Source organism: Cetorhinus maximus, chromosome 8, assembly GCF_964194155.1.
Source record: "Cetorhinus maximus chromosome 8, sCetMax3.hap1.1, whole genome shotgun sequence".
Taxonomy (NCBI): domain Eukaryota; kingdom Metazoa; phylum Chordata; class Chondrichthyes; order Lamniformes; family Cetorhinidae; genus Cetorhinus; species Cetorhinus maximus.
The window spans coordinates 5,478,414-5,622,592 of NC_135886.1; the positions used below are offsets into that span (position 1 = coordinate 5,478,414).

General features: G+C 44.9%; 2 protein-coding genes and 1 long non-coding RNA gene across 3 annotated transcripts; 1 reads left to right on the forward strand and 2 right to left on the reverse strand.

Annotated features, from left to right (window-relative positions):
* Window positions 1–279: 279 nt before the first annotated feature.
* Window positions 280–20,846, reverse strand: LOC144684061 (polymeric immunoglobulin receptor-like). The gene is made up of 6 exons (XM_078547776.1): window positions 20,753–20,846; window positions 19,053–19,379; window positions 13,351–13,674; window positions 12,252–12,560; window positions 3,680–4,003; window positions 280–299 (listed from the first exon to the last, which is right to left on the reverse strand). Exons 1-6 carry the CDS (start codon window positions 20,787–20,789, stop codon window positions 280–282), a joined length of 1,341 nt encoding a protein of 446 aa, XP_078403902.1. The 5' UTR covers window positions 20,790–20,846.
* A 166-nt stretch (window positions 20,847–21,012) lies between these two features.
* LOC144684062 (polymeric immunoglobulin receptor-like) lies at window positions 21,013–106,789 on the forward strand. The gene is made up of 10 exons (XM_078547777.1): window positions 21,013–21,040; window positions 35,746–36,054; window positions 38,508–38,831; window positions 70,180–70,506; window positions 86,119–86,448; window positions 89,793–90,116; window positions 96,165–96,273; window positions 100,201–100,289; window positions 105,150–105,202; window positions 105,779–106,789. Exons 1-10 carry the CDS (start codon window positions 21,013–21,015, stop codon window positions 106,055–106,057), a joined length of 2,172 nt encoding a protein of 723 aa, XP_078403903.1. The 3' UTR covers window positions 106,058–106,789.
* Window positions 106,790–131,957: 25,168 nt separating this feature from the next.
* LOC144683397 (uncharacterized) lies at window positions 131,958–134,227 on the reverse strand. Its single transcript, XR_013577243.1, has 2 exons — window positions 133,910–134,227; window positions 131,958–132,787 (listed from the first exon to the last, which is right to left on the reverse strand). It is a non-coding gene; the product is annotated as an uncharacterized LOC144683397 (long non-coding RNA).
* Between the last annotated feature and the right edge of the window lie 9,952 nt (window positions 134,228–144,179).

Consider the following 144,179-nt stretch of genomic DNA (forward strand, 5'->3'; position numbering starts at 1 on the left):
ACAGGAACGTTCAGGTCCTATTGAAACATGGTAACAACATTCAGATTTCCCATCTCGCACTTGCAGTCAATCAAGAGAATACTCTCCTCAAATGAAACCTCAGTATTTAGTTGGGATAATAGATTTGGATAGTTTCACTTCTGTGTAATTCTCCTCTTTTTAATAGAAATAGAGATAGTTTGCTCACACCTGTCAGTGACCCACTTTTACTGCTAATTCCGATGGTGTGGCACTATCATTGTGCTAAATGGGACAGCTTTCCTACCATCAAGTCAGGGATCAACCTGGTTCAATGAAGCCTGCAGGAGATCATGACAGGAGCAGAACCAGGGCTACCTAAAGGTGAGGTGTCAACCTGGTGAAACTAAAACACAGGACTGCTTGCATGTCAAAGAATAGAAGCAGCATGTAATGGGCAGAGCTAAGAGATCCCACAACCAACAGATCAGATCAAAGCTTTACAGTCCTGCCACATCCACTTGTGAAATGGTGGTGGACAAATAAACAACTATCTGAATGAAAATATCCCCATCCACAATGATGGGGGATCCCATCACATCATTGGAAGCTGCAAAGTCTCTGACAACATGCCGCTAATAGTATTGAAGACTTGAACTCCAGAACTAGCCGTGCATCTAGCCAAATGTTCATGTATAGCGACAACACTGGCAACTATCTGGCAATGTGGAAATTTGCCCAGGTATGTCCTGTTCAAAAAAAACAGGACCAATGCAAACTTGGCAATTACCACCCCATCAGTCTACTCTCAGTCATCAACAAAATGATGGAAAGTGTAATTAACAGAGCTATCAAACAGTACTTACTAAGCAACAACCTGTCACTCAGTTTGGGTTACACAAGGGCCAATCAGCTCCTGACCTCATCACAGCTTTGGTCCAAACATGGACAAAAGAGCTGAGCTTAAGAGATGAGGTGAGAGTGACTGTATTTGACATCAAGGCAGCATTTGAGTGAATGTTTAATCAGGGAGCCCGAACAAAACTGAAGTCAATGGGAATCAGGGGGTAAACTCTCCACTGGTTGGAGTCATACGTAACACAAAGGAAAATGGTTTGGTTGTTGGAGGTCAATCATCTCATTCCTGGGACATCGTTGCAGGAGTTCCTCAGGGTGGATTCCTTGGCCCAAATATCGCCAGCTGATTCATCAATGGCGTTCCTCAATTATAAGTTCAGATGCTGGGATATTCATGTATGATTGAATGTTGTTCAGCACCATTCACAACGGATATACTGAAGCTGTCCGTGTCCATACGCAGCAAGATCTGGACAATATCCAGGCTTGGGCTTATAAGTGCCAAGTAACATCTGCACTATTAAAGTTCCGGGCAATGGCAGAATCTAACTATCCCCCCTGAACATTCAATGACATTGCCATCGCTGAACACACCACTATCAACATCTTGGTGGCCGCCATTGACCAGAAAGTAAACTAGACCAGCCATTACAATACTATGTCTACAAAACCACGTCAGAGGTTGGGAATTCTGCAGTGAGTAGATCAGTTCCTGACTCCCCAAATCCTGCCCACCATCATCAAGGTACAAGTCAGGTGTGTGTTGGAATACTCTCCACTTGCCTGAATGAGTGCAGCTCCAACAACTCTCAAGAAGCTCAACACCATCCAGGACAAAGCAGCCCACTTGATTGGCACCCCATCCACCACCTTAAACATTCACTCCCTCCACCAGTGATGCACAGTGTGTACTAGCTACAAGATGCACTGCAACAACTCATCGAGGCTCCTTCGACAGCACCTTCCACACCCGTGAACTCTACCACCTAGCAGGACAAAGGCAGCAGATGCATGAGGACACCACAACCTACAAGCCGCACACGATCCTGAGTTAGAAGTATATCACCGTTCCTTCACTGTTGCTGGGTCAAAATCCTGGAACTCCCTTCCTAACAGCACTGTGGATGTTCCGACAACACGTGGATTGCAGCGGTTCAAGAAGGCGGCTCACCACCACCTTCTCAAGGGCAATTAGGAATGGGCAATAAATGTTGGCCCCGCCAGCGACGCCCACATCCAAACAACGAAAATAAATCTGAGTTGGTGCTAAAGTTTCTATTGGTCCAGGTAAAGGGCTTGGGCTGATAGAAAGGATTTGCTGGCATTGGAGGCAATTCAAAAGAGATTCACTGGGCTGATTCCTGGGATGAAGGGGTTGACGTATCAAGAACAGATACATAGGTTAGTCCTTTATTCATGAGAGTTTAGAAGAATAAGGGGTGATCTTATTGAAACGTACAAGATTCTGAGGGGGTTTGACAGGGTAGCTGTTGAGAAGATGTTTCCACTAGTGGGAGAATCTCAGACTAGGGGACAGAGTTACAGAGATGTAAAGGAATTTCTTCTCTCAGAGGGTAGTGAATGTCTGGAATTCTCAACCCCAGAGAGTTGTGGAGGCCAGGTCACAGAAAGTGTTTAAAGAGGAGATGATGCCTAGGGAAGATCAGCCAAGATCTTATTGAATGGTTGGGCAGGCTTGAAGGGCTGAATGGCCTACTCCTGTTCCTATTTCTTATGCTCTTAGGGATTGCAATCCGATATCCCCTTTTAATGCCCCATTCAGACAAAAAGACAAGTTCCAGCCAGAGCGTTGGTCTCTGCCAACACTGCAAAATGTAATTCTAGGGCCCCAGCAACCATGATTCAGTCCTGGAAAGGTGTCAGCAGTGGACTAAGAACTTCAGCTCTGCATTGAGTGCATTGGGAAATGTCAGACCTGGACTTACTGCTGTCAATGTTAGTGGAGAAGTAATTGTTATTTGGTGTTTCTCTGTTGAAAGAATAGAACTGTAAAAATAATAGACAGATGGGCACTTGGACATTTTGGACACATATTGACAATGGCCATTTCCTGCCTCTTTGGCCTGGTTTCCTGACCTTTCAGTTTCATTGATGCAGCACCTTTCACAACCTCGGGCCGTCCCACAGGCAAATGTCTTTAATCAAATGCCTGAATACATATTGACGGGCTGTTTAAGAGAGAACTACTTTGGAGGCTCACTGTGCACAAGGAAACAAACAGATGGTCACTGTGCAGCTGAGTAATGAATATCTGAAATGCGGTCACTGCTGTGTTGAAAGGAGGAAGTTAAATTGGGTGCAGCAGAGTGTCACAAACAGCAATACGATAAATCACCAGGTGTTCAGTTTTTAAAACTGCTGTTTGAGGGGTCAGTGCTTTCCAGGTCTTCAGGAGAACTTCCCTCCTCTCCTTTGAACAATACCATGGGAGCTTTTAAACTACCTGAGGGTGCACACGGGCCTCTAGCTTAACATGCCAGCTAGACAACAGTACCTCCAGTAGCGTCGCACTATCACAGCACTGGCAGTACTCTCATCGTGAATTATATCCTCCTACTGTGTTTGCTGGACTTGGGAAGCTCAGGTAACCGGCCCCATAGGGCAGGAAACGGGCATTGCCAATATTAGGAGGTCACTGTTTAATATAAGACCGTGCTGGCTCTCTGGAACAGCTTCCCACTTAATCTCATTGCCTGGTCCTTTCCCCATGCCCTCCTACGTTTGCTTCTCACTTTCATTTAAAAATCTATTATTGAACCTGTTTCTAATTCATATTTCATGATTCCATCTGTTTAACATTAAAAATTCAGTTACCACATTGTTGGTATAAAGTGACCCTTACCAATGCTCTCGACTTGTATCGAGTAACCGCAATTCTTCCCAGTTGTATTGATCACCAACACATTAACCATTTCACTGGGTTTTTCTCCCTGATTATTCGAGGCTGTGCAGTAATATTGATGATGTTGCTGTTTGAAGGATTGACAATGTAGATCCAGTTTATTGGTGTCAGAGATCTTTGAATCTTCAGACGGGGTCTTTTCATACCATGTGTACTGAATGGGAAGGGATCCCTGGACAGACTCACAGGAGATGGACACTGAACCCCCAGAACATGAGACATGTGGTGGTGATGAAAATCTAAGCACAGGAACAGAGACGGGTTCTGTTGGAAAGAAACAAATATTCAGATATTGAGCCAACATCCAGAGCTGAAATGCTCCCCAATTTTCCCCATTTCGACATCTTACCCAAGGCCTGTCATGTTGGAACCTCACCAGCACATCTACCTCTCTCTATCTCTCCATCCTCCTCGCAGCCTGAATTACCATGTCTACCCTTATATCAGAACCTAGCAGGACTACAGGTCAGCACGAGAGCAATGATACAGAACAATGTGAAAATCAGGTCCCAGAATTTCTCTCAGCAGTGTGCAGCCAGCCTCCATTTCTGTAACCAGCTTATATTTCACCCCTCTCCTGTTTTTACTTAGTTCTGTTGAAGGGTCATGAGGACTCGAAATGTCAACTTTGTTCTTCTCCGCCGATGCTGCCAGACCTGCTGAGTTTTTCCAGGTGTTTCTGTTTTTCTTCTCCATTTCTGCTTCATTGTTTGTCCTTTAAATGTGATCTCGTTAGAGGGAGCCTTAGATAAACAAAGCAGAAAATGAGGCCAATTAAGTGGCAGTTTTCTGTTACATCTTTTGTGGATTTAGACAGGGAGTGAATTGTGATTGGTTCCATTTAACTGCAGCAAAAATGGATACTTTGGCCTAAAAATATACAGAGTTGGGGTATAGATCCAACAGAGGGCACTGGTGAGAAGTGACTGAAGCATTCTGGGGGAAATCACCGCAGCCACAACAATACAGGAGGGAATCGAGGAGAAGGACTCTTGCACTCAACAGGAGGAAGAGCATCCAACAGAGGGCACTGGTGAGAAGTGACTGAAGCATTCTGGGAGAAGTCACCACAGACACCGCGACTGAGGAGGGAATTGAGGAGGGTGCGCTGTCAAAGAACGGAATAGCCCCAAACATAACATTGCTGTGGTGTTTCCATCCCTCCCTCCTCCTCAAACCTAAAAAAAAAAGAGGGAGGAAGAGGCAATGCCTTCAGGAGTGCACCAGACCTGCAAGGGACACTCTTCTGAAAGTGGATTTTAAAGAAAAAGCAGTTGATTGGTGAGTAAATGCTGGGAGCAGACTCGGAAGGAGGAGCACCAGAGCGGTGAGTATATATCTAGCTTACTTTGGGGATTCTCAGCCTTGTCTCCAGGGAACAGACTCGGAGGGAGGCGCACCGGAGTGGTTACCTCGGGGCACAGAGTAACTGAAACCAAAACTAAAAAAGTGACATCACAGGAAAGCTGTGACCTGATTGATTGGAAGGAAATCTGCACCAAATTTGGAAATAAAAACACTGAAAAGCTAATTAATAAATTAATAATCTAAATCAAGATGGCCGGGCAGGTGATGTGCTGTAGCTGTCTGATGTGGGAGCCGGCAGATTCCATTGCGAGCCAAAGTGACCACATATGCAGCAAGTGTGGGTCGCTGGAGGGACTCCAGCTCAGAATTGATGAGCTGGAGTCCGAGCTCCTGACGCTGCGGCACATCCGGGAGGGGGAGAGTTACCTGGACGCTTTGTTTCAGGTGGCGGTCACACCCGGTAGATTAAGTACCTCAAGTTCAGTCAGTGGTGAGGGTCAGCAGGGTGTGACTGCAAGTGAGGCAGGTAGAGGGATCCTGTGTTCAGGAACAGAGGAGCCTCAGCTCTTGACCTTGTCCAACAGGTACGAGGTACTTACTCCCTGTGTGGATGAGGAACATGGCTGTAGGGAGGATGAGCCAGCTGACCACTGCAGGAGGCCATTCAAGAGGGGGGAGCAAAAAGACAAGTGGTAGTTGTAGGGGATTCTATAATTAGGGGAATTGATAGCATCATTTGTAAGCAGGATTGAGAGTCCCGCATGGTATGTTGCCTGCCCGGTGCCAGGGTGAGGGACATCTCTGACCGGCTTGAAAGGATATTGGAGAGGGAGGGGGAGGATCCAGTTGTTGTGGTCCACGTCGGACAAATAACACAGGTAAGAATAGGAAAGAGGACCTGTTTGGGGATTATGAGGAACTAGGAACTAAATGAAAGAACAGGTCCTCAAGGGTTATAATCTCCGGATTACTACCCGAGCCATGTGCAAATTGGGATAGGGATGCGAGAATAAGGGAAGTAAACACGTGGCTAAAGGAGTGGTGCGGGAAAGAGGGGTTCCATTTCGTGGGGCACTGGCCTCAGTATTGGAACAGGAGGGATCTGTACTATTGGGATCGTCTCCACCTGAACCGATCTGGGACTAATGTTCTAGCGAAAAGGGTAAATAGGGTGGTCAACAGGACTTTAAACTAGAAAGTGGGTGGGGGGGGGGGAGGAAAGGGTAAAACTCCAAGAAGTATGACTAATGGGAAACAAAGCAGCAGGTTAGCGTGTAGGGGGGTGGATTCAACTTCATGGAAAATTATGAAAAAACTGAAAAGAAAGGAGAGCCCAGGAGAGGCTATTAAAGTCTCCAGAACACAAAATAGGACAGAGTGTTTGGAAAGGGCTAGGAATCTAACTTCAAGCACATCAGATAAAGGGAAGACAATGAGAAAGGGGATGGGAAATACAGGACTGAAGGTGTTGTATCTGAATGCGCGCAGTATATGAAATAAGGTCAATGAGCTTGTGGCGCAGGTTGAAATTGGCAGATATGATGTGGTGGGCATCACGGAGACATGGCTGCAAGGGGATCAGGACTGGGAGCTAAATATCCAGGGATATACATCCTATCGAAAAGATAGGCAGGTTGGCAGGGGGGGTGAGGTTGCTTTGTTAGTAAGAAATGAAATTAAATCGATAGCAAGAAACGACGTAGGGTCAGGTGATGTAGAATCTGTGTGGGTAGAGTTGAGGAACCGCAAATGTTAAAAAACCATAATGGGAGTTATGTACAGGCCTCCGAACAGTAGTCAGGATGTGGGGCACAAAATACACCAGGAAATAGAAAAGGCGTGTAAGAAAGGCAAGGTTCCAGTGATCATGGGGGATTTCAATATGCAGGTAGACTGGGAAAACAGATTGGTAGTGGATCCCAAGTAAAGGAATTTGTGGAATATCTACGAGATGGCTTTTTGGAGCAGCTTGTGGTGGAGCCCACTAGGGAACAGGCAATTCTAGATTTAGCAATGTGTAATGAGGCAGATTTGATAAGGGAGCTTAAGGTGAAGGAACCCTTAGGAGGAAGTGAACATAACATGATAGAATTTACCCTGCAATTTGAGAGGAAAAAGCTGGAATCAGATGTAACGGTATTACAGTTGAATAAAGGCAACTACAGAGGCATGAGGGAGGAGCTGGCCAGAATTGACTGGGGGATGAGCCTAGCAGGAAAGACAGTGGAACAGCAATGGCAGGAGTTTCTGGGAGTAACTTGGGAGACAAAGCAAAAATTCATCCCTAGGTAGAAGATGCATACTAAAAGGAGGACGAGGTAACCATGGCTGACAAGGGAAGTCAGGGACAGCATAAAAGCTAAAGAGAAAGCATACAATGCGGCGAAGAGCAGTGGGAAACCAGGGGATTGGGAAGCCTACAAAGACCAACAGAGGACAACTAAAATAGAAATAAGGAGGGAGAAGATTAAATATGAGGGTAAACTAGCCAGTAATATAAAAGAAGATTGCAAGAGTTTTTTTTAGATATATAAAGGATAAGACCGAGGCAAGAGTGTACATTGGGCCGCTGGAAAATGATGCTGGAGAAGTAGTAGTGGGGAACAAAGAAATGGCGGAGGAACTCAATAGGTACTTTGTGTCAGTCTTCACAGTGGAAGACACGAGTAACATCCCCAAAGTTCAAGAGAGTCGGGGGGCAGAGGTGAGTATGGTGGCAATTACCAAGGAGAAGATGCTAGGAAAACTGAAACGTCCGAAGGTGGATAAATCACCTGGACCAGATGGATTACACCCCAGAGTTCTGAAGGAGATAGCTGAAGAGATCGTGGAGGCATTAGTGGTGATCTTTCAGGAATCACTGGAGTCAGGGAGGGTCCCAGAGGACTGGAAAATCGCTAATGTAACCCACCTGTTTAAGAAGGGAGTGAGGCAAAAGATGGGAAATTACAGGCCGATTAGCCTGACCTCGGACGTTGGTAAGATTTTAGAGTCCATTATTAAGGATGAGATTTCAGAATACTTGGAAGTGCATGGTAAAGTAGGGCAAAGTCTGCATGGTTTCATCAAGGGGAGATCATGCCTGACAAATCTGTTAGAATTCTTTGAGGAGGTAACGAGTAGGTTAGACAAAGGAGATCCAATGGATGATATCTACTTGGACTTCCAGAAGGCCTTTCACAAGGTGCCGCACAGGAGGCTGCTTAGTAAGATAAGAGCCCATGGTGTTAGAGGCAAGGTACTAGCATGGATAGAAGATTGGCTGTCTGGCAGGAGGCAGAGAGTGGGGATAAGGGGGTCCTTCTCAGGATGGCGGCTGGTGACTAGTGGAGTTCCGCAGGGGTCAGTGTTGGGACCACAACTTTTCACTTTATACATTAATGATCTAGATGAAGGAACTGAGGGCATCCTGGCTAAGTTTGCAGATGATACAAAGATAGGTGGAGGGACAGGTAGTATTGAGGAGGCGGGGAGGCTGCAGAAGGATTTGGACAGGCTAGGAGAATAGGCAAAGTAGTGGCAGATGGAATATAACGTGGGGAAGTGTGAGGTCATGCACTTTGGTAGGAAGAATAGAGGCATAGACTATTTTCTAAATGGGGAGAGAATTCAGAAATCTGGAGTGCAAAGTGACTTGGGAGTCCTAGTCCAGGATCCTCTTAAGGTTAACTTGCAGGTTGAGTCGCTAGTTAGGAAGGCAAATGCAATGTTGGCATTTATTTTGAGAGGACTAGAATATCAAAGCAGGGATGTGTTGCTGAGGCTTTATAAGGCTCTGGTCAGACCACATTTAGAATATTGTGAGCAATTTTGGGCCCCGTCTCTCAGGAAGGATGTTCTGGCACTAGAGAGGGTCCAGAGGAGGTTCACGAGAACGATCCCAGGAATGAAAGGCTTAACATATGAGGAACGTTTGAGGACTCTGGGTCTATACTCGATGGAGTTTAGAAGAGTGAGGTGGGATCTGATTGAAACTTACAGAATACTGAAAGTCCTGGATAGAGTGGTCGTGGGGAAGATGTTTCCATTAGTAGGAGAGACTAGGACCCGAGGGCTCAGCCTCAGAGTAAAGGGAAGACCTTTTAGAACAGAGATGAGGAGAAACTTCTTTAGCCAGAGAGTGGTGAATCTATGGAATTTATTGCTACAGAAGGCTGTGGAGGCCAGGTAATTGCGCGTATTTAAGACCGAGATTGATAGGTTCTGGTTTGGTAAGGGGATCAAAGGTTACGGGGAGAAGGCGGGAGAATGGGGTTGAGGAAGTTATCAGCCATGATTGAATGATGAAGCAGACTCAATGGGCTGAAGGGCTTAATTTCTGCTCCTGTGTCTTATGGTCTTATATGTATACGAATGGGAAATCTGAGAATGCTCGGAGGGTGCAGCTTGTGCCAAATGTAATAGTCAGATGTCAGCAGAATTATTTCAGCTTGGTTTTCAGCTCAGGATTGAGCCAGATTGAAGGCTGGCTGGATATCGGTTGGGAAAGGACATGATAGAAGATCAGGAGTTGGCGGGTGTGAGGTCTTGGAGCGTGGAAGTGAGGAGGGAGGGAGAGAGGTGGCGAAGCAGACCTGTAACCAACCAAGTACCCACTGTGCATCTCCCATTAGTCCCTCTCAGCTCATGTCTTCCCATTTGTTAAGAAGCAAATAAAGAGACAAGTTGCCACAAAGGAATCAAACATAGACAACTTGGGAAGTGGTACCAGATAATAAAGTTAACGTGAATAAATCATCTAAGTGATAGAGTAGTTATAATGGGAGAATTTAATTATCCTCTATAGACTGGAGGAGAAACAGTGTAAAGGGTAGAGGGGGACAAGATGTTCAGGAATTATCTTCATGAGTATTTTTCCACTTCACCAAGGAAGAGGGCATTGGTGGATCTGGTCCTGGTGAATGAAAAGTGTCAAATGTCATTTGGAGAGCACTTCGGAGACAGTAATCATAATACCTAAGGTTTAGGACAGTTATGGAAAGGGCAAGGAGCAATCCACAGGAAAAATACTTAATTGAGGGAGGGCCAACTTCAGTGTGGTGGGAACAGGTGTGGCCCTGATAAACTGAAAACAAATGATTGGCAGGCAAAACTACACAGGGCAATAGGCTACCATCAATTGGAGTTAGCTCAGGTGCAGTGAAGGTACATTCCTGTGAGGGGAAAGGGGTGGAAAAGCAAAACTAGGCTTTCCTGGATGACAAGAAGAGATAGAGAGTAAGATGGAGCAGAAGAAGGTGCCTATTTAAGATGTCAGGTTGACAATACAAGTGAGAACCAGGCTGAACAGAGGGAAGTGATAAAATAAATGAGAGAAGCAAAGAGAGAGTATGAGCAGAGACTGACAGTTGACATTTAACAGAATCCGAAAGTCTCCGATAGGCAGATAAACCCTAAAAAGTTAGTAGAAGGAGGAGTGGTCCCGCTTAGGAACCAAAAAGTCGTACGGATGCAGAGGTCATGGCTGAGGTAGTATATGATGTTCTGTACAAGCATCCAGTTAACAGGCACTTAAAGACCTCCTCCCGCTGCTGATGGGATTTTTCCCATGGTGACTGAGATAAACGCTAAGCATCCAGGTGCCCCAGTAAAGGCTGGCGGCCTGGTGGATGGAGCTGGGTGGGCAGGGGTAGGGATCCTCTGTCCATCAGAGAGCCTCTCTCCCACTGCAATTGTTTCCTCCCCTTTCCTGTCCACTCCAGACCACCATCCCCCCTCACCAGGACAAGCCAACCTGGCCTCGGCTAGGCTCCGGACCCATAGTTCTTTTCGGTCCTCTTCTTAAGGGGACTTGCTGCAGTCCCAGCAGTGGCCACAGCTCCTGGTGGTGCTGCAGGGGCCAGAGAGCTGCCGGTGTGGAGGTAGAGGGCCTGCCTCAAGCCAATTAAAAACCAGACATGCAATGGGCTGAAAGGTATGATTCTGTGAGTATAAATGTGTCAGGCTATTGCTTGACCAGTCTGAGGGCCGCCCTCCTAATTTTCTCACAAGCCAGTGAGGAGGGATTACAGGGTGAACAGGGCTGGGTGTGAATCTCTCGGGTCTGGTGCTAGGTGAATGCCAGGTCGGCTGTGCAGTTCTATCCTTATTAACCTTTCTTGTAGCTGTTTGTAACTGAGTGGTTTGCGAGGCCATTTCATAGAGCAGTTAAGTGTTAACCACATTAATGATTTCCTCCCTAAAGTGACATTAGTGAACTGGTCGGGGTTTTACTGCAATCAGACAATTCATTGTCACATGGCTGATACTAGATTATAAATTTCAGATTTATTTACGTAATTAAATTTAAATTTCCCAGACCCCCATGGTAAGATATGAACTCAGGGCTGGATTTGAAAATTCCCAGCTTGCTGGATTGAGGAGACCGGTTCAGCTCATATCTGGTGGGCACCTTCCCCACCACCTACCTGCCCACCCATGTGCCCACAGCAATTAAATGGGGGACAGGGAAATGGGAACCGTCAGTGTCAAGCCTGCCTTAGGCCATTCACTTGAGGACCACATCCCACGGCTGTGTGTGTTTTACCCACAGCAGGGAAGGCCCCTGCCAGTCAGGAAGCCCAGCAGCTTTATCTGAGCGGGTTGGTGTCGGGCAATTTGGAGTGGAGGTCCATCCCTGTGCCCTTGGGAGGCACTCCTCCAGATTCAAGCCCCTCTTTAACCTTCTCCCCGGCCTCTTGAGTATTAACTCACCAAGCCCACCCTCCCAAACCCATTTTCCAGGGCCTGTCAATTCGGCCCTGGTTCGACCCCGGACTCATCTGTCAGTTCAGGTTCCTTGGCGTAAGGATTGGACACCTCTCACTGTGGCTCTGCCAGGACTACAGAGCCGCCGGCAATCTGCTTGGCTAGCACCTCCCGAGGCAGTATTTCCATTCGATCAAGAGCAAAATTCCCACCTCCAATTGTGCACACTGCATTAAATAGCTGTGAGTCAGCCATTGGGAGCATGGGTAGGGCCCCTCCTGACTTGTTAGCTGGGGGAGATGTTTTCCATGGTGTGATAAATCTGACCTCATATCCCTGTATGGCTTCTGAATTATAATTCCTCTAACATGATCGTTGAGATAACTGACCGGCACCTGCACCTGCAGGACTCTGTACTGCTGAGGAGCCTCTGGGTATCGGAGTTGTCATATTTCCTCTCAGGTAAAACATGGAACTGACATTTCAGAGCAATAAAGAAAAGCACTGAAAAATGTACCATAAGTTATTTGAAGCTCTACAAAGAACATTGAACCCAGGCCAGATTGTTCAACACCACAGCTGTACCATCCTGCATCTCCTGGTTGAAGATCCTCCATAATAACAACAAATATTCCTTGTGTCTTGTTATCTGTGATTGATATTCTCCCTCGCCGTCCATGTTGATCATTTGATTTGACTAAAATTGAGCACAGGCGACTCCAATATTTCACATCTGACTGGTACAATTTGTCATAGTGACAATCCATAGTGATCGCTCTTCCCAAAACTCCTGTTACCTTCCTTCTTGCCCACAATAGATTTGGATCTGTAAAGACAACATTTCAAAAGTTGACAGAAAATAATTGCTTAATACAGATGCATTTTAATAAGGGTTACCAGTGTATACAGAAAAATCCACTACATCTACCAATAAAGTTGAATTTATTATATTTTGAGAAGTTAGAAAACATTAAAATACAGCCTGATCACAGCCTGGGATGTGCCAATGATTTAGTTTTGAAGTTTATTCCATATTGTTACGGTGTCAGTCGTGGTTCCTTATTAGTATATTGTCTCTGAGTCAGTAGATTCTGGGTTTCAAGTCCCACTCCAGAGACATGAGCACGTGACCCTGGCTGACATGCAGAACTGTCGGACCGCGGGAGTGCTGCACTGTTGGGTGTGCTGTCTTTCAGATGTGACATTAAACTGAGAACTTCTGCCCTCTCAGGTGGGTGTTAAAGTTTGCATGGCAGTATTCCGATGCGGATCAGAGGAAAGCTCCCCAGTCCTGGTGAAAGTTTATCCCTCCAACAACAATTAACAGAAAGCAGATTGTCTGGTAATGATCACATCGCTGTTTGAGGAAGCTTATTGTGCTCAAATTGCTGCTGAGCTTCCTACATCACAACAGTGGCTACAATTCAGAGACAGAATTGACTGTAAAGCACTTTAGGGTGTCATGAAGTTGTGAATAGCGCAAAATAAGTGTAATTCTATTTTTGTTTCACTCGCTTAAAGTGACAGAATGACTGGCGTAACTTAATCAGTGCCCAATTCAGATCGACATTAATTATTTTTTAAAATTAGTTATTTAATCCTAAAGTAATATTCACCAATGCTGCTGATTTTTGTCACATACGTGCAGTTCTGCCCTGATCTGCTGATCACTGACACATTAACCATTTCACTGGATTTTTCTCCCTGATTATTCGAGGCTGTGCAGTAATATTGATGATGTTGCTGTTTGAAGGATTGACAATGTAGATCCAGTTTATTGGTGTCAGAGATCTTTGAATCTTCAGACAGGGTCTTTTCATACCATGTGTACTGAATGGGAAGGGATCCCTGGACAGACTCACAGGAGATGGACAATGAGCTCTCAAAACATGGGGCATTTGTTGGTGATGAAATTCTAAACACAGGAACAGACACAGGTTCTGTGGGAGAGAAACAAATGTTCAGATACTGATTGAAAAATCATAAAATCAAATTGTCCACAAATTTCAGCCCATCAACATTTCATCCAGGATCAGTCATGTTGAAATCTCAGCAACACATCTACCTCTCCATATCTCTCCATCCTCCTCACAGCCTGAACGACCATGTCTACCATTATATCGGAACATCAGGACTCAAGATAAGACCCTGAGCCAGGAACCATCGATTTACATTAATTGAGGGAAGGATTAGAGGAGATTTGAGGGGACTTTTTGTTTCACCCAGAGGGTGCGGAAGCTCTGGAACACACTGTCTGAGAGGGTGATGGAAGCAGAACCCGTGAACATAGTAACGAAAATGGATCTACACTTCAGATGCTGTAACCTACATGGCTATGGGTCAAAAACTGGATGGTGGGATTAGCCTGAGTCGCTTTTTCAGATGACATGGCACTGAATCCAGGAACTGGGCACAATGATCGTCTTGCTGGTCGCACTCATATTGATTTGATGTCAGCAGCGAATGAAATATTATAACGTGCACAATGATCACTTGAAGACTTTTTACTGAACTGCTCTAATTCTTTACATTTCCACAGAGTTTTCAAGTGCCCTGCAGGAGGTGGTCGAGGGAAATGAATCTGCTAAAGACGTCTCTTCCTCTGAGGGAGCAGTGTCATTGGCCTCAGGCAGACCGTGCACCAGCTCAGATACTCACACTTTGCTGGGATGATGTAATAAAGGAGGAAGTAGCAGCTTGGATATGAAATTGACTAAGTGACAGAAAACAGCAGCGATGAAAAGTGGTCTTTTGGATTGGATGAAGGCAGGTCGTGGTGTTTCCCAGGGGGCAGTGCTAAGAAACTACTTTTCTTGATATATATTAAGGACTTGAACATGGGTGTACAGGGCATAATTTCAAAATTTGCAGATGCTACAAAAATTAGAAGTGTTGTGAACCATGAGGAGGATAATGATAGAATTCAACCAACCATAGACAGGCTGGTGGAATGGGGGGACATGTGGCTGATGCAATTTAATTCGGAGAAGTTCAAAATGATACATTTTGGTATGAAGAAGGGGTGAAGGCTACATCAACAAGTTGGTACAATTCTGAAGGGTTTACAGGAATAGAGACTCCTCGGCGTTTACATGTGCTATTCAAGAAAGGAGGGAGAGAGAAAACAAGGAACTACAATCCAGTTAGTCTGACATGAGTTGTTGGGAATGTGTTGGAATCTATTATTGAGGAAGTCTTGACAATTCATTCAGAAAAACGTAGTATGATTAGAATTATTCAACATGGTTTTTCAAAATTGTAATTCTGTTCAAAAAATGTATTAGTGCTTTTGAAAATGTAACTAGGAGGGTAGATAAACGAAACCCAGTAGATGTAATATACTGGGATTTTCAAAAGGCATCCTCTAAAGTGCCACACAAATGTTTATTACACAAGGTATGGAGTCATGGAGTTAGTGGTGACAAACTAGCATGGAGAGAGGGCTGAATAATGAAGAGGAAGCAGAGGGAAGGCATAAATGGGGAATTTTCAAGTTGTCAGAAAAGATAGGAAAGGAAGAAAAGGAGGATGGGCAGCAGTATAGGTTAAGGAGAGCATTGCAGCGCTGGAGAAAATGGATGTCCCAGAGGGTTCAAGGAGAGAAATATTTTGGCTACAGCTAAGGAACAAAAAGGGTGCAATTGCATTGTTCACTGTAGCCTAGGGACCACCCACTAGCGGGAAGGATATGGAGGAGCAAATCTGCAGGGAAATTACAGAGAGATGCAGACATTACAGAGTAGTTATAACGAGGGACTTCAATTACCCAAATGTAGACTGGGACAGTGGTAGTGTAAAGGGAAGAGGAGGGTAAGAGTTCCTAGATTGTGTTCAGGAGAATGTTCTACAGCAGTGTGTATCCAGCCCAACAAGAAAATGCATTCTGTTGGACCTGGTTCTTGGAAATGAGGTGGTCCAAGTTATCAAGTGTCAGTGGGGAAATATTTAGGAGACAGTCATCGTTGTATCTTAAGATTTAGGATGGGAGTAGAAAGAGACAATATGCAATCCAGAGTAAGAAGGATTAACTGGGGGAGAGTGGATTTCAATGGGGCAAGAACGGGGCAGGGCCAGATAGACTGGAACCAAAGGTTGGCATGAAAAGCTGTAGCTGGACAATGAGTTACCTAAAGAAGAAATGGTTCAGGCACAGTCCAAGGTATATTTCCTCAAAAGGAAAGGTCGGGCAAACAAATCCAGAACTCCCTGGATGAAAAAGGAGTTAGGAATTAAGATAAAGAAGAAAAAGTGCGCTTATTGGCAGGTGTCAGGGAAAAAAGACAATTGAGAACCAAACGGAATACAGAAGATTCAGTGGGGAGGTAAAAAAGCAAATAGGAGAAGCAAAGAGGGATTTTGAGAAAAGACTGACAGCCAACACAAAGATGACTCCAAAAGTCTTTTATCGGCATGCAAATAGTAAGAGGGTGGGAAAAGGAGGAGTAGGGCCAATTAGGAAGCGAAGAGGTGATTTACACATGGAGGCAGGGGGCATGGCTGAGCTATTAAATGAATACTTTGCATCTGTCTCCACCAAGCAGGCAGATGCTACCGAGGAGGAATCTCTGTCACTAGAACGGTTCAGAATTGATAAGGAGTAGGTGCTGGATAAATAGTCGGTACTTAAAGTTGACAAGGCACTGTGGCTGGATGAGATGAGTCCGTCGATATAGAAGGTAGTAAGGCTAGAAATTGCAGGGGCACTGGCCATAAACTTTCAGTCTTCCCTAGACTCAGGGAAGGTGCCAGAGGACTGGAGAACTGCAAACATTACACCCTTGTTTGAGAATTGTTGTAAGGATAACCCCAGCAATTACAGTTTAACTTCAGTGGTGGGGAAAGATCTCGAGACAATTATCCGGGCTAGAATTAGTAGTCACGTGGAAAAATGTGGGTTGATTAGAAAGAGCCAGCATGGATTTCTGAAAGGGCAATCATGTTTAACTGGCTTGCTGGAGTTTTTTGAAGAGGTAACAGAGAGGATTGTCAGGGTAATGCTGTTGATGTGGTGCACAGGGACTTTCAAACAACAGACTTATGAGAAAAGTTATAGCTGATGGAATAAAAGGGACAGTAGCAACATGGATACAAAATGGGCTGAGCAATAGGAATGAGGGTAATGGCCAATGGATATTTTCTGGGCTGAAGGAAGGTTTATAATGAAGTTCCCCAGGGGTCGGTGTTGGGACCCATGCTTTTCCTGATGCATATTAATGATCTAGGTCTTGGTGTACAGGGGACAATTTCAAAGTTTACGAATGATACGAAGCTTGGAAGCATTGTAAACTGTGAGGAGGACAGGATAGAACTTCAAAAGAACATAGACAAGTTTGTGGAGTGGCAGACAGGTGGCAGATGGAGTTCAATGTGGAGAAATGTGAGGTGATGCATTTTGATATTGGGGGACAACAGTCTGTCCTTGGCTTGTTGCATTGTTCCAGTGAAGCTCAACGCAAACTGGAGGAACAGCACCTCATCTTCCGACTAGGCACTTCACAGCCTTCCGGACTGAATATTGAGTTCAACAACTTTAGATCTTGAACTCCCTCCTCCATCCCCATCCCCTTTCCGTTTCTTCCCCCTCCCTTTTGTTTTTTCCAATAATTTATATAGATTTTTCTTTTCCCACCTATTTCCATTATTTTTAAATGTATTCCACCCATGGTTTATTTCACCCCACCCCCACTAGAGCTACCTTGCTTGTCCTGCTCTCCACTCTTAATTAGCACATTCTTTTAGATAATATCACCACCTTCCACACCTCTTTGTTCTTTTGTCTGAGACATCTTTTGGTTATCTCCTCCTATCAGTGCTTGCTTGTCCCAATAACCGCACCCCCTTCGTCACCACCCACCCCCCACCCCCCCCCACCCCCACCCCCACCCCCCTGACCCCCCCTTAAACCAGCTTATATTTCACCCCTTTCCTATTTCTACTTAGTTCTGTTGAAGGGTCATGAGGACTTGAAACGTCAACTTTGCTCTTCTCCGCCGATGCTGCCAGACCTGCTGAGTTTTTCCAGGTATTTCTGATTTTGTTTTGGATTTCCAGCATCCGCAGTTTTTTGTTTTTAAAACATGCACAGATTTGGTTGAGAAAGTCTTATATTGTTAAATGAGTCTCCTGAGACATTTGTGTTCCAACATGTCAAGGAAACTGATCAGGAAACCTACACTCCCTGTGTTGTGGGCATGTCCTCCAGCAAGATGCACATCTCTGTTCACCCCTTTGTCCTTTTTTAAAATTAATTCACGGGAAGTTGGCTTCACTGGCTGGGCCAGCATTTATTGCCCATCCCTCGTTGCCCTTGTGAAGTTGGTGGTGAGCTGCCTTCTTGAACTGCTGCAGTCCATGTGCTATAGGTACACCCTATAGGGCCTGTGTGGAGAAGCCAGTTGCTGCAGCAGTTGTTTTATCATGTTGGTCCTCATCTGAGGCCCAAAATAAAACAGTGTAAGTGCCACTCATGCTGATCTGATTGATAATAACACCAAAATGAAATCCAGAAGTACAAATTAAGCTCCACAGTTGTGAAAGTAACTTATCTGTAAATACCGAGAATACGACTGTTCACACAATCATGCATTGAGGTTTCAGTGCTTATTGACATCTCTTCCAGTCATGTCTTCAGCCTCCCAATTGCCTCAGTCTTTTGGCCTTGCATTCTAACCTGTGCACCCACAGTTAGATTTCACTAATTGCACTAATTGAATGATTAACAGACTGAAATTGATAACCTGCCTCTCCTGAGGGGTTCCTCACTCACACACCTCACTCACTCACAGACTGACACGCTGCAGTTACATATGGATGTCGACAGGTATACCCTGCTTCCCAACGTACTGTTACTTTCCATGCATTTAACCCCCTCCGCACCCACCACCCTCCCCACTTCCCAATATTCACTCCTAAACCCACATGATACTATAAGGTACAATTACAAACAACTTGTTGCTCACTTTGTTAATGTCTGACCATTAGTTATATTCTGAATGTAAGTATCTGACAGTCTGATATTTAACACATTTCTAAGACAGAAAATTGCGCTGCACGTACCAGGGTGGCGCCTTTCACAATATCCTATAGTTAAACAATTTGTTAGTCTGACAATATTTGAAGTTCTTGGTCAGAAATTTGGACAGGTGACGAATTGGGTTTGGGTAACATGAGTCGGATTTCCCGACCTCTGCCCTTTACCTTTAAGACTCTGCATTGCTGAGGAGCCTCGGGATATCGGAGCTGTCATGTTTCATCCCAGATAAAACATTGATCAGACATTTCAGTCGTGAATAATAAAGAAAATCAGTAAGAAATGTACCGTAAGATATTTGTAGCCACACAGGAATCTTTGCATCATCAGCGAAGTCAGGACAAGCAATGCCACAGCTGTACCACCCTGCATCTTCTAAGTTAAGATCCTCCATAGTAACAATAAATATTCCTCCTGTCTTGTTATCTGTGATCGATATTCTTCCTCGCCGCCCTCCTGGATCATCTGTTCTCACTAAATATGAGCAGCCAAATGACCAACCGTGACACCAATATTTCATGTTTTCCTGGTGCCGTCTGTCATAGTGACAATTTATTGTGATCGCTCTTCCCACAATCCCTGTTACTTGCTTGTCTGTCCACAATGCACCTGAAACTGAGGAGACAACATTTCAGAAACTGAAAAGTAAATAACTGCATAATGCAAGCCGATAGATATGAATAAGATTTACCACCGTTTACAGAGGAAACTCTCTACTATATCCATTCATAGTACTCTTTCTGGTTTGTGATGAAAGAAAATATTAATGTATTAACTTGCCATCGATGCCAAGTATTTCACAGCCAAGGATTTATGTTTAAAGTATAGTCGCTGTTGTTATTGTGTTACCTTGTGGCTCAGTGTTTGCGCTATCACCCCGGGTCGGTAGTTTGCATTTTCAACTCCCACTCCAGAGAAGGTCGAATGGTACTAAGTGAGTTGGTATGGAGGAGTAAGGGCAAATGGTGATGGTTACATGGGTTGGCACTGAGTTGGCATAGGTGGTATGGGGCAATGGGGGTGGGTAGAGGAGCACTAAGTTGGCATTGGGGTGTAAGGGCCATGGAGAGTGGGTAGGGTGTTAAGCTGGGAAATGAAATAAGAAATCTTAAAACAGATATTAAGATGTGCATTAGTAGCTGTAAAAATAGACAAATGCAGTTATTAGAGTTAATAGCTTTAAGTGTAGTTGTAAGAGCTTTTTCTAAGCATCATGGGAAACACAGCCATCACATAGCCATGATGGGTATGGTACTGTGAGAACCCAGCTAACAATCACAAGTCATAAAACTTAATGACATTCGCAGGATGAGTAAAGAAATGTTACAGTGATAAGAGCATAGACTGGGAGGTGTTAGAAACAAGGCATTTCCCAGCCTCGCAGTGAAATAATGAGATATCTGCTCATTAGGTGTATAACTGGAGATTGTGCGAGCAGTATGGTGAAATGTGATAACTAAAAGGTATAAATATGCTACGCCTACCATACATATAGCATGAGGGGCACAACTCCACAAACATGGGGTAAAGTGAGGAAGCAGACTTCCATAAACTACCAGAGCCAGTACCAGGATTGAACCCAGGCAATTAGCATTGCACACCAGCCAACTGAGCTAACCAAACCCCATAGTTTCCAGTACATATGTTGGACATCACATGATGTAACAAAGTTAAATTTACTGGATTAAAATGTGTTACATTTGTATTTCATTCTGTCACTCATGTAGCTGTTAAAAAATTAAATAAGTTATTTATTTTGTATTCACCATTAATAATACAGTTTACTGTACATTGATAAATATTTCTGTGGTGCAAAAGCATTAACAAAGTAGGTACAAGACTTCATAAAAATATCATTCATATATTTTTGCTGAGTATTTTGTACCTTTACATGTCTCCAAGTATTTAAACTTCTCTGCTGTATAAAACATAAACTAGAGTTAATCTAACACTGATTATCTGAAATACCAGCTCTGGCTGTTACTCACCGGGCACAGAACAAATAAAAAGAATCAGAATCCACATTGTTATATTCTCAAAAAGGAGCGATCAGAACGTGTCGTCTGTCACCCAGCTCTTAGTTGTCACGTTGAAAGAATTATCCAATAAAACTCAGATGAGGAATTTAAATCAGCTGGAAGATAGAAGCAAGCCAGGTCCCAGAAAATGTATCCTTCATGTGTGTCCAGAATGAAGCTTACAACTGACCATTGCTGTCACTTCTCAGCTGCAGATCTCCTTACAATAGATGGCACTGCTCTACATCTGCCTCTTTGGTGAGCTACAGACAATTGCTGCCAGGGGTTTATGTCTCAGGATGTGGTTGCTGACATCATGGGTGGTGTGATGCACCCTGGCATTTCTTTTACTTTCTGCACTATTGCTGAAAACTTAAGGGTCCAGAATTTGCTGAAAATGCAACAGTGAGTGAATACTCCACAAATGTAAAATTCGGCCAGCAAATTGAGGTAATGAAGAGACACCCGATGAATTGCGAATCACCACAAATTACTGTCTGATTTGTCCACCATTAGCTTTGAGAAAATGGTAGATCACTCTTAAATCCTCCCTGACTTTGATGAAACTGTGGCATTTGCCAATTTATTAGCCATTAATCAGGCCACAGAAAGGTCAATTACCTTACATGATAACATGATCATTGATAATTACTGCCCTCAACTTCACAGGCCCAGAATGTGAACAATTAAAACTTTGGAGTTTTGGTCTTTCAGGCATTGACTTATTGAGCTGGATTTTCCATTGAGAATAATGGCAAAAACTAACAATGTTCATTGTTATTATGGAGTAAATGAGCAGCACAGAGTGTGCACATGTGTAATTAAATTCAAAAATGTGCAGGCTCTGGCCCTGTTTCCCCAGATGCTGCACCACGCAGTTATCAACCGATAGACTTGTCATGAGAATTAATGTAAAGGCATGGGGGAGAATTCTACCCCAGTCGTGGGGGTTTGGACAGGCAGCTAGCCGATCACCGCCCGCAATTGGCTTCGCGCCGCCATTTTCCTTGGGCGGGACAATTAAGGACTGACCAGCGTGACGCACACCCGGAAACGCTTTGCACTCCCTGTGTGGGCGGGGGGAGTGGGCTGCCTGAGTTGGGGCCTGAGCTCTTTAGTGTGTGCGTGTGAAAGAGCACAGAAATCTCCCTCAGACAAAGAGCTGCCTCAGGGAGATCAGTTTTATTTCTCAAAATTTTAATAATGAAAAGAATAATGTTTTAAACCACGTCCCCTTCATGTGACAGTGTCACATAAGCTGGGTCATGTCAATGAATTTCATTATAAGTTCTTATGAAACTTTGAAAACCTTAATGAAAACTCATCCCGCCCGTGGATGAGGTATCATGATTTATGCGAAGGCCGCCTGGGCTATTCGCCTGCCCGCCAACTTTAAGGTTGGACGGGCAGCTCAGTTAATTAGTTTAATTACTATTTAAATGGCCTTAATAGGCCTTTGACAGTTCGGCGGGCACACAGCCGACTCCGGTGCGCGCCCACCGAACTCAAGATCTGAAGGACGCGCGGTGATGTTGTTTTACGCGTCGGCGAGCAGGCCCCGCCCCCGCTCACTGACCCGAAGATTCCGTCCGTGATGTACTTACCCACTAATCGCTAAGCAGCAGCGGGTTAGACGGTAACATTCTCACTGTGAGTCACAATGGTCGAGATTCAATCCCAACCAGAACTTGAGCACAATGATTCATGCTGCCATAAAGAGAGAGCGTAACATTGTTTTACGAGTGAAATATTGAACTGTGGCCCTGTCTGTCCTTTCAGGTGGACATAGAGAATCACATTTCAATATGAAATAGAGCAGGGAAGTTACCCTTGCTGCCCTGGATAATATTTATCCCATAAGCAGCAGCAGAAAGAAAAAACAGATCAGGTGGTCATTAATATGTTGCTATTTGTGGGAGCTTGCTGTGCACAAAATGGCTGCCACGTTTTCTCCAGAAGAGAGCTTCAAACATAATTCATTGGCTCTAAAATGCAATCAGATGTCCATTGGTCTTGAATGGCGCTATATAAATACAAGTCTTTCTTCTTATAAACATAGAAGGAAATGTTAATGTCGGTGAGTTCAGGTTTATTGAAATTTAATTGATGAGTCGGTGATAATTTCTGCCAAATAATCTCTCAGGCCCTGAAAACGAAGTGTTAAAAATGTGGCGCTCATTCCTGAAGAATTTAATGACTCTAATTAGTGTTAGGGATTTTTAAATATTGACAATGAAAATAATTAAAATAGTTTTCCTGCCTCTACCTTTCATCTCTCTCTCTCTTAATATCACCTTTTCTTTCCATCTTTATTTTCTTTCTACAATGAACTGAATTAACTCCTTCTGTGCCGAACATTTCAACATTTCCACTTCTAGCTTAGTGATGCTTCCCTCTGAGGTCATTTGTCCACACCCTGGCGTAGCTGGCATGATCCCTGTACACCTATTCATCTTTCTTCCATCTGCATCTCCTGGTGTTCAAGAAATGGACCAACGCCCATGATGTTTGCCTTTAACAAATTCTGTACCAATGCAGTTCTTCTCACACTTGCAAACACAACCCTTCATTCGGTAACTTTCACCTACTGCCATTGTATATTCACAGGGTGTCAGTCACACGTCCAGCCTGAGAACAGCAACACATTTTTCTTGCAGTTTCAAACCACCATCAACATTGCAAATTGCAACAAACATGAACACACATTTTTTCCACTGTCCACCTCTTTACTTACATTTCTTATCAGCCATTAAAGAACTTGCAGAGTTAATGCAATTCTGCTAAATGTAAATTTGTGTTCATTTAGAATGGAGCAATCACTCGCAGAATTATATACCCAATAAAAATTTCTCAACCATTGAAACTAGTCAGAAATTTTAGGGCTCTGAGGGCAATCTGTTACACATGGATAAAAACTTCACCCTGAATAAAACTAAAGGGATAGAACCCTCATTGACAACAGCAGCTGGTTGAGAAATGTGGTTCATTTTTTTATTGTTAACTCATTAGTGGGATCAACAACAACATCAATAACTTGTATTCTTAAAGATCCTTTCACTTAGTCCAACCTCCTGAGGCATTGCACAGTAATGTAATCAGACTAAAGTTGTTGTTGAGTCAAAGAGACAGGTCAGTTTTAAGGAGAAACTGCTTGCGTTTAGGAGCTTGACAACTGAAGACATTACTGTTAATGGTGAGGTGAAGGAAGTAGGAATATTCAACGAGCCAGAGTTGGAGCAACACAAGATTTGCAGAAAGAGATACACAGAGAGGGAGAGGTGAGACCATGGAGAAATCTACATACGAGGATGAGAGTTTTAACATTGAGCACATTTGATATTGGGAACCATCAATGAGAACTTGCTCATGATTGAAGGGAATCCGTGTATGACAGGTGTCACGACAATGTGTTGTGTGCGATGTGGAATATTAATCTTTCAATTTATCAGCTGATCAGATACATGACGAACTTTGTTAAAAGAGTTTTTTGCCAAGCAAAGTCACTACATACCAACAATCGAATTAGTAGCAGGAGTCGGCTGTTTGGACTGTCGAGCCTGATCTGCCATTCAATAAGATCACGGCTGATCTGTTGTGGCCTCAACTCAACATCCCGCCTATTCCAATAGACTTTGACTTTGTCAAGAATCTATCTACCTGTGCCTTAAAAATATTTATTAACGCTGCCTCCACCACTCTCTGGGGAATCCAAAGATTCACAACCTTCTGAAAGGAAAAATTTCTTCTCATCTCCGTCTTAAATGGGGGACCCATTATTTTTAAACTAGTTCTAGTCTCTCCCACAAGGAGAAACATCCTTTCGGCATCCACCCTGTCAATTCCCCTCAGGATCTTATATGTTTCATAGGAACAGGAGTAGGCCATTCAGCCCATCGAGCCTCCTCCATCATTCAACACGATCATGGCTGATCATCCACTTCAGTGCCTTTTCCCCACACTCTCCCCATATCCCTTTACATCACAGGTATTTACAAATCTTTCAATCTCTCCTTTAAACATACTCAATGATGAATCTTCTCACCCCCGTGGGGTAGAGAGTCCCAAAGATTCACAGTCCTTTGACTAAAGGGTTATTGATTTCAATAAGATCACATCTCAATTTTTTAAACTTCAATGGGTACAAGCCAAGCCTGTTCAATCTTTCTTTGTAAGATAACCCACCCCCATCCCAGTCAAGTGAACCTTCTCAGAACTGCTTCTAACGCATTTATATCCTTGCTTAAATAAGGTGAACAAAACTGTACACAATATTCTAGACTTACCAATGTCCTTTAAAACATCGGAACACATCTCTACTTTCATCCCGTTCACCATGTAATAAATGACAACATTCCATTTGCCTCCCTAATCACTTGCTGCATCTACATAGCAACTTTTCCTCATTCACATACCGAGACACCCAGATCCCTCCCCACTTCAATGTTCTGCATTTTATCTGCTTATATAGAACCTCTGATGACTCAAAACAAAAATAAAAATACCTGCAAAAACTCAGCAAGTCTGGCAGCATCTGCGGAGAGGAACACAGTTAACCTTTCGAGTCCGAATGACACTTCACCAGAACGGAGGAAAAATAGAAAAGAGGTGAAATATAAGTTGGTTTAAGTGGAGGGTGGGACAGGTAGAGCTGGAGAGAGGGCCAGTGATAGGTGGAGATAACCAAAAGATGTCATAGACAAAAGGACAAAGAGGTGTTGACGGTGGTGATATTAGCCAAGAAATGTGCTAATGGTGACATTAAGGGTAGAAAGCAGGATGAGCAAGGTACAGATAGCCCTAGTGGGGGTGGGGTGGGGGGAAGGGATCAAAGTTGGCTCAAAGGTAGAGATAAAACAATGGATGGAAATACATTTAAAAATAATGGAAATAGGTGGGAAAAGAAAAATATATATAAATTATTAGAAAAGGGGGGATAGGAAAGGGGGTGGGAATGGAGGAAAGAGTTCATGATCTAAAATTGTTGAACTCAATATTCAGTCTGGAAGGCTGTAAAGTGCCTAGTTGGAAGATGAGGTGCTGTTCCTCCAGTTTGCGTTGAGCTTCACTGGAACATTGCAGCAGGCCAAGGATGGACATGTGGGCATGAGAGCAGGGTGGAGTGTTGAAATGGCAAGCGACAGGGAGGTCTGGGTAATGCTTGCGGACAGACCGAAGGTGTTCCGCAAAGCGGTCACACAGTCTGCGTTTGGTCTCTCCAATGTAGAGGAAACCGCATTGGGAGCAGCGAATGCAGTAGACTAAATTGAGGGAAGTGCAAGTGAAATGCTGCTTCACTTGAAAGGAGTGTTTGGGCCCTTGGACGGTGAGGAGGGGGGAAGTAAAGGGACAGGTGTTGCGCTGTCTGCGGTTGCATGGGAAGGTACCGTGGGAGGGGGTTGAGGTGTAGGGGGTGATGGAGGAGTAGACCAGGGTGTCCACTGGGGGGGGGGGGTGAAGGGAAGATGTGTTTGGTGGTGGCATCATGCTGGAGTTGACGGAAATGGCGGAGGATGACCCTTTGAATGCGGAGGCTGGTGGGGTGATAAGTGAGGACAAGGGGGACCCGATCATGGTTCTGGGAGGGAGAGGAAGGTGTGAGGGCGGATGCGTGGGAGATGGGCCGGACACGGTTGAGGGCCCTGTCAACTACCGTGGGTGGAAAACCGCGGTTAAGAAAGAAGGAAGACATTTCAGAGGAACTGTTTTTGAAAGTGGCATCATCAGAACAGATGATGACTTCAACAAAGATGTTCTGTTGATGCCACTTTCAAAAACAGTGTTTCCACACTTACAAGGGCAGTGTGACCATTCACCTTCTGACCAGTCCAACCAGATGAAGCACTAAAGTAGCCATCAAAATGTTTCTGAAGTTAACCGTTCACCATCACAGATGCAGGGAAACATTAGTTCCTTGTGAGGAGATAGCGTTAACCCATCTTCAAGAGGTACACAGCTGACACCTTTTCCCAGCACCCATGCAATGAGTGTTGGGGGAGGGAAGAGCGTGATCTCAACACTGCTCCACTTTATCACGAGCTTTGCCTCAATGTGTTGCCATTTCCAGAACTCTGTTCACAACTGACATTTAAATAATGCATCATTCTCAGTCTCAATGAATCTGATGCCTTAAATATTTTCTTCCTTTCCTACATCTTGGGAATAATGCTTCTGTTTGCCCACATCCTGGGTAGAATTTAATGCCCTCCCCTGAGGTGAGTTTCCCTTGGTGGAGAATTCTAGAACCATAGATTCAAGATAAGTGGCAGAAGGTGTTGGAGGGACAGGAGGAAGAACTTTTTTACGCAGAGGGTAGTGGGTGTCTGGAATTCGCTGCCCAAGTTGGTGGAAGAGACAGAAACTCTAAACTCTTTTAAAAAGTACCTGGATCTGCACCTAAAGTGCTGTAAGCTGCAGGGCTATGGGCCGGGTGCAGGAAGGTGGGATTAGAAAGGGCACCTGGGTGTCCTCGGGCTGGCATGGACAAGATGGGCTGAATGGCCTCCTCCTGTGCTGTAACTTTTCCATGGTTCTATGGAAGTGTGGGGAGAGGCCTTTAGTTGGGCAGGAGGGTGTACAATGGGCCCCCTGTCAACTTCCCAATTTTGACCAGGGAGGGAAAGGCTCATGTGTGGCCTCCCTGCCCTGATACTGAGGTCCTTAATGGGTAATTAATGTCCACTTAAGTGCCTCATCCCACCTTTACTGGTGATATCAGTTTTTAGCTGCATTCCACAAACTTTTCAAATAATGTAATGGCTGATGAGCAATGTAAATAAAATTGGGCTCTGAAAATAACATGAGGTCAAATTTGTTGCAGCTTGCGATAGTCATCACAGTTTAAAACTGCAAGAAGAATGTGTTGCTATTCTCAGGGTTGATGTGTTAAAGCAAACCATGAATGTAAATGACAGGAGGTTTTAGCTACTAAAGGAAAGTTTATGTTTGCAAATAGGGCAAAAGACCTACAATATTACAGACTTTTTATAGGCTAGCATCGTGGTGTCTGCTCTATTTATTGGATACCTGGTGATGCAGATGAAAGAAACAGTGAACGGGTTTAACAGGTTCATATCCCAGAGGAAGGCATACGTAACTATATAAACTACAGAAGGAGAGTCTAAAGCTGATATGCTCACAAAAGAACTGAAGAAGCACTCAACATGTGTTATTAAGTAAAGTTACAGCTGTCAACATTTATATACTTTCCAGGCACAAAGTGCTAGACATCTCAGGACTCAACGGAACTGTGGGCAACTATTGCATAAGAAATGTTACAAAAGTCTTCCACAGCTCTGCACATGGGTAAATAACATTCCCCAATATCAAACAGTAAGAGCAGTCAAGCCTGTTTGCTTCTCATTGTGTTTATAGGCCCTCAAAGGTGAGAACATTATTCTCTGCTCACATGTCTCTATTCGTGCACTACAGCTCAATCCTCACATCAGTCAAAAGGAACTCCATTGAGTCAATGTACTGATGTGTGATACATGGGTGGAAATTGTGCAAGTTAATGCTTGGTTCCATTGGCAGGAAAAGCTGTGAGGTGTAAGATATAGACAGTGACCAAGGTTGCTTGGACCTGTGCACCCTCCATTCCCTTACTGAGCCTAGCAAGGACAGAAGAATGCCCTTTTCCCCAAAGCATCCTCGATGAACAAGTAATTCAAATTCTGAACTATTGCTTCACCTGACTGGCCACTCAGAAGGTGAATTGCCGCATAAGCCCATAGAAGGTCGGAAACTGTTAGCTCTATGCTGCATATCGTTTTTCTAGGTTAAGGCCTACATATTGGTTTAATTGAACAACAAGACAGCTGAGTAATTAAGGTGAACTAGTAGCATCAACCAGTGACCAGCCCTTGGATCTAAGGAGACAACTGCCATCAATCAGACAAAAAATGGATGAGAGACCAACAAATTTCATAGCCCTGTATCCTGCACCTGAATCACCCCCAACAGAGAATCATCGAGGCGTAGAATCTTACAGCACACTTCTGGCACTTTGACAGACCAGTTTTGCTGCATCACACCATCTTCACTTTGTGCCCTTAATCCCACAAGTTCCTCATCCATTTTTAAAATCTCCAACAATGGCTCGGGCTTTGTCATCTGCAGTAAGGGCACAGCAGTCGCTGTTAATGGCACTGACAGCCTCCCATAGAGTTTTCAAGAGATTTTGAGCAGAGACACCTTGCCACGAGACATCTGCTCCCATGTGTTAATCTCCGCAGGGGGTTCACAGCCTGCGTTAGCAGAAGAAGGAACGGCCGGATAACCAATGAGATTAAGGAGTCCTCACTGAGACACGCAAAATCTAAACCAGGAATTATGAGTCAAGAATTGAAAATTATATTTGAATCATGTACAGAAAGCAAAATAAAGACCGGGGAAGAAATTTGGCATTAAAAGTGCGATGAAAAAGATAGTAAAGCTAAAAAATATTACATTTCAATTTTTAAAAATAAAAAATCTGCAAGACTAATTCAATCCTGAAAGAATGAGACTCCACATTTGTAACATTTAATTTTCAGGGCAGATAAGGTTGTATGGCAGCTAGTAATTATGACTGATCACCCCATTAAAAATTCACTTCAATCTGAATGAATTAACTTTTTCTGCCATGATCAATGGGTAACTAGTGTTCTATGGGCCTAGTGTTCACTAGTGTTCAATGCGTAACTAGCCTTCTAGCTCAGGGGATCACAACCTGGGGGTCCGAGAGAAGGTTTCAAGGAGTCGGGCATTAAAAGGCTTATTGGATTAAAGCTGCCACTTAATATCAGAGATTGGTCCCAGAATGATGCTGTCTCCCAGCGACTCCGCTAGGAACTGTTGCTATAATGATCTCACACTGAGCATAGCTTCAGTATCTGGGTTATTTACTTTAACAGAGTCCCTGAGTGTTCCCTACCCTGAACTGGACAGGGGTCGAGAACCAATTCGAAAAAAATTCCCCTTCAGTTGGTGGTCTACATCAATGGATCTGGTGAACAAGGAAAGCAAATTAAACTGTTGCTCAGATTTATCCATCTATATTGTCTTTCTCAATGTCACACTGGAAATGTTCAAACCCCCCTGTAAAATCATTGACACAGAACATCTGGAACCACAGTCACAGGGTGATGAACATCTCTTTTACACAACTGTTCAACTTCCTGATTAAAATTAAAAAGCAGAATTAAAGCCTCCAATCCCAGTGACTACCTGGAATCAATATTAAATATGATGTGATCTTAGCACAGCTCCATACACAGAAAGGGAGCATGTTCGGGGTGATTTAAGCAAGAATCCAAACTTCTCAACTCCTTTTAGGAACTGGGACAATTAAATACACCAACAGACTCATTTTAAGCTGGAATGATGGAGGGGCAACAGAGAGAGGTCAATGGTCCCAGTCATTCAGGATCAATAAACAAACTTGGGTTCAGATATGAATTGCAAACCCTATTCCCGACACTCAAACTCTGTTGACCTGACTGCAGAGAGTTTAGGCGCTTGTTGACAGAGCCAAGGGCTATGGATCCCCAAATGTTTCCAAGGGCAGCACTTTTCCCCCCGTCGGGAGCAGACGCGGGTGGGCGGGTTCCCGATCGGTGCCCCCGGCTGGGGCGTGCCGCCATATTACGTGGGCGGGCCAGTTAGGGCCCACCCAGTGTGACGTCTGCTATGAAGTGCTGTGCACTCCCTGTGCGGGTGGGGGGGTGGGGTGGGGGGGAGGATTCCCTGAGCAGGTCGGTGTGCTCTTTCACGCATGCGCGCGGGAGAGTGCAGAAATCTCCCTGAGGCAAAGAGCCACCTCAGGGAGATCTGTGGAGGTTATGACAATTTTTTGAAGGGTAGAAAAAATGTTCCTGGCATGTCCCCTCATGTGGCACTGTCACATGGGCTGGGACATGTCAATTCTTTTATTTAAACATTTTATTAAAATTTTAACACCCTCATGAAACCTCATCCCGCCTGTGGATGAGGCTTCATGTTTTTCTGAAGGCCGCCTGGGCTCTTTGCCTGCCCGGCAACCTTAAGGTTTTTCGGGTAGGTCCATTAATCATTTTAATTACTTTTTTAATGGCCTTAATAGGCCTTTGACAGTTCAGTGGGCGTGCAGCCGATTCGGCTGCGCACCCGCCGAACTGAAAATCTAAATGACGCAGGGTGACATTGGGACGCACACCCGATGTCACCCTGCGTCAATTTACGTGTCAGCGAACAGGCCCCGCCTCTCCGCTCACTGACTGGAACATGCAGCCCCAAGTGCTCCACTAGCATTTCGGGTCCATTAGTATAGACAACTGTGGTGGTTCTCGTTGGTTCAGTCGGTAACGCCCTATTGGCTCTCCTCCCAAATCTCAGAGTTGCCCCATCACCCATGAGATGGGGGAATTGCCTTCAGCAGCAGGGTGGTGTTACACAGGGCTGATGCCTGGGGGTTAGCCAACTTGATGTTCTCAATGTTTAAACAAAGTGTCATTCACCAGGCTCACTCACCACCAACGACAACATTGGAAATACATGGACCCATCAGGGAGGTGGGGCGGAAGAGGGAGGGGTGGAATACTTAGCAGAGGTATCCTCACCTTGGAATTGAATCTCCCTCCCAGTTCCTCAGACACAATTTGCTTTTCTCCAGAGTCTTCTCTCTGTGAATTAAGGTCCTTTTTCTGCCTGAAATCTCCTCATAACTTGTCTGTGGATCTGGTAAATGAAGCAGAGGGAGACCTTCTACTGCATATCTAGGGGTTCAGACCTCCTCATCCCCACAGAATTGTTGCTCAGTACCAACAAGATTAGCAAATAAAACCAAAATATTAATAAATATGAATATTTAATTGTACAACTAACTTTTATACAGAAAAAAAACCACTTTGGTTACAGAGGGTTTGTGGATTTTTTAAAACTTTGCTTGTGTCGCCATTATCAACTCCGAGTAACATTTGCTTTCAGAATTTTCTATCTTTCAAAGAAAATTAGTTGAGTTCTGTTTGTTAAATTTATCTGACAATAGTTCAATCTCTTCAGGGTCAGATTTCATCAGCTGGCATACAGTGGTTTCATGATCTGGTTTCTTCCTCCTCATTTAAATTTCTTGCATCATTTAACATATTAGACACTTATTTTGATGTGAGTCCTAAAATTGGATGACTGATGACAAACGCTGATCTGAATGTTGAGGGGAAAACCATGTGGGACTCTGATGCTTTTTATTTGTTCCCTGTCTGGTGAGTAACAGCTAGAGATGGTTGCTCAGATAATCAGCGTCAGTTTAAGTGTAGTGTGCAATTTAGACATCAGAGGTGTTGAAGTACTTGGAGACATGCAAGGGTACAAAGTACTCAGCAAAGGGCGAGTGAAAAAAAAATTTGTATGATGTATTTTTTTTCTTTTTAACTATATTATTGTGCCACTGGTAAATATTTACCAATACCCAGAAGGAAAAAACAGTTCAGAGCAGTACCCATGGTGTACCATTTTAAAGTATACAAGACCAGTTTCTTATTTCTTATTTCCCAGTTTTTACTGTTTTTTCCTTCTGGGTATATACTAAGCTGCATTATTAATTGTGAATAGGTAATAATGCAACCAGTTTGGTTTTTTTTTTTCAAAATCTACACGGTTAACATATCAAAATTAAAATTTGTTTTAATACTTAAAATGTTTTTTTAATGTGGTCTGATGTCCAACATACACTGAAGGCTACAGTGGTGATAATCTTTCAAACAGGAAAGCAATTGTTTTTGCTATTTTAAAGTACAGCTGATCAAAGAGATTGTGGCTTCACCCCAACCAGAGGCATAAAATCCAGGCTGATAACATCAGTGCGGTATGAGAAAGTGTTGCACTGTTGCAGCTTTTATCTTTCAGATGAGCTCTTAAATCGAGCCCCTGCATTTCCACGAGGTAGATATAAAAGTTCTCAAAGCAAAAATTCTCCCAGCTGCCCCAGCCAACCTTGGTGCCCTCAACTAATAATTAATAAAATCATACTATCTGCTCATATCACATTGCTGTTTGTGTGAGATTGGTCTGTGTGTATTTTCTACATTGCATTAAAACATTTCCTATATTGCAACTGTGACAACATTGCAATAAGCAATTGGTTGGGAAGCACTTTGAGGTGACATGGAAACAGAAATGGTGCTGTACCAATTCTAACATCAGCAACAACTTGAATTTGAGATTCTACTCCAATTCATTCATCACCAAGGGAACTGTCAAAATAATCTCCATCTTTGCAAATTTGTTGGCTGCAACCTGTACTGCAGGAGGATTTGGAGAGGGAAAGGAAGATGGTTCATGCAATCGAGAACATAGAAAGGGAGGGAAATAATGTTCAGCAAGGGAAGATTCAGGAACTTTGAGATTGATCAGTGAATAGGACCTCAAGGGCAGTAAACACAGGATTATCCCCAGTGTCACATGGGAGTCAGGATAAGAATAGAAAGATCAGGGAAGTAATCCTGGCTGGAGAGATTTCTGCAGTTCTGGAAAAAGAGCAGCTTGTTGGTGGTGGGAGGACTTCAACAGTTATCAATAGTGAAAGGGTGGTAAGAGGAAGAGTAGGGCCAATTAGGAACCAAAAAGGGGATTTACACATAGAGACAAGAGGCATAGCTGAGGTGTTAAATGAATACTTTGCATCTGTCTTTACCTACGAGGTAGATGCTGCCCAGGCCATGGTGACATGGTCACGAGAAGGGTTTAAAATTGATAAGGAGGAGGTATTGGATAAGCTGTCAGTGCTAAAAGTTGATTAGGCACTGGGACTGGATGAGATGCACCCAAGAATAGTGAAGGAAGTGAGAGTGGAAATTGCAGAGGCACTGGCCATAATCTTTCGATGTTCCTTGGATTTGGGGGAGGTGCCGGAGGACAAGAGAATTGCAAACATTACACCATTGTTCAAAAAAGGTTGTAAAAATCTGCCCTGCAATTACAGACCAGTCAGTTTAACTTCGGTGGTAGGGAAACTTCTAGAAACAATTATTCGGGATAGAATTAATAGTCACTTGGAAAAATGTGGACTGATTCGGAAGAGTTAGCATGGATTTGTCAAAGGAAAATCATGTCTAAATAACTTGCTGGAGTTTTTTGAAGAGGTAACAGAGATGGTTGACGAGGGCAAGACCGTTGATGTGATGTATACGGACTTCCAAAAGGCGTTCGATACAGTGTCACACAACAGACTTGTGAGGAATGTTATAGGTCATGGAATAAAAGGGACAGTAGCAACATGGATACAAAATTGGCTGAGGGATAGGAAACAGAGAGTAATGGTTAATGGGTATTTTTCAGGCTGTAATAAGGTTTGTAGTGGAGTTCCCCAGGGGTTGGTATTGGGACACTTGCTTTTCTTGGTGTGCAGGGGAGAACTTCAAAGTTTGCGGATGACACAAAACTTGGGAGAATTGTAAACTGTGAGAAGGACAGTGTAGAACTTCAAAAGGACATTGACACATTGGTGAAGTGGGCAGATAGGGGGCAGACGAAGTTCAATATGGAGAAGTGTGAGATGATACACTTTGGTACAAAGAACATGGAGAGACAGTATAAAATAAAGGATACTATTCTAAAGGGTGTGCAGGAGCAGAGCAACCTGGGTGTATATGTACACAAGTCATTAAAGGTGGCAGGACAGGTAGAGAGAGCTGTTTCTAAAGCGTACAGTATTCTAGGCTTCATTAATAGGGGCATAAAGTATAAAAGCAGGGAGGTTTTGATGAATTTATATAAGACACTGGTTAGACCTCAGCTGGAGCATTGTGTACAGTTCTGGGTGCCACACTATAGGAAGGATGTGAACGCACTGGAGAGAGTGTAAAAGAGATTTGCAAGAATGGTTCCAAGGATGAGACACTTCAGTTATGAGGTAAGATTGGAGAAGATGGGACTGTTTTCCTGGAGAGGAGAAGACTAAGAGGAGACTTGATAGAAGTTTTCAAAATCATGAGGGGTCTGGACAGATTAGATAGGGAGAAACTGTTCCTGCTCGTAAATGGATCAAGAACCAGTGGGACACAGTTTTAAAGTGTTTTGCTAAAGAAGCAAATGCGAGGTGAGAAAAAACTTTTTCACACAACGAGTAGTTAGGGTTTGGAATGCACAGCCTGGAAGTGTGGTGGAGGCAGGTTCGACTGAGGCATTCAAGAGGGCATTGGGCGATTATTTAAATAGAAACAATGTGCAGGATTACGGGGAAAAGGCAGGAGATTGGCATTAAGTTAAAATGCTCAGTGAGCCAATGCAGACACTATGGGCTAAATGGCCTCCTTCTCCACCATAACAATTCTGTGATTAGACCAATGGCCTCACTAAAAGGGTAAGTCATGCTGTGGGAAAAGAGTTTACACTGAAATGATGAGAGGGAGGTTACAAATGAGGTGAAGAGGTAGAGAGAAGTAAAAGGGCAAGAGACACATTAAAGGGGAGATAAAAGAGATCAGATCAGAAAGAGGAAGATTGCCAAACAGACAGAAGCACACAGCAGTCAATTATACAGGAGTGCATAAAGTATTTTGTACAATATTGATAAACTGGAGGCACAACATTTTTATGAGGAGGTTTGATTAATTGCGAGAGTTGTAGCTCACAGTAGAGTGGTACTGGCAGTTTAATATTGTTAGTTATAACATAAGTTTGTCATGAATGGAGGACTGGCAATATTGATTAAAATTCTATTGCAACATAATAAAACTTAGAATTCACACATCTAGAGATGCATGAGGCAGACAAAGCAAATGTTTACATCTGTTTTCCGTAGCTGTTTTTTTTACTGGAACAGGTTGCTAGCCTGACGCCAGAGGCTATAGCTTCAAGGTCACCTCTCCACATCAGGCATGGCTGACCAGGAGTCTCTCCCCTACTTATGGCCTACCATACGCTTTACATAGTGGTAACTCTCATCAAAATGTATCTGTTTGTATTAAGCTGTTATTTCCATTTATGAATTGTTGTTTCCTCAATTTCAGGTGCATTGTGGGCAGCAAAGAAAGTAACTTTGGGAAGAGCGATCACAATGGATTGTCATTATGAGGCAGCGGACCAATCAAACGAGAAATATTGGTGTCACGGCATGACTCTCCTGTCTTCAATTTTAGCTGAAACAAATCAGCAATGTGGATGGCAAGGAAGAATGTCGATCACAGATAACAAGTCACGAAGAATATTTATTGTTACTATGGAGGATCTTCGCTCAGGTGATACAGGATGGTACAACTGTGGTATTGAAGAAACTGGCAACGATCCAATGTTTGCTGTAGAGCTACAAATATCTGATGGTACATATCTCAGTGATTTTCTATATTACTCTCGACTGAAATGTCTGATCAATGTTTTATCTGGGAGGAAACATGACAGCTCCGATATCCCGAGGCTCTGCCGCAGTGCAGAGTCTTACAGGTAGAGGGCAGAGGTCGGGAAATCCGACTCGTTACCCAAACCCAATTCGTGACCTGTCCAACTTTCTAACCAAGAATTTCACAGAATGTACAAGATTGTTACAAAGCAGAAAGGGGCCATTCAGCCCATCATGTCTACACTGGCTCTCTCAATGAGCAATTTGTTTAGTGCCATTCTCCTCCATCCTCCCTGTAACCCTGCACATTGTTCCTTTTCAAATAACAGTCTAATTTCCTTTTTGAATGCCTCGATTGGACCTTGCCCTTAGGCAGTGCAATCCAGACATTCACAACTCCCTTTGTGAAACAGTTTTTTTTTAATCATACTGCTTTTGCTTCTTCCGCAAATCACTTTAAATCTGTGCCCTCTCATTCTCAATCCTTTCGCGTTTATCAGACTAACAATTCCTTTAACAACAACATAGTGTCAGACATCAGGTGGGATGCCCAGCACATTTCCTGTCTCTGAACTAATTTAAATATCACAATGTCAAGCGTTTAAATTCAGTCTAAAACTATTAGCCAGACAATATCAAAAGCAGTGAGCAACAAGTTGTTACTAATTGTACAAATTCCTTGAAAATGATAAAAATAGAATCAGTCCACAGAGCTGAACAGGATCCATAGGTTTCCTGATGTGATGGGTGACGTACATGATCAACAAGATGCTTAGGTCACCCGAACAGAATTCAACTTTGCAAGTTTAGCTAAACTGAAATTGTAAAGTGAGGTTATTCTCTTGTTGGTAAAAGAAGCCTCTTTATTAATTGTGGAGACATTGGGGGAGGTTTCCCCAGACTCGCAGAGATGGGTTGGTGAGCCAGTGGTCAGGAAAATAATGAGAAGAGATGCCGAGATGTTTCCCAGACACCGTCCCACATCTGAGGGTATTTTCCAGGGATGGCCCGGGAACAAAGTCGATAACCCATCCAAGGCAGTGAGCAGCTATTTAGGCCGATTAAGACCCACTTAACGGTCATTTTCTGAAGGCGATGTCAGAGTGGCCCCCTGTTGGCTGGAGGTATGCGACACCTTCTGTGCTGAGGGCTCCCTTGCCCCAAAGACAGGTAAAGGACTGCGCCTGTGGACAAAACCAGTCCTGTGGGCGGGCGCCCCCCTCAACACCTTATCAGTTGCTGTGATAACAAGCGTAAAAGATAGACTCAGAATGCTCAAATGCTTGCAACTGCTTTAACTATGCCTCTCCTGATGTATTGCTAGAGGCAGTGAGGAGTCAAATTAAGATACTGTTTCCCAGCAACGGGTGGAATAAATCTGGAAAGAAGCCGTGCCCAGATGTGGGCAACGAGGTCAGCAGTAGGAGTGTTGTGACATGCTCCGGGATTCAGTGCAGAAAGTGCATTAATGATCTAAGCAGGCCAAGAAAAGTGAGCACAGTTGCATATCCACCTACATCCTGTTGTGCATATCAACCGTCCGCACCCCCCACTCTGTCTTTGTCCACTCCATCACATCACTCCTCAAACGCATTTACCTTGCACAAGCACACCCACCATTCTCTTTCTGTGTACTTCCTTAAATCTTCATCCAATCATCCACCACTGCCACTCACTCTCATCCTTATCCAATTTCATGCTTCTCCATGATCATCACCCTCACCAAATGCGCTGCATCCAACAGGTGAACATTCACTCATCGGTCTGTTCTTTCTTCCATCGCGGAAGAAGAGAGCACAAAACAACTAGGGAGGGAGAGAGAGAGAGATAGTCCTCCACAGACGACAGAGCTGACAATTGAAGAGGAGTAGTGCTGGAGATCAGTGGCATCTCAGCGTCCTTGTTCATCAGAGATGATGAGGTTGGCACCTCCCAATGACTTGGCAACAGAAATAAATACCATGAACCCACATGACACACAACACTCAGTCATGTTGAAAGGATTCCAGCAGTGAGTTAAATATCTTCATAATGTTAAGGTGCTCCATTCTTTGGCAGTGTTAAGTCATATTTTTTCTCCCCATCTGGGCCTTCACATATGCAGCAACAATTAGTGATACTTTTTTTTATCATATTCTTATTCATTCCAAGCATGTTGGCGTTATTGGCAAGGCCAGCATTTATTGCTTATCCCTAATTGCCCTTGAGAAAGTGATGGTGATGTTGAGTTTCATTGCCACTGTCCTGTGGATGCCTGATATAATGGTAGACATGGTAGGTCAGGCTGCAAGAGGCTGGAGAGATATGGAGGGTGAGATGTATGGTTGAGATTGTTATATGACAGGTCCTGGGTAAGATACAGAAGTGCTGAAAATTGGAGAGTATTTGGTTTTTGGATGTTTAGTCAGTATCTGAATGTTTGTTACTTTCACACAGAATCTGTGTCTGCTCCTGTGTTTAGATTTTTATCACCACCAAATGTCTCATGTTCTGGGGGTTCAGTGTCCATCTCCTGTGAGTCTGTCCAAGGATCCCTTCCCATTCAGTACACATGGTATGAAAAGACCCTGTCTGAAGATTCAAAGATCTCTGACACCAATAAACTGGATCTACATTGTCAATCCTTCAAACAGCAACATCATCAATATTACTGCACAGTCTCGAACAATCAGGGAGAAAAATCCAGTGAAATGGTTAATGTGTCCGTGATCAACAGATCAGGACATAACTGCACGTATGTGACAAAAATCAGCAGCATTGGTAAGTGTTACTGCAAAACAAACTATTTGGTGATTGAATTTTTAAATTAATATCTATCCAAACAGGTTGAAGGTTAAGTTCCTTCAGTCACTCTAAGCAACTGCAACTGGTCAAATTCATTCTATTTGGTTCCTCATTGCAGAAATTCTAATATTCCCAAGAAGTTAAAATGGATTTGGATTGACAGGCTCTTTGTAAAGCAATTTAACTATTTCACACAGATCAGATTGGAGAGGAGTTGAACTAAATTAAACCCAGGATGAGACATTTAAACTCCATCGAGTATAGACCCAGAGTCCTCAAACGTTCCTCATATGTTAAGCCTTTCATTCCTGGGATCGTTCTCCTGAACCTCCTCTGGACCCTCTCCAGGGCCAGCACATCCTTCCTGAGATACGGGGCCCAAAATTGCTCACAATATTCTAAATGTGGTCTGACCAGAGCCTTATAAAGCCTCAGCAGCACATCGCTGCTTTTATATTCTAGTCCTCTCAAAATAAATGCCAACATTGCATTTGCCTTCCTAACTACTGACTCAACCTACAAGTTAACCTTAAGAGAATCCTGGACGAGGACTCCCAAGTCCCTTTGCACTCCAGATTTCTGAATTCTCTCCCCATTTAGAAAATAGTCTATGCCTCTATTCTTCCTACCAAAGTGCATGACCTCACACTTACCCACGTTGTATTCCATCTGCCACTTCTTTCTCATTCTCCTAACCTGTCCAAATCCTTCTGCAGCCTCCCCGCCTCCTCAATACTACCTGTCCCTCCACCTATCTTTGTGTCATCTGCAAACTTAGCCAGGATGCCCTCAGTTCCTTCATCTAGATCATTAATGTATAAAGTGAAAAGTTGTGGTCCCAACACTGACCCCTGCGGAACTCCACTAGTCACCGGCCGCCATCCTGAGAAGGACCCCCTTATCCCCACTCTCTGCCTCCTGCCAGACAGCCAATCTTCTATCCATGCTAGTACCTTGCCTCTAACACCATGGGCTTTTATCTTACTGAGCAGCCTCCTGTGCGGCACCTTGTCAAAGGCCTTCTGGAAGTCCAAGTAGATAACATCCATTGGCTCTCCTTTATCTAACCTACTCGTTACCTCCTCAAAGAATTCTAACAGATTTGTCAGGCATGACCTCCCCTTGATGAAACCATGCTGACTTTACCCTATTTTATCATGCACTTCCAAGTATTCTGAAATCTCATCCTTAATAATGGACTCTAAAATCTTACCAACGACCAAGGTCAGGCTAATCGGCCTGTAATTTCCCGTCTTTTGCCTCACTCCCTTCCTAAACAGGGGGGTTACATTAGCGATTTTCCAGTCCTCTGACTCCAGTGATTCCTGAAAGATCACCACTACCGCCTCCACTATCTCTTCAGCTATCTCCTTCAGAACTTTGGGGTGTAATCCATCTGGTCCAGGTGATTTATCCACCTTCAGACCTTTCAGTTTTCCTAGCACCTTCTCCTTGGTAATTGCCACCATACTCACCTCTGCCCCCCGACTCTCTTGAACTTCAGGAATATTACTCATTTCTTCCACCGTGAAGACTGACGCAAAGTACCTATTCAGTTCCTCCGCCATTTCTTTGTTCCCCACTACTACTTCTCCAGCGTCATTTTCCAGCGGCCTAATGTCCACTTTTACCTCTATCTTACCCTTTATATATCTAAAAAAACTCTTGCAATCTTCTTTTATATTACTGGCTAGTTTACCCTCATATTTAATCTTCTCCGTCCTTAATTCTTTTTTTAGTTGTCCTCTGTTGGTCTTTGTAGGCTTCCCAAACCCCTGGTTTCCCACTGCTCTTCGCCGCATTGTATGTTTTCTGTTTAGCTTTTATGCTGTCCCTGACTTCTCTTGTCAGCCATGGTTGCCTCGTCCTCCCTTTAGTATGCTTCTTATACCTAGGGATGAATTTTTGCTTTGTCTCCCAAATTACTCCCAGAAACTCCTGCCATTGCTGTTCCACTGTCTTTCCTGCTAGGCTCATCCCCCAGTCAATTCTGGCCAGCTCCTCCCTCATGCCTCTGTAGTTGCCTTTATTCAACTGTAATACCGTTACATCTGATTCCAGCTTTTTCCTCTCAAATTGCAGGGTAAATTCTATCATATTGTGTTCACTTCCTCCTAAGGGTTCCTTCACCTTAAGCTCCCTTATCAAATCTGCCTCATTACACATCACTAAATCTAGAATTGCCTCTTCCCTAGTGGGCTGCACCACAAGCTGCTCCAAAAAGCCATCTCATAGACATTCCACAAATTCCTTTACTTGGGATCCACTACAAACCTGATTTCTCCAGTCTACCTGCATACTGAAATCCCCCATGATCACTGTAACCTTACCTTTCTTACACACCTTTTCTATCTCCTGGTGTATCTTGTGCCCCACATCCTGACTACTGCTCGGAGGCCTGTACATAACTCCCATTATGGTTCTTTTAACCTTTGCGGTTCCTCAACTCTACCCACACAGATTCTACATCATCTGACTCTACGTCATTTCTTGCTATCGATTTAATTTCATTTCTTACTAACAAAGCAACCCCACCCCCTCTGCCAACCTGCCTATCTTTTCGATAGGATGTATATCCTTGGATATTTAGCTCCCAGTCCTGATCCCCTTGCAGCCATGTCTCCGTGATGCCCACCACATCATACCTGCCAATTTCAATCTGCGCCACAAGCTCATTTACCTTATTTCGTATACTGCATGCATTGAGATACAACAACTTCAGTCCTGTATTTCCCGTCCCCTTTCTCATTGTTGTCCCTTTATCTGATGTGCTTGAAGTTAGATTCCTAGCCCTTTCCAAACACTCTGTCCTATTTTGTGTTCTGGGGACTTTAATAGCCTCTCCTGGGCTCTCCTTTCTTTTCAGTTGTTTCAACATTTTCCATGAAGTTGAATCCACCCCCCCACACGCTAACCTGCTGCTTTGTTTCCCATTAGTCATACTTTTTGGAGTTTTACCCTTCCCTTCCCCCCCCCCCCACTTTCTAGTTTAAAGTCCTGTTGACCACCCTATTTACCCTTTTCGCTAGAACATTGGTCCCAGATCGGTCCAGGTGGAGACGATCCCAACGGTACAGATCCCTCCTGTTCCAATACTGATGCCAGTTCCCCATGAAATGGAACCCCTCTTTCCCGCACCACTCCTTTAGCCACGTATTTACTTCCCTTATTCTCACGTCCCTATGCCAATTTGCACGTGGCTCAGGTAGTAATCCGGAGATTATAATCCTTGAGGACCTGTTCTTTCATTTAGTTCCTAGTTCCTGATAATCCCCAAACAGGTCCTCTTTCCTAGTCTTACCTATGTTATTTGTCCCGACATGGACCACAACGACTGGATCCTCCCCCTCCCTCTCCAATATCCTTTCAAGCCGGTCAGAGATATCCCTCACCTTGGCACCGGGCAGGCAACATACCATGTGGGACTCTTGATCCTGCTTGCAAAGGATGCTATCAATTCCCCTAATTATAGAATCCCCTATAACTACCAATTGTCTTTTTGCTCCCCCCTCTTGAATGGCCTCCTGTGCTACTGGTCAGCTGGCTCATCCACCCTACAGCCCTGTTCCTCATCCACACAGGGAGCAAGTACCTCGTACCTGTTGGACAAGGTCAAGAGCCGAGGCTCCTCTGTTCCTGAACACAGGATCCCTCTACCTGCCTCACTTGCAGTCTCACCCTGCTGACCCTGACCACTGACCAAACTTGAGGTACGTAATCTACCGGATATGACCGCCTCCTGAAACAAAGCGTCCAGGTAACTCTCCCCCTCCCGGATGTGCCGCAGCGTCAGGAGCTCGGCTCCAGCTCATCAATTCTGAGCTGGAGTTCCTCCAGCAACCAACACTTGCTGCAGATGTGGTCACTGCGGCTCGCAATGGGATCTGCCAGCTCCCACATCAGACAGCTACAGCACATCACCTGCCCAGCCATCTCGACTTAGATAATTAACTTATTAATTAGCTTTACAGTGTTTTTTTTTCAAATTTGGTGCAGATTTCTTACCAACCTATCAGGTCACAGCTTTCCTGTGCTGTCACTTTTTCAGTTTTGGCTTCAGTTACTCTGTGCCCTGAGGTTACCGCACCAGTGTTCCTCCCTCCGAGTCTGCTCCCTGGAGACAAGGCTGCGAATCCCCGAAGTAAGCTAGATTTATACTCACCGCTCCGGTGCTCCTCCCTCCGAGTCTGCTCCCAGGATTTACTCACCAATCAGCTGCTTTTTCTTTAAAATCCACTTTCAGAAGAGTGTCCCTCGCAGGTCTGATGCACTCCTGAAGGCACTGCCTCTTCATCTCTCTCTCTTTTGTTTTTTGGTTTGAGGAGGAGGGAGGGACGGAAACACCACAGCAATGTAAAGCCGCCATTTGGTAAACCCACCCTTTTCTAGTTTCAGAGTTTCTTCTCCGTCGCCCTCAACAGAATCATGGTAAGAAATGTTAAAAACTACCTGTTCCTTTTAGATTGTGTTGGGGGGGAGGTTTGGAACCATTCTCATAAATCTTTGCTACACCCTTTCTAAAACCTTCACAGCCTTCCTGTTGAGGCTGAACCAGTGTTTTTTGAATGTTCATAACTTAATTGCTTTTGTACTCTGCGCCCCTACTCATAAAACCCAGGATTCATTATAATTTATTAACTGCTTTCTCAACCTGCCCTGTCCCCTTCAATGATTTATGCACATATACACCCAGGTCCCTCTGCTCCTGTATTCCCTTTAGAATTGTACCCTTTATTTTAAGTCACCTCTCCTCATTCTTCTGACCAAAACATATCATTTCACACTTCCCTACATTAAATTTCATCTTCCATGTGACTGCCCATTCCAGCAACCTGCCTACATCCTCTTGAAGTCTATCACTATCTTCCTCACAGATCACAATACTTCCGAGTCTTACATCAGCTTCAAATTTTGAAATTGTGCCCTGTACATCCTGGTCTAGATATTAATATAAATCAGGAAAATCAGTGGTCCCTCTATATACCATCCCCGAGTCAGAAGTAAGTAAATATTTCTGTAATTCATGTTTTTAATAGGCATTGGATTAAATAATTAAACAATTGTGTTATGATCCCAGCTCAGGTTACCCCTGGAAAAGCCTGATCCCAGAGTGGAACCCAGCATGATAGATCCTAACTTTTAATTTGTTTGTTTAGATACGTGGAGAGTGGCTACTGTCTCACTGGAGTCAGCTAATGAACTTTTAACAAAAGAATAAAACATTTATTAAACAAGAAAAGATTAACTATATTACAATACTCCTTCACCCACAACTATACTTTACAGATATATACAGACTTGTAAGGATAACACAAGTTATGAAAGCTATCTTATACTTCAATGTTCACAGTAAGTAACACAGCCCATGTAAATCAATAGGCACCCTGTGGTCAGACACACCACACTCTGAAACCAAGTGACAGATGCCACCTCAACCAATTGCTATGCGTCTCTCCTCAACTCCTCCCAGATGCTTGTCTCACTGTGAGCCAAAGGGTCTCACTGAAATCTGTCTTTCACAAGAGGGTTTCCAATTGCCACTCTCCAAGCACTGGCTTTGGAATCTTCTCCCAAACCAACGTTTTCTTGCCGACACCTTCTGCAAGGGTTCACCTCCAGGGTTTCGAACTCTCCTTCCGATGTTCCTCTCCCGTGGGTCACCACATGCATTCAAGCTGTCTTTCATGCACTCTCTCTCTCATCAACTCAGCTGTCAACAGTATCACTGCTTCACATACCCATAGCAAAGAGTTGCAGCCCTTCACCCATCTCTTTGGACCTTCTTGCCTCTTGCAAGCTGTTCTCACTTTAAATCTGCTTTCTGCAGCTTGAGGCTTTAAACTTGAAGCTTAGAGCCTTTCTCTTCCCATCGCTCTTAACTTCAATTAACAGGACCTTTTCCAGGTTCCTGTCTTTCCTTTGGCCAGAATGTCTGCTTGGGACTTTCCCCTGTTCCCTGGATTTTGGGGTCTTTTCTTTAGCTTGGGACTTGCTATCTGTCCCATTTTGCTCCAGTCTTCCCTGGCAGCCACTTTTAGAACAAACAGAACTCAAAAAGCTTCCAAAATCAAACAAAACTTTAAAGCTAAAACTCATTCCTAACACCCACAAATACCAATATAACTTACTTAAACTATCTCCATATCCTAACAATTGCATAATGAAATTCTAGCTATGGTAAAGCTTCATGATTCAAAATACCACATGGTTCAAAATAAAATGCCTACTGGCACTAATATTTTTTGCTTAAAAAGCATAGTTTTACTGACATTTGGGGACCCAAATGATTAATACATTGGAAAACAATGGTAAGATAAATTTAGAAATGATATGGCCGACACTTTTTTTATAGCTCCTGCACCTCAAAATTTGGCATTACATCCCTTCCATTGGATGGCCAGTCACTTGATAAAATCCTCCCTTATAAAATTGTGCCTAACGTTACAGCTCTACATTTTTGGACAAGATAATGAACTTCACTTCATTTGATCTTTTTCTGATGATCACAAAGTTGACTTTGCTCCAGTAGTCAACCCTAAGTTTATTTTTCTAGCTGAAATCCCTTGTTTCTGCGATGTTACATTGCTACAATATACAAAGATTATAGCGTAAAGAGCGGATTAATGTTTCAAATGATTTTGTGTTTCTTCCCTTTTGCTCAGGTACATTATCTGGGATGTGATACGCTGGGCGCTTTGCACTCTCCTGGTGATTTGTGCTATTTCAGTTACATGGTGCACAAGAAAAGCTAAGGTGAGAATTATGACCATCATCCGAATTTCTCCACCAATTCTTTCAAAGACATTGATGACTGATATTGTAAAGAAAAACTTGCATTTATATAAATCCATTCATGCTGTTAGGATGAAACAAAGTGTTTTACAGCCAATATGAGTTAGATTTGAATTATTACTGATATCAGGGAATAAAATCTAGTAGATTTCTTATTCATTCGTACATACATACGAACATATGAATTAGGAGCAAGAGTAGGCCACTCAGCCCCTAGAGTCTGCTCCGCCATTCAATAAGACCATGATTGTAACCTCAAATCCACATTCCTGCCTACCCTTGATAACCTTTCACCCCCTTGCTTCTCAAGAATCTATCTACTTCTGACTTAAAAATATTCAAAGACTTTGATTCAACCACCTTTCGAAGAGGGGTTCCAAAGACTCATGACCCTCTGAAACAAAACATTTCTCCTCATCTCTGTATTAAATGGGCGACCCCTTATTTTTAAGCTTTGACCCCTGGTTCTAGATTCCCCCAAAAGAGGTCAACATCCTTTCCACATTCTCCCTTTCAAAACCCCTCATATTTCAATCAAGTCGCCTCTTACTCTTCTAAATTCCAGTGGATACAAGCCAAACCTGTCCAACATTTCCTCATAAGTCAACCTGTCCATTCCAGGTATTATTCCACAAGAAGCTTGACAGTCCAGGACAAAGCATCCCACTTGATTGGCATCACATGCACAAATATTCACTCCCTCCACCTCCGACGCACAGTAGCAGCAGTGTGTACCATCTACAAGATGCACTGCAGGAATTCACCAAGGCTCCTTCAACAGCACCTTTCAAACCCACGGCCATTACCATCTAGAAGGACAAGGGCAGCAGATAGGTGGGAACACCACAACCTGGAGGTTCCCCTCCAAGTCACTCACCATCCTGACTTGGAAATATATCTCAGTTCCTTCAATGTCGCTGGGTCAAAATTCTGGAGCTCCCTTCCTAACAGCACATTGGGTGTACCTACACCACATGGACTGCAGCGGTTCAAGAAGGCAGCTCACCACCACCTTCTCAAGGGCAACTAGGGATGGGCAATAAATGCTGGCCCAGCCAGCGAAGCCCATATTCCGTGAATGAATAACAAAAAAAAAGCTGGTGCCACTGGAGTGAATTATCATTTTCACAGCAAAGGCAATAACATTACAGAGAGGATCATCCTCCTGATCTAGATTGTAAATTGGGATGGAAACCGGAAGTTACACAAGGACATAGACAAAGTGAATGGATAAATCTATGGCAGATGGAGTTCAATGTAGGGAAGTGGTGAGTTCATCAACTTTGGATCTGAGAAGGACAAATCAGAATGATTTCTTAATGGTGAGAGGCTAGATGTTGTGGAGGAGCAAAGTGACTAGTTTGTCCATATACACCCATCGCTAAACGCCACTGCACAGGTACAGGAAATAATCGAAAAGGTTCATGGAACATTGGCTTTTACTTTAAGGGGATTGAAATCCCAAAATGAGGAAATGATATTTCAGTTGTACAGAGTCTTGGAGGGATCTGCTCTGGAATTCTGTATCCAGCTTTGGACAACGAGCCTCAGGTAGAAATGTTGCCTTTGGAAGGAGAGGAGTGTCAATTCACCAGAATGATTCCAGGGCTTAAAGGGTTAAACTCAGAAGGTTGATTGCGTAAATGTGGCTTGTATTCCCTTGAGCTTGGCAAGTTCATGGGTGAGTTGACTGAGCTATTTAAAATTATTCAGGGATTCGATGTAATACAGGTAGATGCAGAGAAACTGCTTGTGATTCCAGTACAGGAGGGCAATATCTAAAAGGCTGAGTTTTATGATGCTGCAACAGCCGAGGGCCCTTGCTACACATGTAGTTGCTGTGCCTGTGAATTCATACGGAAGGCATAGATTCCAGCAAACTCGGCCGTCAGGAAAAGCCTAAAAGGCTGAAGTGTTGGGTGGAACCACACTGTGGGGCTAAATCATTTTGGTATTAACACAAGCATCTGAGTCTCAAACTCCCCCTCCATGACTCACACCGCCCTCCCCTCACACCCTCTTGTCCTCCTTTTACACCAGTCATCTCTTGCTTGATTTGCTTGAAGTATTTTCACACCCAGTCAAAGTGGATGGTAAATGTACTTTGCTTCCTCACACCAATAATATTTTTAAAAAATCAATGCTAGAAACTTTCCATTTTAACAATTCAGTTACCAGAGTACATTGTGGGAATGCTTATTAAAACAGCTCTCCTATAATTCTAAACATTAATATATTAATGACCAAGAGCCAAAAGGTCAAAAGTTATATTTGGAAGCAAAATTTAGACAACAATAACATTAATATTGTAATTCCCAGACAGTAATGAAACAACACTCCAGTCAGACTGGAATAGGACCAACATTACATTTACTTTGTCGCGCATTGATCTCTTTAACTACAAGTTGTGGCTCAATTGGTGCTACTCTCCTCTCTGAATCACAAGGTTCACCCACTATAACGGCAAAAACCAAAGCTGACAATCCAGGGCTGCACTGAGCGAGTGCTGCACCGCCACAGGTGCCATATTTTGGATGAGACATTAAACCCTGAGGCCCCATCATCCTGTATGAGTGGATGTAAGAGATCCCAGGGCTCTCTTCAAAGCAGAGCAGAGGAATTATCCGTGGTGTCCTGGGATATATCCCCAATCGGCATAAAAAAAGCAGGTTATGTGGCCAGTGTCGCATTGGTGTTTGTGGGAGCTGACTGTCCAGAAATTGGCTGCTGCATTTCCTACATTACAACAGTGAATACACTTCAAAAGTACTTCATTGGCTGTAAAGCACTTGGAGATGTCCATTAGTCGGGAAAAGCACGATAGAAATGCAAGCCTTTTCTATTTTGTCAACTTCAGCTGAAGTGTTAAAATGATAGGAAAGAAAGCTGAAATAAGAGGATTTCTGTTAATAGTCAAAGAGGCACCACCCTCGTAATAGAAAGTAGTTCAAGTATAAAATACATATTTAAATGATGTCACTGGTGGAAGTAACTGCACATGTGCTGGTGTTCGGGATTTAATGAATTGACAAATGGGTGCGAAGTTATTTAAGAGTGACGATAGGAAGCAATTTTCACGCCAAGTGTAGTGGAAATCTGGAATTGTGGCCTAGATTTTTGCTTCCGGGTCGGGTGCGGAGAATTGGGACGTTTTCCTGATCCACAAACCCGACCCAGGAAGAGGATGCCCGGAAGTTGGGAATTTCATTCCGTGGTTGCGAGCTGGGTTAGCGGTCGGGCCCCAGATCCCCGGGAGAGGTTCAGGGGCTGCCAGGTGAGGGGGTGGGCTGAATGGAAGGCTTGTCTCTGTGCACCGGCACTGTGTGGAAAATTGAAGACAAAACAATAAAGCAACAAAAAAAAAATCCCTCCAGCCCTCACCCCTCGTCCTCTCACCCCTCCGTACACACACCATGCCCCATTCATGACACCTCATGCCCCTATACACACACCCCATAATCCCCCCATATCCTCCATTTCAATTTAAGTCCCTGTCCCCATGACAAAAAATATTTTTTTAACACTGCAGACATTTATTTTTATTTAAAGGGCTGATCTTTTAAATGCTTTGACAGCTTGTCAGCTCCCTTCGACAGTTGCTTTTAAAAACGTTCTCTTGACCATCTTGACAGTTCTTCTGGACATTCTGACAGCCCCTTTGACAGGTCCCTTTGTCAGGTCCATTTGTCAGGTTCTTCCGACTGTTCTGACAGTTGATTTCGACAGATCGGTTGACAGTTCCAATGAGCTTGACAGGAATGAGTTTATGCACATTTTATACACATTTATGCCTACTTTTAACAATTCAAGAGGCCATCTCACCTCCAGCGAAGGGCACTTTACCTCTTGCAAAGGTGCCCCAGGACCAAATCCAAAGGAGTACCTTACCTCTTCAAAAGGGGTGCCCCGCGTACCCAAATGAATGCACCATTCTGGCATAGACTGGCATCTGCGGTTTCCAGATATAGTGAGTGGCCTCCTCCATTCAGATACTTAAACGCATGTTTCCCCTATAACTGTCGTAGATGAGCTTATTCGCACCTCCATTTGAATGGGTTTTCTGTTGATTTCCACTGTCGTGTAAATTGCCTCTGTTTTGCCCATTTATAAGTTGTCTAGCCAATAAATATCTGACTCTATTTTTTTTGGCTCCTCCATTATAAAAATCTCTTGACTTCCACCTTTTTGTTTGAAACTTTGCCTCAATCTTTCTTTATAACATCGTATAATGAGTCCATTGTGATGGCAGTAGAAGCGCTCAGTTCTTTTAAATTGTTGTTTGTTTGTAGCCTGCCTGGTTCAGGTTCTGCTGTTACTAATGTGGTTTTCTCCGTTAAGCCATTGCTTTTTGCTGGTCTGTTAATGGCGGCTGTTTCCCTCCTTTCCGTGGACCCCTGCACTTGCGCGCCATTTCTAACCTGTGCCTCCCCCCGATGTGCAGAACAACGCCATTTTATGCTCCGTTGATTGCTTCTGAGTCTCTGACTGCGTCTCCATTGCGAGCACCAACTCCAGCACCTTGCTGAAGTCTAAATTCGTTTCTGACAACAGCCTTTTTTGAATGGCGCCTTCGTTAATCCCACACGCTAATCGGTCTCTTGACATGTCATTAATCGCTGTCCTGAACTCACAGTTGCTCTGTCAATTGTTTTAAGGCTGCTACATAGCAAGCGACTGTCTCTCCAGAGGCGCGACACCTCGAACTGAATTTAAAACGCTGCGTTGTTACCGAGGGTTTCGGTTGAAAGTGGCCTTTCACAAGATTCACCAACTGGAATGTGGGGTGTTTGGTGCGATAGGCTACGCATTAGGTTGTTTGTTTTACTGCCACATGTCGATAAGCGAATCGCTCGCCTCTTCTCCTCCCCTAATTTGTCGTTGGCCAAAAAGAAAAACGTTCAACATAAGGTGACCATTATAATAGTCTGATCAAACGGTCCAATGCGGCCAAATTGTGGCAGGCTGGAGGGAGATAACTTCAACGGCTATGGTGAGGGCTGTACTTACAATAGGCCTGCAAGGCACGGCTGATTCACTACTGTTGAGTTTTCACAGCTTTCCTTGGTGTCGTCGACTGGCCGTGTTTTGCCTCGTCGCCAGTTGTTACGTTCTACTACGAGGTCACTTTGCTCGGGAACCGGTTGCACGCTTATCTGTCAGCAGTGAGTCAATTACAACATACTGCAGACGCAGAGACCAATATGGAATAAAGCCCGTGCTATTTATTTACATAGACAACAGAGCACTAACATGATGTGTCCTTCTCCAACCTGACCCTACTCTAGACTAACATTAACATGGTAGCCCGCGCTACACAGCTATTGGGTCTTACAGTCACATGGTCAATCTGCTCACATTCTCTTAAAGGCGTAGTACACCTCAAATTACCACACATCCGAAGCATGTGAATGCTGGGTTGATTATATTTTGCAACATTGGGATTAATAGATATTTGTTAGATCAGGACATCAATGGATTTGGGTCAATAGCGGGTGAATGGAATTGAGGCACAGATCAGTCCTGATCTAACCGAATAGCGGAACAAGCTCAAAGGTAGAATGGGCTGTTCTTGTTGCTATGTTCATATATAATCTGCCTGTAAGAAATCTGCCCCAGCTTGCAGTCCCTTGTTATAAGGCAATCGCTACAAGAAAAGGAAGGGAGGAAATGGAAAAGGCAAAAAAATATAGCACTTTACTGTAAGGCACCCAGGACAATAGTATTCAAGAAAGAACATGGGGGTGAAAATTTATCCATTCCAACACCAAGGCACAGGCCCAATGCTGTTGTTGCTGGAAAGCTTGACCAGACTGGATAAAATGCATTTAACAAAGTGGTCATGTCCAATTTTTCTTTGTTGACAACTGTTCACCAGTTACTTCCCTGTGAGAAAATGGTGTTAACTCGTCTTCAGTTGGGACACAGCTGACAACTTTACCCAGCGCCCATGCGATGGGTGATGGGGAGGGAGCAGTGTGATTTCAACACAGCTCCTGTTCCTCACAAGCTTTGCCTCAATTTTTGTCAGGTCCAGAGTTCTGTTCAGAACTGACATGTGAAATAACGCATCGTTCTCAGTCTCATTGAACCTGATGCCTTAAATATTTTCTCTTCCAGCCACTCACAGAATCAGGTGCTGACGACTTGACCAATGTAGGAAAATGAAGATTTCCTGGTTACATCTACATTGATGGAATTTTGTATCCTGTTCAAATATTCATTATTCATCCAGCTTTAGACATTTTTTTAACCAATTGTACATAATCAAACAGATTTTGCTTCCTCAACTTTTATTCCTGGATAAATTAAAATATCTACCCATTGAGTGTTGCAAAGGCTGAAGCCATTGTTTTACTCTGCACCTCAAACATTGTTCCCTGGCCACTGACTCTGCCTCACTCACTGGCCACTAAACTTCTCACCCAGGCTTTTGTCACTCCCAAACTCCACTAGTCCAATGACCACCCCACCCCCGCCAGGGTCCCCCACCCCACCCGCCGGGCCACTCCACCTCCCCGCGCTCCCCCCACCCCCACCTCCCCGCGATCCCGCACCCCCCCCCCACCGCGCTCCCCCACCCCGGAGATGACCTTCAGTAGGCGTGCAGGGGCGGGCCCGACGCGCTGACGCACAAAATGACGCGTGAACCGACGCGATACATCGTTCACCAGCTGGAGTCAGCTGCGCGCCCGCCAAAATGTAAACGGCCTATTAAGGCCATTATTGCACTTGTTAACCCTGCCCGTCCAACCTTAAGGTCGGCGGGGAGGCAGAAAGCCCAAGAGGCCTTCGCGTTTTTTAGGAAACCTCGTCCACGAGCGGGATGAGGTTTCATAACGCTCCTATTAAATAAATTTTTTAAATTTCATAAATATGAAAACCTGTCCCATCCTCACGTGACACAGTCACACGAGGAGACATGTTTCAATAAATTTTTAAACCTTTTGTTTAATAATTTTCGTATTGATTCAATCTCCCTGGGGTAACTCCTGTCTCCCTCCCCCACCCCCCCCCCAACCCCCCCGCCCGCGCAGGTAGTGCTGAGCGCTGTGGCTCGCGTATTACGCTGGGTGGGCCTTAATTGTCCGGCACGCATAAAATGGCGGCGCAGAGCCGATTGCGGGCGGCGGTCAGCTCCGCGACTGACCCCGCCCACTCCCGCCAAACCCGCCTGCCGTAGGAAACATTATGTCCTGACCTATGTCTCTACTTTTGTCTTGGCTGTGATATGTGTCTGATTATGTTTCTGTGAAGGACCTTGGACTATTTTAAAGTTGCTGCATAAACACAAGTTATTCCTGTTGGCGATTGTGATGATGAACCAACGATAATAAATAAAGATGCTTCTCAACCTGCTGCTGTTGTCAGTGAGAGCTCCAGCCCTCTCGTTTTATTAAGTGTTGAAGTTTTTATGCATGTGTAACAGATTGTCCTCAGAGACCTGAATGTTCATCCGGGCTTTAAGGGTTAAAAAAGTTCCTTGTATACAGGATTCTGCGAGTGAATGTTATATCCTAAATGAATACAAATTGAGTTTTAGCACAATTCCAATAACTCCTCAAATACTTTAACGGTCGATTAGCAATGGAAGGAAAGAGTTGGGCTTTGAAAACCATCTTGAAGGAATGAGAACCAGATGACACTGATTTCAGGCAATTGGCAAAGGAAGAAATGGCGACATAAGGAACAGCCTTTTTACGTAGCGAATGGTTTGGATCTGGAACGCACTGCCTGAGTATGTGGAGGAGGCAGGTTCAATCGTGGCTTTCGATACGTGAGAAAAAATTCATAGAGCAACGGAACAACGCGGGGAAGCGGGACAATGTGAGTTGCTCTTTCAGAGAGCAAACACGGAAACAATGGGCCAAATGGTCTCCCCCTTTGCTGGAATCATTCCATGATTCTTCCTGCTCAAAGTTGTTGCAGCTTTTAATGGTCATGGTTATTTGAAACATTAAGAAAAATGTGTTGATATTCACAGGGTTGATGTGTATGTACAATGACAGTAGGAGTTACTAAATGAAAGATTGTCTTTGCAGATGTCAGAGGAAGAACTACATTGTTCCAGGCTTGTTATGGACAAGCACCAAGAGTCCCATTATTGGGCACCAGATGATGCATATGGAAGGAATTGTATACAGGGGTACAAGATTCATGCCAGTCACACTATGGTGTGGACAAATTATCCTAGGCGGAAGCATTGCTGACCTAGACCATAGTTTCATGAATCTTTAAGGGGAGAATTTTCTCCCCGTTAAGGGGGCTGAGCGGGAGCGGGCGTGGGCGGGTGCACAGCCAATCACCGCCTGCCCCCCCAGTGTCAATGGATTTGAATAAAAATTTTTATTACCATTAATAACCCTTCATGAAACCTTGTCCCGGCCGTGGATGAGGTTCCATGAGAAACGCAAAGGCCGCCTGGGCTCTTCACCTGCCCCCACCCCCCCAAACCTTAAGGTTGGACGGGCAGCCCTGTTAATTATTTTAATTGCTATTTAAATAGCCTTAATAGGCCTTTGACAGTTCGGCAGTCGTGCAGCTGACTCCGGTGTGCGCCCGCCGAACTCAAGATCTGAATGACGCGCGGTGACATCGGCACACACGCCCGGCATCACCGCGCCTCATTTTGCGCATCAGCGAGCAGGGCCCACCCCCACACGCCGACAAGAAGATTGAGGCCTAAGAGAAGAGGCTGAAGCTTGTAGTTAATGTGTTATTTTGGGTCTTGGGTTGTTAATGGATTAAAGCTAATCATGTAATATGCTAATCACATACTGTGTACATCATCACGGGAACTGATGCAACATCACACGATTTGATCTATCGTGCAGCATTATGGATCATGTCAGCCAGAGCAGTAAGGTGTGTCCCAATAAAGCTTCTATTTCATAAGCCTCTGCAGATTCATTAAGTATTTGGTATCAGTTTAACAAGACCAAGAATACTGTAAAGCTAAGCAAAGACTTCTTGGTTCACCGAAATGATGTACTCCCAAAAGAAATGAAGAAGTAGCCAACTGTGTTGTTAGTAAAGTTATCGGCCCCACAGCTCTCCACATTTCTATACCTTCCAAGAACTGAGTGGCAGATATTTCAGGACCCAATGAAATCGCTGTCAGCGGTTGGACAACGAACGTTACAGGAGTTTTCGAAAGGCTGCCACATGTGGACATAACATTCCGCAGCACCAAACAGAAACGGCAGCCAAAGCTGTTTGCTTCTCATTGTGCTTATAGCTTCTTAAAAGTGGAGGACATCATTTTCTGCACATATTTGGCTTTCCATTCACTAACCCACAATTCTGACATCAATCAAAAAGAATTCCCTTGATGCAGTAGACCGGACCTTCTGCGAAGCGGCAATCCCAGTCAGATTACCCCTGCACCCTGACTTTTCCCTGTCTTGATGCTGCTCCACGTTTCTTTCCGGGTTTTCCAAGACCAGCTTCTCCAGAAATGAGGAGTGCAGGGTCCATCGGGACTTCACCATCTTAGTGCTGTAGCAGTGGGAGGAAGACCAGACACACGCTCTTTTTACGGCACGAGCTGACAGAGGATAAGTTTAAAGGTTCAGTGTGAATGTAAGTGAATGGATAGAGTGGGTAGGTGGGTGAGATAAGTGGCTTAGTGGGTAGGATGACAGGTGGGTCCAGCGGCAAGTGGGTCCAGCAGGTGGGTGAGCTGTTAATAATGTAGGGTGGCAGATGGATGGGTTGGTATGCAGGAAGGTGAGCTTGGAGGTGGGTGAGATGTTAGCTGTGCAGGGTGGCTGGTGTGTAGGATGGCAGCTGGGTAAGGTGGCAGCTGGGTATGGTGGCAAGTAAGTGAAGTGGCAGCTGTGTAGGGTGGCAGGTAGTTAGGGTGGCCGCTGGATGAGGTTGTGGGCGGGTAGGGTAGCAGGGTTGTCAATTTGCTGTCTAGTCAGATCAAGTTGGGGGTGTAATTGGAGTGTTCATGGGGTAAAGGGTGGGGGGGTCAGTGATGCAGTCATTGTATCAGTGGTGTAGTCGAGCAGTCAGTGTGAGTGGTTGGGGCGGGGTGTCGATGGGGGTCAGCTCTGTAGCTATCCGGGTGTTAGGCTTATCTTTAATCTGTCTAACATTTCCTGCTAAGGACTGTGGAATATTCGGAAGCCTTCAGCTTTAACGCAGAGTCAAAGACATTTGCGGAAGGTCCCAGGGAGCAGGGGAATTTCCCATTGGACGCTCAAACCTCACGGGCATTTTTCACAGAGGTCAGAGTGTCAGGACCTCCGCAGGGGCCGGATGCACATCTTGGATCATACATCAGGTCTTCAACAATGCAGAGACCAGGAGATCTGGGCCAATCGACTGATGTTTGATACAAAATTGAAATCATGCAAGTTAGTGCTCAGGTCCTTTGGAGGGGAAAGCTGAGCGGTGTAAGGTAATTTTAAGCAGCCAAGGCTTCTTGTCCTGGTGTGCTATTCCCAGACTGAGCCAAGCAAGGATAGAGGATGCCCTTGAATCAACAACAGCCCAGTCTGAGCAAATTATTGAGTTTTGGAGTTAGCCAATGGTTGAAGGTGAATTGCTGCATTACCCATTGTTGTCTCCATGCTGCATGTTATAGAATTCCAATGAATTTTATTGGACAACAAGAAAAAGCTGAGTAACAAGGAAACAAGCAGAATCCACAGGTTGTTGTGATATTATAAGCATGTCAATGTAGACAATGACATGTACCTTTAAGAAGCTGCATAGTGACATCACTGTGTGTAAGACTGGAGGATTAAAGGCACAGTCTCCATGTTAGATTTTCACTATTGCCTGTGATCTCCATTGCAGATGTTTACTGCTGCCTGTGGCTCTGTATCAGTGAGACTTCATGTATACCTTATGAGTCAGGCTGCTTACTTGACGATAGGCCTATGTAACTGTTAGAACACAGGCTAGATCAAGGCCTCTGCAGAGCTGTATATAATTGTTGCTAGTAATAAACTTCATGGGCAGAGTTATCCGTTTGGGAGGAGGGGGGAGAGAGCTGGTGCAGCCGTGGGCGGGCTTGGAACTGATCAACGCCCCCGATCGGGTCCGCGCCGCTATTTTACACGGACGGGCCAGTTAAGGCCCGCCCAGTGTATTTCCCGACTCCCGTGGATAGCTGGAGTGTGCAGGCGGCGGAGGGCAGTCCAATGGTGACCCGGCAGCCTGTTTAAAGGAAGGCCTGGCACCCTCCTGTAGGCTGGTTACAATGGCCAATTCGAGGGTGCACCACAGGGGGTCGCCTGAGCAGGCCAGGCTGGAGGGAAGGGCAGAGGAGCAGGCCAGGCTGCATGGTCTGTCACAGGAGCAGGGCAGGCTGCAGGGTCAGCCCCAGGAGCAGGGCCAGGCTGCAGGGTCAGCCCCAGGAGCAGGGCCAGGCTGCAGGGTCAGCCCCAGGAGCAGGGCCAGGCTGCAGGGTCAGCCCCAGGAGCAGGGCCAGGCTGCAGGGTCAGCCCCAGGAGCAGGGCCAGGCTGCAGGATAGGCCAGTAGGGGGGGCCAATGCGCCCCTCGCTTTTCAGATAATTGCCTTGTTGCCCTCCTCGAGGAGGTGGCTGCACGGTGGGAGGTGCTAGTCCCCCAGGATGGGAGGACAAGGCCCTCCCCACATGACGAAATGTGCCTGGGAGGAGGTGGAGGAGGTGCTGAGCTCCCGCGATGTGGTGCACCTGGATCCAGTGTCACAAGCGCTTCAACGATTTGTTGCGCTCTGGAAGGGTGAGTACCATGTTGGCATTGGGCATGTAACCCAGCAGGTAGCCTTAGCCTTTCAAGCCCCCATCCCCGCCCCCCCAAGTCTTACTGTTGTGACTGCATTGAATCATGTTGGGGATTTTTCCTACACTGGGTGGGCATGCCGATAGTGCCCATGCTGAGATCAGACTGAGTGGTTCATGAGGAGATGAGTTCTTCCATGCACCATGTGTTGCTCTTAGTCGCACATGACTCGTCTGAGGGCAACCTGCAGGAGGTGCACCTAGGCACATACTCAGAACTCCAGCACATGTCCTACTCAGGGTGATGAGATGGTGGAAGGGGAGCCTCAAGGTGTCGTGCCCAAGATTCATTTCTGCCCTCGACACTGCACCTAGTTGAGCCTCCTTGCCATGGGAGTGTTTCCTAAAGTGGTGGATGCAGACTGAGTCCAAGGTGGCCGTTGGGGGGGTTGGGAGCAGGCATACTATCTTTGTGTGAATGATCAGAGGTAGCGGGGGGATGAGGCACTGGAGGCCTGATATGGCCCACTGTGGTTGTGGTGCGGTGTGTGCATGCAGAGTCCATGTGCAATTTGCCGTAATGAATGGTGTTCTTTCTTTCTCAGGAGGAGAATGCTCATAATGCCTCGGAGCATGCGAGGACTGGAGGTGACCAGGCTCACCTCCTCATGTTATGCCGCTTCGAACAGGAGGCCCTGGAGCTTGAGAGGGGCCATGCGCCCAGGTCAACAGGTGTCGGTGAGGCTGGGGTGGAACAGCCAGGTATTTGAGGCCAACAGTGAGATCCACATTGTCCTCCCAACAACCATAGCGCTGATGATTGTTTAATTTGTTATCGTTGCAACATTGTTCAGTCACAGACTGATAGAGTCAGAGGTGTGGAGCACAGACAAAGGCCCTTCGGCCCTTCGAGGATGCCCGGGTCAAACACGTACCTAACTATTCTAATCCCATTTTCCAGCACTATCCCCATGGCCTTGTATGCCAAGATATCGCAAGTGCGCATCCAAATAATTATTACATGTGAGGAGTGTTTCTGCCTCTACCACCCTTTCAGACAGTGCGTTCTACATTCCCAACACCCTCTGTGTGTAAAAGTTGCTCATCACATCCCCTGTAAACCTTATGCCCCTTCCCCTTACCTTAAAACTTTGCCCCCTGGTTACTGATCCCTCCGCCAAGAGGAAAAGTTCCCTTCTGTCGACCCTATCTATGCCCCTCATAAATTTCTACACCTCCATCATGTCCCCCCCTCAATCTCCTCTGCTTCAGGGGAAGTAACCCCAGTCTATCCAATCTCACCTCATAAGTGAAACTCTCCAGGCCAGGCAACATCCTGGTAAACGTCCTCTGCACTCTCTCCACGGCAATCACATCCCTCCCATAAAGCACATTTCAGAACTGCACGCAGAGCTATAGCTGTGGCCTAAGTAGTGTTTTCTGCAGTTGGAACATTACCTCCCTGCTCCTATATTCTATGCCTCTGCTAATAAAAGCAAGTATAGCATATGCCTTCTTAAACACCTTATGTACCTGTCACGCTACCTTAAGGGACCAGTGGACATGCACAGCAAGGTCCCTCTGATCCTCGTTACTTCCCAGGGTCCTACCATTCCTCGTGTATTCCCGTGCCTTGTTTGTCCTGCCCAAGTGCATCACCTCACACTTATCCAGATTAAATTCCATTTGGCAGTCATCAGCTCTTCTGACCAGCCGTCTGTATCCTCCTGTAATCTAAGGCTATCCTCCTCACTATTTACCACCCCACCAATGTTCATGTCCATTGGTTCTGGAAGATTGAGTGCATAATGAGCCAGGGGGAAAGGGATGAAGTGTGTCACTGTGTGCACGCTAACTGATCCACTGTCCTTGTTGTTCATTTCAGTATCATCAGAGCATGGCCGCCAGGAGGAGCTGCAGATGCCCCCTCTCACACCTGAGGGCCCTCAAGTGTCACCTGCGTCACACCATCTCTGCAAGGCAGGCACCAGCGCAGATACTAGCACATCGATTGGCTTTGGAACCTCGGCTAGTGTCCCGGGGCACACTGGGGAGGGCACTTCACAAACGCTGGAGGAGCTGACAGAGACAGAGAGTGCCCATGGCGCCAACAACTGCAGGAAATGTGGCCGGGTGTGCGGGAGCATCTGGGAGTGATACATGAGGCTGTGCTTTGCTAGTGTCCGTGGTGGAGGAGTTCACGCAGAGCATCACTGATGCAATGAGCCTCCTGGCAGAGCGCCATGCTTCCACCATGGAGAGGGTGGAGAGGCGCCTCCAGGAGGACAATCAGGTCGTCCTGGGGTTACGCTCGGACCTGCAAGCCCTCACAGAGGCATTGGCTACAGCTGCTCATTGCCAATGTGGGAAATGGTGTGGGCTTCATGTTTCCCAGCTCGGTGGCCATCCATCCACGGTGGGCAGGGAGGTCCCAGGCAGCAGCTGCCTGTCATATCTGCGAGCTCTTCTCAGGGCGCTCTGGATGAGGGCACCAGCTCCTCCGCCCGTCTCCCAGTGACTGCATCATACGGTGAGGCTGCGGTGACTGGGGAGATGCCAGCTGTGTAACTGGCCGCTCCATCCCAGGCAGAGCCAGCACAGGCTCCATGGGCCAGAGGATGACCACCAAGGTCATCGAGGCCAACAGAACAGCAGAGTCAGCAGGCTGGTTCAGATACCACTCCGAGCGATGGGGCAGCACCAAGACGTAGCACCCGGAAACGGAAACGTAAGGCACATTAGGCACACCACGGGTTTATCACTGGTGCTTTTGTGTTGTCCCGAGATTAGGTCCTTATAATTTATTTTTGCTTGCTCACAGTATTGTTTTGCAATTGGGAGAACATCTGGTGTTAAAATTAAAATTCAGATGTGTGTCCATGGCTGAGGATGGGGCTCATTTGTTCTGCATGTGTATGTTTAAGAAAAATGTCGTGAGTGTTTGTTTGGACTTTCAAATTTATGTCCAAAGCCCTTAGTTGCTGCTGATGACTTGGCAGATTTCGCACTGAGGTGTTGGGTATGCATGGGACAGACAAGGCTGGTCCTGCTAACCCATCTGTGTTGTGCTAGCTGAAGGTTCATTTAGATTAAAGCCTCCCGGGTTTCCCTGCCTCCTTGGTCTAGTCCCGGGTCAGTGTCTACCCCCTCAGCATTCCCCTGTGCATGCTCATCCTCGGAATCACTGCTGGACTCATCATGTGCAGCCGCAGACACTGTGTCTACATCTTCAGCGTCCCCGCTTTCCAGCGCAAGATTGTGCAGAGCGCAGCATGCAACCACTATCACCGAGACACGATCTGGCGGGTACTGGAGTCCGCCCCCTGAGCGGTCCAGGCATTGGAGGCGCATCTTGAGAAGACCAATGGTTCTCTCCACCACAGCCCTTGTGGTGCCCTGGCTCCTATTGTAGCGCTGCTCAGCTTCTGTTCTTGGATAGCGGAGAGGCGCCATGAGCCACCTTCTGAGGGGATAGCCCTTGTCACCCAGCAGCCATCCATCCAGCCGGGCTGGAGCACTGAAGAGCCCCGGCACCTGGGAGTGTCTGAGGATGTAGGCAACGTGGGAGCTGCCTGGGTACCTTGCACAGACTTGTAGAATCAGCATCCTGTGATCACACACTATCTGCACGTTCATGGAGTGGAAGCCCTTCCTGTTGACGAAGGCACCGGGCTCACCTGCTGGTGCCTTGATGGCCACATGTGTACAGTCTATAGCACCCTGGACACGGGGGAAGCCAGCAATGGCTGCGAAGCCTCTGGCTCGCTGTGTCTGACTTGCTTGGTCGCAGCGGAAGTGGATGAAAGTCAATGCCCGTCTGAACAGAGCGTCTGTCACCAGTTTGACACAAGTGTGGACAGCTGTTTGGGAGACACACAAAGATCACCCACCGAGCCCTGGAAGGAGCCAGAGGCATAGAAGGTAAGGGCAGCTGTGATCTTCAGAGCCATTGGCATGGGGTGTGCACCCACACAGTTAGGGGAGATCTCAGGGCCAATCACCTGACAGATATAGTTGACTGTTTCCCTTGACAGACGGAGCCTCCTTCGGCACTGCACCTCAGTTATACTGAGGTAGCTGCTTCGCCACCTGTATACCCTGGCAGCAGGATAGTGGTGTCTTCTGTGGCCCCTTCCACCTTGGGCAACCTCTTGGCCCCTGGTGCCTGCGCCTGGCCTCCCAAAGGTGGCTCCCCTGGAGGCTGATTGTGCACTCCTGGCCTCCTCCTCCTTTCAGCCCTCCCTTCCTCCTCAGAGAAGCTGCCTCCAGTGGACATGTCAGAACCCATACCCAGGCTAAGGGGAGGCCTCCGGAAAGCTGCAGGCCCGATAAAGATTCCTGACTGCAGAGTGCTGACCTGAAGGTTCAAAGTTCACTGAACGATGCTGGAATGCGTTCTGAACTACTGAAGATCACTTTCTCCAATAAATATTCCACAAAGCAGATTGACGACCCCACTGAGCCCTCTTATCCCACTCACAGATGAGGTTCATTAAAATGTCTCTTACCCGCCTGCCCGTTGTGCCCGTGCGCCGACCCGAAGATCGCACGGGCATCTAAAATCTGCCATCTATTGACGATTAAAGGGCCTTAACCGGCCAGTTAATTAATGGCGGGCACGTGTCGGACTTCATTGCGCGCCCGCCCAGCTAAATATCAAAATCAAACTTATCCATTTTTCTTCTCTTTCTCGATGTCATGCCTGAAAACGTCTACCTCTCCTGCAAAATATCCAACACAGAACAACAGGAATTGCAACACAGAATGATGAAAACCCCTTTCACACAACTGTTCAATCTCCCCAATACAAATAAAATTGCAACAAGAGCCTCCAACCCCATGACCTGGTGGAATCAGCATTAAATGCAACCTGATCTTAGCTCAGCTTGTTACAAAGAAAGGGAACATGTTGGGGGTTAGTAAAGCAAGAATCCAAACTTCTCAGGTGCAGATCGGTTCATGGACAGGAAGCAGAGAGCAGGGATAAACGGTATTTTCAATTTGGCAGACGGTGAATGCCACATCACATGCTGGGGCCTCTGGTATTTACCATCTATATTAGTGACTCAGACAAAGAGATGGGGGATAATGTATCTAAGGTTTCTGTCAATACAAAGCTGGGTGGGAATATTAGCTGTCAAGAGGGCACAAAGCTGCTGCCAAGAGATAGAGACAGGTTAACTGCATGGAAAGCAAGGTGGCAGAGGGGGTATAAAGTGGGGAAGTGTGAGGTTATTCACTTTGGTAATAAGAATGGAAAAGCAGAATATTTTCTTAAAAGGCATGAAATTATAAATGCTGATGTTCAGAGAGACTAGCAACGTACTCATACAAGGAACAGAGTAAGAAAGTATACAAGCACAGCAAGCAATTAGGAAGTCATCTTATTGCAAAGGGATTGTAGTATAAGGATAAGGAATCTTACTATAATTGAACAGGGCTTTGTTGAGATCACACCTAAAATACTGTATGCAGTTCTGGACTCCATATTTAAGGAAGGATACACTTGCATTAGAGGTGGTGCAGCAAAGGTTCACTGACTTGCTTCCTGGGATAATGGGATTGGCCTATGCTGAGAGGCTGAGTAAATTGGGCCTTTCTCTCTGGAGTTTAGATCTCATTGAAACACACAAAATTCTGAAGGAGCTTAAGACACTGAGAGTTGTTTTTTACTCCTGGCTAGGGAATCTTGAACACAGCTGACACAGACTATGGATAAGGGACCAATCATTAAGGAATGAGATGATAAGTTTAATCACTCAATGGGATGTGAATCTTTAGAATCCCCTAACCCAGAGAGCTGTGGATGTTCTATCACTGAATATTTTGTTACAATCTCGGCAGAGACCAGTAATTACTTTTTTTTTTAAAAAGAAATCCAAAATCACAATAATTTATGGAAAGAATGAAGCCACAAGATTGCATGGTTTAAAATGAATGGATTTTTACTATACAAGAGTCAACAAAACAAATGTTAAATACTGTCTGAGATAACCTCCTATACTCTTACATCCAGAATCAACATGAATTGACAGGCAAATTGCTAAGAAATATAAACTATAAATGATACATTAACTGGCAGATACCACTAAGTCAGATCTTACTTAGCAGTCCAGACAGCACATAGGTCCTTAAACTCAGTCACAAAGCACTTCAAAACTCTTCCGCACAAAGAGTTTCAATTCTTCTCCTTCTAGGCTGTAATCTGACCCCCCGCCGACATCAGTGCACATTCAACCTGGGTTCCATGGGTACGATCTTCACCAAAAAGGGCACACATCAGCAGAATCTCCTTAACTCAGTCTCAATGGCATTGATCCACCAATGTTATCTTCAAGTAACAGAGACAACTGCAGCAACTTATTCTCAGCCTCTGGATCTGGTCTCTGTCTTCTTCTGCCTGTACTGCACCACTGGACTCATCAACTGCTACCACTGAGATTGGATGGCATCTGCGCTTTATACAGCCTCAAACAGTAGCAGTCTGCCCAAAGGGGTTGGTTTCCCAATCTCAATTGCAGTTTTTGTTTTTTTCTAAAAGCTGGGAGGGCCTGCCTCCTTTCTCTGTTTGCCTTCTTCTGTTTCCTGTTTTGTGTTCCTTTTTCAGTTAGGGTCTGCCTCAGAAAAACAAAGCTTGGCAACCAGAGATCCCATGACAATATTTAAGGCTGAGACAGACAGAGTTTTAGCCTCACAGCTGTAGGGATTCAAGGGATATGGCAAGAGGACAGAAATGTGGCCTCAAAGCCAATGATCAGCCATCATTGTATTGAATGACAGAGCAGCCCGAGGGGTAGTATGGGCTATTCCTGCTCCTCCTCCTTATGTGCTTATTTCATCAGATGATGTACTGTAGTTTCATCACCTGGCTTCCTGCCATCTTCTTCCTCTTTTATATCCTTTGTACAATTATATCAGATACTTATTTTAATGTGAAAACTAAGAGTTGGGTGACTGATGACAAGCGCTGATCTGAACTTTGCGAACAAAATGATGTGGGTTCTGACCCTTCTCATTTGTTCTCTGCCGGGTGAGTAACAATCAGGTCTGGATATTCAGATAATTGACGGTCGTTTAAATCCAGTGTATGGTTTATGAAAGGGATACAAGACTTCAGGCAAAGGTCATTCATTTATTTTTTCTGAGACTTAAATACCTGGAGACATGTCAAAGCACAAAATGCTCAGAAAAAGTGAATGACATTTGTGTGAAGTCTTGTATCCCTTTCAACTATGGTATTGTAGTTCAGAACTACTTACCAATATATAGTAAACTGTATTATTAACTGTGAATAGAAAATAAAGAAGCCCATTTAATTGTTCAAAATGCTATATGAGGAACAATCAAAACACAAAGATAATCCATTTTAAACTGTAAAAAACGACTTTCCTCTTGGTCAGATGTCCAATACAGATCGAAGACTGCTGTGGTAATAATCCCTCAAACAGAACATGTCTTGTATGTGCAATTGCTTCTGATATTTAAAGCGCTGTTGATAAAATACTGTTTTCTGAGACTCTGTCAGTGACACTGGTAGACTGTTGGTCGATAGTACTCACCCAAATGGGTAGCCATTTTCTTCTCACTGTTTAAAATTTAACCAACTTTTAACTTTCACACTCATATTAATTGTATATTATGCTGCAACGGAATTTTTGATCAATGCTATCAATCTATTTTCTAACCAGCAGTGTTAAACTCTCAGGCTCACAATACTTTAAATCATGCACGGGGTTTCCTGGCCTCACAGATCGGTGGGGGTTATCGGTCCCGCCGAAGTCCACGGGCTTTTCCCTGGGTAGCTGCATCTACTGTGGTGGGACCCACACGCTGGGGCGGGAACTCGGTTACTTCGATTACATCAAACATAAGATTAGCAATTTTATACAAAATTATTTCATGTACTTTGCTACATTTAACTGACGCATGTATCAGTCTGTTTGAAATTCTTCCTCGTTACCATACTTCCTCTTTCTGGTCGGAACTCTTTTACATTCCTTTCCACCTCTTTAATATTTCCTATATCCTTTTTCCCTCTCTGCTCTTCTCTCTGCCTCTTTACCTTGTGTATTACCTTGTTTTCCGGTATAAACTCTTTTCCCCACCTTGCAAATTCCTCACCCAGCAGGGCCATTGGTCTAATAGCTGTTCAAGTTATCCTCTACAGGCTGCTCCTCTTCCAGAACTGGTCCCAATGTGCCAGAAATCTAAACCCTTTCCTACTGAAACAAAGCTCCAGCCAGAGAATTACTTCCCTTATCTCAATATTCTTATACTGACTGCCATGTGACACTGGGAATAATTCTGTGTTTTGCAGCCCTCTTGATATATTTCCAAGTTCCTGAATATTCTTTCATTGAATCTTGTTCCTTTTTCCCTTTCTACGCACTTTGTTTTTATGAATTCTGTTCCCTCCTCTCTCCACATCCCCCTGCAATACAGGTTGCAGCCAACAAAGTTAAGGGGTTGGAAAGTGTTTTGACAGTTGCCATGATGGTGAATGAATTGGAGGGGTATCTCAAATTCAAGTTGTTCTTGCAGTTAGAAATAAAGACGCTTATTTACCTGTCACGATTTAAGCCCTCGGGTCATCAAAGCTAAATAACCTCTGCATTATTACTTGAGTCATGAGCAAATTGAAGTAGGGTAAATAAGATTGGAGAGATACTGAAGCAGTCCATGTCCAAATGCAGCAAGATCTGGACAATATCCAGGCTTGGGCTGACAAGTGGCAAGTAACATTCACGCCACACAAGTGTCAGGCATTGACCATCTCCAACAATAGAGAATCTAACCATCGCCCCTTGACAATCAATGGCATTGCCATCACTGAATCCTCCACTATCAACATCCTGGGATACCATTGACCGGAAACTGAACTGGACTAGCTATATAAATAGTATGGCTATAAGGGGCTAAGAATCCTGTGGTGAGTAACTCACCTCCTGCCTCCCCAAAGCCTGTCTACCTTATGGAAGGCACAAGTCAGGAGTGTGGTGTACTACTCTCCACTTGCCTGGATAAGTGCAGCTCCAACAACACTCAAGAAGTTTGCACCATCCAGGACAAAGCAACCAGCTTGATTGGCACCCCATCCACAAACATTCACTCCCTCCACCACCGACGCACAGTGGCAGCAGTGTGTACCATCTACAAGATGCACTGCAGAAACTCACCAAGGCTCCTTAGGCAGCACCTTCCAAACCCACGACTGCCACAATCTAGAAGGACAAGGGCAGCAGATACATGGGGACACCACCACCTGCAAATTCCCCTCCAAGCCAGTCACCATCCTGACTTGGAACTATATTAGGGATGGGCAATAAATGCTGGCCTAACCACATCCCATAAATGAATAAAAAAAAGTGGGGGCAAGGGATCATGTGAGAGGAGATGTAGTAAATCCAAGGGAAATAATGAGGTAATAGACCAGGGTAGCGATTTGGGTAATGATAATCAGAGTGTGGCAGCAAGAGACAGAGTGGGCAAACTTAAGAGTGCCCTAGTAGATAAGGCCAGAGATTGCAAAAATGGTAAAAAGACAGTTTTAAGGCTCTGCAGCTTTCATAACAAAATGGATGAATTATTAGCACAGGTGGAAATAAATATGTATGACCTGATTGCTGTTATAGAGACATGGTTGCAAAAAGATCAAGGCTGGGACCTGAATATTGAGGGGTATTTGACATTTTGAAGAGACAGGAAGCTAGGAAATGGCGGTGGGGTAGCTCTGTTAATCAAGGATATCATTAGTGCAGCAATGAGAGATGAACTTAGCTCGAAAGAGCAAAATGTAGAATCATTTTGGGTAGAGATAAAAAATAGGAAGAGGAAGAGATAAATTGGGGGTGTGGTTTATAGGCCCCCTAATAGTAGTTACACTGTAGAACAGAGCATACAGGAAGAAATAAAAGGTCCCAGAATAATCATGGGTGACTTTAATCTACGTGGAGATTGGGCGAATCAGATTGATAACGGTAACCTGGAAAATTAGATCATAGGGTGTTTTTGGGACAATTCCATAGAGCAGTACGTTCCACAGCCAACTCGGGAGCAGGCTATCCTAGACCTGGTAGTGTACAATGAGATGGATAAAATCGATAACCTCATGGTAAAGGAGCCTCCAGGCAAAAGCATTCATAACATGATAGAATTTCATGTTCAGTGTGAAAGGGAGAAATGTGGGTCTAAGACCCGTATCTTGCGTAAAACTGGGGTCTGTGCTCACCAACTTCCCATCCGATTAAATGCCCTCTGTGACCAAACTCGCCATGTGGTGAAGACACAGGGCGTAATCGTTCCAGATTTGCACCAAGTGCAGTAGCGGGAAGGAAAAAGGATGTTAACCCACTGGCCGTAATGGTGGCTTTTCACACTGTAACATCCCGATTATGCTTTCCGGGAAATGCACCATTTCGATGGTGGGCAGCCTCTGATTCGCCCGCCACGCCTTTATCTCACCGCTTCCTCACAACACCCGCCATATTTAAAATGCAGCCTCACTCAGTGCTTCCAGCTCAGGACTGCTGCACAGAAGACATGGCCCCAAAAGGCAAGAAGACTGCAAACTCCCCCCCCAACCCCCGGTTTAGTGACGTGTCCTTTGAGCGCCTTTTGGACACCTTGGCGGCACACCGTGAAGTCCTGTATCCCGGCTCTGGATGCAAGAGGTGCGGCAACATTACCAATCCAGCCTGGAATGAGCGGACAATTGCAAACTGGGAACTGATCGCAGACCTGCAGGGTGGTCGCACACCAGCTGAACATATAGCAAGTGGAAGCCCTTGCGGTGGGCATAGTTGACCTTTTGTTGCCACAGAGCCCCGAGCACCACTTGAGTGAAGTCAATCACAACATGTACCTGTGGGAAACCTGAGATCAGTGCAAATCCCAGTGCTCTTGCATCCTGGCTTTCCTGGTCCTGGGTGAAATGCACAAAGTTGTGTGCCTTCGTGAAGCTGGTGTTGTTCATGACCTCATGGATCCTTTTTTGTGTATGGAGGCTTGGGATATCCAACAGTGATCCCGTGTGGAGCCCTGAAAGGAGCCACTGGCATAAAAATTGAGCACCTTCAATATCGAACGTGCTCAGATGGTCCAGCGGGTGGGGTATGATTCTGGTGAGCTGGGCTTATAATGACATGCAGGCGTATTACCCTGAATTTCCCGACATCCGATGGTCACTTTCACAAGCATGAGCAGTGGATGCCCTCCGCGGGGCTTCCGTCCCCCACATCCCGCACGTATTTGTGCACTACCTTCAATCACAGTGCAGCACTTGCCCTGGCATCGCACTGTCAGCCAGTCGGGTAAAAGCCACGTGCCTGTGCCCTCGCCTGAATGCCCGGCACCTCTTCCTTGAAGTCGAATGTGCTCAGATGGTCCAGCGGGTGGGATATGATTCTGGCGAGTGGGCTTATAATGACATGCAGGTGTATTACCCTGAATTTCCCAAATTCCGACGGTGGGAAATGCGACCCGCCATTGACGGGCAGAGCGGACAATTGCAAACTGGTTTCATGACGTTGTAAAACTGAGTTTTGGCCTTCCTGTCATATTGCCTGCTCACGTTGCTAAACCCACCCACTGCCAACGGGCATAGAGAATTCCAGCCACAAGATTCCACCCATGGTCTCAATGGTCTAAAATAGCAGCAAGTCCCTGCAATGTCAGCTGGCATTTTAGGCGTTGATTGGAATTTGTACCAACACGCTATCAACACTGAGTTGAGAGTACCTAAACAAAACCACAACTGACACAATAACAATTGTAACTAAGTGGGTATGTAAAGCTTAGAAAACAGGAGGGTTTGTTTTAGGTTGGGTTTAAATTGTTAGAAGCCTGAATTCCAACTCATAGCCATCTCCAACCCACCCACTTCTCATTTTAGCAGAAGTGAGAGGAGAGGTAGGGGATATGTGTGGGTGACCAACATACTCAAAGGAGATGGGTTGGCAATTTAAATATTATAATGAGGCCGGAGGTCTCATTTGTTTTCATCATTTGAAATTTACCTCTGACCTCTTATGTTTCTCAGGCACTGAGAAACATGACAGTTAAACCAAAGTGAGGGACTGAGAGATCAGAGCTTAAGTGCCTTTCCACTTAACTGCTGGATCCAGTGTGTTTGTCTGGCCAGCCTCCATGCAATTGGAAAAACCCCCCCACCTCGATCCTTCCGATCTCCCCCAACCTCACCCATAAAACCACCAACACCACAACCCAGCCAGTGGGCCTCTCATTCTCACACCCCCACAAAGTCCACCGACCTTCTTCCTAAGCCACCCAACACTGGCCCAACCCCGAGGCCTCCAATCCCACCCAACCAGAATCCAATACTGCCCCTAGCCCACAAGCTCCAAAGACGTCCCCATCCCCGCCCCTTGCAGTATGGACGGAGACTGATTTGGGACTGCAGCCTCCTCCATACTCTTCCCCACCTGACTGGAAACCAAGCCTGTTAATCAATCAGTGATGTTGCACACACACAATGGAGCTAAACTGCACTCTTTGCGACAGAACTCCGATTTCCAGGTTCCCTGCCCTCTAGAAACCCCTATTGCTGCTGGTGGATCAAGAAAGTTAAAATACCCCAAATATTTCTAAAGTAAATCATTTGCTGTGAAATAATTTGTCACATCCTGAGGCTGTGATAAGTCACTATATTTTTTTTCATCAGAAGCTAGAAGGAATTCAATTGCAGTTGTAGATTTAGTGGAGTTTCCTCTGTACACAGTGGTAACTTTCATTAACACGTATCTGTTTGTATTAAGTAGTTATTCCCTGTTCAATTACTGAAATGTTGCCTCCTCAGTTTCAGGTGAATTGTGGGCAGACAAGAAAGTAACAGGAATTGTGGGAAGAGCGATCACAATAAATTGTCACTATGACGGAAAGTACCAGGAAAACATGAAATATTGGTGTCATGGTAGGACTATTCAATGCTCATATTTAGTGAGAACAGATGATCCAGACGGACGGCGAGGAACAATGTCGATCACAGATAACAAGTCACAAGGAATATTTGTTGTTACTATGGAGGATCTTCATGCAGAAGATACAGGATGGTACAGCTGTGGCATTGATAGACCTGGTCTTCCCCTTGACTTAAGGTTTTCTCTAGAGCTACAAATATCTGACGGTACGTTTCTCAGTGATTTCTATATTACTCTCGACTGAAATGTCTGATCAATGTTTTATCTGGGAGGAAACATGACAGCTCCGATATCCCGAGGCTCCTCAGCAATGCAGATTGTTGCAGGTAGAGGGCAGAGGTCGGGAAATCCGACTCATGTTACCCAAACCCAATTCGTCACCTGTCCAACTTTCTGACCAAGAACTTCAAATATTATCAGACTAACAATTCCTTTATCTACAGGATACTGGACCAAACATCACATGAAATGCTCAGAACATTTTTCTGTCTCTGAGTTGTATTAAATGTCCCTAAGGTTAATAGCCACAAATAATCAAAGTAATGAGCAGCTAGAAAATATTCAAAGTAGAATCACTCAGCAGAGCTTATTGTGTTTAGTACATTCCCTGATATGATAGGTGGCACACATAATCAACAAGGTACATAAAAACTACAAGAGTTTTTTTTTAATATTCATTCATGGGATGTGGGCATTACTGACTAGGGCAGCATTTATTACCCATCCCTAATTGCCAGACCAATTGCCTTCCCTAAAGGGATGTCCGTGAATCAGATGGGTTTTTACAATAATCGTTTCATGGTCATCATTAGACTTTTAATTCCAGATTTTTATTGAATTCAAATCCCACCATCAGCCATGTCTAGATTTGAACCCAGGTCCCTAGAGCATTACCCTAGTTTTCTGGATTAATAGTCCAGTGACAATACTACTACACCATCACCTTGTCAAACATCATGGGATGCTCAGCACATTTTTCTGTCTCTGAACATTATTAAATATCACACTGTCAGGTGTTTGCATTCAGACTAATATTAATAGACAGATAATAACAAATTTAGCAGCAAGTTGTTACTAATTGTACAAATTCCTCGAAAGTCATGAAAATTGAATCAACCCCCAGAATTTAACAGAATTCAGAGTCTTCCTGATATAATAGGTGACGCACATAATCAACAAGATACTTAGGTCAGCCAAACAGAGTTTAGCTTTACAGGATGGGGGACATGGTGGTAATGTCACCTGGGATAATAATCCAGAGGTTTCAAGGTAGGAGTCCAAATTCCACTGTGGTAGTGGGTGGAATTTAAATTCAATTAATAAATCTGGGATATGAAGTTAGTCTTGGTGACCATGACAACTATCATTTATTGACATAAAAACTAATCTGGTTCATTAATACCCCTTAGGGAAGGAAATCCAGACCCACAGCAATGTGGTTGATTCTTAAATGGCCCAGCGAACCATTCAGTTCAAGGGCAATTAGGGAGGGGTAACAAATACGGGCCTGGCCAGCAATATTCGCATTCCCATAAAAGATTAAATTCAAAGAAGTGTGGCTAAAAGGAGCATCCCTATTAATTGTTGAGACATTGGGTGGAATTTTCTCACCTGGTGGAGTCAATGGAGACAGGTTTAGAGGTGCCAGGACTGGGAAAATAGGGGGAAGTTGCATTGCGACGGCTCCTCAACACCTTCCTGACCCTGGGGGAGTTTGCCAGGGTCAGCCTGGGATCAAAGTCACGAGCGTGGACAAGACCACAAAGTGGGCAGATAGGTAGGCCAGTTGAGACACCACCTAAGAGCCATGTTCCAAATGTGAAGCGTTTTCCCACCATCAGCATGCCCCCTCCCCTCATCAAAAGACAAAGCTCCTTGGAGACCACCGAAATCAACGGGCTTTTGCCTGGGTAGCTGCATCTACTGTGGTGGGACCCACACGGTGGGGCAGGAACTCGGTTACTTCGATTACATCAAACATAAGATTAGCAATTTTATACAAAATATTTTATGTACTTTGGTACATTTAACTGACGCATGTATCAGTCTGTTTGAAACTCTTCCTCGTTACCATACTTCCTCTTTCTGGTCGGAACTCTTTTACATTCCTTTCCACCTCTTTAATATTTCCTATATCCTTTTTCCCTCTCTGCTCTTCTCTCTGCCTCTTTACCTTGTGTAGTACCTTGTTTTCCGGTATAAACTCTTTTCCCCACCTTGCAAATTCCTCACCCAGCAGGGCCATTGGTCTAATAGCTGTTCAAGTTATCCTCTACAGGCTGCTCCTCTTCCAGAACTGGTCCCAATGTGCCAGAAATCTAAACCCTTTCCTACTGAAACAAAGCTCCAGCCAGAGAATTACTTCCCCCATCTCACTATTCATATACTGACTGCCATGTGACACTGGGAATAATTCTGTGTTTTGCAGCCCTCTTGATATATTTCCAAGTTCCTGAATATTCTTTCATTGAATCTTGTTCCTTTTTCCCTTTCTACGCACTTTGTTTTTATGAATTCTGTTCCCTCCTCTCTCCACATCCCCCTGCAATACAGGTTGCAGCCAACAAAGTTAAGGGGTTGGAAAGTGTTTTGACAGTTGCCATGATGATGAATGAATTGGAGGGGTATCTCAAATTCAAGTTGTTTTTGCAGTTAGAAATAAAGATGCTTATTTATCTGTCACGATTTATTCCCTCAGGTCATCAAAGGTAAATAAGCTCTGCATTATTACTTAAGTCATGAGTAAATTGAAGTAGGGTAAATAAGATTGGAGAGATAATGAAGCAGTCCATGTCAAATGCAGCAAGATCTGGACAATATCCAGGCTTGGGCTGACAAGTAGCAAGTAACATTCGCGCCACACAAGTGTCAGGCAATGACCATCTCCAACAATAGAGAATCTAACCATCGCCCCTTGACAATCAATGGCATTGCCATCACTGAATCCTCCACTATCAACATCCTGGGATACCATTGACTGGAAACTGAACTGGACTAGCCATTTAAATACTATGACTATAAGAGGCTAAGAATCCTGTGGTGAGTAACTCACCTCCTGCCTCCCAAAGCCTGTCGACCATATGGAAGGCACAAGTCAGGAGTGTGGTTTACTACTCTCCACTTGCCTGGATGAGTGCAGCTCCAACAACACTCAAGAAGGTTGACACCAACCAGGACAAAGCAGCCAGCTTGATTGGCACCCCATCCACAAACATTCACTCCCTCCACCACCGACGCACAGTGGCAGCAGTGTGTACCATCTACAAGATGCACTGCAGAAACTCACCAAGGCTCCTTAGGCAGCATCTTCCAAACCCACGACTGCCACAATCTAGAAGGACAAGGGCAGCAGATACATGGTAACACCACCACCTTCAAATTCCCCTCCAAGCCAGTCACCATCCTGACTTGGAACTATATTAGGGATGGGCAATAAATGCTGGCCTAACCACATCCCATAAATGAATAAAAAAAAGTGGGGATAAGGGATCATGTGAGAGGAGTTGTAGTAAATCAAAGGGAAACAATGAGGTAATAGACCAGGGTAGCGATTTGGGTAATGATAATCAGAGTGTGGCAGCAAGAGACAGAGTGGGCAAACTTAAGAGTGCCCTAGTAGATAAGGCCAGAGATTGCAAAAATGGTAAAAAGACAGTTTTAAGGCTCTGCAGCTTTCATAACAAAATGGATGAATTGTTAGCACAGGTGGAAATAAATATGTATGACCTGATTGCTGTTGTAGAGACATGGTTGCAAAAAGATCAAGGCTGGGACCTGAATATTGAGGAGTATTTGACAGTTTGAAGAGACAGGAAGCTAGGAAATGGCGGTGGGGTAGCTCTGTTAATCAAGGATATCATTAGTGCAGCAATGAGAGATGAACTTAGCTCGAAAGAGCAAACTGTAGAATCATTTTGGGTAGAGATAAAAAATAGGAAGAGGAAGAGATAAATTGGGGGTGTGGTTTATAGGCCCCCTAATAGTAGTTACACTGTGGAACAGAGCATACAGGAAGAAATAAAAGATCCCAGAATAATCATGGGTGACTTTAATCTACGTGGAGATTGGGCGAATCAGAATGATAAAGGTAACCTGGAAAATTAGATCATAGGGTGTTTTTGGGACAATTCCATAGAGCAGTACGTTCCATAGCCAACTCGGGAGCAGGCTATCCTAGACCTGGTAGTGTACAATGAGATGGATAAAATCGATAACCTCATGGTAAAGGAGCCTCCAGGAAAAAGCATTCATAACATGATAGAATTTCATGTTCAGTGTGAAAGGGAGAAATGTGGGTCTAAGACCCGTATCTTGCGTAAAACTGGGGTCTGTGCTCACTACCGTCCCATCCGATTAAATGCCCTCTGTGACCAAACTCGCCATGTGGTGAAGACACAGGGCGTAATCGTTCCAGATTTGCACCAAGTGCAGTAGCGGGAAGGAAAAAGGATGTTAACCCACTGGCCGTAATGGTGGCTTTTCACACTGTAACATCCCGATTATGCTTTCCGGGAAATGCACCATTTCGATGGTGGGCAGCCTCTGATTCGCCCGCCACGCCTTTATCTCACCGCTTCCTCACAACACCCGCCATATTTAAAATGCAGCCTCACTCTGTGCTTCCAGCGCAGGACTGCTGCACAGAAGACATGGCCCCAAAAGGCAAGAAGACTGCAAACCACCCCCCCACCCACCCCCGCCCCGGTTTAGTGACGTGTCCTTTGAGCGCCTTTTGGACACCTTGGCGGCACACCGTGATGTCCTGTATCCCGGCTCTGGATGCAAGAGGTGCATCAACATTACCAATCCAGCCTGGAATGAGCGGACAATTGCAAACTGGGAACTGATCGCAGACCTGCAGGGTGGTCGCACACCAGCTGAACATATAGCAAGTGGAAGCCCTTGCGGTGGGCATAGTTGACCTTTTGTTGCCACAGAGCCCCGAGCACCACTTGAGTGAAGTCAATCGCAACATGTACCTGTGGGAAACCTGAGATCAGTGCAAATCCCAGTGCTCTTGCATCCTGGCTTTCCTGGTCCTGGGTGAAATGCACAGAGTTGTGTGCCTTCGTGAAGCTGGTGTTGTTCATGACCTCATGGATCCTTTTTTGTGTATGGAGGCTTGGGATATCCAGTGATCCCATGTGGAGCCCTGAAAGGAGCCACTGGCATAAAAATTGAGCACCTTCAATATCGAACGTGCTCAGATGGTCCAGCGGGTGGGGTATGATTCCGGCGAGCTGAGCTTATAATGACATGCAGGCATATTACCCTGAATTTCCCGACATCCGATGGTCACTTTCACAAGCATGAGCAGTGGATGCCCTCCATGTGCCCGTGGCACCAAATCCTGCAGTAACTGGCAGCTGTTACCGACCAGTTCCCTAGACATGCGCAGTCTTCGCCTACACTGGTTCTCGGTCATCTGCAGGAATGACAGACGCCATCTATAGACCCTTGGTCTACTAGGCACCGACCAGCGATGGCTCGCTGTGGCTCTTCAGCGGCGGGAGCGGGAACACCAGCCACCCCTTCTTCCTGAGGGTGCTGCTCCTCCCTCTGCCCAGCCAGGCACCCCTGTCAGCCTCCTCTCCTTCATCTCTGCTCTCTATAAGCCATGAGGCATGCAGCTAGATCATCCAGCTCTATGTTCCTGATGTAGTCCTCCTGCAGGATGAAAGAGAGAGACGGGTGGGTTAGCATGGGTGTTCTAGGAATCTCTCTTGGTTCGGTCTGAAGGACCCTTAACTCATCCAGGGAGTGCTGGCCACCACTTGGATGGCCAGAGTTTAGTGCGCTGCATGGCTACCCAAGACCCCACCAACCTCCGCCCCATTCCACCTGACCGATTGGCAGCAGCTTTGCCCACTGGACTGCAGGCTGTGCTCTCAGCTCAGGCACAGGCATTCTCCTAACCCGCACTGCAAGGCTGCACTGTTAGCTTGAATTATGGGAAAACTGGTCCAAACCGGGATGCTGATGTTGCAAGCGGCTGTGAGCACCTCCAGCAATGACTGCCCCATGGCCCAGCTTTAGCGAGGAGATTGTACCACGTACCCAGTCGTCCAATTGTACCGCAGTCCACGAAAACGCTCATTAATTTGCAGTCGGTCCCCTAGGGGTGAAAAGCTCTGTATTGCTTGAGCGGCCAGATAAGCTAGAGGCCTGACTCCAAGCCTGTCTATGTGGCTGCACCTGAACTGACTCAGCTGCAGGGGAATGGTCACTTTCTACAATGTTTCCCTAATCCGCGGCTGCTTCCCTCCCCCACATCCCGCACGTATTTGTGCACTACCTTCAATCACAGTGCAGCACTTGCCCTGGCATCGCACTGTCAGCCAGTCGGGTAAAAGCCACGTGCCTGTGCCCTCGCCTGAATGCCCGGCACCTCTTCCTTGAAGTCGAATGTGCTCAGATGGTCCAGCGGGTGGGATATGATTCTGGCGAGTGGGCTTATAATGACATGCAGGTGTATTACCCTGAATTTCCCAAATTCCGACGGTGGGAAATGCGACCCGCCATTGACGGGCAGAGCGGACAATTGCAAACTGGTTTCATGACGTTGTAAAACTGAGTTTTGGCCTTCCTGTCATATTGCCTGCTCACGTTGCTAAACCCACCCACTGCCAACGGGCATAGAGAATTCCAGCCACAAGATTCCACCCATGGTCTCAATGGTCTAAAATAGCAGCAAGTCCCTGCAATGTCAGCTGGCATTTTAGGCGTTGATTAGAATTTGTACCAACACGCTATCAACACTGAGTTGAGAGTACCTAAACAAAACCACAACTGACACAATAACAATTGTAACTAAGTGGGTATGTAAAGCTTAGAAAACAGGAGGGTTTGTTTTAGGTTGGGTTTAAATTGTTAGAAGCCTGAATTCCAACTCATAGCCATCTCCAACCCACCCACTTCTCATTTTAGCAGAAGTGAGAGGAGAGGTGGGGGATATGTGTGGGTGACCAACATACTCAAAGGAGATGGGTTGGCAATTTAAATATTATAATGAGGCCGGAGGTCTCATTTGTTTTCATCATTTGAAATTTACCTCTGACCTCTTATGTTTCTCAGGCACTGAGAAACATGACAGTTAAACCAAAGTGAGGGACTGAGAGATCAGAGCTTAAGTGCCTTTCCACTTAACTGCTGGATCCAGTGTGTTTGTCTGGCCAGCCTCCATGCAATTGGAAAAACCCCCCCACCTCGATCCTTCCGATCTCCCCCAACCTCACCCATAAAACCACCAACACCACAACCCAGCCAGTGGGCCTCTCATTCTCACACCCCCACAAAGTCCACTGACCTTCTTCCTAAGCCACCCAACACTGGCCCAACCCCGAGGCCTCCAATCCCACCCAACCAGAATCCAATACTGCCCCTAGCCCACAAGCTCCAAAGACGTCCCCATCCCCGCCCCTTGCAGTATGGACGGAGACTGATTTGGGACTGCAGCCTCCTCCATACTCTTCCCCACCTGACTGGAAACCAAGCCTGTTAATCAATCAGTGATGTTGCACACACACAATGGAGCTAAACTGCACTCTTTGCGACAGAACTCCGATTTCCAGGTTCCCTGCCCTCTAGAAACCCCTATTGCTGCTGGTGGATCAAGAAAGTTAAAATACCCCAAATATTTCTAAAGTAAATCATTTGCTGTGAAATAATTTGTCACATCCTGAGGCTGTGATAAGTCACTATATTTTTTTTCATCACAAGCTAGAAGGAATTCAATTGCAGTTGTAGATTTAGTGGAGTTTCCTCTGTACACAGTGGTAACTTTCATTAACACGTATCTGTTTGTATTAAGTAGTTATTCCCTGTTCAATTACTGAAATGTTGCCTCCTCAGTTTCAGGTGAATTGTGGGCAGACAAGAAAGTAACAGGAATTGTGGGAAGAGCGATCACAATAAATTGTCACTATGACGGAAAGTACCAGGAAAACATGAAATATTGGTGTCATGGTAGGACTATTCAATGCTCATATTTAGTGAGAACAGATGATCCAGACGGACGGCGAGGAACAATGTCGATCACAGATAACAAGTCACAAGGAATATTTGTTGTTACTATGGAGGATCTTCATGCAGAAGATACAGGATGGTACAGCTGTGGCATTGATAGACCTGGTCTTTCCCGTGACTTAAGGTTTTCTCTAGAGCTACAAATATCTGACGGTACATTTCTCAGTGATTTCTATATTACTCTCGACTGAAATGTCTGATCAATGTTTTATCTGGGAGGAAACATGACAGCTCCGATATCCCGAGGCTCCTCAGCAATGCAGATTGTTGCAGGTAGAGGGCAGAGGTCGGGAAATCCGACTCATGTTACCCAAACCCAATTCGTCACCTGTCCAACTTTCTGACCAAGAACTTCAAATATTATCAGACTAACAATTCCTTTATCTACAGGATACTGGACCAAACATCACATGAAATGCTCAGAACATTTTTCTGTCTCTGAGTTGTATTAAATGTCCCTAAGTTTAATAGCCACAAATAATCAAAGTAATGAGCAGCTAGAAAATATTCAAAGTAGAATCACTCAGCAGAGCTTATTATGTTTAGTACATTCCCTGATATGATAGGTGGCACACATAATCAACAAGGTACATAAAAACTACAAGAGTTTTTTTTTAATATTCATTCATGGGATGTGGGCATTACTGACTAGGGCAGCATTTATTACCCATCCCTAATTGCCAGACCAATTGCCTTCCCTATAGGGATGTCCGTGAATCAGATGGGTTTTTACAATAATCGTTTCATGGTCATCATTAGACTTTTAATTCCAGATTTTTATTGAATTCAAATCCCACCATCAGCCATGTCTAGATTTGAACCCAGGTCCCTAGAGCATTACCTTAGTTTTCTGGATTAATAGTCCAGTGACAATACTACTACACCATCACCTTGTCAAACATCATGGGATGCTCAGCACATTTTTCTGTCTCTGAACATTATTAAATATCACACTGTCAGGTGTTTGCATTCAGACTAATATTAATAGACAGATAATAACAAAATTAGCAGCAAGTTGTTACTAATTGTACAAATTCCTCGAAAGTCATGAAAATTGAATCAACCCCCAGAATTTAACAGAATTCAGAGTCTTCCTGATATAATAGGTGACGCACATAATCAACAAGATACTTAGGTCAGCCAAACAGAGTTTAGCTTTACAGGATGGGGGACATGGTGGTAATGTCACCTGGGATAATAATCCAGAGGTTTCAAGGTAGGAGTCCAAATTCCACTGTGGTAGTGGGTGGAATTTAAATTCAATTAATAAATCTGGGATATGAAGTTAGTCTTGGTGACCATGACAACTATCATTTATTGACATAAAAACTAATCTGGTTCATTAATACCCCTTAGGGAAGGAAATCCAGACCCACAGCAATGTGGTTGATTCTTAAATGGCCCAGCGAACCATTCAGTTCAAGGGCAATTAGGGAGGGGTAACAAATACGGGCCTGGCCAGCAATACTCGCATTCCCATAAAAGATTAAATTCAAAGAAGGTGGCTAAAAGGAGCATCCCTGTTAATTGTTGAGACATTGGGTGGAATTTTCTCACCTGGTGGAGTCAATGGAGACAGGTTTAGAGGTGCCAGGACTGGGAAAATAGGGGGAAGTTGCATTGCGACGGCTCCTCAACACCTTCCTGACCCTGGGGGAGTTTGCCAGGGTCAGCCTGGGATCAAAGTCACGAGCGTGGACAAGACCACAAAGTGGGCAGATAGGTAGGCCAGTTGAGACACCACCTAAGAGCCATGTTCCAAATGTGAAGCGTTTTCCCACCATCAGCATGCCCCCTCCCCTCATCAAAAGACAAAGCTCCTTGGAGACCACCGAAATCAACGGGCTTTTGCCTGGGTAGCTGCATCTACTGTGGTGGGACCCACACGGTGGGGCAGGAACTCGGTTACTTCGATTACATCAAACATAAGATTAGCAATTTTATACAAAATATTTTATGTACTTTGGTACATTTAACTGACGCATGTATCAGTCTGTTTGAAACTCTTCCTCGTTACCATACTTCCTCTTTCTGTTCGGAACTCTTTTACATTCCTTTCCACCTCTTTAATATTTCCTATATCCTTTTTCCCTCTCTGCTCTTCTCTCTGCCTCTTTACCTTGTGTATTAGCTTGTTTTCCGGTATAAACTCTTTTCCCCACCTTGCAAATTCCTCACCCAGCAGGGCCATTGGTCTAATAGCTGTTCAAGTTATCCTCTACAGGCTGCTCCTCTTCCAGAACTGGTCCCAATGTGCCAGAAATCTAAACCCTTTCCTACTGAAACAAAGCTCCAGCCAGAGAATTACTTCCCCCATCTCACTATTCATATACTGACTGCCATGTGACACTGGGAATAATTCTGTGTTTTGCAGCCCTCTTGATATATTTCCAAGTTCCTGAATATTCTTTCATTGAATCTTGTTCCTTTTTCCCTTTCTACGCACTTTGTTTTTATGAATTCTGTTCCCTCCTCTCTCCACATCCCCCTGCAATACAGGTTGCAGCCAACAAAGTTAAGGGGTTGGAAAGTGTTTTGACAGTTGCCATGATGATGAATGAATTGGAGGGGTATCTCAAATTCAAGTTGTTTTTGCAGTTAGAAATAAAGACGCTTATTTATCTGTCACGATTTATTCCCTCAGGTCATCAAAGGTAAATAAGCTCTGCATTATTACTTAAGTCATGAGTAAATTGAAGTAGGGTAAATAAGATTGGAGAGATAATGAAGCAGTCCATGTCAAATGCAGCAAGATCTGGACAATATCCAGGCTTGGGCTGACAAGTAGCAAGTAACATTCGCGCCACACAAGTGTCAGGCAATGACCATCTCCAACAATAGAGAATCTAACCATCGCCCCTTGACAATCAATGGCATTGCCATCACTGAATCCTCCACTATCAACATCCTGGGATACCATTGACTGGAAACTGAACTGGACTAGCCATTTAAATACTATGACTATAAGAGGCTAAGAATCCTGTGGTGAGTAACTCACCTCCTGCCTCCCAAAGCCTGTCGACCATATGGAAGGCACAAGTCAGGAGTGTGGTTTACTACTCTCCACTTGCCTGGATGAGTGCAGCTCCAACAACACTCAAGAAGGTTGACACCAACCAGGACAAAGCAGCCAGCTTGATTGGCACCCCATCCACAAACATTCACTCCCTCCACCACCGACGCACAGTGGCAGCAGTGTGTACCATCTACAAGATGCACTGCAGAAACTCACCAAGGCTCCTTAGGCAGCACCTTCCAAACCCACGACTGCCACAATCTAGAAGGACAAGGGCAGCAGATACATGGTAACACCACCACCTTCAAATTCCCCTCCAAGCCAGTCACCATCCTGACTTGGAACTATATTAGGGATGGGCAATAAATGCTGGCCTAACCACATCCCATAAATGAATAAAAAAAAGTGGGGATAAGGGATCATGTGAGAGGAGTTGTAGTAAATCAAAGGGAAACAATGAGGTAATAGACCAGGGTAGCGATTTGGGTAATGATAATCAGAGTGTGGCAGCAAGAGACAGAGTGGGCAAACTTAAGAGTGCCCTAGTAGATAAGGCCAGAGATTGCAAAAATGGTAAAAAGACAGTTTTAAGGCTCTGCAGCTTTCATAACAAAATGGATGAATTGTTAGCACAGGTGGAAATAAATATGTATGACCTGATTGCTGTTGTAGAGACATGGTTGCAAAAAGATCAAGGCTGGGACCTGAATATTGAGGAGTATTTGACAGTTTGAAGAGACAGGAAGCTAGGAAATGGCGGTGGGGTAGCTCTGTTAATCAAGGATATCATTAGTGCAGCAATGAGAGATGAACTTAGCTCGAAAGAGCAAAATGTAGAATCATTTTGGGTAGAGATAAAAAATAGGAAGAGGAAGAGATAAATTGGGGGTGTGGTTTATAGGCCCCCTAATAGTAGTTACACTGTGGAACAGAGCATACAGGAAGAAATAAAAGGTCCCAGAATAATCATGGGTGACTTTAATCTACGTGGAGATTGGGCGAATCAGAATGATAAAGGTAACCTGGAAAATTAGATCATAGGGTGTTTTTGGGACAATTCCATAGAGCAGTACGTTCCACAGCCAACTCGGGAGCAGGCTATCCTAGACCTGGTAGTGTACAATGAGATGGATAAAATCGATAACCTCATGGTAAAGGAGCCTCCAGGCAAAAGCATTCATAACATGATAGAATTTCATGTTCAGTGTGAAAGGGAGAAATGTGGGTCTAAGATCTGTATCTTGCGTAAAACTGGGGTCTGTGCTCACTACCGTCCCATCCGATTAAATGCCCTCTGTGACCAAACTCGCCATGTGGTGAAGACACAGGGCGTAATCGTTCCAGATTTGCACCAAGTGCAGTAGCGGGAAGGAAAAAGGATGTTAACCCACTGGCCGTAATGGTGGCTTTTCACACTGTAACATCCCGATTATGCTTTCCGGGAAATGCACCATTTCGATGGTGGGCAGCCTCTGATTCGCCCGCCACGCCTTTATCTCACCGCTTCCTCACAACACCCGCCATATTTAAAATGCAGCCTCACTCTGTGCTTCCAGCCCAGGACTGCTGCACAGAAGACATGGCCCCAAAAGGCAAGAAGACTGCAAACCACCCCCCCAACCCCCCCGCCCCGGTTTAGTGACGTGTCCTTTGAGCGCCTTTTGGACACCTTGGCGGCACACCGTGATGTCCTGTATCCCGGCTCTGGATGCAAGAGGTGCATCAACATTACCAATCCAGCCTGGAATGAGCGGACAATTGCAAACTGGGAACTGATCGCAGACCTGCAGGGTGGTCGCACACCAGCTGAACATATAGCAAGTGGAAGCCCTTGCGGTGGGCATAGTTGACCTTTTGTTGCCACAGAGCCCCGAGCACCACTTGAGTGAAGTCAGTCGCAACATGTACCTGTGGGAAACCTGAGATCAGTGCAAATCCCAGTGCTCTTGCATCCTGGCTTTCCTGGTCCTGGGTGAAATGCACAGAGTTGTGTGCCTTCGTGAAGCTGGTGTTGTTCATGACCTCATGGATCCTTTTTTGTGTATGGAGGCTTGGGATATCCAGTGATCCCATGTGGAGCCCTGAAAGGAGCCACTGGCATAAAAATTGAGCACCTTCAATATCGAACGTGCTCAGATGGTCCAGCGGGTGGGGTATGATTCTGGTGAGCTGAGCTTATAATGACATGCAGGCGTATTACCCTGAATTTCCCGACATCCGATGGTCACTTTCACAAGCCTGAGCAGTGGATGCCCTCCATGTGCCCGTGGCACCAAATCCTGCAGTAACTGGCAGCTGTTACCGACCAGTTCCCTAGACATGCGCAGTCTTCGCCGACACTGGTTCTCGGTCATCTGCAGGAATGACAGACGCCATCTATAGACCCTTGGTCTACTAGGCACCGACCAGCGATGGCTCGCTGTGGCTCTTCAGCGGCGGGAGCGGGAACACCAGCCACCCCTTCTTCCTGAGGGTGCTGCTCCTCCCTCTGCCCAGCCAGGCACCCCTGTCAGCCTCCTCTCCTTCATCTCTGCTCTCTATAAGCCATGAGGCATGCAGCTAGATCATCCAGCTCTATGTTCCTGATGTAGTCCTCCTGCAGGATGAAAGAGAGAGACGGGTGGGTTAGCATGGGTGTTCTAGGAATCTCTCTTGGTTCGGTCTGAAGGACCCTTAACTCATCCAGGGAGTGCTGGCCACCACTTGGATGGCCAGAGTTTAGTGCGCTGCATGGCTACCCAAGACCCCACCAACCTCCGCCCCATTCCACCTGACCGATTGGCAGCAGCTTTGCCCACTGGACTGCAGGCTGTGCTCTCAGCTCAGGCACAGGCATTCTCCTAACCCGCACTGCAAGGCTGCACTGTTAGCTTGAATTATGGGAAAACTGGTCCAAACCGGGATGCTGATGTTGCAAGCGGCTGTGAGCACCTCCAGCAATGACTGCCCCATGGCCCAGCTTTAGCGAGGAGATTGTACCACGTACCCAGTCGTCCAATTGTACCGCAGTCCACGAAAACGCTCATTAATTTGCAGTCGGTCCCCTAGGGGTGAAAAGCTCTGTATTGCTTGAGCGGCCAGATAAGCTAGAGGCCTGACTCCAAGCCTGTCTATGTGGCTGCACCTGAACTGACTCAGCTGCAGGGGAATGGTCACTTTCTACAATGTTTCCCTAATCCGCGGCTGCTTCCCTCCCCCACATCCCGCACGTATTTGTGCACTACCTTCAATCACAGTGCAGCACTTGCCCTGGCATCGCACTGTCAGCCAGTCGGGTAAAAGCCACGTGCCTGTGCCCTCGCCTGAATGCCCGGCACCTCTTCCTTGAAGTCGAATGTGCTCAGATGGTCCAGCGGGTGGGATATGATTCTGGCGAGTGGGCTTATAATGACATGCAGGTGTATTACCCTGAATTTCCCAAATTCCGACGGTGGGAAATGCGACCCGCCATTGACGGGCAGAGCGGACAATTGCAAACTGGTTTCATGACGTTGTAAAACTGAGTTTTGGCCTTCCTGTCATATTGCCTGCTCACGTTGCTAAACCCACCCACTGCCAACGGGCATAGAGAATTCCAGCCACAAGATTCCACCCATGGTCTCAATGGTCTAAAATAGCAGCAAGTCCCTGCAATGTCAGCTGGCATTTTAGGCGTTGATTAGAATTTGTACCAACACGCTATCAACACTGAGTTGAGAGTACCTAAACAAAACCACAACTGACACAATAACAATTGTAACTAAGTGGGTATGTAAAGCTTAGAAAACAGGAGGGTTTGTTTTAGGTTGGGTTTAAATTGTTAGAAGCCTGAATTCCAACTCATAGCCATCTCCAACCCACCCACTTCTCATTTTAGCAGAAGTGAGAGGAGAGGTGGGGGATATGTGTGGGTGACCAACATACTCAAAGGAGATGGGTTGGCAATTTAAATATTATAATGAGGCCGGAGGTCTCATTTGTTTTCATCATTTGAAATTTACCTCTGACCTCTTATGTTTCTCAGGCACTGAGAAACATGACAGTTAAACCAAAGTGAGGGACTGAGAGATCAGAGCTTAAGTGCCTTTCCACTTAACTGCTGGATCCAGTGTGTTTGTCTGGCCAGCCTCCATGCAATTGGAAAAACCCCCCCACCTCGATCCTTCCGATCTCCCCCAACCTCACCCATAAAACCACCAACACCACAACCCAGCCAGTGGGCCTCTCATTCTCACACCCCCACAAAGTCCACTGACCTTCTTCCTAAGCCACCCAACACTGGCCCAACCCCGAGGCCTCCAATCCCACCCAACCAGAATCCAATACTGCCCCTAGCCCACAAGCTCCAAAGACGTCCCCATCCCCGCCCCTTGCAGTATGGACGGAGACTGATTTGGGACTGCAGCCTCCTCCATACTCTTCCCCACCTGACTGGAAACCAAGCCTGTTAATCAATCAGTGATGTTGCACACACACAATGGAGCTAAACTGCACTCTTTGCGACAGAACTCCGATTTCCAGGTTCCCTGCCCTCTAGAAACCCCTATTGCTGCTGGTGGATCAAGAAAGTTAAAATACCCCAAATATTTCTAAAGTAAATCATTTGCTGTGAAATAATTTGTCACATCCTGAGGCTGTGATAAGTCACTATATTTTTTTTCATCAGAAGCTAGAAGGAATTCAATTGCAGTTGTAGATTTAGTGGAGTTTCCTCTGTACACAGTGGTAACTTTCATTAACACGTATCTGTTTGTATTAAGTAGTTATTCCCTGTTCAATTACTGAAATGTTGCCTCCTCAGTTTCAGGTGAATTGTGGGCAGACAAGAAAGTAACAGGAATTGTGGGAAGAGCGATCACAATAAATTGTCACTATGACGGAAAGTACCAGGAAAACATGAAATATTGGTGTCATGGTAGGACTATTCAATGCTCATATTTAGTGAGAACAGATGATCCAGACGGACGGCGAGGAACAATGTCGATCACAGATAACAAGTCACAAGGAATATTTGTTGTTACTATGGAGGATCTTCATGCAGAAGATACAGGATGGTACAGCTGTGGCATTGATAGACCTGGTCTTTCCCGTGACTTAAGGTTTTCTCTAGAGCTACAAATATCTGACGGTACATTTCTCAGTGATTTCTATATTACTCTCGACTGAAATGTCTGATCAATGTTTTATCTGGGAGGAAACATGACAGCTCCAATATCCCGAGGCTCCACAGCAATGCAGAGTCTTGCAGGTAGAGGGCAGAGGTCGGGAAATCCGACTCATGTTACCCAAACCCAATTCGTCACCTGTCCAACTTTCTGACCAAGAACTTCAAATATTATCAGACTAACAATTCCTTTATCTACAGGATACTGGACCAAACATCACATGAAATGCTCAGAACATTTTTCTGTCTCTGAGTTGTATTAAATGTCCCTAAGTTTAATAGCCACAAATAATCAAAGTAATGAGCAGCTAGAAAATATTCAAAGTAGAATCACTCAGCAGAGCTTATTATGTTTAGTACATTCCCTGATATGATAGGTGGCACACATAATCAACAAGGTACATAAAAACTACAAGAGTTTTTTTTTAATATTCATTCATGGGATGTGGACATTACTGACTAGGGCAGCATTTATTACCCATCCCTAATTGCCAGACCAATTGCCTTCCCTATAGGGATGTCCGTGAATCAGATGGGTTTTTACAATAATCGTTTCATGGTCATCATTAGACTTTTAACTCCAGATTTTTATTGAATTCAAATCCCACCATCAGCCATGTCTAGATTTGAACCCAGGTCCCTAGAGCATTACCTTAGTTTTCTGGATTAATAGTCCAGTGACAATACTACTACACCATCACCTTGTCAAACATCATGGGATGCTCAGCACATTTTTCTGTCTCTGAACATTATTAAATATCACACTGTCAGGCGTTTGCATTCAGACTAATATTAATAGACAGATAATAACAAATTTAGCAGCAAGTTGTTACTAATTGTACAAATTCATCGAAAGTCATGAAAATTGAATCAACCCCCAGAATTTAACAGAATTCAGAGTCTTCCTGATATAATAGGTGATACACATAATCAACAAGATACTTAGGTCAGCCAAACAGAGTTTAGCTTTACAGGATGGGGGACATGGTGTTAATGTCACCTGGGATAATAATCCAGAGGTTTCAAAGTAGGAGTTCAAATCCCACTGTGGTAGTGGGTGGAATTTAAATTCAATTAATAAATCTGGGATATGAAGTTAGTCTTGGTGACCATGACAACTATCATTTATTGACATAAAAACTAATCTGGTTCATTAATACCCCTTAGGGAAGGAAATCCAGACCCACAGCAATGTGGTTGATTCTTAAATGGCCCAGCAAACCATTCAGTTCAAGGGCAATTAGGGAGGGGCAACAAATACGGGCCTGGCCAGCAATACTCGCATTCCCATGAAAGATTAAATTCAAAGAAGTGTGGCTAAAAGGATCATCCCTATTGATTGTTGAGACATTGGGTGGAATTTTCTCACCTGGTGGAGATAATGGAGAAAGGTTTAGAGGTGCCAGGACTGGGAAAATAGGGGGCAGTTGCATTGCAACGGCTCCCCAACACCTTCCTGGCTCTGGGGGAGTTTGCCAGGGTCAGCCTGGGATCAAAGTCACAAGCGTGGACAAAACCACAAAGTGGGCAGATAGCTAGGCCAGTTGAGGCACCACCTAAGAGCCATGTTCCAAATGTGAAGCATTTTCCCACCATCAACATGCCCCCTCCCCTCATCAAAATACAGAACTCCTTGGAGACAACTTCCTGGTGGCATGCTGGGAGGCCATTGGAGCTAGAAGCCCCAATGAAGGAGCCTCCAGGATGACAGGCTTCAGCCACAGACACAATCAATCATGTGGAGGAATCCCCCCACTCTACACCAATGGCCCGAGTGTTGGACAAGTGATAACTATCATAGAAGCTAGTTTCAGAATAGTCAAAGGCTCGCAACCAGTTTAACAATCCCTCTCTTGATGTACTGCTGGAGGCAGTGAGCAGTCAGAGAGAGATACTGTTTCCCAGCAACAAGTGGAAGAAACCTACAAAGAAGCCGTGTCTGGGTATTTCTGAGGATTCAGTAGCAGGATCATTAAACAATGATCCTGGATACAGAGCAGTCACTGCGCCCCGGAAGCCGTTGATGAAAAGGATGATCGGATAACAGCGGGTAACCTGCGATGTACTGACTGGCCTTCCACACACATCATCCTCAATTGGACAGAGAATGGAGGAGTGCAGCTTGTACCTGAGTGGGTTAATGTCGAAGGGCATTGTGAGGATATCTTCTTCCATGGATAGTGTTAACAAATAGACCAGCTATGATCTAATCAAATGGCAGAACAGGCTCAAAGGGCAATATGACCTACCCTTTTAGCAATTTTCCAGATCTCTTTTTATTTTCCAATGGAGCTGGGCATAAGCAGCAAAGAACTCAGGGACAGGCTCACAAGCTGTAGCATTTCAATGATAGAGGCCCAATTGCCAAGTGTATTTTGTTTTGAAGTAATTGTTTTTGAGTTTGTCTCAGTGACAGTAGTGAAGGCCCAACAACTCTTAGTAAAATTGTTGGTGAATCTGGTTCCCTTTGTGCTTCAGCTATTGGCTCTGACACAGAGTTCAAGTGGAAGTTCCCTGTGCCCATATCTCCAAAAGGCAGGAGAGGGTCTGGTGGGGGCCCTAAATTGTTTAAATTGTGCCGCCCAACTGGCCATAAATGGCTTCTTTTTTAACCGTAACAGGTTCAAGGTGTCCGAGTGTCTCACTCTGGAGAGGGCAGATCAATGACTATTATATTTAACTGAGGCTCTACTCCTCTGATTTTGGGATCCATTGGAATTCAATGGTTTGCAGGCTGTGTTTTCCAGGGCTTGGGAAGCTGGGATGTTAAAAGCAATGAGGAACTCCTAGCTGCAGCAGGAAAATGTATTTCCAATGCCATCATGAATAGGGAGGGTAGCTTTCCCCGCTACTGCCCACCCTCCCCCCACCCCCAACCCGGCAACAAAACCTCCCACCACCTAAGCAAATCCACAAAGTTTGTAACTGATATCTGGCAATTTTTCATCACTGTTTTTTGCTGTGCTAATCCACAATTGCCTCCAACTAATTCACATCTGAGACTCAAACAATTAAACAGTAACGTAGGCTGGCTACCTGTTACTGAGAGACATTGGTAGCCCTGATTTTCAAATAGAAGCATTCTCGGTATCATTGCTGCTTTCTTGACCTGGAGGCTTGAAGTTCTGATCTGGTAACAGACGTGATAGTTCAGGCTGGTAGGAGGATGGAGAGATATGGAGAGGTGAATGCACTGTTGAGATTCCAACAAGACAGGCCCTGGGTGAGATACAGAAGTGGGGAAAATTGGAGAGTATTTGATTTTTGGATGCTCAGTCAATATGTGAATATTTGTTTCTTTCCCACAGACCCCGTGTCTGTTCCTGTGCTTAAATTTTCATCACCACCAAATGTCTCATGTTCTGGGGGTTCAGTGTCCATCTCCTGTGAGTCTGTCCAGGGATCCCTCCCCATTCAGTACACATGGTATGAAAAGACCCTGTCTGAAGATTCAAAGATCTCTGACACCAATAAACTGGATCTACATTGTCAATCGTTCAAACAGCAACGTCATCAATATTACTGCACAGCCTCGAATAATCAGGGAGAAAAACCCAGTGAAATGGTTAATGTGTTGGTGATCAGCATCTCATGGGAGACCTGTGTGTATGTGACACATATCGGCAGCAGTGGTAAGTGTTACTGTAAACAAACAAAATGGTAATTGAATTTTTTAATTAATTAATGTTTATCCAAACTGGTCACTGGTTAAGTTCCTTCAGTCACCCTGAGCAATGGGAACAGACCAAATTCACTCCATTTGGTTTCTCAACAGTTCTGAACAAGGTCACTGATTTGCATTTTTCATAAAAAATGGACAGAAATATTCCCCAAAACATGTGTAAACATCGTTGGAACTCCATTAATCCCATTAAATTAAAATGGAATTTGATTAAAGTACTGTGCACAGTATTGGTGTAAAGTACTGGTGTACAGTGTTTAAGGAAGCATGTAAATGCATTAGAAGCAGTTCAGAGAAGGTTTAGTTGACTAGTACTGGGAATGGGAGGGTTGTCATATGAGGAAAGGTTGGACAGGCTAGGCTTGTATCCGCTGGAGTTTAGAAGAGTAAGAGGAGACTTGATTGAAACATATAAAACCCAGAGGGGTCTTGACAGGGTGGATGTGGAAAGGATATTTCATCTTGTGGGAGAATCTAGAAGTAGGGGTCACTGTTTGAAAATAAGGGGTCGCACGTTTAAGACAGAAAGGAGGAGAAATTTTTTTCTCACAGAGGGTCGTGGGTCTTTGGAACTCTCTTTCTCAAAAGATGGTGGAAGTGGAGTCTTTGAATATTTTAAAGGTAGCGCTAGATAGATTCTTGACAAGTAAGGGGGTGAAGGTTATGGGGGTAGGCCGGGATATGGAGGAATCGGATCAGCCATCATCTTATTGAATGGCAGAGCAGGCCCGAGGGGCCATGTGGCCCACTCCTGCTCCTAATTCGAATGGTTGTACTGACTGGTCAATCAGATGGATGGTTGGACGGTCCTGACTGTGTTACATCAATAGTTACCCAGAAAAAGTTATAAGAATTAAAACCACTTCTAGCTTCTGGGTAACAATTGTCCTGACCCACACTGACCACCCCCAACGTCACCCCTGGGACTCCTCCCACCTCCAAACCCTCACAGGACTCACCCTGCCCACACCAAACACAACCTTCCCACGGGACTACACCCCTGCCATGGGGCTCCCAGACCCACAGGACTCCTAACCCCACAGGACCTCCCCACAGGAATTCCCCCATGGGACACCTCCCCTCACAGGACACTCCCAACCCCCAACTACCCCCACCACTCCTGCCCCGGGAAGACCTGACCACCCCCTGCAGACTGCCCAAACCGCCCCCCCCGCCCCGGCCCTGACAGCCTGACCTATCCCCAACTGCCCCACCCCCCCCACTACCCAAACCCCCCCCCCCCCCAACTGCCTGACACCACCAACTTTCCAAAACCCCACCAACTGCCCAACCCCCCAATTGCCCAACCCTCCCAACTACCCAACCACCCCCTGCCCTAAACCCCCTCCCCCATCCTGACCCTCCCCCCGAACCCCACCCGCCCTCCCCCAATTCCCCACTTACCTGACAAACCTACCCTCTGCCTGGCTTGAAAGTGGCTGGACCTTTAAACTTGATTTACGGCAGCAAGTGCTGTAAAAAAGGGGGGGTGAGGCCTCCTTGTGTCTGACTCTGCAGCCTTCGACAGCAGGCCCCTGGGAGCGCATTGCCCTGCACAGTTCTCACCCAGCCTCAGCCAGAAGTTCAGGCGAGAAAGGGTCCAAAGTATTTTCGGGTAAGAAACTAGGAGAGGAGTGGCAATCCAACTCTGATTGCCACTTCGCCAAAGCTCAGGCCCCACGTGTCTAGCAAATAGAGTTCTTAAATGTTGTGATAAAAGCAAAATACCTGGAAAAACTCAGCAGGTTGACAGCATCTGCGGAGAGGAACACAGTTAACGTTTCGAGTCTGTAAGGCTCTTCATCAGAACAAATACATTCTTTCAACAGGAAAACACCACATGTATATTAACTGCTTGATGTCCCTTTGCCTTTAATGCTCACCTGCCATCCTTTTTCCCTCGGGGACATCTTTCCAGGGCGGGGTTGCTGGACCCCCAGGTATACATTTTCCAGCAGTGGGAGAGGTCAGCTCTCTGCCTGGAACTTTATGGCCCGGGTTTCCATACCTGGGTTGGGTTCGGAGAGAGAGAGGAGAATTCCAGGCTCTGCAAAACCTACCTTCAAAAATAGCCGCCCACAGTTGGGATTTCCATTCATAGGGGTACAAGTTGGATTAAAAGTTGTTCCTGTCGTCCCCAGGATGAGTGCGGAGGCTGCCAGATGTGGAGGTGGACTGGCTGGAAGGTCCGCCTCTGTGCTCCAGCACTGTGTTTAAATCAATTTTTAAAAAGATTGAAACAAAAAATAGCCCTCACCCCTCACCCTCCACACACTCCTTATGCCCTATCTATGGCCAGTCTATGCCAACCCATGCCCCCCATCTAACCCCCACGCCCCACACAACCCATGGCCCTCTACCCACTCCCCATGGCCCCTCATATTCCCTATGCCAACCTATGCCCCTCCACCCAGTCCCATGGCCCCATACCCCTTATGCCAATGCATGCCCCTCTACCCACCACCCATGGTCCTTCACACTCGCATGCCCCCACTCATCACCCTTTTCCCTTACGCACCCCCATGCCAACTCACCTAGTATCCTTGGACAGTTCCTTAACATCTTTGACGTAAACATCATAGAGTGGCTATAATGGGGGGCTTTAATTGCCCATATATAGACTGGGGATAGTGGTAGTGTAAGGGGCAGTGAGGGACAAGCATTCCTAGGTTGTGTTCAGGATAATTTCCGACAGCGGTATCTGTCCAGTCCAAGAAAGGAGCTAGACCTGGTTCTTGGGAATAAGGTGGGCCAAGTGACAGTGGGGAATATTTAGGGGACAGTGATCATTGTATCATGAGGTTTAGGATGAAGGTGAAAAATGACATTAGTCTATCCAAAGTAAGAATAATCAACTGGCACAGAGCGGACTTCAAAGTGGTAAGAACGGAGCTGGGCCAGATAGACTGGAACCAAAGGTCAACGGGAAAAACAGGAGCTGAACAATGGGCTACCTTCAAAGAGGAGATGGTTTGGGCACAGTCAAGGTTTGTTCCCCCAAAAGGGAAGGGCAGGACAAACAAATCCAGAGCTCCCTGGGTGTCAAAGGAGATTGAAATTAAGTTAAAGAAGAAAAAGTGTGCTTACGCCAGGTGTCAGGGAGCAAATGCAATTGAGAACCAAGCTGAATACAGAAGGTTCAGAAGGGATGTGAAAAAGCAAATACGAGAAGCAAATAGGGATTATGATAAAAGATTGGCAAATCCCAAGGAAATCCCAAAGTATTCTATAAGCACATCAATAGTAAAACGGTGACAAAAGCAGGAGTAGGGCCAATTAGGGACCAGAAAGGGGATTTACACATAGAGGCAAGAGGCATGGCTAAGGTGTTAAATGAATACTTTGCATCTGTCTTTACCTACGAGGCAGATGCTGCCCAGGCCATGGTGACTGAGGAGGAAACTCAATCACTAGAAGGGTTTAAAATTGATAAGGAGGGGTATTAGATAAGCGGTACTTAAAGTTGAGAAGGCACCGGGACCGGGTGAGATGCATCCATGAATATTGAAGGAAGAGAGAGCGGAAATTGCAGAGGCACTGGCAATAATCTTTCAATGTTCCCTGGATTCAGGGGAGGTGCCAGAGGACAAGAGAATTGCAAAAATTACGCCCTTGTTCAAAGAAGGTTGTAAAGAGCTGCCCTGTAATTACAGACCAGTCAGTTTAACTTCAGTGGTGGGAAACTTCCAGAGACAATTATTCAGGATAGAATTAATAGTCACATGGAAAAATGTGGACTGATTTGGAAGAGTCAGCATGGATTTGTTAAAGGAAAATCATGTCTAACTAACTTGCTGGAGTTTTTTGAAGAGGTAACAGAGATGATTGATGAGGGCAAGGCCATTGATGTGATGTATATGGACTTCCAAAAGGCGTTCCATACAGTGCCACATAACAGACTTGTGAGGAAAGTTATTAGTCTTGGAATAAAAGGGACAGTAACAATATGGATACAAAATTGGCTGAGGGATAGGAAACAGAGAGTAGTGGTTAATGGGTATTTTTCAGGCTGGAAGAAGGTTTGTAGTGGAGTTCCCCAGGGTTTGGTATTGGGACCCTTGCTTTTCCTGATGTATATAAATGATCTAGATCTTGGTGTGCAGGGGACAATTTCAAAGTTTGCGGACAACACAAAACTTGGGAGAATTGTAAACTGTGAGAAGGACAGTGTAGAACTTCAAAAGGACATTGACACATTGGTGGAGTGGGCAGATAGGTGGCAGATGAAGTTCAATGTGAAGAAGTGTGAGGTGATACACTTTGGTACAAAGAACATGGAGAGACCGTATAAAATAAAGGATACTATTCTAAAGGGTGTGCTGGAGCAGAAAGACCTGGGTGTATAATAATATAAGTCTTTAAAGGTGGCAGGATAGGTAGAGAGAGCTGTTTCTAAAGCGTACAGTATTTTAGGCTTCATTAATAGGACATAGAGTACAAGAGCAGTGAGGTTATGAGGAACTTATATAAGACACTGGTTAGACCTCAGCTGGAGCATTGTGTACAGTTCTGGGCGCCACACTATAGGAAGGATGTGAGCGCATTGGAGAGAGTGCAGGAGAGGTTTACGAGAATGGTTCCAGGGATGAGACACTTCAGTTATGAGGAAAGATTGGTGAAGTTGGGACTGTTTTCCTTAGAGAGGAGAAGGCTTAAGAGGTGACTTGATAGAAGTTTTCAAAATCATGTGGGATCTGGACAGAGCAGATAGAGAGAAACTGTTGCCACTCGTAAACGGATTGAGAACCCAGGGGACACAGTTTTAAAGTGTTTTGCTAAAGAAGCAAATGCGAGGTGAGAAAAAAAAATTTCACACAGCGAGTAGTTAGGGTTTGGAATGCGCTGCCTGGAAGTGTGGTGGAGGCAGGTTCGACTGAGGCATTCAAGATGGCATTGGATGATTATTTAAATAGAAACAATGTGCAGGGTTACAGGGAAAAGGCAGGAGATTGGCACTAAGTTAAAATGCTCAGAGGGCCAGTGCAGACATGATGGGCGGAATGGCCTCCTTCTACACCGTAACATTTCTGTGATTCTGTGACAGATTTTACACTTGTTTGACAGTTTTGACAGTTCCTTGACATTTCTTTAACAGCTGGGACAGTTCCTTGACAGCTTGATAGTTCTTCGACAGCTTGACAGTTCCAATGAGTTTGTGCATAAAAAGTGCATGATTATTTTTAATTTTGACAAAGCCAAAGGGTGCCTAACCTCTTCCAAATGTGTCCTGGGGCCCTATCCAAAAGGATACGTTTTGTCTCCAGAAGGATACACTGGCTAGCCATAAGAATCCACCATTTTCAAGCCTCTCCTTGCCTAGCGTAATCTGCTCACACTGGGTTTCACGCTCCTGGCCTACCAAAATCCCACTTCAGTGGAGGCAGCTGGTGATTTAAGTGACCAGCTGCCTCCACAACTCGCAAATGCGCGAACGCCATCCTGACTCTAGATCCACCACCTCAAAGATGGGAAATGCCAGTTTCAGGGACAGGGCCTAGAACTTTCAGCCATTTCTGGGATGTTTGCCATGACGGAGTTGCTCTGCATCGTGGTGAAAATCTGGGCCTATGTTTTCACATGGCAAAAAAGGGAATATCTGGATTGTAGCCCACCATTTTATACAGCTCCAACATAACCTCCCTGCTCTTATATTCTATGCCTCGGCTAATGAAGGCAAGTATCCCATATGCCTTCTTAACCACCTTATCTACCTGTGCTGCTGCCTTCAGGGATCTATGCTGCTCCAGTAGTAACTCTGCACCACCAACTCGCAAGAGTGAGAAAGAAACAGAAATTGTCAGTAAAAATGAGCCCTAGCCAGGTGTCAGAAGGATCTCTACTTACTATGAGAGAGAAGAAAATTTCATAGAAATTAAATCATCCGAATTAATTGTATCAACTGGGCTCTTACTGAAGATTTAGTTTGACAATGATGCCTTCTCAGTTGACGACAAGTGAAAATGAGGTGAATCTAAATGTTATTCCCTTGTTTCAACAGGACCTGAGTATTCTTGTGATGTTTCTACAACAACGACACATTCCACAAGTACAAAAATCATTTCCACTGATGACCAAAACCAATCTTCAAAATCCAAATTTATTACAAGGTACAATGTTCTCCTTGTTGGTGTTTTGATTAGCTTTGCTAATCAAATGGAACTTAATCCTGACAAGTGTGAGATGATGCATTTTTGGAGGACTGACACGGCAAGGGAAAACGCAATGAATGGTAGGAAGTACAGAGGGTCAGAAGGACATTGGTATACATGCCCATAGCTCCCTGAAGGCAGCAGCACAGGCAGATAAGGTGGTTAAGAAGGCATATGGGATACTTGCCTTTATTAGCCAAGGCCTAGAATATAAGAGCAGGGAGGTTATGTTGGAGTTGTATAAAATGCTAGTTAGGTCACAGCTGGAGTAGTGTGTGCAGTTCTGGTTGCCACACTATAGGAAGGATGTGATTGCACTGGAGAGGGTGCAGAGGAGATTCACCAGGATGTTGCCTGGGCTGGAGCGTTTCAGCTATGAAGAGAGACTGGATAGGCTAGGGTCCTTTGCCCTGGAGCAGAGAAGGCTGAGGGGGGACCTGATAGAGGTATACAAAATTATGAGAGGCATAGATAGGATAGATAAAAAGAAACTTTTCCCTTTAGCAGAGGTGCCAATAACCAGGGGGCATAGATTTAAGGTAAGGGGCAGGAGGTTTAGAGGGGATTTGAAGGAAGTTTTTTTCACCCAGAGGGTGGTTGGAATCCGGAACTCACTGCCTGAGGGGGTGGTAGAGGCAGGAACCCTCACAACATTTAAGAAGTATTTAGATGAGCACTTGAAACACTTTGGCATACTGGGCTATCGGCCAAGTGCTGGGAAATGGGATTATAATAGATAGGTGCTTGATGGCTGGCACTGACACGATGGGCCAAAAGGCCTGTTTCTGTGCTGTATAACTCTATGACTATGACTCTATGACTCAATGCTTGCATATGAGAGATACAATAGCTGAAATTTTGTCAACAGGGTTTTATTACCAGCATGGTAACCGGAACTGTGAGACAATTCCGCTTTCTCTCTTTTCACCTTTTCCCACTCGATTATAATTAAACTTCCATGTGCCAGGGAGAGAATGAGGCGCGACACGTCATGAACATGCCTCTGACTTTGTCACTGCATCTCAACCCGCCGTCAGGAAATGGGAATTCCCCACCCCACCGAATTGAGTCACCCCGCACACCATATTTCCTGCCCTTGTGAGCTCCATAAAATTCACACCCCCTACCCTGCACCGAACACTCCCCCCCCCAACCCCCACCCCATTGTTTTGGCCAAAGGGGTGAAAATCTTTTGGAATGTAGCTCATCAGAATGGAAATGGTTGCTGGATTTACATTATGCTGTTGTGTTAGCTGCTCGACAAAATTGGTATTCTTGCTGGTGAGAAAGAAGAATAAAAATTAGGCACCCCCAATTTGCCAGCCCTCATATGATACTCTTATTCACCATGGATACTTCACTGTTAACTTAATCTCATTTAGTATATGATGAGTTGTACTTGCCAATCTTGCCTTGCCGCTATCTATTCTAGAGTGACACTGACCAAGTATTTGCTTTTCTGCTGGTGAAAGGGAGGAATTAGAGCGATGTATCCACACAGCCCTTGAGATTACTAGTACATGAGATGTCTCACAGCTTTGGTCTTACTTCCGTATTATTAGCCCGAGCTGTCGACAATAAGCAGCAGAAATTGTAGCCCAATGTAAACACTGAGGAATCAGGTCTTTGAAGTTACAATGGTGATAAGAGTAAACGCCAACTAAATGTCAGACTGTGTTGGAAACACACAGCAGATACATCCAGCCTGTGGAGAAAATAGACATAGTTATTGTTCAAGTGCGGACGCCTCTTCAGTATTCTTGTTCATACCCAAACCTAAACAGGTCTGTTCACCCCATAGACGCCTGCTGACCTGCTGAGTGTTTCTAGAAACTTCTGTTTCTCATTCACATTTCTAGCGTATACAGTGTACTTATTTTTACCAGATAACCATTAAGTATGTAAAATATGTTGAAAAGCTATGCATTTCATTTTGGGTCATATCTCTATGTCTGTGTTGTTGTATAGGTTTGACAATGAAGATCATCTGAATATAAAGTCCATAGAGTGCATTAAATTGTTGTTGATTCTATTTTCTCAGAGCTTATCAGGTATTCTTTTCCTTAAAGTGAACTTTAACATGTATTAAACATGGCTCAGTGATAGTAAACTCACTTTCTGTGTCAGAGGGTTGTTTAACTTTTTTTTTTGTAAAAATATACTTTATTCATAAAATATCTTCAATCACATTCCAAACCATTTCAAAAACAACATTACAAGGGTACAATCCAGGTTAAACTTTTACAAAATGTATCACCAGGTGCATCAGTACAAACAATATTACAATCATTTACAGCCTTTCATTTTGATCTGTACAGCCCGAGGGGCTCTAAACAGTTCCCAGTCTCTCGGTGCGCTGTGGTAGAAAGGTCTTAGACAGCGACCCTTCCCCATTGCGCCTTTGCGGCAGCTGCCCCAAGCTTTAGTGCGTCCCTCAGCACGTAGTCCTGGACTTTGGATTGTGCCAGTCCGCAACAATCGGTCGGGGACAACTCTTTGTGCTGGAAGACCAACAAGTTTCGGGCAGACCAAAGCGCCTCTTTCACCGAGTTGATGATCCTCCAGCTGCAGTCGATGTTTGTCTCGGTGTGTGTCCCTGGGAACAGCCCGTAGAGCACAGAGTCCTGTGTCACAGAACTGCTCGGGATGAACCTCGACAGCAACCACTGCATCTCTCTCCAGACTTTCTTTGCAAAGGCACAATCCACAAGGAGGTGAACAACGGTCTCTTCCCCACCACAGCCACCTCGAGGGCAACGTGCAGAGGGGGTGAGCCTCCTGGCGTGTAGGAAGGATCTGACGGGGAGGGCCTTTCTCACCACCAGCCAAGCTACGTCTTGGTGCTTGTTGGAAAGTTCTGGCGATGAGGCATTCTGCCAAATGACTTTGACAGTCTGCTCGGGGAACCATCCCACAGGGTCCACCCTCTCCTTTTCCCTCAGGGCCTCTAGGACGTTACGTGCTGACCACTGCCTGATGGACTTGTGGTCAAAGGTGTTTTTCTGCATAAATTTTTCCACCAGGGACAGGTGGTACGGCACGGTCCAACTACTTGGAGCGTTCCGCGGCAGCGTGGCCAGACCCATCCTTCGCAACACCGGGGACAGGTAGAACCTCAGCACGTAGTGACACTTGGTGTTTGCGTACTGAGGGTCTACGCACCGCTTGATGCAGCCGCACACAAAGGTGGCCATCAGTATGAGGGCGATGTTGGGCAGGGTTGTTTAACATTGATTAAGTCTCTATCGTCTACTTCCTACCTGTAGGAAACTCGTTCGAGTTACCAACAGTCACAGATTGCAACTCTTTTCGAGTACAATCACAGTTCTTGGTTTCCGGGAGTGGGACATGAACCCACAACCCTCTGATTCAAAGGCGAGGGTGCTATGAACTGAGCCACAGCGGGCAGGGTTGTTTAACTCCAGAGACCTGAGCACGTTATCTAGGCTGACACTCCGGCGCAGTACTGAGGGGGTGCCGTGCTACCAGAGGTGCCACCTTTTGGATATGATGTTAAACCCAGGCCCCGTTTGCTTGCCCCCTCAGGTGGATGAAACAGATCCTGTGATAATATTTGAAGAAACACAAGGAGATTTCCCTGGAGGCTTGGCCAATATTTATCCCTTAACCAACGCCACTGAATAAAACAGATTATCTGGTCATTATCACATTCCTGTTTCTCCATGCTGTGTGCAAATAGCTGCCTCATTTCCTTCATTGCAGCAGTTAACTATACTTCAAAATTGCTCCATTGTGTAAAGCGCTTTGGAATGTCCTGAGCTCTTGAAAGATGTTCAACAAGTATAAACCTTTGCTTTATTTAAACAAATGGCCAAGAATCAATCGTGAACCAACACTGTCCCTTGCCTATTGTCTGTTTCACAGTCTGATTTACATTGTGCTCGGAGTGCTGGGGGGCGTTCTTGTGGTGTTGGCTGTTTCTCTACTTCTGTACCTGAGGCAAATCAACAAACGTGAGTTTCTATTTCTCTTTAATCACTTCATTTTATGGCAATAATTTGCTGCAGAATATAAAAATATATGGTTTGTTGGAATCCTACGATTGTAGCAATCTGCACTTCTAGTCTAGATGTGTTAAAAATGGAAGACGATTAAGTTGTTGCTGTTCAAAACAAAAACAAAAATACCTGGAAAAACTCAGCAGGTCTGGCAGCATCGGCGGAGAGGGACACATTTTTGTTTTTGTTTTGGATTTCCAGCATCCACAGTTTTTTTGCTTTTATCAAGTTGTTGCTGTTGCTAGGTAAAATAAATATTTCCCTGAACCCTGCGGGAAGTAAAATTCAACATGGGTTTAGAATGATAGGGGCATCTGACAGGAAATTACTTGGTGGATGGGAAATTTCAATGGGCCCTGGCCTTTTGATTGTAAGGCGAATGGCGGACTCTTCCATTCTGGAGTCTAAGGTCGGAGTGATTTCTGCTGGAGTTGGGTGGGAGCAGCTGAGCATGTGAGATCTTGCACTATTCAGCTCATTAATTGTGCATCCGTGAGGAGCTCGGTGAGTCTCGTGTCGGGGCTGGCAGGAAGTCCTCCACCCCGCCGTACGTCATAGGGTCGAATTGTCCGGATGCCATATTTAAAGGGAACCTAGCCAGCTATTCGCTCACTGCAGTCCAGGAGCTCCAGATTCTGCATCCATAATAATCTTCAAGAGAAGACAGCAACCTGCAGGTCCACGGTTCAGTGGTGACTCTCAGCAGACACCCCTCCACGCTGTCCACGAAAGGCGGGAGGTGCTGCTTCTGTGGGATGGGAGCAGGAGGCTCTCCCACCTGATCGCGGCAGCCTAGGAGGAGGTTTGCGCCCGTGAGATCCCATAAAGGGCAGCCCGGCAGTGCAGAGAAAGAAGAATGGTCTGCTGTTCTCTGCCAGGGTAAGTGGCACCATCTACTCACTGCAAACTCACACTCTCAAAAAGGGCATCAGGCAGTCCAAAGGTTAGAGTGCATAGAGATGTCACACACAACCAGCAGATGGGACATCAGCACTGAATGTGTACCAGCCACTTTAAGCTCTCTATCTCATATTAGTTCCAGGGCAAACAGCTTCTTAATCACTTACTGGGGAGGGCTCAGCAGCGACAATAGACATGCATGTTTCTGAACCAGTCATTCACCCGATAGCCTCACAATCAATCCTTCTGTCTTTCTGCAGGACAAAATGGCATGTAGCAAAAGAGAGTGGGCCAAGACAGGAGGTGGCACTCCAGAACTTCGTCCCCTCAGAACTTTTGAGGGACAGGCCGCAGAGTTGGCAGGAGAAGAGCAAGACCGTGTTTGTGCGGAAGGCGAGATCAGCCTTCCCCCCCCCCAACAACCCGGTGAGGGTGCATCCAGTCTCCATCTACAATATGCGGGCATTGACTGTGAGTGATCTTTAATGTGTGAGCCTGCTTAGTCAATCCCTAATCCTCTCTTTTCTCTATCCCAGGTACCAGCAAGAAATGGGGGGCGGACATCATCCACGAGATGTCACAGCCCCAGCCCGCCTCTGACGAGGAAGTGTCAGTATCTCAGAGGAAGCACCATCACGCCATTCACCCACATGCCCCACCAGTGCAGATCTATCCACTTCGGCGGGTCCTAGTTCTAGAGCAGGCTCGGGTTCACAATCCAGTGATCACCTCACAGACATGGATCCACAGCTGGCGGAGGCAGTGACAGCTGAGGTCTCTGTCACTCAGAGGACTGCTGGAGACCAGGCCCTTGCTAAGTCCAATTCAGACGACGAGTCTCTGGATTTAGCCCTAACAGGCATCTTGGAGATGCAGAGATAGGCAGGAGAACATCAGGCAGGATTGTCAGAGGCCGTCTGCAGACTAGACAGAAGACTGCGGGAATCCATCTACATTTTGTCTGTTGTTGTGGTTCCAGCGTGCAAGTGCACTGGGAAGGGTGGTGGCCATCTTGGAAACCCATGTCCAGCAGAACACAGTTTCTGCCAGATTTGCGCTTGAACCTGCCACACCATCAGTCTAGCCATCGGTGTGTTTCAGCAATGACAAGGCAAGAGGGGGACAGGGCACCTTGACCTCCCTCCAGGTGCCCCTTCTCCTCAGGGAGTCAAGGAGGTGCCATCGGGCACCCACAGGGAGGAGTAGTGCCAACCCAGCACCCCAGGGCATCGACCCAGGACACTCCAAGGGTGCCCTGCCACTGCACCTCCCCTCTGCCAGTGGCCCCATCAATTCCAGCAGGTCAGGCTGAGGATGGTGCGCTTGCAACTGAACAGGCCGGGGCCCTCTAGGCTTTTTAATAAGGTGTTAATGCTTGCGAAAGATCTTCCCGACATTGTTCATCGGGAAGCTCTTCCTACCTTGAAAGTTGGGTGAACAAGATTCCGACAGCTCATGCCGACATCAGGAAACAGACATTTGGTCTCCCGCCAAATCAAGTACACTTGCCCACCAGGATTCCCGCTGCTGGCAAGGCCGGAAGATTCCGCCCTTGTAATTGAAAGTGTTGAGGATTTAATGAGCTAATTTTTTTCTGGTTTGACCCAATTGTAATCAGTTGCAGTCAAATACTGGATTGATATTTCTTCTCTAAAGGGATTAGTTTGGGAGTCAGATGACCAACGTTGGAATGTTTTCTCAAGTACTTATTAGATTTTCTGTGGGTTGTAAGAAAACAATCTGATTCTGTTTAGTTTCCTTTTGTGATTATAGATCTGTTTAAGACCAAGCAAGCCCATTCTTCCCCAAATCATATGAGGTGAAATATTTCAGTGAGTCATCTTTCAGATGGGGTGCCTTTGGTATGTTCACCAAATTCCTGTCAGCAAGAAGTCAGGGGAGCCATGAATGGAATGAGTTAATGATTGCCTTAAATTCATGAATGCACGAATTTGCTGAGCGCACTTTAAGCACTCCTACAAAAAAAAATGTGCAGGTCAAAGTATTTTCCCTGCGACACCAACCCTGAAAAAAAATAGCTATTGACAAAAACAGTTCAATTTTGAAGCAAAAGCTTTGTACAGTGGGAATCCAGATGTGTTTGGCTTTGACATCTGAAGCCAAATCCAGATGTGAAATTTCAAAGCCTGAGTCTTAAAGTTGACACAGTGATGGCTGGGATGTTAATTAAAGCAGAGAGGGCACCACAAGATGTTTATAAAATCTAATAAAACCCATTAATTACTCATTTTTCACCCATCGTTACTCTTATTTTTACTCTGTGGCAGTTAATTCTGCTGCTGTTGGGAGGTTTGAGAGGAAAAGGTTGTGCAAACAGTACTGCATCTCATTGCAGATACGGCAGTAGCAGGAAGGTTAGTCAACTTGACCATGTTTCACAACTCTTCACTTCAATAAGGGAACAAGATTCTAGTAGAAAAAGCTATCTCCTAACTCTTTCATTTAGGATACAGGTGTTTCAAGGTTAAATCTGCTCCTAATATTATGATGATAATCACACACGTTTATGACCATCCTTGCACATGCAAACTATACTTTAACAAAAAAGGTCAAGTTTCTCTTTTTTTTTTCTTCACTTCACATTTTCTTCCTTTTCCTTCTTGTTTACCAGAGATTTCCAACGAAATGAATGATCAAGTGGCTAAGGGAAAATTATTTCTTCTGGTTAGGGAGTCAGTGCTGAAGGGTCATGAATTTTAAATTATTACCAGGTGACTGAAGGAAAAGGTTAGGAGAAGTTTCATTAATCAGAGGCTAGTTGAAGCATGGAATGCTTTGTCACGAGGAATGGTAGAAACCATCGGATTTCTTTTAGGGAAAATTGGGATACTGATTTGAAGCAGAAGGAGATACAAAGAATTGAAGAGCGAGCAAAAGGTATTAGTTTTCAATTGCCCCAGAGAGAGTTGCCACAAACAGCTGTGGCCCCCTGAGACAAATACTGTTCATGGACCAATGGTATAGATGAGTTAATGTATTGTCAATGCAGTTCCAGAGATTGATCCTCTGATTCATCCAGCTGCTCATAGTGAAACCATTATCCCCGGCCATGGAGATGTTGGATAATTCCCACATCCATCACACTTGTAGACCGCACTGCTGTAACTGACTGGGATTGACTACACGGACATAATTTGTGTAAAACTATCTTCCACATTGATTTTGCTGGAGAAATAACCCTGTTCTTAGAAGGAAAATTTGAGTTAGTTTCAGCCATCAATTCTGTTTCCTCTAGCTAGCAGAGACTCCTTTAAAGTAGATTCTGTATACTTTTGGTATTGTGCACCTTTTGAATAGACCCTGCTGAGCAAATAGATTTTGTTTGCTGTCACATAAATTGGTTCCTCCCTGTCTCCAAAATATACAGTTGTGTCAAAAGACAGAGACTGCTTTTAACTCTGCATAAGTAAATTTGGCTGCTCATTTTTCCCTGTAATGAATTGTTTGGTCTACCCCCTGATATCACAACAGAACAGGAGCTCCTTTTCAGTGTAGGATGAGGGATCTTTGTGTTGCAAAATTCTAAACACAAATTGGCTGGTGGGGGGGAGTGGAGGGTGCGGGGGTTTAATTTTCACCTTCACACCTTGGGCAGTAATGTGACAGAGCACCATGTAGGGATTAATGGGATGAAAATCAAGATTCAATTACAATAGGCAGGTTTTCTGCTCCATCAGATGGTGAGGGTGAGAGTTATCTTCACTCTTGCTGAATATTGTGCAAAATAACCAAGAGCAATTTCCGCTCTATATAGGGAAATCATGAGTGCAATGCAGATGAGCTTCACATGAAAGTAGATCAATTGTAAGATTATGCACACTGCAACACAATGATTTTAAGCATTTTAACCATTCCTGTTACAGTTCTTTCAACAATAACATTGTGATTTTTCAGATTCAAACGCCATTGTATCTTATCAAAGAAACAAGACTTTAAACGATAATGAGGTAAGGATGAAGGAAGTGTGAATTCTGTGAATAATGTTTGGAAATTTGCAGAACTGGATGACATAAACTTCATAGGATCCAGAAACAGGTCGTTCAGTCCAACTGACTCATCTAACTCTTATCAGCAGTTCCTTCTATTCCTTTCTCCCTCATGTGCTTATCTCACTTTCCCTTAATTGTAACAATACTATTTGCCTCAACCAATCCTTAGAAAAGGAGGGAGTGCAGGAGGATTCTTTACCAGTGGTCAGAGTGTGGAACTCGCTACCACAGGGATCAGTTGATGCCGATATCATAAATCCATTCAAGGGGAAGCTAGATAAGCACATGATGGAGAAAGGAATTGAAAGATTTATTGGTGAGATTAGATGAAGAGGGGTGGGGGGAGGTTCATTAGGAGAATGACACCAGCATAGACTTGTTGGGACAATGGCTTGTTTCTGTGCTGTAAATAATTTTCAATACTTTATAAATTGACATAGTAATCAAGAAATAAATTTCTCCTCATAACAGCACAAATCACCAATCAAGTTAATCAGAAATAAATTGGATCATGTATTTTTTTTTGTATTGTAGCAATTGGTAGCAGCGGAGGAGAGCACTATATACGAAAATGTGAGGGCCGCTCAAAGTAGCTCACCAGAAACACACAGCTATGGAGATGTCCAGTTCAATAATAGTGAAAATGGAATCATTTATGCAACACTGCAGTTTCAAAAGAAACCCCCAGCACCGAGTGGTGAAGTGGAAAGGCGCTCACTTAGCAACACAGACAATGTCATCTACAGTGGTATCAATATTCAAAGCCAGTCCACAAAGAACAATAGGAAAGCTTCATCACTCAATACTCCATAAGCTTCTCGAATGGAAATTTATGCTACTGTTACTCGTTAGGAAAACAATTCACGTGGTGCAAGTGTTTCTTAGTGTTCTATCTCATTTTGTATTTTAGTTGCATTGAGTTTATTCTGCCATGATCCACTCACATATTTACCTTGTATATAACTCTTTCTATACTTTGAGAGTTATTTCCTCCATTTCCACTGCTCCTCCCAGTTTGGTATCATCAACAAATGTAATCAGTTTACCTTGGGTTTCTGAGTCCTGTCAATGAGAAGTAGTAGTGTTCTCAAATTCGAGCCTTGTGGCAGCCCACTCAGTATATATTTCCTCAAATATCCAAGCCAGCCCACCATAGTAGCTCTAAGGGGTCTGCTTTGCTGAGTATCAAACTTTTGTCTCCAAGTCAGGGAGTCATAAGTACGAGCTCCACGATAGTGACAGAAGAATATCCAGGGTCAGAAAATATAATTAAAAATAGTCAACATGGATCCCAAAATGTCGAATCATGCCTAACCCAACAGTATTCTTTGAAGACGTAGACAAGGTTAATATACTAGATGTCATGTTATTGGACTGTAAAGAAATCTATGATAAAGGTACCACACAGTAGGCTCATGACAAAGGTTCATTCATGTGGAGTCTGAGGGCAAATAGCTGAATTGACGCAGAGGAATGTTTCCACTTGTGGGAGAATGCAAAAGGGCTAGAAATGTAATGTGGTTACTAATAAATCCAACAGGGAAATAGGAAGAAATTTCTTTACTCAGACAACAGTTAGAATGCTGCTACCACAGGAGTGATTGAAGCACATAACTTAGATGCTTACAAATGGATGAGTACTAGATGAGCACATCAGAGAAATGGGAATAATCCTTAGAATCCTTAGACAGCACCTTCCAAATCCACAACCACTAGCATCTAGAAGGACAAGGGCAGCAGACACATGGGAACACCACCACCTGGAAGTTCTTCTCCAAGCCACTCACCACCCTGACTTGTAAATATATCGCCGTTCCTTCACTGTCGCTGGGTCAAAATCTTGGAACTCCCTCCCTAACAGCCCTATGGGTGTACCTACAGCACATGGACTGCAGTGGTTCAAGAAGGTAGCTCACCACCACCTTCTCAAGGGCAATTAGGGATGGGCAGTAAATGCTGGCCCGGCCAGAAGGTCGCTGGCTAGGCCACATCCCATGAGTGAATGAAAAAAGATATGCTGTAAGACTGAAATCAGGCAGATAGAATGGAAGGAAACTTGTGTGGACTATAAACAGCACAGACTAGTTGGGCTATTTCAGTGCTGCAGATTCCATGTAATTCAATGCAAATTCTTGCCAATGTTTATAAATGAATGCAGCTTTATTCATTTTTGTTGTAAAGTTCTTTTCTCAAAAAAGGCAGCTTGTGTCAGTCCTAAATTTCAACGGAGTCGTTTGGAATTTCTGTATCATTGGTGTATTTACATGTTGAAAATTAAAACTGATAGTAAAAAATGCTGGTACAAAGCATGCAATACTATAAATCTTTCAAATGTTAATAAAATGTAGTAATAAGAACGTGCACAACCATATCAATTTCAAAGTAAGTATCATTTGGAACAAATGTAACACTCTAAAAACAACTATAGCCAGAATTTTCCAGCCCCTCCTCTTCCAGTCCTACCGATGTCAATGGACTTTTGACCAGGTCGCCATATTCTGCATTTGTTTTGTGCCTGTGTGATGTCTAGAATTGAACGCAATGCTCCAGTAGAGGCTTAACAAGCATTTGTAAAGGTTTAGCATAATTTTCTTGCTTTTGTACTCTACTTCCCTATTAATAAATACATTTTCTTTTTTAAACAGCTTCTTAGCTTGCCCTGCCACCTTCAAATATATTTTACAGAGGAGGGTGAACGCTGTACCCCCCAAAATAAATCGCACAGCTGTGGCACTGAAAATATTTATAATTATATATGTCTCACGGTGTAATTGCACTCTGTTGCAGAAAAGTACTATGGCGTCCTTTGTAATTAACAAAACACGATTCTCGGCTGCATTTTTGTTTAACTCCTTTCCAGAGTTGTTCCAGATACCACTGTAAAACTCTCTGCTCATAGAGCCCATGGCACATTCAGAGGGGTATGCTCTTTGATAACGGAATTGCATAGTTACATTGCTGGAGAGATGCAAAAGTCATTCTGACTGCATCTGTTGTCCCTCAAAAGACTTGCAGAATAATTATTATGCTGCTCAATTTATAATATTGTATATACTGCCATGAAACACATTAAACTTAAGGACAAGGGTTCAAGAGTTTTATGCAGATTTTGCACAATAGGTCAGCAGACTGCCATTCATAATCACTCATATTAGCACCTGAATGAAAATAGACATGCATTTATATAGCACCTTTCACAACCGCAGTATGTCCCAATGTGCTTTACAGTCAATAAAGTAATGTAGGAAGGACAGCAGCCAATTTTGGTACAGGATGGCCCCCCAAGCAGAAATATAATAATAATCAGATAACTTGTTTCTTATCGACATTTATTGAGAGATAAATATTGACCAGGACATCTAATTGACCAGGATAACTCCTGCTTAGACATAGGCTGCAACTAAGAATGCTAACATGTTGAAGCATGTTACACAAATAATTTCCAGATTGAACACTGTGTAAAGCAAAATAAACAAGAAAATAGGTCATGGTTGTTATGATCCCTACAGAGACCAAAAAAAACCAAATGACCTCAAAGAGAAAACCAATTGGCAAGGTATCACTTTTTATAACTTTTACTTTAACAATCAAACCGAAATCAACATAAATTAAACATGAAGTAACAGGCAAATCATGAAGAATATAAACTATAAACCACACCTTAAATAGATACAACAAAGATAGCTTTCACGGATTTATTGGACAGTCCACTTAGCACATATGGCACTAATTTCAGCCACGAAGTCCTTCAAAGTGCTGAACCTCCTCAATGTAAAATGCTCCCACATGTAGTGTGCAAAAAGAGCGCTTCATTTATTCTCATGCCTGTGAGCAGGAATTGTGAATTCTCCTCAGAACTGGTTGATGCTGGACCTTTGCAATTACGCTGGGGCTTTGGGATTGGCACCTCGAGAAAATCTTGAACCAAACTCTAACTTACTGACAGGGTCACCATATACATCAATAGTCTGCACTCTCCTCACACTCAGAGACCTAACTTAATGGTTCTCTCGGGGTTTATCATTGTCTGACTAAATTGTCGTTTATGTTGTTCCTTCACCCCGGTAGAATAAGCTACTTACAATATAATTTATTGGTGATTCTTTTTCACTGAGGTCAAAATAGTTCTGTAGATTCTGTAGAAGGAAAGCATAAAATTCAACTAAATACTGGGAAGACTGAACCAGTGTAATTAGTTCCTGCCACAAATTCTATTCCCTAGCCATTGACTCCATTCCTGTCCCTGGCCACTGCTTGTTTTTAAATTCCTTCATGGTTTCACTCCTCCCTTTCTCTACATTCTCCTCCAGCCCTTCAGCTCCTCCAATCCTAGTCTCTTGTGCACCTCAGATTTTAATCGCTCCAACATTGGTGGCTGAACTTTAACCCAAAGAGGCTCTAAGCTCTGGAATTCCCTGCCTATTCCCTCTCCACTTGTCTACTTTTCTTTCTTCCTTCAAAATACTCCTTAAAACCTGCCTCTTTGATCAAGCATTTGGTCATCTGACCCCATCCCAGGGTTGTTACAGCGCAGAAGGAGGCCATTCAGCCCATCGTGTCTGCACCAGCTCCACGAATGAACAATTTACTTAATGCCACTCTCCCGCCCTCTCCCCATAACCCTGCACTTTGTTCCTTTTCAAATAACAGTCTAATTCCTTTTTGAATGCTTTCATTGAACCTGCCTCCACCACAGCCTCAGGCATTGCATTCCAGGTATTAACCACTCGCTGCGTGAAAAAGTTTTTCTCATATCACTTTTGCTTCTTTTGCAAATTACTTTAAATCTGTTCCCTCTCGTTCTCAATCCTTTCAAGAGTGGAAACAATTTCTCCCTATCTACTCTGTCCAGAGCCCTCATGATTTTGAACACCTCTATCAAATCTCCTCTCAGTCTTCTTTTCTCCAAGGAAAACAGTCCTCACTTCTCTAATCTACCTTCATAACTGAAATTCCTCATCCCTGAAACCATTCTCATTAATCTCTTCTGCACTCTCTCCAATGCCTTCACAATATATCCTCTTGAGTGGCTCAGTGTCAAACCTTGTTTGTAAGTGCTTCTGGGAAGTGCCTTGGGATATATAACTCTGTTAAAGATGTAACATAACATCAAACATCCAAGTGTTTGTCTTACTGCTGCTATTAACATTTTGCTATAATGAGTGTCATAGAATCATTGAACATAGAAGGAGGCCATTCAGCCTAGTGTGCCTGTGCTGGCTCTTTGAAAGAATTGGTCCCACTTCCCCATTCTTCCTCATAACCTTTACCAACATATATCCTACCTTTGGAAAGGTATTATTGAATCTGCTTCCACCACCCTTTCAGGCAGTGCATTCAGTTCATAACAATTTGCTGCTTAAAAACACTTCTTAACTCTAGTTGCCTTTTACCAACTACCTTAAATATGTTGCTCTGGTTACTGATGTTCCTGCCGCTGGGCCTTCATAATTTTGAATATCTCTATTCAATCTCCGCTCTCAGAAGAACAACTCTATATTGTCTGCTCTCTCTGCATCACTGAAGCCCTCGTCAGTGATTTTATCAACTATGTTGTTGAGTTGGGTTCTGAAGAAATGATATTCCCATCACATGCCCAATACACGTGTTGCCTATTGCCTTTTCCCCTTAGGATTTTGTTTTTAATCTTAGCTTGTAGATGTAAGTCTGATAGTCCCAGCAGGTGAGGATTCCGCTGGAAAGTAATTGATGGCATTCATGGAGCTATAGGGCAAAAATTAACAGCATAACAGTTGCCAATCATGTTCCGGAAAAATAGGTAATAGTAGAAAAAAGGAATTGATGAAAAGAGGTGCAGAAATGACCTGGGCACTTTGAACAGATCTCCATGCACGGTTTTGGGCCTCGTAACCCTGGACACTCATTACATAGGGGCTGGAAGATCATTGTCCTAACATAAGCTTCAACATCAGGAATCAAAATCAAAATGACCTCCTATGTCCTTATTTGAAACATTACAAAGAACCTGTCAACTTTCTGGTAGAGTTACACTCTGCAAACGGCCTCATTCAGCATTTGATGAAGGTAAACATTGACTCACGTTTTCTGAAGTTAGACTTGCAGTGAAAGAAACAGAACCCTGAGTGGGAGTCCCTAGAACCAACTTCTCATTATTGTCTTTTAAATATCTCTCATCTCACCATGATATATATATTTTTTTCCGCTTGAAAGGAAGAAATACAACAAAATGACTAAACCAAAATATTCACAGTGGACAGGGGTAGGGGAAGCTGCTAGAAATTAAATCTTCTGTGTCCAACACTTCCACCCCTTTACAGTGATTTCCAAATCCATCCTCCAGCTTTATTCTTCCGGAATAAAAAGAATCAAACTTTGGGTCTAATCTCCTGGTGGCCTCCTATCCTCTACCCTCTGCAAACTTCAGCCCATCCGAAACTCTGCTACTCACATCCTATCAGCCACCATGTTCTACACCTTCTTCTTCCTCCAGGTTGTCACACACTTGCACCTGAGTTTCCCCAATTGTCTTAAAGCAGATATTTGGTTTATGCCCCAAATTAGCTTGTGTCTGGGAACACATACATAGGAAATTCCACGTTTCGAAGTTTAAATCATTGTTCCCATTCATTTGGAGTTCCAAAGAGTCATATTTGGCTCAAAATGTAAGCTCTATTTCTCTCTCCACAGATGCTGCCAGACCTGCTGGGTTTCCCAGCACTTTCTGTTTTTAATTCAGATTTCCAGCATCTGCAGTATTTTGCTTTTATTCCCAGTAATTTGCATCTCTGTCAAGTTACTGATACCCATGGATCTCAATGTTCTGACTTGTGTTTGTTTTACAAACGAAACAACAGGGCTTGGTGAATTCCCCTTGGTGAATTAAAGGGGGACAAACCAAAAAACAAGAAATACCCGCGCAAATGAAACGACTTGCCCAGATCTGGGCTGCCAAGACTGGAGGTCCACAGGTACCGCTCCAAGTTGGCCACCTCTGGAAAAGCCCAAAGCCAGGCATTGCAAATTCTCAAGCAGGCAGTGAGCCTGGTAAAATCAGGACAAGTGGCCAAAATCAGGGACTCTCAGTGACAGCCAACAGTATCCCAGAAGTCTGTTCTCAGCGGCAGTGCATTCCATATGGAATAATGAGACAAGTCATGTGTTGAGGTGTGTGGAGAAGTCAGAGATTGAAGATATCAGAAAGACTAGGATTGATCTGGTGCACTCTCTCTCTCAGGAGATAAGCACAGTGTGTTGATATGGGCTGAAATGCAAAATGAGTTAATTGGTGGCTACCTGCATCCATTGGCTACTTTCTTCCACAATTTCTTAGTTTCACTCTTTACTAAATTAAAAATAGCACTGTTTATTTTTAATTTACCACTCACTTTCCTCCTACTGCATTCTTCCTTTGCACCTCTTCCTTTTGAAACAACTTACATAGCTGTTTCTGTTCTTTCTTGTCTCTTCGGAGTCAGCTATGACTCAGATAGCACTCTAGCTGCTGAGTCAGAAGGCTTTGGTTTGAAGTCACACTGCAGAGGGTCAGGGACAAATATCTAAGCTGATTATCCTGTGCAGGAAGAGGGAGTGCTGCACCGTTGGAGGTGCCTTTTTTCAGATGAAATATACAACTGAGGCCTTGTCCGCTCTCTCAGGTGGATGTAAAAGGTCACATGGCATTATTTTGAAGAGCAGAAGAGTTATTCTTGATGTTCATAATTCCACCAACATCCATTACAAGCCCACCGACTCCCACAGCTACCTCAACTACAGCTCCTCACACCCTGCTTCCTGTAAGGACTCCATCCCATTCTCTCAGTTCCTTCGCCTCCATCGCATCTGTTCTGATGATGCCACTTTCCAAAACAGTTCTTCTGACACATGTCCCTTCTTCCTTAACCGAGGTTTTCCACTCACGGTGGTTGACAGGGCCCTCAACCGTGTCTGGCCCATCTCCCGCGCATCCACCCTCACACCTTCCTCTCTCTCCCATATACATGATAGGGTCCCCCTCTACATTGGAGAGACCAAATGCAGACTGGGTGAGCGCTTTGCGGAACACCTTCAGCCTGTCCACAAGCATAACCCAGACTTTCCTGTCATTTGCCATTTCAACACACCACCCTGCTCTCATGCCCACATGTCCATCCTTGGCCTGCTGCAATGTTCCAGTGAAGCTCAACGCAAACTGGAGGAACAGCACCTCATCTTCCGACTAGGCACTTTACAGCCTTCCGGACTCAACATTGAGTTCATGAACTCTCTCCTCCATCCTTACCCCCTTTTTGATCCCCTTTTTTCTAATTATTATAATTTTTTTTACCATTTTCTTTTCTTTTCCCAACTATTTCTATTATTATTTTTAAATGTATTTCCATCCATTGTTTTATCTCCACCTTTTAGCCTATTTCGATCCCTTCCCCCCACCCCACCCCGACTAGGGCCATCTGTCACTTGTTCATCCTGCTTTCTACCCTTAATGTCCCTATTAGCACATCATTTAGCTAATATCACCACCATCAACACCCCTTTGACCTTTTGTTTATCACATCTTTGGCAATCTCTCCTTTGCCTCCACCTATCACTGACCCTCTATCCAGCTCCGCCTGTACCACCTCCCCTTAAACAGATTATATTTCACTTTATATGTTTCTCTTTAGTTCTGATGAAGAGTCATATGGACTCGAAAGGTTAACTCTGTCTTCCTTTCCACAGATGCTGTCGGACCTGCTGAGTTTTTCCAGCAATTTTTGTTTTTGTTTCAGATTTCCAGCATCTGCAGTTTTTTTGCTTTTATCTTAGTTATTCTTGATGTCCTGGCCAATATTTGTTACTCAATCAGCATCACTGAAATAGATGGCTTGGCCATTATTATATTGCTGTTTGTGAAATTTTACATAGAAACATGGAAAATAGGAGTAGGAGTAGGTCATTTGGCCTCTGGAGCCTGCTCCACCATTCAACATGATCATGGCTGATCCTCTATCTCAATGTCGTACTCCCGCTGTCTCTCCATATCCCTCGACACCTTTAGAGTCCAGGAATCTATCCATTTCCTTCTTAAATGTTTTCAGTGACTTGGCCTCCACAGCTTTCTGTGTTAGAGAATTCCATAGCTTCACCAACCTCTGAGTGAAGAAGTTTTTCTTCATCTTAGTCCAAAATGGCCTACCCTGTATCCTGAGACTGTGGGCAGAATCATCCCAGATTTGCACTAAGGTGTTTTACCCGCCGACCACAATGGCGGTTTTTCATGCCATATCATTCCAAACCTGCCGCATTAATCATGCATTCCCGGGGAACACGCCGTTTCCATGGCAGGCAGGCTCTCATTCGCCCACCACGCCATAATCTCACCGCTTCATCACACCGGGCGCCATATTTAATGTGCAGCTGCGCACACCCCTCTGAGTGTTTCCAGCCCACCACTGCTGCAAAGAAGACATGGCTCCAAAAGGCAAAAAGACTTTAGCCCCCAAGTTCAATGACGCGTCACTCGAGCGTCTTTTGGACGCAGTGGAGGCTTGCCATGATGTCCTCTACCCCCGCTCTGCCATAGGATGGGAGCAAACTCACCAGTCCAGCTTGGGAAGCGGTGGCAGCGGTGGTCAGCGCCAACCCCTTGCAAAAGAGGACAACCATCCAGTCCCACAAGAGGATGAATGATCTCCTCCGTTCTGCCAGGGTAAGTCACTCTTCTCATCAATTTCAACTCACACACTCACAAACCCATCACACATCCACAGGGATCTCACTCACTGCCAGTGCAAGGGACATCACCATTCACTCTCTCACACACACCTTCATGGTCCTCATCCCGTCCATGGGACCACTCACCACCCACACATGCTAGGCATATTCATGCAGGACAAGCTGGCAACAAGTGAGAGAGGTCGCAGGCTGGTGGAGGAATGCCTGAAATAAAGGCCTGAAAACTTTGAAAACAGAGCCATCCAGCTGGCTGGTGAGGATCTGGACCGGTCCTATCCTGATGGTGATGTCGCCAGTGCTCTACCAAGTGAGGATCCAGCAGTGCAACATCCATCAGAAACCCACGCCGTGAATGATGTGCCCTGCTTCACAGGCCACTGCCATGCACTAATTATCTCTCCTTGCTTTCACAGGCACATCTGCCAAACAGCCGAAGACCCATGACCCAGGGCCTCCAATCAAGCCCCGAAGAAACCTCTGAAGAGGAATCTGGAGGCACGCTCCCTGAAGACCAGTCACAGCGCTCACCCACACCCTCCACCAGCGCAGAGACACACACCTTGGTGGGACCTAGCTTTAGAGTAGACTCGGGATCACAACCTGGTGAGCAAATCACATATTCTGATCCATGTCAGGAAGCTGCAGGGACTTCCGAGGTTTCTGGCGCTTGGAGGACTGCTGGAAGCCAAACATTTGCTGAGTCAGAGTCAGATGACAAGCCTTTGGACTCAAAGGCAAGCTCAGGAACATCAGGAAGGGATATCTGCTGCACTCCTCAGATTGTAAGGCATGATGGAGGAGTACGTCCACCTTCAGGCTGAGGTGATGGCGCCGGCATGCCAATGCACCGAGGTCAACACATGTAGGGTGGCAGCCATCATGGAGACCTTGGTCCAGGATGTCGCTCCTGCACTGCTGCACGGGCTCAACTCCATCGCTGATGCCATAGTTGGCCTCCAACAGAGTGTACACGAGAGGGGGACAGGGCAGTTTGATCTCACTCCAGCTACGCCTTCTCCTCAAGGAGTCAGCCAGGGTCCCTTCGGTACCCATTAGGAAGAGGATTAGCAGGTGTACCCCCCGCGGCCATCTACCCAAGTGATTCCAGGAGTGTCCAGCTCATCCGAATGCCCTCTTCCTGTGACCCCGGCATCTCCAGCTCCACAGCTCAAGGAAGGTGTCACTGCCACACAGCAGGACCCCGAAAGCAGACTGGGACCCTCCAGGTCTCGGTCTTCCATAGGACGCCCGTCAAGGTCATCACAGGCAGGGTGTTGCAGTCAGCAGGCTGCCTCCACCTCCGCTGTGGATGTCTGGGGAGCACCAAGATGTAGCGGCAGGAATAGAAAAGCTAAGAAGATGTAGTTGCACAGACTGGGCATGGGTGTTAACCACTTGCACATACTGTTCACTATTGTCAATAAACTCCCATGAATGTCTCCCTGTCTATGGCTCCTTGTTCTGATGAGCAGTGTTCATGTTACTCAGATGTGAAACCTTTCTGCACAAGATAAAGGCAGGTGTCTCAGTCCAGGGCCTCTTCCCTGTGCTTTGTGCAGCCTTCAGACCACAGTGATGGTCCAGCCTCACACGCCCTTGACACATTACTGATGCCTGGACTTAGATGGTGCTTGTCATTGTTGCCAGAATGAAGTGGGCAGGTGTCACAGAGTTCCCTCATTCTCTCTGTGTGCCCTCAGTGCCTTTAAGGTGGGGCTGGCCCCCATCTCATTAGCATCTGTGACCAGTGATGCTGTGCTCCTGAAGGGCTCAGGTGCTGAAGGCGGACAAAGGATCAGATGCTTTTAAAGTTTCATGGCTGCGTCTCTATGATATGACCCTGATCACGGAGCGCAAGTGAGCTGCCCTCAGCCAGACAGGAGTCAGACATTCTCAGAGGCGATGTGAAGATTTATGGAGTGTCCTCACTGCATGTCCTCATCATTCTCCTGCAATCGAGCGACTATTAGGGTCTACACTGTGACCCCATGACAGGAGCATTATCACAGAGGGTATGTGCACTGCCATAAGCCAGACTGGAGTCAAACATTCACAGATGCAATGTGAGGATCTCATGGGGTCTTCTCACTGCATGTCGTCATCATCCTCCATAAATCTAGCAGCTATGAAGGCGTCCCAAGCACGCCTGCCTCATCTGGCCAGTGCGATGGCCTCATCACCACCATCATTGTAGTCGAGGACCTCCTCACCCTCATCACCATCAATGTACTCCTCATCAAAGGAGACCTCCAGCTCCCACATCTCCTCTTCAGCCAGCTCCTCTCCCCGTTGCAGGGCCAGGTTGTAAAGGGCACCGTAGGTGGCAACGATGTGTGACACCCTCTTTGGTCTGTATGGCAGGGCTCCACCAGACCAGCTCAGGCAGCAGGACCTCATTTTCCGCACCCGATGGTTTGCTCCACCGAGTTGCAAGTTGCAGCATGAGCTCATTTTACCTTTGCTTTGCTGCAGTCTGAGGCCGCCACAAAGGGGGTCATCAGCCACGGCCTCTGTAGGTAGCCCTTGTTCCTGAGGAGACATCCCTGCAGCCTCTCTGGACCCTGGAAGAGCTCAGGGATCTGTGACCAACTGAGAATGAAGGAGTCATGCACACTCCCTGGAAACTGTGCGCAGATCTGCAGGATGTGGTAGTCACGCATCAACTGCACATTCAGTGAATGAAATCCCTTGTGGTTGACATAGTTGACCACATGTTGCTACAAGATCTGAGTGCCACATGAATGCAGTCAATGGCACCCAGCAGAAAGATTTGGGCAAATCCAATTGCTCTTGCATCCTGGCTCTCCTGGTTCCAGGTGTAAAGAACATACCTTTTTGTTTCTGTTGGACCGTGGACTAAAATTACAATGGTACAGTTTGAAAGGCATGTGCACTGGAACAGTGTGCGGAATATTTACAATGTTGCTGTCCTGGAACAGAGTGTGCCATGAAAGACAGGATGGTGCCAAGGAGGAGTCTGGTCTAATGGGGAACTGCCTAGCAACAACGTTTTAATTGACTCCTGACCAGGTGACCAGGCTTTGTGTTAGAGCAGTGCAGCAGAATAGCTCCTAGTCTGAAAGGAAAAAGACCTAAAACTTCTCTCTTCTGTGTATGTAAGGTTTCAGTAATTCTACAATAATAGCTAGCTGGCTTTTTCTCCTCATATGGCTATAACCTGATCTCTCTCTGAAAACCCCTGTCAAGAGGCAAAGGGGAAAATCACTGACAGCGACATTGAAAGGCAAGTGTTCAGCCAGTGAACTAAAGACTGAAAGTGCTGGTAACCGCCTCGTGTCATCAACAAAGAACTGAAATGAACTTGGAAGACATCGATCAAAATTAACCCATCGAATTCTATACTCTGGAATTGGTGTTATTGAATTGTTCTATCCCACCCTTAAAATCCATGTTTTTATGTGTCTTGTATGTGTGTGTATAGGGATTTAAGAAGGGGCAGAGTTTAGGTTATAGAGTTAGACACTAGCAATTCATATTTTTTTCTTTTGCCGCTGGTTAATGACCAGAAATTTGTTCAATAAACAGTTATTTACTTATTAAGTTTACAAACCTGGTGCTCGTATTCTGTTAACCTAAATTAAACAATTAGGTGGCTTGATCAAACCTTTTCACATTGGTCAGGCTTGGGGGGCAGTGGGGCTTGGTATTGCTGCGCACTATCCCCAGTGAGTTGTGACACAGGTGAAATGCACAAAGTTGTGTACCCTCTCGAAGATGGCATCCGTGACCTCATGGATGCATTTGTAGGTGGAGGCTTGTGGTATCCCACAAAGACCACCTGTGGATCACTGAAGAGCCACTGGCATAGAAATTGAGTGCCACTGTCACTTTCATGGCCACTGGCAATGGATGCCCTCCATGTCCCCCTGACGTCAAATCCAGCTGGCAGCTGTGACCGACCAGTTCCCTAGACATGCGCAGTCTTCGGCGACACTGGTTCTCGATTATCTGCAGGAATGAAAGGCGGTGTCTATAGGCCCTGGGTCTAGCTAGGCACCGACCAGCGACGGTTTGCTATGGCTCATCGGCGGCAAATGTGGGAGCTCCAGCCATCCCATCTTCCAGGGGGTTTTGCTCCTCTCTCTGGGCAGCCAGACACCTTCATTCTCTTCTGCATCGCCTTTACTCTCTGTGCACCATGAGGCACACAGCTAGTTCTCCAGGCTCCATGATCCTAATGTACTCCTCCTGTTGGATGAAAGAGAGAGATGCGTGGGTTAGCATGGATGTACTAAGAACCTGCCTTGGTTAAGTCTGGAGGCCTCTTAACGCAGAATGCTGGCCACCACTTGGTTGGCCAGAGTTTAGTGCACTGCATGGCTGCCCTAAATCCCACCCAGCTCCACCCCACTCCACCCAACCAATTAGTGGCAGCTTTGCCCTTTGGACTGCAGGCTGTGCTCTCAGCTCAGACACAGGCATTCTACTAACCCGCACTGCAAGGCTGCGCTGTTAGCTTGAACCATGGGGGAGACTGGTCCAAACCAGGATGCAAGGGGCTGTGAGCACCTCCACCAGAGACTGCTCCATGGTCAGCTTTAGCAGGGAGATTGTACAACGTACCCAGTCGTCCAACTGTTCTACAGTCCACTAAAACGCTTATTAGTTTGCAGTCTGTGCTCGAGGGGTGAGAAGCTCTGGAGCGCTTGGTGGCACTTTGATGACCCTGCATTGCTTGAGTGAACAGAGAAGCTGGAGACCCGACTCCAATCACATCAATGTGGCTGCGTCTGAACTGTCTCAGTTACAGAGGAATGGTCACTTTATACAAGGTGTCCCTAATGTGTGGCCGCTTCTCTTGCACACCCCCTACCCCCACATGCTTGTGCGCTTCCTTCAACCGCATGGCAGCCTTTCACACCCGTCCAAAGTCACCTCAACCACAGGGCAACCTCTGCACCACCCCCTCCCCTCAACGTTTCCTCAATCTTGAGGTCCAACAGGCGTCCATCGTGAGTGCTCCACAACTAGATTGGTTCACCAGATTGATTCCTGGGATGGCAGGATTGTCGTATGTAGAGAGATTGGGCCGACTAGGCCTGAATTCGCTGGAGTTTAGAAGAATGAGAGGGGATCTCATGGAAACATATAAAATTTTGAGCGGGATGGACAGACTGGATGCAGGGCTGATGTTTCCTCTGCGGGGTGGTCTAGAACAAGGGGTCACAGGGCAGAATCATCATGCCCGCTGGCATCGGGTGTGTTCAGTAGCGTGAGCATGACCACGACGTTACTGTCCACTCACCTCCGAGTTCCCCTCAAAGTGCAGTCAGCCAAGTGCACGCCTTTTATACGCTGTTGTGAAACACGTCGGTGTGCAATCATGCCGATGTAGGTGGATGATCCAGCAGGGCTGGGTGAGTTTGGGGGGTTGGCCTTATAATGATATGCTGATGTATTATAATGAGGTCCCCAATGTCCGGTGACAGGAAATGCAGCCCGCTATCAATGGGCTGAGCAGACGATCGCAAACGACATCGTGAAACTGATTTTTAGCCTTCTCGCTAAACATTGTCCGCTCACGCCAATGAACACACCCGACGCCAGTGGACACAATGATTCTGCCCTGCGACCCCTTGTTCTAGACCCCCCGCCAGAGGAAACATCATCCCTGCGTCCAGTCTGTCCATCCCGCTCAAAATTTTATACGTTTCAATGAGATCCCCTCTCATTCTTCTAAACTCCAGTGGATACAGGTCACCTCCTACTCTTCTAAACTCCAGTGGATACAGGTCACCTCCTACTCTTCTAAACTCCAGTGGATACAGGTCACCTCCTACTCTTCTAAACTCCAGTGGATACAGGTCACCTCCTACTCTTCTAAACTCCAGTGGATACAGGTCACCTCCTACTCTTCTAAACTCCAGTGGATACAAGCCTAACCTGTCCAGCCTTTCCTCATAAGAAAACCCGCCCATTCCTGGGAGTAGTCTAGTAAACCTTCTCTGAACTGCTTCTAACGCATTTACATCTTTTTTTAAATAAGGAGACCAGTACTGTACACAGTAGTCCAGATGTGGTCTCACCAATGCCCTGTACACCTGAAGCATAACCTCCCTACCTTTGTAATCAATTCCCTTCACAATAAATGATAACATTCTATTAGCTTTCCTAATTACTTGCTATACCTGCATACTAACCTTTTGTGATTCATGCACTAGGACACTCAGATCCCCCTGCATCTCAGAGCTCTGCAATCTCTCACCATTTAGATAATAAGCTTCTTTTTTATTCTTCCAGCCAAAATGGACAATTTCACATTTACCCACATTATATTCCATTTCCAGATCTTTGCCCACTCACTTAACCTATCTACGTCATGACATCAGGATGTCATTTTACCTCAGTTGGACAAAGAATCTTCTAATATTTTTCGGGTTACGCAGGTTTCTCCATAACAAGCCTGAGTGCCTTCATAATATTGCTGTTTAAAGAGGTTTTTACTTGCGTGTCTGTCTCTGTGTAGTTTATCTCCCAACGTTCAAAACTAGAAAATTAAAAACCTGGCAGACCTCCTGCTGAAAAACCAGAGACTGACAACTCCCAAAGCAGTGGGTGCGATCTGCTTATTCAATACTTATCTAATGAATTGCTTGTTCTAACCATCTATGAGGGAAAACATCAAAGCAAATTCATTTCTATTTTCACAGAATCACAGAATCCTAACGGCACAGAAGGAGGTCATTCGGCCCATCGTGTCCGCACCAGCTCTCCAAATGAGCTTTATGACCTAGTGCCATTGCCCTGCCTTTTCCCCCGTACCCCTGCACACTTCAAACCCTCCTTCCCTTTTTACAACTTGGATGAAAATGTTATGCTTTTAAAATACAACATTGAAAGCAATAAGTTTTCTATAGTTGCTCTGTGCAAAAATGCCCAAAAGATCAGGATAGGGAATTGGATGTATACTTGAAAGGGGAAAGTTTGCAAGCCACAGGGACTAATTGGGTAGTTCCTTCAAAGAGCCAGCAGAGGTAAGGTGGGCTGAATGGCCCCCTTCTCTGCTACACGATTCTATGATAGTGGCACCACAGTGACACTAGTGGGGAGGTGGTTGCTCAGTGGCATTGTTGCTGGACTGGTATTCTAGGGTAATGCTCTGGGGACCTGGGTTTGAATCCTGCCAAACCAGATGGTGAAATCTGAATTCAATAAAAGCTCTGGAATTAGAAGTCTAATGATGACCATGAAACCATTGTCAATTGTTGTAAAAGCCCATCTGGGTCCCCTTTAGGGAAGGAAATCTGCTGTCCTTACCTGCTCTAGCCTACATGTGACTCCAGACCCACAGCAATGGTTGACTCTTAAACACCCCCTGAACAAGAGTACTTAATGAATGCTGGCTGAGCCAGTGATGCCATGAATAAAAAAAAAGTATCCCACTCCTTAGAAATAACATGCCTTAGCCAGAAACTACAATTTACCATTAGGCACTTTGCATTGTTACTTGAATTAGGAATTAAATTTAGAAATGTTTAGTTGCTGCTACCTTAGTTTAATCATGATGTCAAACAGTTTCTTTTTTTAAAAATTGCTCAGAAATTAACACAAAATCCAAACTCCTTACCTTAATTTTTCTTTGTTTAACATGTGACCAAAATGGCACAGATCAGCTGGAGTGCAAAGACTGTCCATTGTAGAGAATCCCAGAAATTGTAACTGGACAAAATGAACAAATATTAAATGAATCAATGGGAGAAAAAGAGTACAGTGTAGAGATTCCTGGTGGCAAATAATTTATCACTCAGAAACTGCTATTTTCACTCGCTCCAGAATTTTTCAGTACTTTTTTTTATTCATTCACAGGATGTGGGCTTCACTGGCTGGGCCAGCATTTATTGCCCATCCCTAATTGCCCTTGAGAAGGTGGTGGCGAGCACCACCTCTGTAGTCCATGTGGTGTTGGTACACCCACAGTGCTGTTAGGGAGGGAGTTCCAGGATTTTGACCCAGCGACAGTGAAGGAACGGTGATATATTTCCAACTCAAGATGATGTAATGCTTGGAAGGGAACTTCCAGGTGATGGTGTTCCCATGAATCTGCTGCCCTTGTCCTGCTAGACGGTAGTGGTCATGGGTTTGGAAGGTGCTGTCTAATGAGCCTTGGTGAATTCCTGCAGTGCATCTTGTAGATGGTACACACTGCTGCTACTGTGCGTTGGTGGTGGAGGGAGTGAATGCTCGTGGATTTTTTTTTTATTCGTTCATAGGATGTGGGCATCAGTGGCTAGGCCAGCATTTATTGCCCATCCCTAAATGCCCTTGTTGAGAGGGAATTTTTAAGGGTCAACCACATTGCTGTGGGTCTGGAGTTACATGTAGGTCAGATCAGGTAAGGACGGCAGATTTCCTTCCCTAAAGGGCATTAGTGAACCAGATGGGTTTTCACAATGTTTGGCAATGGTTTCATGGTCATCATCAGACTTTTAATTCCAGACTATTATTGAATTCAAATTTCACCATCTGCCATGGTGAGATTCAAACCCGGGTCCCCAGAGCATTATTCTGTGTCTCTGGAATACTAGTCCAGTGACAATACCACTAGGCCACCGTTTCCCCCAAATGTGGTGCTAATCAAGCGGGCTGCTTTGTCCTGGACGATGTCAAGCTTCTTGAGTGTTGTGGGAACTGCACTCATCCAGGCAAGTGGGGAGTATTCCATCACACTCCGGACTTGTGTCTTGTAGATGGTGGACAGGCTTTGGGGAGTCAGGAGATGAGTTACTCGTCACAGGATTCGTAGCCTCTGACCTGCTCTTGTAGCCACAGTATTTATATGGCTAGTCCAGTTCAGTTTCTGGTCAATGGTAACCTCCAGGATGTTGATAGTGGGGGATTCAGTGACGTAATTCCATTGAATGTCAAAGGGCGATGGTTAGATTCTCTCTTGTTGGAGATGATCGTTGCCTGGCACTTGTGTGGCGCAAGTGTTACTTGCCACTTGTCAGCCCAAGCCTGGATAATGTCCAGGTCTTGCTGCATTTGGACATGGACTGCTTCAGTATCTGAGGAGTCGCGAATGGTGCTGAACATTGTGCAATTGTCAGCAACCATCCCCACTTCTGACCTTATGATGGAAGGAAGGTCATTGATGAAGCAGCTGAAGATGGTTGGGCCAAGGACACTACCCTGAGGAACTCCTGCAGTGATGTCCTGCAGCTGAGATGACTGACCTCCAACAACCACAACCATCTTCTTTTGTGCTAGGTATGACTCCAACCAGTGGAGAGTTTTCCCCCCGATTCCCATTGACTCTAGTTTTGCTGGGGTTCCTTGATGCCACACTTGGTCAGATGCAGCCTTGATGTCAAGGGCAGACATTCTCAACTCACCTCTGGGTTGGATTTGTCCTGTTTTTTGTGTATAGGACATACCTGGGCAATTTTCCACATAGCTGGGTAGATGCCAGTGTGGTAGCTGTACTGAAACAGCTTGGCTAGGGGTGTGGTAAGTTCTGGAGCACAAGTCTTCAGTGCTATTGCTGGAATATTGTCAGGGGCCATTGCTTTTGCAGTATCCAGTCCCTTCAGCTGTTTCTTGATATGACGTGGAGTGAATCGAATAGCCTGAAGACTGGCTTCTGTGATGCTGGGGACCTCCGGAGGAGGAGGCTGAGTTGGAATATTTACTCGGCACTTCTGGCTGAAGATTGTTGCAAATGCTTCAGTCTTACCTTTTGCACTGATATACTGGGCTGCTCCATCATTGATTTAGTTTTATTTATTTATCCATGGTTTTATCCCCTTTTTTATCCCCCCTTCTAACCCATTTTCTATCCTTTTTTTCCCCACCAACACCACCACCCACTCACCACCCCATCCGCCAAAGGGCCATCTATTACTTGTTCATGTTTTTTTCAGAGTGCTGGCCCTTGTTCTGCTATTATCACATGCTGCTTCCTTACCTTGTCCACTATCAGCACCTTTTTTAGTCCTTAACTCTACCATTAACACTCCTTTTGTCCTTTAGTTCGTGACATCTTTGTCAATCTCTCCCTACTCCCTGCCTATCACTGGCCTTCTATCCAGCTTCACCTGCTCCACCTCCCTTAAACAGTATAAATTTCATCACATTTTCACTTCTCTTCAGCTCTGCAGAAGGGTCATGCGGACTCGAAATGTTAACTCTGTTTCTCTCTTCACAGATGTTGCTAGACCTGTTGAGTTTTTCTGGCATTTTCTGTTTTTGTTTCAGATTTCCAGCATCCGTATTTTGCTCTTATGTTATTGAGAATGGGGATATTCATGGAGCCTCCTCCTCCAGTGAATTGTTTAATTCTCCACCACCATTCACGACTGAATGTGGCAAGACTGCAAAGCTTAGATCTGATCCACTAGTTGTGGGATCGCTTAGCCCTGTCTATCACTTGCTGCTTTGTTTGGCACCCAAGTAGTCCTGCATTATAGCTTCACCAGGTTGACACCTCATTTTTTTTTTAGGTATGCCTGGTGCTGCTCCTGGCATGTCCTCCTGCACTCTTCATTGAACCAGGGTTGATCCCCTGGCTTGATGGTAGTGGTAGAGTGGGGGATATGCCAGGCCATGAGGTTACAGATTGTGTTTGAGTACAATTCTGCTGCTGCTGCTGATGGCCCACAGCGCCTCATGGATGCCCAGTCTTGAGTTGCTAGATCTGTTTGAAATCTATCCCATTTAGCATGGCGGTAGTGCCACACAACATGATGGAGGGTATCCTCAATGTGAAGGTGAGACTTTGTCTCCATAACGACTGTGCGGTGGTCACTCCTTTCGATACTGTCATGGACAGATGCATCTGTGGCAGGTAGGTTCATGAGGATGAGGTCAAGTACGTTTTTCCCTCTTGTTGGTTCCCTCACCCCCTGCATGTCATGAAGCTATTAATGTATATAACATTTTGGAAAATATTTTTCTTTTAAAATAGAGGTTTAGTCTGTGGGTATGCCTTAATTGGATTAAAGCCAGCTAGTCTGTGTGCTTTGATAAAACTTTACTAGTTTTGACATGTGAGAGAGATAGCATGCATGTGCAATTTTTGAATAGAGCATTCAAGAAGTGGGGTGAAAATGATATCTATCTAGCAAATACCAAGGCAAATGTTTATATTACTAATAAAATTGGTAATATGAAAGGGGTTTCATTTTTAGAAGGAGAAGTTCAAATAGGCTGGTGACACAATGAGAATTTGTATTCAATCAGCGGTGGTAGGTATAACAAGACAACCGTTTTGTGTTTGCAGGGCAGAGATAATGTAAGATCAAAGCCTGTAAGCCTACCACTGTCTGCAAGGAACTAAAATGAAAAGACCTTTATTTTGAATTTGTAAGGTGAAAATGCTTTGCCTGGTGTTTGGTTAAGTCTATGGGTGGCTGTTGCCTTAATGGAGATTCGCTTAGGAATTTGTTAAAAGTTATGATGGTAGTAATTTGTGCCATGTATTTTAACCTGTGTAAATTAATAAAATGTTTCATTTAGTTTAATGTAAAGCCTCGAGAACTGGTGGTCTGATTCCTAAATTTAGAGTCACATCTCAAACATACCACTTAAAATTATAGGTTACAACAGTTGTTTAAAGTTTTCCTCTGGGATTTTTAAATAACTCCGCTGTACCAACTGCATTGGTCATAACACTGCAGCAGACCCAGTCTAGCAGCTATGTCCTTTAGGACTCGGCCAGCTCAGTCAATAGTGGTGCTACTGAGCCACTCTTGATGGACATTGAAGTCCCCCGCCCAGAGTCCATTCATTAACTCATGCTATCAATAGTATGTGTGGAAATTCATGACATTTACAATAGGATGTCACGCTGTGCCAGAACAGTCTTCCTGATAAGGAAGAAGGAGTGCTGATCCATTAGGATTGTACTCATAAGTACATATGTGGAAAACATTGATAAAAGCAAAGTGGAAAGAGAAATGGTAATACTGTGAAAGAAAAGCAATGTATTTTATGCAGAATATGACACTTGTAGGGTTGGAAAAATAAGCATTGAAAGGAAAGTCAGGAGAGACTCAAATTAAACTACAATTAAGATTAAAACTAATGGGGGAGAAATTGATTAGTATCCAACTACAGGCACAAAGGAGCATCAGAAACAGAGGTACGCTGTTCAGCCAGTTCATTCAGTGTTATTTTGTACAACTCCAACATGAGATGATGGGACAAATGCAAAACAGTACAAACTCTGTATAGTTTTTCACCAATTTCAGATTAGTATCATAAAATGGATGCTATGTCCCTGGTCGGCATATGAAAGGGGATTACCTTCTGTTGAAGATGAGTGCGAGGGATCTCTGAATACTTTCCATTCACAACACACAAGTACCAGGCAATGACCATTTCCAACAAGAGAGAACCTAATCATTCCCCCTTGACATTCAATGGCACTGCTGAATTCTAAACCATCAATATCATGGGGGTTGGGGGAGTTACAATTGACCAGAAACTTAACTGGACCAGTCATATAAATACTGTGATTAATAGGAGCATGTCAGAGGCTGGGAATTCTGTGGCAAACTCACCTCCTGACTCCACAAAGCCTATACACCATCTACGAGGCACAAGTCAAGAGTGTGATGGAATACTCTCCACTTCTCTGGATGAGCACAACTCCAACAACATTCAAGAAACTCAATGCCATCCAGGACAAAATGACCTCCTGAATTGGCATCCCATCCACCATCATGGTCTAGCCAGCAACACCCACATCCTGTGAATGAATAATAAAAAAACATAAATGTTCATTGTTGTGTAATCAGATAATAAAACAGTCCAGACCCATTAGCAGCAAGACTTGGGTAACAATCAAGCTTGGGCTGGTAAGTGACAAATAGTATTTGCACTTAACAAGTGCCAGGCAATGGCCACCTGCAACAGGAGAGAATCTAACCACCACCCCCACTACACCCCACAACATTTGATATTCAACAGCATCACCATTGCCTAGACTCCCCCACCATCAACACCTGGGGGTTACCATTGACCAGAAACTTAACTGGTCCAGCCACATCAATACAGTAGTCACAAGAGCAGGTTAAAGACTGGGAATTCTGTGGTGAGTGACTCATCCCCAATTCCCCAAAGTTTTTCCACTATCTATAAGGTGCAAGTCAGGAGTGTGATGGAATACTCTGCACTTGCCTTGATGAGTGCAGCTCCAACAATACACAAGAAGCTCCAGGAAAAAGCAGCCCTCTTCAGTGGCACACCAAGCAATCTACAAGAGGCACTGCAACAACTCGCCAAAGCTCCTTCGATAGCTGTTACCACAACCTTTGTCACGCAAAGGTAGTAGGTGCAAGGAAGCACTGCAACCTGCAAGTTACCGTTCAAGACACACACCATTCTGACTTGGAAATAAATCACCATTCCTTTACCATGGCTGGATCAAAATCCTGGAACACCTTACCTAACAGCACTGAGGGTGTACTTACACCACATGGACTACAACAGTTCAAGAAGGTGGTTCACCACCACCTTCCAGAGGGCAATTAAGATTGAGCAATAAATGCTGGTTTTGCCAGCAATGTCCACTTCCCAAAAAAATAAAAGAATGCAACAAAATTTATATCAGTCTCATTTGTGGTAATGATCTTTACGTTGAAAATTAAACTTTTACATTAGGTCAGTCCACTTAAAGAATAGTATAAGATAACCATGTCTAGCTGACATTGTAAATGTGTTTCCGTTGCCCACGGGCATACAATCATTGAAAACTTTGAAAACATTTGCCTCTAGTCTTTGGTTGAAGTATCAGAAATCATCAAATTAGATATATAGCTGATAGTTATTAAAGATGTGAACACCATGTTTGATTTTAGTCACATGTTCGCAGTGTTAAAAGATTTGAATCAAATATTTAATCAAAATTTATTTTAGAACTGTAAATTTGCCAGTAAATAACTCTAGTATTCAGTGAATGAGATGATAGAAAATAGATGATTCTAAATGAAAAACCACTTACTGGTATTGTGGATATGCACTGAGAACCTGCAGTCTTTCTCTGCTGTCTTTAAGAGTGACACCTTAAGCATTCATTGGATGTGGTGCCTTTATTGTTTGAGGCAGTGCAGTAATATTGCTGATCCTCAGAAATATGTTTGCAGTGTAGATACAGATTATTTGAGTGAGAAATCTCTGAATTAGTGCTTTGCATCTTTTTATACCAAGCGTAAGTGATGCGGAGGGACCCATGGAGCGACTCGCACAAGACTTGCAAAGTACAGTTGGCTGTTTGTGCTGCTCATTTTTCTTGAAATAAAAAAGTTTCTTATTCAAATGTTTCCCTTTTCTTGTTAAAATTTCCACACATTAAAACTAAAACAGTAGGATATTGTGCCCCAATTATTAATCAGGCCGCAATATTCATTGTTTCATGAGTTTTAACTTGAAACTATTCCTGTAGCATAATCTGCCTGCTTCAAAGCCTCACAATGTCCTCTTGTCAAGTCATTTAAATACAAACCCAGTGGGATTTCAGACTGGCACCTTATTGCTCTGTCCAAGAGTGGTCTGATGGAAAATCTTTCTGGCTGTTCCCTCGTTGGAGGGCCCATCTTCAAATGACAACTGATTCCTCTTAAGTTATTATTATTTGAAAGTGGTGTTGAGTTCACATAGAGGCCTGAAAGGCCACTTTGTCAGGTGTACTTACCAATGGCTGTAAAGGAGGTATAACTGGCAGGATTTCCCTGTGATCCTGACATGCCCAGAAGAACGACGCTGGCATCGCAGTAACCTCCCCGCACCACTCCAGCTGTGTCCCAAATACAGCAGCAAGAGAAACCCCAAGGAAATTCACACCCCACATCGTTTTTTTGTAATAAGGAAACCCAAACTGAACTCCAGATGCAGCTTCACCAAGGCCAGATACAACTTCAACATCACCCTGCTTGACTTAAGTCATATCCATAATCACACATCCCAAGGCTATATTTGCTTTCTTAACCATCTGTGGGCACTGACCTGACAGTTTTCTCCATGATACACCCCAGATCTTGTTCTTGCCCTATAATTTAATCATATGCTCTACGTTATTCCTTCTTTGATGTAATGTCATAACCTTACATTTACCCAGGACGAATTCTATCTGCTGCTTCCCTATTTTTACCTGACTGTCCCAATCCCTTGAATAATATTCTGTCCTTTAAGCGAAAACAACCAAAACCAAACATTAGCAGCACGGTGTAATAAGAATAAATGGCTCAGAGAAAAAGCACCATCAGCTATTTGTAGACACACAGCAGATATTGAGTCCAATCCAGTCCTCTCTATACCTCAGTTGTACCATCCTGTATCTGCTGAAGTAAGATTGCTCACGGTAACAATGAATATTTCTCGTGTCTTGCCGTCGATAACTGAGACTCTTCCTTGCCTTCCAAACTCCGTAATGGTGTCAACTAACATAACACAGCTAGTGCAATACCACCTCTGGCACCAATATTTCTTATATCACTCATATTTCTGTTTGTCGTAATTGCAGGATATTGTAACTGTCCTTCCCACAACTCCTGTTGCATTTTGTTCTGCCCACAAGGCATCTGAAACTAAGAAAGATATTATTTGAGGAGTTAGACTTATTAACTGATTCCTTAATGCATTCTAATTTCTTGTCGATTGATGTATTGGCCTAAAATATTAACTGTCTTGTGTCTATGCTTCTTGATACTTGATTGTCACATTTATGTCCCATGGTTATGCTTTCACTGAAATAGTTTATTTCTTAAAGTAGAATAGCAGCAAATAAGGATCGAAAAAGTAGAAAATATGTGAATAAAAGCCAGGTAAGTGGCTAGAAAAATGATTTAAAGAACCATAAAAGAGGCAACACAGAAAGAGGCCATTCAAACCAACATGTCTGCATTGCCTCTTTGCTACAGCAATCCAAAACCAATTTTCCTGGTCTCTCACAATAGGTTTCTATTGTCTTATGCTTCAAATACTTAAGCAACTTCTGGCTTTAGCACTCCCTAAGCAAAGCATCTCATGGTCCAACAACCCACTGTGCAAATTTCACTTCTCATTTACTTAGTGACAATTTTAAATTGGGGATTCATCACCAAGTCCCCAACTAAAGGAAAGTTGTCTTTCCCTGTTCTTTCTATCAAAATATTCATAAGTTTAAAAATCAATTTAATTTTCCACTGAACCATTTCTACTCTCGATGGAAAGAGTTCCAAAATCTCAAAGTCACCAGAAATATAGATTCCCAACCATGGCAAGATCTTGTTGAATCTATGGACTATACTATGGTGTTAATATTCTTTCTACAATGGAGTAACCCAAAATTTTACAAAGTATCTGACTGTGGCCTATCCAATATTTTGCATAAATCAATCAAAACTACATTACTATTTATGAAGCCTAAAACTCTATTGACATTTTTTTTTATGGTTTAATGTTCTTCACTCAGGGAAATGTGTTGTTGATCCCCCAGCCTTATTAAATCAAGTTAGAATGCCACAACACAGGAAAATATCCCAATTTATTTATCAATATGTGCCATCTTGCATTTATTGGCATTAAATTCCATCTAACATAGTATTTGTCCGTAGCAGCTCTGAAGAAGACTGATATTGGACTCGGAACATTAACTCTGTTTCTCTCTCCACAGATGCTGCCAGACCTGTTGAGTTTTCCAGCACTTTCTGTTTTTATTTCAGATTTTCAGCACCAGCAGTATTTTGCTTTTACCTATTTTATCAACATCCATTTACACTTCCTTTTGATCCTTGGAATTATTTGCTATGCCTTCAATTTTAGCATCATCTACAAACCTGGACACCACTCTTTGTTGCCTTATGTCCAAAATAAACAGAAGCAATCCCAGAAAATAACCCTATGGAACACCACTACCCACTTCAAACTACTTTGCCTTTAGCTTCTACTGTTTTCTTCCCTTTAACCAGTTTTTAATCAAACTTACTACCCTTTAACAGTTGCAGTTATCTTGTCATAACTTGTCCTTACACCTTTTAAGGAGTCCCCTGGGTTTGGATTCCACATGATGGCTCATGGAGTGCCTTTATTCTCTTCACTTTCGGAAAAAGAAAATGTGCGGAACCAAAGAGAGGAAAGTAGCACCTCAATCACCCAAGGCTTGTGCTGCAAGTCATCAGCCAAACACCTCGGAACCCCCTGTCAGTGAAATAGGAGGGTGGTGGTTTGAATGAACAGCGGTCTTTAAACAGTGTCAGTGGGATAATGTTGTCAATGATGTGATATGTATGGAATTATTTGAGGCAAGGGATAAGAATGCCTGTACCAATGCATAGCAGCATGATTTCCAAAAGGAAGCCTTGCTAGCTGTGGAGGAAAGCTACATATCAACAATTGGCCAAGGGTGGAGCATTCTGACAGAACTCAATGGCAGTGAGTCTTTTCAAAAATTCATTCATGGATGTGGGCGTCACTGGCTTAACCAGTATTTATTGCCCATCCCTAATTGCCCTTGAGAAGGTGGTGTGGGGCTGCCTTCTTGAACCGCTGCAGTCCATGTGGTTCAAGAAGGCAGCTCACCACAATCTACTCGAGGGCAGTTAGGGATGGCAATAAATGCTCATAGTCTTAAAGAGCTCGCTTCTGCTGAGCCTCTGGCTGTCTGACAGCTGGTACCAGTGTGTCATTGCTTAATGAGAGATGTATATTGTGTATCATGGGTTGGGGCTGTGGAGAGGGGGTGGGGGTCACAGTGACGGTCTGGTGACAATTCTCCACTTTGATCTCCAGACGTGCACATTAGCCGCAGCAGGACTGAGGCACGTCTAACGCCTCTGTTCATCCTGGGCTGTCCGTGGGTGCACTTTCTGATCCACCTCTTCATCCTCCTCAAAGCAAATAAATGGGGATGGCCTAAAAAGAAACCAAGGGTGATTGTCTAGAATTAAACTTAAAAAGGCTAAAAAAAAACCTTTTTAAACCCAGAAATACTTTAAACATTCTTTATTTAGAGCTACACTTAAAAAGTTCATTAAAATTTTTAAAATGTAAATATATATTTTCTTAAATATAAATCCTATTCTGAATAAACATGTTTTCAGATTCTTCCGAGCTCTTTGTGGCCTTTAGCTATGAGGCACCTCTGGTCCATCACAACCAAGTCCAATCATCACTAGGGAATAGGGGAGTGAAATGGGACCCTGCAGGAGACATAGCTACTCACTCTCATTTGTGTGCAGCTGGGTGAGAATACAGCAGAGGTCAACTGACCCCACCCCCCCTCCCCCTTCCCCCCCAGCAGACTAAAGTAAATGGCTCCGTGCATTTCAGGATGAGGATCCCATGTTTTGCCTCACCTCCATATTTCTCTCCATTGGCCATCCTAGGCGCATTCGAAAACTGTCAGCAAAACAGAAGAAAATCTCTAAGATAAAAGCAAAAAACTGCTTTTCTATTTTCCTTAGTTCTGTTGAAGAGTCAAAGGGACTCGAAACGTTAACTGTGCTCCCTTCCACAGATGCTACCAGACCTGCTGAGTTTTTCCAGGTATTTTTGTTTTTGAGAAGAAAATCTCTATATATTTTTCCCCACAGTTGGCCACTCACCTTTTAGTGCACACGTCTCCTTTGATCTGCTGCGCTTGTTTCCATAAACCACCCCCCAAGAGTCTGGGATCCGACACAAGACCTCTGAGTTGCACAAGTGGTTATAAATGATTGTCCAGATAAGCCGAGCACAGGAAATGAGTGGTCAGCTTGCACTGTGCTGCAGGCCAGCATTGCAACAGCAATTAAACAGAAATTCGAAGCATGTGTCTGATATTGCCTTTACTTGGAGAAACTACTTAACAAGAAGCTGACAAGCTATTTGGATTTCAATAACTGAAGATATCGCTGTGAAACTTTCTGATTACAGTTATTTCAATGGACTTCATTGGCAGCAGAAATAATATTGTACTTTAGAGCTTTTCTCAGACTCACTGAATAATACTAACATTCTGATTATCAGTTTAACTCATTTAGAAGTCTCACCTACCTGGCAAAGAACAGATGAGAACAATCAGGAATTGTTCCATTTTCTTCAAGAAAAGGAGCAGGAGATTATATTCCTTCGGCACTTCGGACCAGAGGTTGGGTATGTTTTCCCCTCATGTGGTCAGTTTACAGGCATCTCTCACCGTCAAAAAAACTGCAGTGGTTGTTAACCACTAGCTCGGACCATCCTGCTGGCTGAAGTAAAAATTCATCTAATTGAATCTGTATTCTTAGTGTACAGCAGAGCTATTGTGTCGTATACTAACTTGTCACTGTCTTCTTAAACCGTTAGGAAGCTGATTCCCATTTGACATGCTGGAAGGGGAGGGAGACAGACCCTTCGAGAGCAGCAGCCATTCAAACAGAAGGGCAGGGCTAAGTACCTGGCTCCATTTACAGATCGTGGGTGTGAACCTGCAGTAGTTTAAAGAAAGACTTGCATTTATATAGCATCTTTCACAATCACAGGATGTGCTATAGTTCTCTATAACCAATTAAGAACTTTTAAAGCGAAGTAATTGTTGTAATGTAGCAAAAATATAAAGAGGAACGGCCCAGTTCCAGGAGTTGGTGAGGCTCTAAAAGCTGTTTTATGCTGTGCAGTCACATTCGAGGCAACTGATAAAGTGACTGAGCACTTCACTTTTCTTTTGGCTCCCATCTCTAGTAAACTTGAGTTCATCCGAAACTCTGCTGCTTGTATCCCAACTTGCACCAAGCTGCATTCAGACATCATCCCTGTGTGCGATGACCTACATTGGCTCCCAGTCTGGCAACGTCTCGATTTTAAAATTCTCATCCTTGTTTGCAAATCCCTCCATGGCCTCATCCGTCCCTACGTCTGTAACCTCTTCCAGTGGTACAGTCCTCCAAGATCTCTGCACACCTCCAATTCTGGCTTTTTTTCACATGCTAATTTTCCTTTGCTCCACCATTAGTGGCCGTGCCTTCAACTGCCTAGGCTCTCGATTCTGGTATCTAGATCTCTCTACCTCTCTCCTCCTTTCAGGCAAGTTTTTCCAGGTAATTCTGTTTTTGTTTTGGATTTCCAGCATCCGCAGTAGTTTTTTGTTTTTATCTCTGTGTTTAATTGACTGCCACTCCTCTTCAAGAAATGCCTACCTTGAAGAAGTACTGCTCCTCTCTCCGCCTAATATTACTCAGTTCTGTTGAAGGGTCATGAGGACTCGAAACGTCAACTCTTTTCTTCTCCGCCGATGCTGCCAGACCTGCTGAGTTTTTCCAGGTAATTCTGTTTTTGTCTTAAAAGCTGTCTCTTTGACCAAGCTTTTGGCCTTCTGTCCTAATATCTCCTGTGAAGCTCCATGTCAAATTTCGTTTGGTAACAAACATGCCACTGGGAACTGGACCCAGATTTCATCTGCCTACTGATGAGTGGAAGGATTGAGCAAATCATTACCATTTACATCCTAGAATCCCTGAGAGACCCTGGCTTTGATCGTAGCCCCAAGACCCTGGAACCCAAAGGCATTGTGCTCTCCTCCAGTGACTCAAGGGCTGTAGCCATCTACTGAAGCGGCATATATATCTCCTGGGCCACTAGTGCTTCAGGAGATGGTTACAGATGTGGGAGAAGCTGTCACATGCACCATGGGATTTCCCTAAATCTCTCCCTAAGTCTACGAGGGAAAGGGGAGAAAATGATCAGGGAAAATTTGATATTTAATTCATCTGATGCTCTGTCAAAATTTTGCAACTGTCAGATCACGAAAGGACATATCATTGTACTTTGGAAAAACTCCAACAGGAGAAAATATTTATTAATACTTGATAAATATCCCATATGAATTCAACAACGTACATGGATTTAAAAGGATTATAACTGTCATATCCATTACCTACTCTGAACTTCAAACTAATTTTTATATTTTAAAACTGGACACAAAAGGCTAAAAAGATGGCTGCCCAAGGGTCACCTGACTTCCTTTGTGGATTGATATGGAGAGGGTGTTTCCTCTTGTGGAAGAATCTAGAACTAAAGGTCACTGTTTAAAAATAAGGGGTCGCCTATTTGAAACAGAGGTGAGGCGAATTGTTTTCACTCAGAGAGTCGTGAGCCTTTGGAACTCTCTTCCTGAAAAGGTGGTGGAAGCAGCGTCTTTGAATATTTTTAAGGCAGACATGGATAGATTCTTGGTAAACAAGGGGGGGTGATAGGTTATCGGGGGTAGGTGGGATGCAGATTTCAGGTTACTATCAGATCAGCCATGACCTTATTAAAAAGGTGGAGCAGGCTCGAGGGGCTGAATGGCCTACCCCTGCTCCTTGTTCATATGTTTGAAACCACGCCTCTGTCTCAAGAGGAAACAAAAGGAACATTCCAGACTGATGTGATCAATGTCCTTTCCTGAAATCAATCTAAAAGGTTATACCAAATTGAATGGGTAATTCAATAACAAGGACACTGGGATGAAAAATATGTAAGTGTTATGGTGGGCAGGACTTGCAGCATGTTGTGTTTTAATTGTTGCAAGGTGTCACATCTCATAATCCACATGCCGCTAATGGTGTTGAACATTGTGACCTTGCGCATCCATTGAAGGCTCTCAAATTCCATTTTCCTGTGTTTTCTGGGCAGGTGAACCTTCTTCTGCTGACCCCGCCAGACCTCTGGGACCGACAATTGCCTCCAAGGAGGAAGAAGAACCCTCGGAGGGTGCAGAATCACATCCTCTCCCTGCATCAAGCGCCAACGCAGATACTGGCACCTTGGCGGGTATTAGCACGTCAGGACAAGGGCAGGCACAATCTATTGAGGGCACAGTTGCACATGCAGCTGCTGGAGAGTGTGGTGGATCAGGCCTCGGGCAGTCAGAGAAGCATTCGAGGCGATCCAGAGACCAAGTCCAAGTCGGATGATGAGCCTTTGGAGTCATCCATGAGGCAGCAGATGCTGGATGTCCAGCAGGAGGTGAGTGGAGGTTTGGCGGATGTACCATAGGGGTTGCATGCTCTGGCCTGGACTGCGGAGATGTCCATCCAGACCATGTGCACTGCAATCACCCACTCTTGGGAGCATCAAGCTTCCTCCATAGACAGACTGGCAACTGTCATGGAGGGGAAAACCACACCGTATTTCTGACATTATTGTGGCTATGCACTCTGACCGGCACACCATCGCCCTGGCTCTGATCTCAGGGACCCAGAGCCAGGGCGACAGGGGGACCGGGAACCTGAACATAGAACCAGCTCCTGGAGCCTGACGGGGAGGTAGTGAGGACCATTCAGTCATTGTGGCAGAGGATGAGCAGCTGCTGAGGCCATCTGGAAGCACCCAGGGTGCTCTTGATGAGGGCCCTCTCCTCTATCCATCTGCCACTGACACAGTCCTCTGCTGTAACAACAGGAGCTACTCCTGTGACTCTCCAGGGCCTTAGGACCTCAACCACACAGAGGATGTCCGCCAAAGTCATCCAGGGCAAGAGGAGTAGCAGATCAGCAGCCGCTCTCCAGCCCAGCAGCAAGCGAGGGGGACCACTGCGCCACAGCACCAGGAAACGATTTAAGAAAACTCCACAATAGTCACAAAGCGGGTCACATGAGTGTGTTTTGTAGGTGTGATCATTAGATGTGCCATAGGCAAGGTGTTAATAAGCCTTAAATGTACTTTCCCTCACGCAGAGGTTTATTCAATGGATAAGCACTGTTCAATTTTTTGGGGGAAGATATTGTTGACTTGTCATTATTGAACACTGGTCAAGATGCCTCAAGGCCTAAGGATTTGAAATGCTGATTGTACTGACAGGACATTCTCAGTGAGCTCACAATATAGATAGAATGACGTTTGGACACAGGCAGTACATGCATGCCTGAGGCCGAGGATTCCTCACCTATTGGAACCACTGTCCTTATCAAAGCATCCCTCGTGTCATGGCCATCCATGCACTCGTGTGCAGCCCCTTGCACCTCTCTGTCGGGGTGTTCCCTCACCTCGTCTTCACCCCCATCATCAGGGGAATGACTGCCATTTGGCTGCTATCTCTATCTCTGGCCGCTTTTCCGCTATCCCTTCCTCCAGGGCATCCCCTCTTTGAATGACGAGTTTATGGAGAGCGTAGCACACAATGATACACAGTGACATTCGTGATGAAGCAAACTGCAATGCTCCTCCTGATCTGTTCAAGTATCTGAACCTCATCTTTAGCTGCCCAATTGTCTGCTCCCTGGTGGCTGTCGTTATATCTCCTTTCTGCCTCACTTCTCGGGGTGCTCACTGGAGCCATTTCTTCCAAGGATAACCCTTGTCACTTAGACACCAACCAACCAGGGCATCAGGCTGTTTGAACACGTCTGGGACCTGGGAGTTCCAGAGTCGTGGCTGCTGCCAGGTACCTTGTGCATACCTGCATAATTCACCGATTACGGTCACAGACAAACTGGACATTTAAGGAGTGATAGCCTTTGCCATTAATAAATGTACAGGCTGGCCTGCTAGGGCCTTTATGGTGATATGAGTGCAGTCTATAGCTCTCTGGACCCTTGGAAAACCTGTGATCGCTCCAAAGTCTCTTGACTCTGGCAAATGTGATGTAAAGACCTGCCCTTCTGAACATTGCATTGGTAAAGACCTAAATACAAAGGTGTGCAGCAGGCTGTCTAATGCCACTGAGATCACTACAGGCAGCCTGAAAGGGTCCAGTGGCAAAGAAATTCAGCACAACAGTCATCTTTATGGCCTCTGGCATTGAGTGACCACCAATACAGTTCGAAGATATCTCCCCTACCAGCAAGTCACAGAGAGAGGTTACTTGGCTCTGGAAAGCCCGACTCTCCTCCAGCACTGTGTCTCTGACATCTGAAGGTAGCTCATTCTCCGCCTATATAATCGTTTGACAGCATATGAACCTACGAATTAGGAGCAGGAGTAGGCCACTTGGCCCCTCGAGCCTGCTCCACTATTCAATAAGATCATGGCTGGTCTGAATGTAACCTCAACTCCACATTCTCACCTATTGAGTCCTTCTGCACCTCTATTGCTGCAGCATTATGCCTGCATCATTTTCTTGCTCTGGCACAGCACTGCCACCCTCATGCACCACCAGTGCACCCTGAACCTCTCCATTTGCCCTTCTTCCTCTCCTTCTCAATCTCCTCCTCTTCTCCTCCTCTCCTCCTCATTGGAGAATGTGTCCCCCATGGAGACCACTATTCCCATGTTTTCCCTACCAAGAAGACTGAGGTGCAGTCAAGGGTCTAAGTTCACATCTCCAGAGGGAAAATATCACCTCAAAGCAGCAAATTATATCCTCTGGAAACACAGCTTTCAACATCAAGTACTGCCAGCACTCTCAGCGCCCTGAACTGCTGAGTTCAAACTAAGAACACAGCTGGTGACTTTAAACCTGCCCTTCCAATCTTTCAATGAAAAAAAATGAGATTCCCCACCTGTCGTAATTCACACTGTCCAAGCATTTTATTGCATCCATCAATTGGGGCATTAAGAAGCTTAATGTGCAATTTATTTCAATTTGAATATGATGAGCGGGCTCACGATTTCTAGGCCCACCTGCTTACAATATTATTGCATTCGGGCATGATGATGTTGGGAATGCGGCCTGATGTCATTGCGCATGATAACACGTCAGGACTGGCGCAGTACAGGCCCATTCTCAGGTCATATTTTTCTGCCCACTGACTGTCTCAAACACTAAAGGTGTTCGACCACAACACAGGATGTTGGAATCAACATGAACACCACCCTTATTTGGAAAAGGACTTGAACTTGTCGAAAGTCACATAATAAGGCAGCCAAGTTTCCTGTCTGCGTTTTAAAAAATCAACACAAGCTGTTTGCAGGCAGTTCCACCAAAGCCATCAAACGAGCTGCAAGTAATTCAAGCAGCCAAGGTGATTAACAGCAATACCATGTAAAACAGGAGATCCCAGAGAGAAGGACTGCTCGCCACCTCCCCCCAGCCGGCCTGTTCCAACTTCGAGTTCACCTGAGTACCAACCTCCTGGAAATTAAAATTCACAGCCTTTGTTTCACAAGAGATTCACTTCAATTTTAAAGCACCAACTTTCTTCAAGAAAACAGGGCTGCCTTGCGGGAGACTGGACAGCGTAAACCAGAGATTGAGTTAACCATAATTTATACAAGTGTACTATACCTTTACCTGTAACCAATCTTTGGGTGTATGGGAACGAGTGCATGAGCCATCACCTTTTAAACTTTGAGTGAGTGTGAGAATAAATAATCTTCATTATTTTTAAACTCACAAAAGCTTGCTGCTGGAATTATTTACTTGGGATGCACACGCCAAACTTAAGAAAACTCATACCACTTTCATACAAAACATATTGTTCACGGGCAGTCAAGGAAACTCAAGAATTCTGTCCAAGACAGACTACGAATCTTTATAACTTAAATTACATTGTCAGTCATGGTAACTAGTCACACTAGTTTAAAGAATGATATCCAGATAGTAAAGCTTGCCTCAGAATATTCCATAATAACTTGGGGCAGCTTCCCAAATTCTTGATTAGCTCAAGGAGTCACAGTTCAAGATGTTGGTCTTAATTATTATTTTATGGTCTGGAATCTGATATAAAGTTTTTCTGATTGCAATACTTACATCATTTACTGGGAGGAGCAATTAGATTAAAGAATGTGCATTTTAAATTTGCACTGTCATTACTTCTCTTTCCAATGACTATATGAACTCAACTCCTATTTATTCGAATACATTATCTCAAAACACTCTGTTAGTTAATCCACATAGCAACAATATTGTAGAACTATCTCATGAAGCACCATTTTCATTTGGCACCATATTTAGGGTTATTTTCAGACAGTGTCCCTCCAAGACCTCAGCCCTCTCTATTTCTGTACTCCCGTAACCCTACAACCTTACATGAACTCTGAGTTCCCCAAACTCCAGCCTTTATCCTGGACCTTTGCACCACCATTGATGGTCCTGCCTTCAGTTGTTTTGGTCCCTAGCTCTGGGATTTACTTGGTAAATATCTCTGCCTCTCTCTCCTTCTTGAAGACCATCCTTAAAATCAACCTCTTTGATTAAGATTTTGGTCACCTATCCTAATACCTCCTTCTTCAACTTAGTGTCAACATTGACCACGGCAGATGTGGCGATCCAACCTAAAGCCCATTAACTTCGGCAGGACCAGAAGATCCCGCCCACGGGTGGGACTGAAAAATCCCGGCCTTCGTCCGATTACACTCCTGTGAAGCGCCTTCGGACTGCATTAAAGATGCTACATAAGTGCAAGTTCTTGGTGTTGAATTGAGTCGGGGAATTTAGTGGGTGACAGAGGTAGCACTGTCACTTTCCTGGAGTGTGGGCAACACTCTTACTCCTTCGTGTTCCATAGGATGGTGTTTTTTTTTAAACTAAAAACTTGCCTTTGGTTGGTGGCCATTGAGGATGCTGAAGAATCCTGAGTTGGCAGTCCCAAAAGCTATCCCACTTATGTTGTGACCCGTTTGTCAAAGGAGCACTTGACCATGCATTCAGCTCCTAATTTACACATTAAAGGGCTCTACGCCTATTTCAGGCATCTGCCTAGGCACTTTGACATTGGGACCAACACCAGTGCAGGCATTATAGCTCTTAAATTGGTCTTTCATACACTTATCGCATGATGAGTCAACTTGGTCTGCCCAAAACTTGTTGGTTTTCCAATGCAAAGAGCTATCAATGACCGAGTATTGGAGACTGGCACATTCCAGGATCCGGAGCTATATGTTGAGGGACACTATCACATGATTACCACCTGCCACACAATGACCCACCCCACCCCCCTCCGCCTCAGCTGATGAATCAGTTCTCCTCCATGTTGAGCACCACTTGGAGGAAGCACTGAGGGTGGCAAGAACACAGAATGTACTCTAGGTTGGGGAGTTCAATGTCCATCACCATGAGTGACTTGGTAGCACCACTACTGACCAGGCTGGTCGAGTCCTAAAGGACATAGCTGCTAGACTAGGTCTGCAGCAGGTAGTGAGGGAGCCAACAAAAGGGAAAAACATACTTGACCTCTCTCTCACCAACCTGCCAGCCGCAGATGCATCTGTCTATGACAGTATCGGTAGGAATAGCCACTTTGTGGAGACAAAGTCCCGTCTTCACATTGAGAATACCCTCCATCATGTTCTGTGGCACTACCACCATGCTAAGTAGGATAGATTTTGAAGAGATCTAGCAACTCAAGATTGGACAAACATAAGGTACTGTGGACTATCAGCAGCAGTAGAATTGGACTTAGCCACAATCTGTAACCTCATGGCCTGGCATATCCCCCACTCTACCATTGGCACCAAGCCAGGGAATCAACCCTGGTTCAATGATGAGTACAGGAGGGCATGCTAGGAGCAGCACCAGGCATACCTAAGAATGAGGTATCAACCTGTTGAAGCTACAACACAGGACTACTTGCGTGCCAAACAGCATAAGCATCAAGTGATAGACAGAGCTAAGCGATCCCAGAACCAATGGATCAGAGCTAAGCTTTGCAGTCCTGCCACATCCAATCATGAATGGTGGTGGACAACTAAAGAACTCACAGGAGGAGAAGGCTCAACAAATACCCCCATCCTCAATGATGGGGGAGCCCAGCACATCAGTGCAAAAGATAGGGCTGAAGCATTTGCAACAATCTTCAGCCAGAAGTGCAGAGAGGATTGTCCATCTCAGCCTGCTCCAAAGGTCCCCAGCATCACAAATGCCAGTCTTGAGCCAATTCGATTCACTCCATGTGATGTCAAGAAACAGCTGAGGGCATTGGATACCACAAAGGCTATAGGCCCTGACAATATTCCAGCAATAGTACTGAAGACTTCTGCTCCAGAACTTGCTGTGCCTCTAGCCAAGCTGTTCCTGTACAGCTACAACACCAGCACCTACCCAGCAATGTGGAAAATTGCCCTGGTATGTCCTGTACACAGGACAAATCCAACTCGGCCAATTACATCCCCATCAGTCTACTCTCAATCATCAATAAAGTGATGGAAGGAGTCATCAACATGCTAACAAGTGGCACTTACCTGGCAATAACCTGCTCACTGACCCTGAGTTTAGGTTCTGTCAGGGTCTTTTTGCTCCGGACATCATTACAGCCTTGGTTCAAACATGGACAAAAGAGCCGAACTCCAGAGGTGAGGTGAGAGTGACTGTCCTTGACATCAAGGCAGCATTTGACTGAGTGTGGCATCAAGGAGCCCGAGCAAAACTGGAGTCATTGGGAATCAGGGGGAAAACTCTCCACTGGCTGGAGTCATACTTAGCACAAAGGAAGATGTTTGTGGTTGTTGGAGGTCAATCATCTCAGTTCCAGGACATCACTGCAGGAGTTTCTCAGGGTAGTGTCCTTGGCCCAATCATCTTCAAGTGTTTCATCAATGACCATCCTTCCATCATAAGGTCAGAAGTAGGGATGTACGTTGATGATTGCACAATGTTCAGCACCATTTGCGACTCCTCAGATACTGAAGCAGTCCATTTCTAAGTGCAGCAAGACTTGGACAATATCCAGGCTTGGGCTGACAAGTGGCAAGTAATGTTTGTGCCACACAAGTGCCACTTTGGCAGCAAAAACAGGAACGCAGATTATTATCTGAATGGCTATAAATTGAGAGAGGGGAATGTGCAATGAGACCTGAGTGTCCTCGTACACCTGCTGCTGAAGGTAAGCATGCAGGTGCAGCAGGCGGTAAAGAAGGCAAATGGTATGTTGGCCTTCATAGCGAGAGGGTTTGAGTACAGGAGCGGGGATGTCTTGCTGCAATTGTATAGGGCCTTGGTGAGACCACACCTGGAATATTGTGTGCAGTTTTGGTCTCCTTACCTGAGGAAGGATGTTCTTGCTATAGAGAGAGTGCAGCGAAGATTTACCAGACTGACTCCTGGGATGGCGAGACTGACATATGAGGAGAGATTGAGTCGGTTAGGATTATATTCACTGGAGCTCAGAAGAATGAGGGGGGATCTCATAGAAAAATTCCAACAGGACTAGACAGGATGTCTAGACTAGACTAGATGCAGGAAGGATGTTACCGATAATGGGGGAGTCCAGAACCAGGGGTCACAGTCTGAGGATACGGGATAAACCATTTAGGACTGAGGTGAGGAGAAATTTCTTCACCCAGAGAGTGGTGAGACTGTGGAATTCGCTGCCACAGAAAGTAGTTGAGGCCAAAATATTGTATGTTTTCAAGAAGGAGTTAGATATAGCTCTTGGGACGAAAGGGATCAAAGGGTATGGGGAGAAAACTGGAGCAGGTTATTGAGTTG

Excerpts from the sequence above, each read along its gene's own strand:
- LOC144684062 (XM_078547777.1), top strand. The coding sequence starts at position 21,013 with ATGGCACTGCTCTACATCTGCCTCTTTG. Across the intron at positions 70,507-86,118 it reads AGAGCTACAAATATCTGACG|CAGTTTCAGGTGAATTGTGG; the intron begins GTACGTTTCTCA and ends ATGTTGCCTCCT. Across the intron at positions 96,274-100,200 it reads AAATCCAAATTTATTACAAG|TCTGATTTACATTGTGCTCG; the intron begins GTACAATGTTCT and ends TCTGTTTCACAG.
- LOC144684061 (XM_078547776.1), bottom strand. The coding sequence starts at position 20,789 with ATGTGGATTCTGATTCTTTTTATTTGTTCTGTGCCCG. Across the intron at positions 13,675-19,052 it reads GTGGCTACAAATATCTTACG|AACCTGTGTCTGTTCCTGTG; the intron begins GTACATTTCTTA and ends TCTCTCCCACAG. Across the intron at positions 300-3,679 it reads GATACAAGTCGAGAGCATTG|GCTTCATTGAACCAGGTTGA; the intron begins GTAAGGGTCACT and ends GATCTCCTGCAG.